General features: G+C 46.0%; 4 protein-coding genes and 1 long non-coding RNA gene across 11 annotated transcripts in view; 1 reads left to right on the top strand and 4 right to left on the bottom strand.

Annotated features, from left to right (window-relative positions):
* The window catches only part of ARHGEF12 (Rho guanine nucleotide exchange factor 12), a 143,871-nt gene extending 113,914 nt beyond the window's left edge, over positions 1-29,957 (bottom strand). For both annotated transcript variants that reach the window (XM_022560400.2, XM_022560401.2), the window contains exon 1: positions 29,856-29,957. In XM_022560400.2, coding sequence (XP_022416108.1) covers positions 29,856-29,887 — 32 coding nt within the window. In that variant the 5' untranslated portion in view covers positions 29,888-29,957. The remainder of the gene's footprint in view (positions 1-29,855) is intronic.
* Positions 29,958-30,937: 980 nt separating this feature from the next.
* On the bottom strand, positions 30,938-40,808 carry TLCD5 (TLC domain containing 5). The gene is made up of 2 exons (XM_022560396.2): positions 38,566-40,808; positions 30,938-36,795 (listed from the first exon to the last, which is right to left on the bottom strand). Exons 1-2 carry the CDS (start codon positions 38,828-38,830, stop codon positions 36,257-36,259), a joined length of 804 nt encoding a protein of 267 aa, XP_022416104.1. The 5' UTR covers positions 38,831-40,808; the 3' UTR covers positions 30,938-36,256.
* A 7,204-nt stretch (positions 40,809-48,012) lies between these two features.
* Positions 48,013-127,442, bottom strand: POU2F3 (POU class 2 homeobox 3). 6 transcript variants are annotated; one of them, XM_030764537.2, is made up of 13 exons: positions 127,311-127,442; positions 120,604-120,672; positions 97,506-97,540; positions 66,731-66,835; positions 65,388-65,490; positions 63,055-63,137; positions 60,564-60,746; positions 60,018-60,159; positions 57,935-58,071; positions 56,213-56,374; positions 50,676-50,742; positions 49,421-49,606; positions 48,013-48,481 (listed from the first exon to the last, which is right to left on the bottom strand). In XM_030764537.2, the coding sequence occupies exons 1-12, from the start codon at positions 127,336-127,338 to the stop codon at positions 49,467-49,469; spliced, it is 1,254 nt and encodes a 417-aa protein (XP_030620397.1). In that variant the 5' UTR covers positions 127,339-127,442; the 3' UTR covers positions 48,013-48,481; positions 49,421-49,466. The 6 variants fall into 6 exon arrangements, with proteins under 6 accessions (XP_030620397.1, XP_022416000.1, XP_089771833.1 ...); XM_022560292.3 differs by having other exon boundaries at positions 49,471-49,606; positions 127,311-127,441; XM_089915707.1 differs by lacking the exons at positions 120,604-120,672; positions 127,311-127,442 and adding an exon at positions 82,926-83,016 and having other exon boundaries at positions 49,471-49,606; positions 97,506-97,523.
* LOC149748824 (uncharacterized) lies at positions 125,558-128,955 on the top strand. The gene is made up of 2 exons (XR_016393945.1): positions 125,558-127,561; positions 128,433-128,955. It is a non-coding gene; the product is annotated as an uncharacterized LOC149748824 (long non-coding RNA).
* A 9,390-nt stretch (positions 128,956-138,345) lies between these two features.
* OAF (out at first homolog) overlaps positions 138,346-144,179 on the bottom strand; it is a 17,540-nt gene continuing 11,706 nt past the window's right edge. The window contains exons 2-4 of the mRNA XM_022560302.3: positions 141,137-141,271; positions 140,070-140,250; positions 138,346-139,371 (exon numbers count right to left, since the gene is read on the bottom strand). Coding sequence (XP_022416010.1) covers positions 139,106-139,371; positions 140,070-140,250; positions 141,137-141,271 — 582 coding nt within the window. The 3' untranslated portion in view covers positions 138,346-139,105. The remainder of the gene's footprint in view (positions 139,372-140,069; positions 140,251-141,136; positions 141,272-144,179) is intronic.

Raw genomic sequence — 144,179 nt, 5'->3', positions numbered from 1 at the left:
CTGTACTAGTGTTTTGACGTCAATCTCAAGACTCCCATGGATTATAGCAACATTTCACTCTTTGGTGTTTGCTGTATAAATTTCAAAGTAAAACCACTTGTTAATGAATGTCAACAGTTTCCATGATAAGAAAACTAATTTTGCTTAAACTCTGAGAATTATAGTGGCGAACTATGGGAGGAGGAAGGGCAAAAATGGAGAGGGTCATTCGAAGCATGCTTAAATTAAGTTTAAATTAAGTCTTCTCTCTTAGCTTTTTAAGTCATTTAACTCTCATTCTTAATCTTCACTGGGAAACCAGAGTGAAATACCAATCTCTTTCATTTCTTTTACAGGTCTGAAAAAGATTTGATTGGGTAAAAGCAAATTGTTAGTGTGCCCTTCAAAATTGAGGGTGGATTCCAACATTTCTGAAACTTCAAAATCCAAAGTATCTGTATTGTGTATCATAGATTTAACTTACTAGAGCTATGTTGGTGATTTAAGTCACTGATCTACACGATTCAGCGTAATCAGTCATTCATCAAAACATATTCTTTGCTAAAACCATCCCATAAATTCTTCACTATTCAAAGAGAAATTTGTTTTTAAAAGTATTTTTTTCTAAGTGTGCAACTTATGAGGACTGAGAGTGTTATATCAAAATTCACAAGGTTAATTTTATATACTGAAAGGCAATTTCTGCAATGTTGTATATGCTGTATTACTGAATTCTGAATTAAGTAAGAAACTTAATTCAAAAACAGGGTAACCAAAAATCAAAAACACACAACAGATTCACAAAAACCAAAAAGAAGACAACACAAGCATAATACAAAAGAAAACCATCAAACCACAAGACAAAAAACAAAAAGAGCAAAGAAGAAATACAAAATCAACTGGAAAACAAGGTTTAAAATGCCGATAAACACATATCTATCAATAATTACCTTAAATGTCAATGAACTAAATGTTCCAATCAAAAGGCACAGACTAAAAAAAAAAAAAAAAAAAAAAAAAAGGCACAGACTGGCAGACTGGATTTTAAAAAAAACCAAGAACCTAAAACATGCTGCCTACAAGAGACCAACTTTAGGGCAAAGGACACACATAGACTGAAAGTGAGGGGATGGAGAAAGATATTTCATGAAAATGGAAATGACAAGGAAACAGGGATAGCAATACTCATATCAGACAAAACAGACTTTAAAACAAAGGCCATAAAGAAAGATAAAGGACACTATATAATAATAAAAGGATCAATACAAGAAGAGGATATTACGCTTGCTAACATATACGCACCCAGTACAGGAGCACCTAAATACATAAAACAAATACTAACAGACATAAAGGGAGAAACTGATGGGAATACAATAATAGTAGGAGACTTTAACACCTCATTCACATCAATGGATAGATCTTACAGACAGAAAATCAATAGGCAACAGAGATCCTAAATGATACAATAGAATAGTTAGACTTAGTTGATATTTTCAGAACATTATATCAAAAAAAAAAAACCAATACACATCTCTTTCAAGTACACATGGAACATTCTCTATGATTAACCACATACTAGGACACAAAATAAGCCTCAACAAATTTGAGAGGATAGAAATTATTTCAAACATCTTTTCTGACCACAAGGGCATAAAACTAGAAACGACCCACAGAAAGGGAAACAAGAAAAAAACAATTACATGGAAACTAAACAATATACTACTAAAAATTCAATGGGTCAACAACAAAAATCAAAGAGGAAATGAAAAAATACCTTGAGACAAATGACAATGAAAACACAACCATACAAATCTATGGGATGCAGCAAAAGTAGTTCTAGGAGGGTAGTTCATAGCAATACAGGCCTTCCTCATAAAACAAGAAAAATATCAAATAAACAACCTAACCTACCACCTAAAAGAATTAGAAAAGAACAAACAAAACTTAAACTCAGCAGAGGAAGGAAATACTAAAGATCAGAGAGGAAATAAAATAGAGATTTAAATAAATAAAACAAAGATTTAGGGGGCTTCCCTGGTGGCGCAGTGATTGAGGGTCCACCTGCCAATGCAGGGGACACGGGTTCGTGCCCCGGTCCGGGAAGGTCCCACATGCCACGGAGCAGCTGGGCCCGTGAGCCATGGCCGCTGAGCCTGCGCATCCGGAGCCTGTGCTCTGCAACAGGAGAGGCCACAACAAGTGAGAGGCCCGCGTAGCGCAAAAAAAAAAAAAAAGTGGTTTGCGAAGTCTTGTGCTGGAGATTTCTTGCTGGACGGTGCTCCATGGTCGGGTAGACCAGTTTGAAGTTGATAGCGATCAAATCGAGACATTAATTGAGAAAAATCAACGTTATACCACGCTAGAGACAGCTGACATACTATAATCTAAATCTAGTGTGGAAAATCATTTGCACCAGCTTGGTTATGTGAATCGCTTTGATGTTTGGGTTCCACATAAGTGAAAAAAAACTTCTTGACCGTGTTTCCACAAGCAATTCTCTACTTAAACATAACAAAAACGTTCCATTTTGAAACCAAATTGTGATGGGCAATTAAAAGTGGATACTGTACAATAATGTGGAATGGAAGAGATCACAGGGTAAGAAAAATGAACCACCACTAACCACACCAAGGGGTGGTCTTCATCCAAAGAAGGTGATGTTGTGTATATGGTGGGATTGGAAGGGAGTCCTCTATTATGAGTTCCTTCCAGAAAACCAAATGATTAATTCCAACAAGTACTGCTCCCAATTAGACCAACTAAAAGCGGCACTCGACAAAAAGCGTCCAGAATTAGTCAAATGAAAACGCATAATCTTCCATCAGGATAAGGCAAGACTGCATGTTTCTTTGATGACCAGGCAAAAACTGCTACAGCTTGGCTGGGAAGTTCTGATTCATCTGCCGTATTCACGAGACATTGCACCTTTGGATTTCCATTTACTTAGGTCTTTACAAAATTCTCTTAATAGAAAAAATTTCAATTCCCTGGAAGACTGTGAAAGGCACCTGGAACAGTTCTTTGCTCAAAAAGATAAAAAGTTTTGGGAAGATGGAATTATGAAGCTGCCTGAAAAATGGCAGAAGGTAGTGGAACAAAAGGGTGAATACGCTGCTCAATAAAGTTCTTGGTGAAAATGAAAAATATGTCTTTTATTTTTACTTAAAAACCAAAGGCACTTTTTGGCCAACCCAATATATTCAATATCCTGTAATAAACCATAATGGAAGAGAATCTGAAAAAGAATATATATATATAAAACTGAATCACTCTGCTGTACACCAGAAACTGACACAGCATTGTAAATCAACTATACTTGAATTTAAAAAAGAGAAAGAAACTTACTTCAAGAAATTCTTAGCTTTGTAAACTTCTGGATGGAAATGAGCAGAAAAATCAGCTAGAGATGTTCAGTAGCTCAGTGAAGCTGTTTTTATCAAGTATCATAATGTTCACACACATACTTAGCTATAACAATAATACAACTTAATCTCCAGAAGTACCTCCCTACTCTTTAAAGGCAATTAAATCAAAAGGAGTGAATATTTCTCCTCCTCCCAAGAATAAAATATCCAAGCAATGCTTAACCTGCTGAACTGCTATAGAGACATTTAAAAAATGTGGGAAATCCCACAAAAAAAGAGCACCTGTCTTACCTCTAAAAAACAAACTTCAGTTTTCCATAAATAAATCTTTCAAATGCAAGGAGTTAACCAAGAAAGGATTCTTACATTCTGTTGCTCACTTGCCTAGAGAAGATCAAGATATGTTTACGAGCGGATCCAACCCTGCAAAGCAAACTGATTACTAACACACTGGGAGAAAGGTTTGCTAAAAGAACTCTGTACTAGCCTAGTACATGACACAGTGTGTAGTGAAGCACAAACAACTATAATTCAGAGACATTAAATAATATCAAGTCAATGTTAAAGATGGTATATCTATTAGAACATATAAGAACTTTGCTTCCTGAACACAAAAGAAAATGTTATTAGAGCAATAAATAGTTCTCCTGAAACCCAGACTGCAGTGCTAATGGGGACTACTTAAATAATGACATAGCTGTGGATTCTTTTGAAATTTATAAGCTATTTTTACTGTGGTAGTGGTTATCTTGTCGTTACTATTACTTACCTAGCATTCTCTTGAAAATTTTAGTGGCTTTAAGGTGTCACCATAAATTCCAATATTCAAAAGTATGAAGGTAACACAAAAACGTTTATACAGAGTACCACTTCTCTAGATTACAATCCAAGTTAGTGCCTTATAAATTAGATTACAAAATATCTAACTGACAGTAGCTTAGTCCACTCAAAGAATCAGCTTCAGTGAGTTATGCTTTATATTACCTCCTCAGTTTTTTATTAAAGGTGATTGGAAAAGACATTTTTAAAATTGCTTTTAACTTGTCATGAAACTGTTGTAGGAGAAACAGTATTGTCATGAAACCCGTGTGACTAATACTTTTTATGAATTTAATGGCAAATAATAAAAATTTTGCTTCGTTACAAAGGAGGAAATAAACCCACTAATAGCCAAATTATATTTATCTCTTTCCCACAGCATCCCAAAAGCAGAGAGGATTAATCACAATGGTTGTATTAATCATAATTGTAATATGTGCATTTACCTCACTGTAATAACTTGACCTCCTATTTTTCTTTTAATGTATTTAGTTGGGATGTGTGTATATGTGTGTGTGTTCTTTATTATAAACCACTTCACATCCTTTTGGGCAAGTGGAGTATAAACATTATAAATAATTTTTAAGTCAAAATAAGTGTATGTATTCATGCATTTTTCTTTAATATTATTGATTTTAATAAATATCTCCCTCTGCCCCAAAGTAACAACTTTTTGCATTGAGTTTTTAATTAGAAAAAAAAATCAAATCTCATTTGATCCTGTGATGTAGATGGTATGAAAGTATTATTCTCCTATATAGATTAGGAGAATTAGGCTCAAAAAACAGAACAAAAAAGTTGACTTAGTTATCATGTCATCCTTGAGGTACAAAGCTAGGATTCATTTTAGCAATTCTGATGTCCATATGCTTTCCTCTATGCTACACTACTTTAAACAGAACTTTTGGCGAAGACCACACAAAATTAAAATATTAGATGATACAGAAGGGAGGGAAGGACAGAGGTAAGGAGATGGGAATGGTAGAGGAAAGAAGAAAAAAATGAAGGAAGAAAGAAGGAAGAAAGGGAGGGAGGAAACAGAAGGAGAGGGGAGGGAAGGGAAGCCAACCATTCATAACAGCAGTGAAAGTTATGAAGTATCTAGAATAAACTTAACAGAAAATGTGTTAAGACTTCTACAGATAAAATTACCAATTATTATTGAAGAAAATAAGAGAAGATCTGAAACTTCTAAAGAAATACCATGTTCAGGTATAAGAAGACAACATCATAAAGATGTTCATTTTCCCCAAATTAAACTCAACCTTCAATGCAAGTACAATTAAAAACCCAACAGGGCTTTTTATGGAATCTAATAAGCTGATCCCAAAATTCATACAGAAAAGAAAAAGCCAAGAATAGCAATGAAAATTTTGAAAAAGAAAAACTGAGTAAGGAGACTTACTCTGCTTACAGAGCTTAAGTAATTTGGACAGCTTGGCGGTATAGAAAAACTTAAACTGACAAAACAGAATAGAAAGATCAGAGACAAACCCACAAAACATGGAAACATGATATATGACAAAGATGGCACTGCAAATCAATGGTGAAAAGATAAACTGTACAACAAATGGCAAGACAACTGGTAATCTCTAAGGAAAATAAAACTTACTCTCTACCTCATACTATATTCATATTTTATTAATTAAAAAACACCAGTTGCAAAATATATACAACATGAATTCAAATTTTTATACAGTTAAAAAATCTGCCCCCCTAAAAAACCTCTAAAATGTTTGAGGATGTATAACTATGTAGCACAAGTATAAAAACATGCATGAGAACAATAAACACCAAATTTACCAGAGTATAAGTGAAGAGGAAGAGCAGAGACCACAATTAGGGAAAAGTATGCAGGAGAGCCCCAACTTTATCTGTGATTGTTATTTCTCCTCCTTCCCACCAAAATGATGATGCTACACAGTAGGTACCTGGATGTTCATTATATTCTTTTTTTTTTTTTGTCTTATGCTTGCAATATTCTACAATGAAGTAAAATGAGGGGAAAAGAAAATTTTTTAATTAGATGTTGCAGCTAACTGAGACTTCTACTTAATAACAGAGAAAGCACAGGTTTCTTCAGTTTTTAAATTTAGAATTCATTTAAAGGAAACATTCTTTTATATCTCAGAATAATACTTTTGTTAAAACTGAGTAATTCCAATTAATTTCTATAAAATGATAAATATAATGCTTAAGTGGCTTTTACCACCAGTTCACTGACTTAAAACTCTCTAAAATTAAATAAATAAATAAATAAATAAATATGCTAGTCAAATATAAGACTACCTTAAATTCCATACAAGTTTTTTCCTCTATTCCACAATGAAATCTTTGGGTCTTATTTTATCATTAAAAAAGTATTCCAACTTTTCTAAATTGAAAACTTTTTTAATTTAAAAATTCCAACTTTTAAAATTTCCAAGATTAAAAAAAGTTATTAAAAGCATCTAAACAACAGAAATTATTGAATTTTTGTGCTGTTCTATAATCCTTGGGAAAATTCCCATTAACGTGCTTTCCCCAGAAGTATAGGAAAAGTTCCAAAATTATTCACATATCACAACAGTTCTGAGATGTGAATAGCAGAACTGCAGATCAATCATCTACTCTTTCCTTCCCATAGTGTGTGATCCCTATTTGTATAATCACCAGAAGAATCAGATCCAGTAAGACTGTTGGACAGCAATTAAGCTTCTTAAAACTACCTGACTCTACTTTGCCATAGTGTAATCTAGTTAAAATTTTTTTCTTTCCTATTTATTTCTATCCACCAATGGAATGTATGTTATCACGTGCCCCTGAAGAAGGAAAGATGGGTAAGTTCAGAATTAGGAAACTGGAGTCAGGAGGTTGGGGTCAGAATGTGGTCATATTATTTACCTGCTGCTCACAACCAGAAAGAGATTAGCCAATACTTTCGTGGAAAAATAAGGAAGTTCATATTTGCGATGCAAGAACAAAACACTCGCTATATTATTTTATTGCCCACAGCATCATGAAAAGCTTTAAAAAATTTTTAATATAACACCCCCAAGTAGATACATTTAAATTTAAATTTAACTTCAGGTCATCAAGAAAGATACCTTTGGTATCATTTTCTGTTTTTAATTGACCCTTTCTCCAGAGTCTTGCAATGGAGGAATAGTTGGCAGGATTTCTTTTTTTTTTTCTTTTTTGGCTTTTGCTGTTGAAAGTGCTACCAGGGGTACATGTAATTACTACAATTTAACATAAAAATTATCCTTCCCTACTTGTGAGGTGCTGTTTTTCACTAAGATTATAACTTTACGACTGGTGCACATAAATTGGTGAGCAAGTCAGCTAATACTTATCAAGATAAGCAGGTTCACTAAACCGGCAATCCACAGGGTGACAGACGTCAGAAACACATTATCTTCATAGTCATATCACCTATTTGTTCTTCTTAACCGTAACAAATTAGAAGTAAGATCTTCAACAACATATAAAATTTAAAGAATTGAAGTAAATGGGAAAAGGAACCTGAAGTTGTTAATAACCTCATTGAATTTAAATATTCCCCAAATAAGAATACCTTTTTTTAAGAGCCAAACTTTCATCTCAATACCTTTACATTAAACATCCAGAAATTTGGGAGTCATCCTAGATCCCTCATTTTTCTTTGTCCCTCTAGCTCATTCATTGGTCACTACAGTCCTCTCCAATCCATCACCCCTGCCCTAGTGCAGGAACTTCTCATATCTCCCATTATAGCCTCCCATTTGCATTCCTAGTCTCAAGAATTACTTCCTTCTGATCTTCTATCAAATTACTAACATAGTTTTTCATTAAAATAAAAGTCAATCAATTAACTAAAACTAAATAGAGTTTTTACTTCAAAACAAAACATCTCTAATTACAAAAGCAATATATATTCATGGTTGAAAACCTGGAAAATACAGATAAATATAAACAGTAAAACAATCATTCATAATCTCACAACCCAGAAACATTTAAAAAATTAGCACATGACCTAGAAGTCTTTTTTTAAGCATTATATTATTATGTATGTTTTTAAAAACCTAACTGGCATTGTATTTGGAGTTTTATCTCCTACTTTTCACACACCATGGACACCTTCCTATTAAGGTTTACTTGAAAATGTCTTTAGTGCTTATATAAATCTCTATCAAATGTCATAAGGTAATTTATTAACACCAGTCTCCAGGAGCTCCTTGCCATCACCCCTTCAGAGGCACCTGACTTAGACTGGTTCTTCTTTGCCCCTACTAGAAAGAATGGTGTCGCTGACATCTTTGTATAAAACTTGATAACTAAATCTTTACTTCCTTTATGTCTTGAGAAATATACCAAAATTGGCATTACTGGATCAAAACGTTTACATATGTCTTAGGCTTCTGAGCTATATTGTAAAATTATTTTCTATAAAGTTTAAACCAATTTCTATGCTCAACTGAAGAGTACAAAAAACACTGCCTTATCACAATCCTCCCTAGCATTCAGTATTCTTTTAAATTACAATTTAGAAAAGGAAAAAAAAAAAGATGAAGTTCCCAACACAGTAAGGCACTGTCTCAGAAATTTTCTGCTCAGTACCCAAGATTATGCCTTATGCTACGGCACTATACCTCTTATTTGGATTTATTTGTTCATTTATTCATCAATTCAAATATTTACTTCACGGTCTTCCAGGTACTGGGAACACAAAAGTGAATAAGACAGACTAGCTCAGTAAAGCTGAAAAAAGTAGTTCCATGATTCCTTCATCTAAAGGATTGTCCTCAGAGCTATCAAATTCCCTCTCTACTAACTACTTTATGGGTCCGGTCTGGGCTCAGTCCTTGAGAAGAGGCAGTCCCTATGTTGATCAACATGACATTTGTGATAACAGAAAGCAGTGAGACATAAAGCTGGAGAAGTCAGACAAAAGCCAAGTAGTGAACGGTCTTAAATGTACGTTAAGGAACCTGCCTTTAACCTCGAGGCTGTGAGTCCCCAAATACTTAAACTCTGCCTTAATCACCTGCCACCATCACATAATGCTAATGTTCTGTTTTCGTTTCAAAAGGAAACTTTATTTCACTATTATAAATTTAAAAACCAATATTATTTGACATAGAAAGCAATAAGAGACAAAATACACAAACTATTATTAAATTTTTAAAAATTTAAGATGAAATGCAAGTAAAGCATTCCTGGAAATAGGAACACTAACAATTAGCGCACCTGTAACATGGTCATTATAGCAGCCTTGAAAAAGAAGCATCTCGTGTTTCCTTCTCTTCCAATCTCCTAAAGTTATGACATGCCTCTAGCCATACAGTAAAAACTGTCCTATTCAATTAATTGGTACCAGTGATTGGTCATTTAATGGAAAAGAGCAGTTAGAGTAAGGAATCGTTTCAAAAAAAAACACTCATACACAACTTAAACTTCATTCCAATTTAAAATATATATGTGTACATTTATTCGCCAATTTTTAAATGCAGGATCAAGGCCTTTTCTTTCAGTAACATTGTGTTGGAGTGCCCTATGATCCTTCTTTTATACACCATGCTAAAATACACATGCTATGTTTATTTCCTGTTTCAGTTTCCTTACAGTGGACAAAGAAGCTAAAGATAATCCCTGGACTCTTTTTTTTCCCAAATAGCTAATAGTTGTTTTTCATCCATCTCTAATTTGACAGCAATTTCTTTAGTTACAAGTCCCTACTCGTGCTTCCAAAGCACATACAACTCAGTTTTCATAGAAATAACTTTCTTTTTTATGCTCATATTTCATCGGTTTTCACAATATTTAACTGAACTATCTAATTCCAATACAAGTACAAAAGGCTGGGATTATACAGTTCAACTGCAAGGAGTAGAAATATTCAAACATACTACAGGAGGAGTCTGTAGATGTAAGCATTTAACCCACTGTGGGTAAAAGTCATGCTCTACAGGGGAAATGGAGTGAGTCCACTAAATTGAGGTTAAATAAGAGATTTCAACTACTACTTTTCCCCTTTCTTCTTAAATATATTGGTCACATCTTTCAAGACTGGATAATGTTAGCTTCTCTTGATTACAGGATTTTGTGAATTCCTAAATGACCACTCATCTTTACCACGTTTCCTGCGACAGTTCCTTAAATATAATCAGCCACCCTGAGACACTCCAAAACTTTTATCTTAACATCAAGAGTGCTACTCTTTCTTGGCACTTTTGCAGCATCTCTAACACTATTGTTTGCAGGCTTTTTGTCAGCCATTACAGCTCAAAAACATTCATTAAAAATCTTATAAAAGTATTCCCTATCTTAACTTCAAAACTAGAACTACATTACAGAGTTTGGCAGAAATAATGGAAAAGTCTTCACACATCCATTTGAGTTGCAGGAAGAATTTCAAATATTTCTGGAAGAAATCTTCAATTTGTGAGATAATATGCATGAATGAGACAACTTCTGCAAATAAGCACATCTTGAAAAATATATCTGCTCATGCGAACAACTTACATTTATCCTGACAAATTTAAGTATTCCACATACAAAACAAAGTGAACAAGATAGGTGCAAAACTAGAACTATGAAATACATAAGTGAGTTGGATTCTTGTTCCCCTCTGAAAAGACTACTTAAGGATTCCTCTGAAAAACCACTGAAAGTATTCTAAATATTATAAAAGATGCATGGAAGATCTGATAATTTTTCACAGGAATTTTCCCAAACTGGATGGCAGCAAAGAGGAGATGAAGAACCCCTTTTCTACTTCACGAACACGAACTATTAACTCGACACATTCAGAAGAACAGATTCTAAAGATTATGTTAGATGGTTTCTTTGAATAAAAGGCCTAACTTTTATTAGTATTTAAATGTAGAACAAAGTTCACCATTAACTATTTTCTGATCTTTCCAACCACAAACACTTGAGAGTTAGGATTCTTGGTGCTTGTTAACATCAAAATTTAAAAATGAAACTGTCCCAATGACCTTAAATCTCATGTGAGTTATATACCAAGCAATGTCCAAAGAAGTCTCCCTTTCTTATTGACTAAAAGCAGTCTTTCACTGAGGAAATGATTTTTCAGGCAGACATTTCTGTAAACAAAGGACGCATTACTGTATTTTTTTTTTTTTTTTTTTGCGGTACGCGGGCCTCTCACCGTTGTGGCCTCTCCCGTTGCGGAGCACAGGCTCCGGACGCGCAGGCTCAGCGGCCATGGCTCACGGGCCCAGCCCCTCCGCGGCATGTGGGATCTTCCCGGACCGGGGCACGAACCCGTGTCCCCTGCATCGGCAGGCGGACTCCCAACCACTGCGCCACCAGGGAAGCCCCTGTATATTTTTTTATTTTTTTAAATTTAATAATAGTTTGTAATTTTTTCTACTGTTACCTTCTGTATGTAGCAAAAATACTGATTTTCTATTTATAATAATGAAAGTTTCCTTTGGAAATGGATTTTCAATTTAAAAAGTAATGTTACAGAAGATTAAGTAACTGATAGATGAGGGATTAAATTATTTGGATACTATCTAAGTCATTAAGTTAATATCCAAATAATTTAAGTATGGGAAACAACAGCCTTCAAGATAAAGGCAAGTTCCTTTACATGCATTCAAGACCATTCTAATTATCCTTCCAGTGTCTTTTCTCACCACTTTCCCTCATCACAAACTTCATGTTCTAGCAATATCCCACACATAACAAACCATCCTTTCTGCCTAAAATGTCTATTCTATTATCCATATTATGACCACCACCACCTCCACAGACCATGACACACACACACACACACACACACACACACAGACACACTATACCTAACACCCAACTCAACTCCTTACATTAAAGAGGCTCTACACTAAGGTATTATCTTCCTCCGAGAAATTCTCCGTAACCATATCTCCTCAGGCTGTATTATATGTTATTAGAGACTTTGTTTTACTCATCAATATTTCTTTCTCTGGTTCCCAGCATATTCGATAAATAATTTTTGAAAGAATGACTCTTACTTGACTAGTTTGTATCATTTAGCAATGCTAATTACACTCTTTCAACTTTTATCCCTTCATGAAGGCTCCTTTATAAAGTACTCCCCTGGTACTCCTACTCCTCTGTAAGCATTCCTTTGATTCCCTGTAACTTTGATTCTCAATAGCCTTTGAAAGCACTTCTCTCTTCACCAAAACATGTGACCCATGATACTATACGGGCCATCCTTCCGGTGCAGTCTCTTTCTTGTTGAACTCACCTATTCAAAGTACTTCAACTACCATCACAAACACAATAGCAGTAGCCAAGGCCTCACTCCTTTACATCTAGTCGCCTACTGGACATTTGCACCTGGATGCTTCATAGGTACCTGTGGTGGGCAGCCTCTAAAATAACCCCCAGTTAATTCTGCCTCCTGGAATTCATGCCCTGTATAGTTCCCTCCCACACTGAACAGAGCTGATCTCTCAGCTGAGCTGAGAGAACTTTACAAAAAAGAATGTGACTTCTGAGGTTAGCTCATAAAAGTCATTATGGCTTCCACCTTGCTGTCTATGATCACTTGATCTGGATAAAGCCAGCTGCCTCAAACACCACCATGAGAGGTCTTCCTGGTGAAAAACCGAGGTCTCCTACCAACAAACAGCACCAACTTAGCCAGCGTGTAAGTGAATCACCTTGGAAGTAGATCCACCAGGTCCAACCAAGCACTCAGATGACTCAAGCCCTTGCTTCAGTAGCAGACATCCCAACTGCAACCTCATTAAAGACCCTGAACCACAAACCACCCAGGTAGGTTGCTCCCAGGTTCTTTATTACAGTAAACTGTATGAGATAATAAAGGTTTAGCACTGTCCAGCAGAACTTTTTGCAATGATTAAAATGTTCGATGTCCAATGTCCAAAACAGTGGCCATTGGCTACAAATGGCTACTGTACACTTGAAAGTGGTTAGTGTGACTGAAGAACTAAATTTTAAACTTTTTCTAATTTTAACTAATTTACATTTAAATAGCCATGTGTCTTGTGGCTACCATGCTGTATAGTGCAAGTTTATTTGTTTTGGGATAATCTATTATGCAGCGTTAGATAACTGATACAGTACCTTAAACTAAATCTGTCCCTTACTACCTCTGTTTTCTTCTCCATCTTTCATCTTATCAGTCAACCAAACAAAAATAAAACAAAACTGTGCCTCCTCCCTTTTATATCCCACACCCTAGTGAATGGTACCAATACCCATCCAAACACCCAAGCCAGAAAGGCCCTCACTTTCACCAGCTACCCTTCTTATACTACTGGTATTCTTAACATTTTCTTAATAGCTCTATTTGTCTCTTCTCTTTTAAATGTAATGTTACAACTTTAATACTTTGTTCTTTTTCATTATTGAAAAATGTCTCCTTATTGGTATCTCTGCCCCTAAAACTTCTCAAGACTAATCAAGTCTTCACACTGCCGCCCAAATGATCTTTCTATAACATAACAATGATCGTATTACCCCTCTGATTAAAGACCTTCAGTGGTTTCCCACAATCCAGAGGATAAAACCCGAACTCCTCAGAAGAGCATAAAAATAATACGATGCCTCCTATCACTGCAACTTTACCAACTGTTGTGACGGAAGTCAACCTCCATGCTCTTCTCACACTGAACTACATGCGTTCTTAGAAAAGGTGAGCTATTTCACCTCTGTGCCTTTGTTCATACTGCTGCTTTACCTGAAACGATCTTCCATTCCTCACCTGTCTGATAACTACAACCCATCTTTAAGGATTCAATGGAAGTATTCATCTCTTGTTTCTGATCTGTCCAGAAAGTATTGCTTCTTCTCGAGTCCCACTGCACCCTGTGCAGCTAGCTGCCTACATGTCTGTCTCCTTCTGTTAGACTAGAAGCTCCTAAAAGGCAGAAAGAGTACCCAATTCAATGCTGATTCTATCTGGCAGTATAGCATAGTGTTAAGAGTGCAGGTTTGGAAGTCAGACAAACTTAAGGTTAAAATCCCAGTTTTGCCACTCACTAGGTATGCTACTTAAACTTTCTGAGCTTCTGTTTCTTCACCTGCAAAATGAAGATTATATAATAAAACCCATTACCTCACAGTGTCATTGTAAGGAATAAGTAAACTATTATGTATAAAATGGTACAGTGCCTACTATATGATTTTTAATGAATAAATGTATTTTTGATGAAGAGATTAATGAGTTACTACCTCCTAGGTGGGCAAAGAAAGGGTGAGATAGGTCAAAATAAAAAGTATCATCTCTGAAATCACTTTTGCTAGGCTACTCTAAAGAAAATTGGTAAGTAATACAGGAAGCCTCTTACGTATCTACCATGTGGTCAGAAAATGACAGAGAACGGCAAAAGGACTCAACTGGAAATAAATAAAAGTTTGAGGAAACTAAAAGGTTGAGGAAGAGGAGAGATTCTAGATGGGGTCAGATGGGAGAGGTCAGAACCCAGTGATGACAATGAAGGCAAAGAATGCATAGAGAAGGGAATGGGGGGGAGAAGGAGAAGTAGAAGGTAAGAAGTAGAAAAACACAAAAACTTGAAAGTAGAATCTTTCCAAGCAACAACAAGATCTAAGATGTAGTCATACAGATCCTAGGATAAATCACATGAAACTGCAAATATTGAACTATTTTCGACTAAAAAACCAGACTGGTCCATTTTTAAAATAATAAATTGGACCTTTTTTAAATAATAAAATTTGGGGGATTACATATTAATTCCATGAATTCCATTTTACATTCTACCTTTTGCCTTGAGTGCCTGAGACAATGTAGGGCTCCTAAGAAAATTATGGAAAACAAAAAAATTACTTTCCTATTAAAATGTCCTGGATGTTCTCTGGAACACAATTTAGAAATTGCTGCTGTAATTTACATTAAAAGATAAGAGACTAAATAAATAAACTTCTTTGGCTGAACCCTCTCATTTGAATTTTATACTTTCTAGTTGTGTTTGGATTCTAACTTCATAGAAATCATAGTTACCCAAAATTATGTGCAGTAACAAATACAATGAACCAAGAGTCATAAGACCTGGGTTTTAAACCTGGTCCCAAATATGTATTAGCTGGGAAATACTGGGCTAGTCAATGAATGTCTCTGAATCTAAGTTTTCTCTCATCTGTAAAACAGGAATAACATCTGTCTTGTGTTGTTGTATTAAATATAATGCCTATAAAGCACCTAGAATTACACTTAACAAATGGAAGCTTATTGTTACTAAATGAGGAAACAACTGTAAAAGTGTAGTAAATGGGAATGTAAATTACCCTAGTATCATACAGACAAAATATATGAAAGTGACAATGATTTGACTTGTTACATGTGACAAGATTGAAGTGAATCATACTGTTTGTATGACAATAACCTGCTCATTTTTAAATATGGAAAACAAGCATGGGCAAATATTTCTATAATAAATAGATTATTTACGGGCTGTGAATTTGTCATCTACCTCCTCATGATATTTTCCAATGTGACTTTTAACTTCATCAACCCGAAAAGATAACAACATTCTCCAGGCGAGTCATATCGATAACAAACTTTGCAAGCTGGATAAGCAAAGATTTCCTTATTGCTAACAGTGTGAGGAAGCAATGCTAGCTAAAATGAGATATGGTAAATATTTATGCAAAATTAACAGAACTTTACCCCACAGGGAGGCTGCAAGCATGGGAAAAAGCAGCTTCCCAGAACTCAGCATAGCGGATGTCTGTAGATCTCCCTAAGGGCTATAAAGTCTCCACATCCATAAGAATGCTTCAAAGGGCACTGCCTTTTTGCATGCAGCCTCTTTGTAAGTCTGAAACCTAGTAAAATTCTCAAATCAGAATTCTCTAGCCTTTCTCTACCTAGAAACAGTACTTATTAAATAATGATTTGGTTTGTGAGCTTCTTTTTTAAACCAATTATCTGCCTGTCTCTGTTCTAGACTCTCTAGGGTACCAAGAAAATGCAAGAAAACAATTCATAGCTAGAAAGAGTTAATAGGTTAAAAAACAACACACTGAAATATCTCTTAAGCAAGTTTTCCAATGTTATGGCATAAAGAGTGGCTAGACTAAAACGATTCATGCCACGGAATTGTCAGTAACAACAATAAAAAAAACTCACAAAGAAGAAATGAAGATTAAAAGTAACAATGTATTATGGCACAGAAGATGCATCTAGAGCTAGAATAAAAGGGATATTTCTTTAAGTGGCAGAAAATATAAACTAAATGACAAAGAAGAGAAGATCACTACTATAACAAGAAATCTTTAAAAAGAAAATATAGTCTCCATTACCACTTAACCAAACATAGATACTTGCTAAGAAAAAACTTAAACCCAATTTGCTTATATCATTTGTTCCACAAAGGCCCAATCACTTACTATTAAAATCATTCATTTGCTGCCTTTTCTCACTCTTATGTACTCAGTATAACAATTTTTTGAGTCACTTCTGTTTTGTGTGCCTATAATAAAAAATAAATAAATAAAACTTGTATTAGATGGGCCTTTAACTTCTTTTATTTATTTATTTATTTGTTTGTTTGTTTGTGTTGGGTCTTCGTTGCTGCGCGTGGGCTCTCTCTAGTTGTGGCGAGCGAGGGCTACTCTTCATTGCGGTACGCGGGCTTCTCATTGCAGTGGCTTCTCTTGTTGCGGAGCCCGGTCTCTAGGCACGTGAGCTTCAGTAGTTGTGGAACACGGACTCAGTAGTTGTGGCTCGTGGGCTCTAGAGCACAGGCTCAGTAGTTGTGGCGCATGGGCTTAGTTGCTCCGCGGCATGTGGGATCTTCCCGGACCAGGGCTCAAACCCGTGTACCCTTCATTGGCAGGTGGATTCTTAACCATTGCGCCACCAGGAAAGTCCCTTCAACTTCTTAAAAGAGCTTTGGAATAGTTATAATGGAAAATGATTTACAAGCAACACATATTTGGCTTCAAAAAGTCCAATGTTTACAGATGTATGTATATATTTTCAAAAAATGAGTAAGAAACGGAAATACAATGTAGCCATTTTTTAGAGGAAATGAGACAAAATCCCTCTGGAAAAGGGAGTAAGTAAATAGGTGATTAAGAGTAAAAAGAATAAAACATAGTTATGAAATTATAATGTAAAGACAACACTTTAATGGTTTTGTTGAAGACAAAATCCACTTTCTGGGTTTCATCCAACTGATTTAAAAGATCCACTGACTGGTCCAGATGAGCCAATCATAGTATAAGCAAACCTGAGACCAGTAGGCCAGAAGAAAGTGGGCATTGGAATCATAATCCCAATTCTTCTGTTTAGAAACAATGTGACCGCAATTCTTCCGTTTTGAAACTATACGACCTTGAGCAAGTAGTGAAGGTCTCAGAACATCATTTTTCTCTGTTTTAAAATAGGAACAACAATATTTAACTTACATAGCTGAGAAAAATTTAAAAAGACGATGCACAGAGAGCACCTAGGACAGTGTTCAGCATTTAGTATGTACTCAATAAATATAAAATCCTTTACCACATCCCAAATTTCCTTATAAAACTAAATTTCATCTCAAGTTTTGTTTGTTTGTTTCTTTGCGGTACGTGGGCCTCTCACCGTTGTGGCCTCTCCCGTTGCGGAGCACAGGCCCGGACGCGCAGGCTCAGCGGCCATGGCTCACGCGCCCAGCCGCTCCGCTGCACGTGGGATCTTCCCAGACCGGGGCACGAACCTGTGTCCCCTGCATCGGCAGGCAGACTCTCAACCACTGCGCCACCAGGGAAGCCCTCATCTCATTTTAAATGTTCATTTTTCACCTAGTTTCACCTTGCCACCTTTCTAATGTGTAAACTATTAGAGCAACAAGTCATCATGACTTAAGCAGTCTTCCTAATAATCAAACTACTGTAGTTTCCAGGATCTTCCACTGATCAACTCATCACCATATTGATCACTGGATGACAAAGTATAGGCTTAATGGGTTGCTACTACCTTCATAGAGGTAGCTAATGAGTAGAGAGGTTCTCCTTCAAGTAGTGACTAAAGCAATGCCTAATCAATAAAATGTGATTTCTTCTATGCAAAAGCAATGGACATCTAAAAGCTTCTTAAATTTCAACCTATTCCATGCCCTTTTCATCTTAGTTTAGATAACTCACCAAAAAACAATTAAATTGAAAAATAGAAACGAAACATTAAAAGATAATATATGATAAAAAGTAACATTAATTTTTTTCTTTAAAAAATAAGATAAATTTAACAATTATGATTTCATACCACTACTTCACCAAAATACACATGACTTCCCACCTTAACCTTCAACACTAATCAATGAATATCACTCTTCCAGGTAAATTTCTTAATTCTTAAATGTAAATCAGCAGGTAACAAGAACACAAAATAACTCTGCTAACACAGTGACCTACACAGAGTAGCCATTCAATATTTAACTGAACAAATGAATAAACAAATGAACTGATGTTGTCCAGACAGCACTGGACAAATTCTGAGTGATCTAAAGCAGATTTAAAAGTTGATTGTCCTAATAAGAACCTGCTGTATAAAAAAATAAATTAAATAAAATTCAAAAACAAACAAACAAAAAGGGGTTGATTGTCAATCCTAAAGTCTTACTGATTCTGTAACTAGAGATGTTATTGTTTCACAGTCTGAGTTGAAATAACTGTCTCTTTAGTCTATTCCTCACTTGCAAATGCACCTTAATTCTAAGAACAGCCTATAATTTGAAATATAAGAGAAAGGGAATATTATCACAGCAAGGAAAAAACACTGTCACAGCAGTAGCAGCAGCAAATACATATGAATTAAAAATCATTTTAAATGCATAGATCAAAGTTGTAGGAACACCTAATTCCTGAGGTTTAAACAATAAGAGCTATTATAACTTACTGACCTCTTTAATGTACTTAAATACATTCTCGTTTAATCTTCATGACGACGCTAAAGGTAAGTGATATTATTCCAATTTTTACAGATGAGAAAACTAAACTGTTGTTCAGAGACGTAAATTTGCCTAAGGTCTTCCAGCTTGTAAGCAGAACAAGTCTGACGCACCAAAACCCAGGCTCTTTTCTCTACATCATCCTCATTCATTTCCCTTTTACTACTCCTCTCTTACAAAGGCTAAAAAATTAAAATTAATATATATATATATAATTAAGTGCTAAAATATCTTTTCCTTTAAAAGCTACTTTTCATCTCTAACGAAGAGAAAATCTCAAAAAGAATTCTGCCAGGGAAGTCAAAATTAATATAATTACTAATATTTATTAATAGATATATTTTACTTAATTCTTTTTTTGGAAACAAATTATACCTTGTATCCTGTTATGCAATAATTGCATGGTAAGAACCTTCTCTCTCTCTTTTTTTTTAACTATTCACATCCATTTACTAACACACCCAATTTACTTTTAATCACTGTCTCAAGAATTCTGATCATGTAGGGCTTCTGGATAAATACACAAGAAGCACAAGTTAACACAAATACATAAGTTACAAGAAACCACAAACCGTTCCCCAAATTACGCAATAAACAAATGCAACTAAAATGCAACCAAAATGCAAGTATATTATTCTGACAAAGGTACTAACAAACTATTATCTCTGAAAATGAATGTTTTTCAATCATGATGCAACAGAAAAATAATATGAACAAAAGGCAAATCAAAGAGTTATCCTCCATGGGAAAAAACTGCTTATTATTATTTTTATTAAAAATAGACTGTATTGCCCCAAAGCCAGAATCAATCCAATGCCAAGAAAAAATCAAATTTAAATAAAATTTTATGTGCAAATCAATGATAGCCCATTTTCTACTTCAGTCACTACATGGATTCTGAAATGAGATTAACAATATAACTTAATTAAAGAAAACGAAAACTACTTGGATACCTAGAAAGACCACTTTAATCTAAGTATTTCTAGGCACAGTGAAAGAAGCCAGTTAAGAAAACATAATTAGATAACACTATACTAAAATAAACTATTTTCTTCATGTTATATACAATAATTTATTCACTATCCTGCATAAATCCTCTCTGATCACCTCATTGTCACCTGCCAATCTACAAACTGAAGAAGGGATTATATCTGTTTAATTTGATTCCCACTGTTACATAACACCCCCTCCCCAAAGAATGTCCTGTGAAACTTATGATTCTAGATCCATAATATAATGTCTATTACTCCCATAACCATAGAAATGATAAGTAAACTTACTGTATTACACTATATGCTAGTAAAATCTATGAAGTCTTGAGTCAAAATGGAGGCTTTAAAAAGGCCCTCAGATGAACTAACCTGAGCAGTTGAAAGTGACTTTAATTATTTCTAAACTAAAATGAGACAGACTCACTTCCATACTTTTATATCATCTTAGGGATCTCCTTAAAGATTTGATAGAACCTTTCTCTGCACAGCAAACAGCAGAGGTGAATACAGAATTTTTATAAATGATTCTGATGTTCGTCTCCAGAGTAAATAACATCACTGACTGGGAACTCCCAGAAGACTTAGAGCCATTAAGGGCTGGGATTCCTTTCAATTGGCATCATTCCAACAGAGGCTCAGTGAGAAATGGAAGCTCCTGCAAATCAAATCTGTTGCAATGTTATTTTTTCCAGAGGTTAATTACCTGCTTATACCACACACACACACACACACACACACACACACACACACGCACTAAAGTAGAGAAGAGGAGGAATTGGAAAAATAGATGACATTCTGCTGTAAGCCTCCTCCAGAAATACTCAAAATGAAATCAAAACAACTTTCTGGCTGTCAAATCCTAGACATACTTCATGAACATCCTTTCCTACTTGACACCTGTCAGTCCACAGTACCATTACCTCCAACTAAATAGTAAGAATTTACTAAAAGAAGTTACACTTTCATATTTTATCTTTCAGAGATACTCAGTGAAATATTTATGGGTGAAATTATGATATCCAGCAACTGCTTCAAAATAATCCAGTGGAGAAGCAGGGAAAGGAAACAGATGAACCAAGATTGTCCATACACCGAATGTTATTGATGCTAATGATGAGAACATGGAGGTTTATCATACTGTTCTCTGTACTTCTGTATATGTTTGAAATATTCCATAAAAAAAAAACTTTCACATTTAACAAGCATTTATTGATCACCTCCAGTGGTAGACTATATTATTGCTCCTAATTATTCACCCTCCCGTTTCCTTCCTTAAGAGGATTATACAGCCTCACCCATTATCATTTGACTTGCAATGCCACCTGTGGGAGGAGTATACATCCGTGGCCCACTGACAATGAGCGTGACCATATGACTGCTTTGGCCAAGGACATGTAAGTGATGTAATGTACACCTTGATTGAGTAGAAGTTTTAAAAGCCATTGTATGTTTGCATGAGCAGTTTTCCTGCTCTTTCCCTCTGCCACAGTAATGGCATATTGGGTTCCAAAAATGCTTCAACCAATCCACAGCTGACAAGATGCAATGTAAGCAAGAAGTAAACCAGTAAGCCACGGATATTTGAAGGTGTTGCTATGGTAGCACAACCTAGCAAAAGCTGATAGATACACCTACTACAGGCTAGGTACCAAGAATATTAAAATATTATAAGAATGTTTAGGAAAGTAGACACACACAAAAATGAACTATAGGTATCTTTGAGGGGAGAGTCTGAGAACCAGAGGGTGTATACGAATAGGGCTAAGATCAGAGGGAGACTTTATATAGTATTGTATCATATTATCTATCACTTGAATTTTCATGCGTGTGTACGTGTGTGTGTGTGCGTGTGTGTGACCTGAATAACGTCATCTGGATAGCTGGATAATTTGGGCGATTTTTTTTTCTTCCTTATGCTTTTTAGCATTAAAAGGGAATAAAAATATAATAAAGCAGATAATAATTGATTAAAAATGAACAAGAACTATCCTCCTACCCTTAAGGAACTCGAAAATTAGTTGCAATTTAGCTTTAAAGAAAACTTCTTTCCATAAAACATTCATTGTTAATTCTTTAAAGTGGCAAAGGCTAACTGGGAAAACAACGTTTTTAAAAATTAGGAGTATAACACATGCAATTCTACCAGTTTGCTCATCCTAAGGTTTCAGCAAAGCCAATACAGGGTTTTGTATATGGGTGGTGCAGCTACCGACCTCAAAGGAAATTCTCTCAATTACATTATTTTAGTATGCCAATTAAGCTGGTGAAGAAGCTCGCTCTAGGTGTTAAGTTTTGTGAATAAGCCTTAACCACAGACAAGCCTTAACTACAGACAAGGTATCTACTCCACTAAGTTAATCCATGTAGGGTAAAATTATTTTAAAAAGCATTAGAAGAAAAAAGAAAAGGAAAAAATTCTAACCATGACTCTTGTGGTGATTAAACAACACTTGAATGGCTACAGAAGTCTCAAGGCCAATAAACTAATGCTTTACTACATGACTATGTTTTTACTTAAATTTGAGCAATAACCTGCAAATATGATTAGGGACATGTCCACACTTTTCATCTTAGGATCTCAAAGCACTTTACAAACATTAATTTAACCCTCATATCGCCTGAGAGTTAAGTATTATACAGCATTATAACCATCTATCCTGCCACTACAAAATATTTAAATACCCCTTCAGCAGTACTTGCCCTGAGGAGGTCTTGCCCAAACAGCCAATAAGACAGGAAGTAAGCTGACAGTGCATGGCATGTGCCACCAACAATCTCTGAAAAGATCAGACCCTTACCCACAAGAACCATTTCCCCTGAGTAAACCACAGAGACTGTACAGGACAACCACGACAGATCAGCTTGTGTCTGGAACACAGGCAGAGTTTTCCGTCTAAAATCTATGGAAGGATATGTCTAAGCACCTTCACAAGGTATCTTATATGTATTTAAGTATATATGTATATTTGGGGGACTTGTTACTCTTCTGGACAAGACATAGCCACCTTCTGCCTTGTATGATCAATTTCACATATAATTTATTCAGATGCTGAGAAGTCTCCAGTTTTTCAACAACAGAATAATCTACATTTTCTGAATCCACAGAAGACCTGCAAAATCCTCCTTAAGCTCAAGTGTGTGAACCTAAGATCAGCATTTAAATGTAATATTTAACCAAAACTGTAGTCTCAGAGCAATACCTTTAAATGCCTACAATAGGCAACAAAAGACAAAGCAGTGTGACAAGTGGCTAAGAGTAAACATTAACTAAACCAGGTTTTCTTACATATTTCCAATTTCTTCATGAATTGTTACTCACAGTCCCACGACAAGAAATCTACTTTTTCACTGCCATTATTAGATTTGCTTCTCTCTCAACACTGGGAAGCCACCCAGGCCTATCATGTGACTGTGATCTCAAAAACCAGGATTCAGCACTTGAATTAGTAAGAGATCCTGTTTTGGTATGAATCTAAACTGTCAGCTGCATTGGTGCATGTTAATTTAGTACGGAAAATTTAGTATATTTCTCCTTTTACTGAAAGTCACTAATGCATTCTTATGCAATTTAGGCAGGGCCTCTGACCTTTGGCACCATCATGAATTACCTCTACAAAATCAAAAAGCTGAAAATTATTCTTGGTACTAGCTTCATAGGTTTGTCTTGGAGTTAGAAACTCTCTTATAAACTTCTTTCTTATAAGGCTATCTTGGTACTCTAGATATCCTAAGTAGAGAAAGTAAAATGCCCTAGATCTGGCCTGTTTCCAAAATTCTAAAGTTTGAGGAAACAAAATCACTAGCAAAACACAAAAGAACAAAGACATCTATTTAAATAATTTTAAACTAAGTATCAACGATAAAGGTCTACTAATACAACATTCAAAAGCTTTATAATCTTACATATATATATATCTTATAATAATTTAAGTACCCACTTTTCCCTTCTGTTACTTATCATTAATAACAATTCTTGTAAATACAGTAAGAAACTAAAACCTTATTTCAACATTAATAACAGTATATCTTACTCGAAAAATAGTGCTAAGCATTGAAAGTCTATTTCTTTTCACCAATATGTAGAAATAACAAGAAAAAATAAAGTAAAACCACACACGCACAAACAATGGAAAAAATGACACACAATTTAAGATAAGACTGAAAAACCACCACAAAAAAAAAAAAGGAAGGAATAACAACTTACAGATGTATCTCACCGTATGGTAACAGAGATTTTACTTTAAAGCTACAATCACATCTCTTCACTTACTTCTAAGTTCAGAGATGTTTCATCTTCATTTCTGATTAATTTTCAACCAAGGATGGCTTATCATTTGCTACACTTTTGACACATAACTGATAACACTGGTTACATTAGGGGCACTCATATTGGAAAGAATCACTTCGTAAACAAGGCTTTTATAACATGAGTAATTGCTTAATTAGTCGATTTGCTAATTATGTTGTTTATATAAACCTGTTTGGTTTTTTTTTTTTGATGGTGACATCTCCCGCATCCATTCTAAAAACTATCTAAAGTAAAACTGAGTTAAAATGATCTTGAGAATCTCTTTACTCATAATTTTGGGCTATGCCGGGAGAAAACTGAAGACCCCTGTATTACAGTAAAACTAAACTGGAACTTGCTATTCTAGCATATGGGTAAACATAAAATATAGAATATCGTACTTTGCAGTAGGACAGCGCCAAAAGAAAAAAATCACTTTGCACTAGAAGAGCAGTTGGAGAAAAGTTAACAGAATACTAAGAGGAACAGGTTAATTTTAGACACGAATCAACAGAACATACAACTTGGCTAAGCAAAGAATAAGGGTGGGGGAAGGAAAGGGTGGTGGATAACCGTCTGAACCATTCACAGTCACATAAACATAAAATGGGAGGAGATCATTATTTAGCCTGGTAGAGCAAGTATATACAAGTAACAGGACAACTTAAAAGAAAAGTCTGTGCTAAAGATCAGGAAAAACTTCCTGACTACAAGATCTATCAGATTGTTGTTCAGTCTCCTGAGGAAGTGACGAGAGCTTTATCCTCTAGAGATACTTAAAATTAGAATGGATAAGGTACTAGAAAGCATCCTGTAACCGAAAAATCCAACTCTGATTTAGTCAGCTTGGAAAGTTACAAGAGAAGTAGAACAGAAAAAATATACATATAAAGACAATAATTTAAAGTGAAAAGTGGGGGACTTGAGAGCCAGAAAATCTAGGTCATATCTTGGGTCAATCCTTTCCAGTATTATAATCTTGACCTAAGTGCTACGAGTTGCCTAAAGTGATGATCTGCCTCACGCTGAGCTGAAGAACTACAGTACTATTGGATATCATTACATACATCAGGGTATTTCACACAAAAGGAAACAAAATATTTATAATTTTGCTGATTTTAAAACTTCAGTTCAAATACCACTATTCTGAAGACCCTTAATTATTAAAAGGAAAAGGAGCATGTCTTCAAATGAAGCTTTAAAACATCATCCAAACCAAGTTTTAATGGTTGAGACTTAATGAAGTTAAGCTCCCTGTTTGTGAAAATGTGGCATGGTCAATTTCTAGGAGATAAGCAATTATATGATAAGAAACATTTTTAGTAACTTTGTTAGACAACCATGATGTAAAAGCGCTTCTCCAATTACCTCTGGAAAACCATTAATATATTCTGCTGCTTCTATAACCCGTATCAGTATGGTAGGCAATTCATACCCATTTCTAGACAGCTTTCAGAAGAGGCAATCACATTTTGTTTACTCAAAGATTTTCCAACTGTTTTCCCTAGAATCACAATGCTCCATAGAAAAATATGTAAAATCCATCATTTATGGGTTTCATCAATGTATGCCTCAAATATCATTTCCTAAATTGAAATTTTAAAGAAGTCGTACATGTTAACTCAATGTCATATGCTACATTTTAACAACTGGAAGCCACTAATGTGTTAAGTGGTATTACCAGGTTAACATATTTTTGTAATGATTCAAATAAAGCTTCTCTTGTCATCTCACTGAATACATATGAACATCTTTTAAATGTGCCATTTATCTGTAAGACTATAGCTCTGTACTTTTAAAAAAATTTACTTCGGACTGTACATGTTGACTCATGTAAAAGCGTACAAGTGAATGTACTACTGCATACCTGTATGAATCAGGATTTTAAACTGAACAACTAGAAGAAAAGACAACATAAAATTGAATACGAAGCTAGCACTGTGATCCTGGTCCCCACTTTCAATTTGGTATTTATCAAATGACTGATTTTGTAAGTGAATGTGACAAATAATCTCACCTTGCAGATGACTCAAGCAGCCTTGAAGATAGCACACATACAGAATTTTGTTTTGTTTTGTTTTTTAACCAAAAGCATTCTTATATGGCAGTGTTGGCAGAAAAAGTATCATGAATGAAAACGCTAATTACTGGGTAAATGCATATAAAGCCACAGGTTTCCAGACTCTAAAAACTTGCTTCAAAAAAAAAACAAAAAACACAAAGAACAAAAAATCTGCTTCAGTTAAACAAGCTTAAAGCTGACCTTACAGTGCTAAAAAAAAAAAAAAAAGCCAATATATTTAAAACCTTTGTTTATCTATAAATCAAAAACAACAAAATCCACCAGTCCTAGACAAAAGTTCATTTACTTCAACAAAGACCTTTATAACAAAATCCCACCTGTATTGTCCCTGAAAACTCATTGTTCTAGAAGATAGCCTGAAATAATTTACTCAGTCCATTGAAAAAGCATTCTCTCCTCGTATCCCTCAGAAGAAATTCCAATTGCCACACAACCCCTAAACTCTCAGGGAGACACAAGCATCTCGGAGGATCAGAAACAATTAGGATATATTTTAGGACTGAATGCAGCAATCAATGTAAACCGAACAGCAGCAATCAGATATTTCTACCACTTTTAAAGTGCTGGTTCTAAAAATTGAAAAACATAGTCTCCAGGTCTCAAAGAAGTTACAGAGCAAGACACTGGATGGTATTCAAAAGCTGGTTAGATTTTTTTTTTTTAAACAGTTCAGATACACTACATAAAAACAGTAGCTACCGTGAACACACAGTTTGAGTTTTAAATTGATAACTACGCCTTTAAAGGGGGGGCTGGAGAGCCTGAGGAGTAGAGGATGAAGAGGAAAAAAATGGTAGTAAACAAATGTGTTAATTTAACTGCAAAATAATAACAGGATATAACAGAGTTCTGAGTATCCAAAGTAACCAATCAGAGCCTAAACATAGCTGAATTCCATCCCAGCCCCAGCACGTCCCTAACACAAGAATAAAACCCTTCTTATCTTGTTCAGCCATGTGTCGCCTGCCACAAACTGCAAAACAGAACAACGCCCAGAACCAGCTAGTCTGATTTCAACTGAGGACAGACAGACTCTGTAGTCAGAAGCACCACAATGAAAGAACTCTAACTCACACAGCTGGCCTGGTGGGTCAGCACACTCTACAAAACAAAGCCACACCACATACAGTACTTCAAACTTGAAAGGACCTTTAAAAAGGCACTGTTAATTTGCCAATAGCTCTAGAATCAGCAAAATATACCTACAGGTCACTGGAGTCAGACAATGAGAAAAGAGGATGAGGTAGGTAAGGCTGAGAAGAAGCTAGGAACTATTCTATACTCATAACTTTATTAAGGCATCCTGGCACAGAAATAACACTAAACCAGTACTTCCAGATTTCACCCCTACCTATGTTCAAATCAGGGACAGCTACTCTCCTAAGAGCCAATGGATGCTTGATATTTACAGAATAAGATACGTTTAAAGAAAAAGCAATGGTCACATAAGAATAAATCTTGTGTGTGGTGGGGGGAACTAGCAGTAAATTCCAAAGAAACACAAATCTATACTGTCTCAGCAATGCACATTAAATTAGGTGGCTTTTAAAGTCTTTCTTCTTTTAAAGAATATGTGAAATCAGGCAGCACCTGAACTCATCCAAGAATATCAATACCCAAACCAATTTGCAGATTCATCTTAGAATATTCATGTCGTAATCCTTTGTGCCTAGCACAGTGCCTGGCAAAAAACAGGCATTAATTAATTTCATGCTTATTGTACATTTTTATCTCATCTAAGTTACAGAAAATACAAATCCCAAGATTTTATTTCCAAGATAATGGAAAGAGGAAGAAAATCTCTGAGAAGCAAAGAAGAAGAAACGTCATTACTTGGGGGCTTTTAGGTGATTTTCATGCGGAATGAGCTAGTGACCCTAGGTTCTGTTTCTACAAAATTAAACACCCCTACTATTGCAATGAAAACTACCAACACCACATTAGTTCCTAATAAGACTTGTCTGCAGGGTCAACAGAGAAGGCAAGAATTGAATGAACAAGGAAAACAATTACCCACACACCCATGAAAGTGATTTCTCAGAGGCAAAAAACACCCTGAAAGGAAAAGGAATGGGAATAACTAGAAGAAATCAAGATAAGCATTGTTGCTACTCGTATGAAATGTACTCTGAGAAGCTGAAAATTAAACACAGTAAAAAAAATACACAAACAAAGAATAAATAGTTTAAATATTTAATGGAATCTCTTAGGTGAACATTCACGTGATACTGAAAAGCATCAACAGGAACAGGAAATTCTGTTTCTGGAGTAGCTGTTATGGTATGACAATGGAATTTGGCCCTTTTAAAATCAACAAATGAGTCTTACAATTGGGTGAAACTCTCTTATTAGGAAATTCAACTACTTTCTGCTGGAGTACTATTGTTGTACTTCTCATCAAAGTGCTTTCTTTGGGCCCTTACTTCAGTTATTTGATCTTTTTTTTTTTTTAATGATGTAATAGTTTGAAGGTTGACCAAAAAAAAAAAAAAAAAAAAAAGCTGACTGAAACTTGGGACCTGGATACAATGTCATAATTAAACTGATAAATAAAATATAGTAAAGGAATATGCTTTTATCACGTAACCTAATATTCCAAAGAATAACTCTTAAGAGTAAGGGAACTCCACTGAAACCACAAATGGTTTAAGCTCAATTCACCAACCACCACCAAGCAACACAGTTAAGTACTATAAAGGACTCACCCAACTCAACAAATCCACCTGCCAGCTTCTACTACATAATTCACTTAGGCTTTACACCTCTTAAATGCAAATGTTTCTGGAATATGAAATCCTAAAAATGCAATAATTAAGATCAAGCCCCATGATGTTCCCGAGCCCTTTTTCAGTTCCTTGATACTGTTCCCACCAGGAACCTGTGATTTACTAGTACTTCCAACATTCTGGAAAACTATTAGATAATAAACACTGTGCAAGTCAATGCTTCAAGGACATCAAATTCATAAATCATGCGGCATTCTCAGAGTGAAGTTCACAAACAGAAAATCCTAAAATGCAATAGGCTCTAGAGAACTACAGGACAGGAGTAAAACTGACGATGCACCAATACCCCAGCCGACATCGGGCACTGACCTTCACCCAAAATGACCTTCCCCTCTCTGGTTCCAAGATCAGTACAGAATCCTAATGCACACTAAGGGCAGAAAAACACAATCGTGGCTTTACCTACCCCTCCTCCGAGAATCTGGAGAAAAGTTTCTCTCCAGAAAAAACAAAACAAAACTACGTTTCCAAATTCAATCAACCGGGTAACTTGGCAGCAACCCCAGACTAATTGCAGAGCTCGGAAATAACCCTCTGTCCGCTGCCTGTCAACTTCACTCGGCAAAGGCAATCAGCAATCGCTGACCCTCCTGCTAGGTCGGGCCCCATCCTGGGAGGCTAAGCGCAGAGGGAGCTTCATACCAACCTGTCGGTGATAGTAGACTGTGTGCCACTCATTGGGGCCCTTTGGCGAGAGGTCCTCCTTTTATCCAACTTGCATTTTACAGTAACACCTCCACCCCACCCCCAGCACTCTGGGATCAGGCCCGACTCCGTAGGGGACACAAGAGTCCAACTCAAAACTCCATTCAGTCATCTAGAACGTCCGACTGGAAGTGGTCAAGGAAAGGGGATGTGGGTGGGAGCGAGGCAAGTTATCTCCCAAATCAAGCCGAGCAAGTCCGCCAGCAGGCGAGTTCTAGAGCTAAGGAGCGATCCTCCTCGGGAAGGCACCGGAGAAAACTTCGTCACGGAGGGAAGTCGGCGAGCCTCGGGGAAGGCGGCCCGGGAGTCCCTCCGGGGCCGGGGTGGGATCGGCTCGGGGCTGGATGTCGGCTCCTCCTCGCGGCCTTGGGGGCCTGAAAGTCTCCGCGCCGGGCCGGGCCCGCTGGGCTCCGCTGTCTATCTGGGGCTGCCGGCCGCTCTTGGACGCAGTCTCGGCCGCGTCTCGGGCCGCCCCGCGCCAGGCGCGCGCGGCTCCATGGCCCCGGACCGGGGGACACCGCTCGTTCTCCTCGCCGCCCCCACCAGGCTCCGGGCGCCGGGACAAGCGCGGGTGCCGGGCAAGGGGGGGTCCCGCAGCCGGAGGTGACAGGAACCTGGTCTCTCAGCGCCGCGGGCTGCTACCCATCCCTCGGAGGCCCGGGCTCTTCCGCGGTCTGCACAGGCGGCGGCAGCGGCTCCTCCCCGACGCGCCGGTAGGCGGCGGTTCCCGCGAGGGGCGGGAGGTTCCCGTCCGACCCGGCCTGGAAGCACCAGCGCCGGAGGCCGGCGGCGACTCGGAGCGCAGGGCCGGCTTGCCGGGTTCTGGGGCCCTCGCGGGAGCGCGCGCGGCAAGCAGAAGAGGCCGCCAGCGGTGGGGGCCGCGCGACAATCGCAGGCGCGCGCACGGGTTCCGGTTCCGGTTCTGACTTCCCGGCCCCGGCCGCATCCAGCGCGAGCTCTCTCTTCCCCTCCCCCGTCCACTTTTTTGGCCTCCTCCCCTCTGACTTCGGGAAGCCGTCTCACCCGGGATCCCTCCGCGGCGCGCCGAGCCGCCCCCGCCGCCCGCGCGACCCGCGCTCGCTGTCCCGCGTACCGCCCTCCGCTCGCCGACCGCGGGTGTGCGCCGCCCCCGCGCGGACGCCTCCGCCGCAGTCTTGTTGGAGGGAGCGAAAAAGTAGTTCTGCGGGGCGGAGGGAGGTGGGTTCCGTCTGGCTCTGGGAGTTCCACCCGCCAACCCACCGTTGTCCCCAGGTCCCCGGGAATGTCGGAGATCTGTACTTTGGGGCGTAGTTTGCACCAACTCGGCTTTCGCCTGAGACCGCCAAAGAGCACGCCCCCAATCCCAAGGAGTTGTGGATAAGAGGCTTTTTGGAAATTACCCACCCCCTTGTCCTCGAAACTTGTATTCTTTAAGGGAGCATACTTGTTTTCCTTTTCCGATAACACGCACAGACTGCTTTTGGCGGATGGAAGCGAACTCAGATCCGGGTTGCCGGACTCTACTCCTCTCTTGTGAAACAAACCCCAGCAAAGAGAGGTTTTGGCCTTGGCCGCTCACCTGGGGCACCTGCTGGCCACATCCCAGGGCAGGGGCCGCCGCGCACCAGTCTTGGCTGCACGCAGAGTGTTAGAGGATGGAGGTGTATAGGGCTGGGGAATTGGAGCCAGGATTTCTTCGTATAATGTTGCTTTTAGGCTGCTTCTGCCTTGGCAAAATGATATGTATTATTTGCCAAATTGAGCAAGCATGGTGCTTTCCACAGCGACTTAACAAGCTTGTTGTGGAAAGAAATGGGAGCAGAAAATAAAATATATTTATCCAGTAAATAGCATTACAGTTCTCTTTGAAGAGTTCCCCAATAATATTTTTTTTCCTGCTGGGTAGATAGATTTAGATAACTGTCCAGTTTCGATTGCATAATTCAGGATTACAGCGATTCAAGTACCATGTATAATGTATTTCTTCAATTCCGCCTGCAAACATCTGAAGTGGCTGTCTCTTTATCCAACTATTTTCAGACTTTTGAGTTCAAACCTGTATTGATGGGTAAGGGTCTTTAGCCTCTTTGTGGAAATCAAGTGGCAAAGCAAATCTAACAAACAGTGGACGTGGAGAGGGGAAACAATTACTTCTTAACAATGCTGTTTCTAAAAGTCAATCCGCAACAGTGCATAAAAGGATCATTATCCCTGAATAGATGCATGAGCTAAGGCTGACGTTAGAACGGGTAAAAAAAAGAAAAAGATAAACAGAGGCCAAAGATGACTCTTTATTGCTTGATTTTTTTTTTTTTTTTTTTTTTTTTTTTTAAGTTCAGCGCACAGCCAGCTAATTTTGTAATGTTTATTTTGGGAAAGAATGGAAGCCGATTAGGGTTCCAAGCCACTTTCCTAATGATCCAACCAGGACACATTGCCACCTGCTGGTGTACCCTAGCATGATAATTCTATCTTGAAAACTCATAATTGCACATTTTCTATATGTAACTGGAAAGAGCTCCATCAATCTATAAAAAATGACCAAAATGCAAACCTTATCCCCAAACGTTTGTCTTTCTTAGACATACTAAATATCTTTTTGGCCCTATTCTAATAATTTTATAGTGTGGGTATCAAATTAATTGGACCCAATGACTCATCAAATCATGCATTTTAAAAATGAGTTCCCCTCTTCTCTTCAAGAATGCCTCACTACACGAACTTCAGGAATAAAACAAACTGGGAAAGTTTCCTAATTCACCTTCTCTTCCTTGCATACAAAACCTCTTGGCAGGCTGCTTTCAAGATCTTTCCAAACTTAAACAGACCCAAAGTTCTAGCTGTGAGCAAAGAGGGCATTTGCTGTGGGAAAGCTTCAGAAGATGGTAAGCAAAGGATTTAATTAAGTCAGTGGTTATTCACTCCAGAGCTATTTTTTTTTAATGATGAAAATCTCTATATTCAGGCACAAAGCTCTAATGGTAAAAAATGTCCCTGAAAGCTTCTTTACAGCCGTTGATAGCTCTAGACTGTTTTAAGTCTGTGTATAGAATACCTTCAGAAGAGTCACACCAATTTAAGCAGAACACACGCCCCAGGGACATTAGTCCTTTACCTAGAAAAATGCCATTGGTGACACCATCCACTGTGCATGCTCTTTGAGAACGTTTTCCAATGGGGGGTAATTCTAAACTACATCCTCATGCCTTCATCCATTCTTTCAACCTGCTTATTGAGCACCTACTATGTGTCTAACACTGTTCCAGGCATGGGAAGCAGAGTCCGAGGACAGCCGAAGGGCCTGTCTTTGTGGACCCAACTGGACATCATCATTCTGAAGGCAACTGCTCAAACAGGTGGCAAAAAAAGAAATTAAGTTCTTCCTCCTTCTTTTGGCAAACTGTTTTCTATATGTAGATTGTTGCCTCAAAAAGTAAGCAGTATTAGGAATGGTGGATGATAAGAACAGCTACGAAGTATTTTACCGATAAGTATAAATATGGGTCAACGTTTCTGCAAGCCAAAAGCCTTTTTTTTTTTAAGCTTCTGGCAGAACCAGAACAAAGACATAAAGCCAGACTCTGGGTTGATAAAAAGTTGTTTATTTTTATAAAATTTAGTACAAATCTCACTGAAATATAAATCCTTCTCGAGCAGTGTTAATGACTATTACATAGTAATCTAAATGCAAATGCGTACTTCATGTGTCCAACCACACCACATGTTAATTAGCCCTTCATGTGCCTCCTCATGTACAGACTCAGCATCTTAACTGCTGAGCCACCTTCATTTCACATTTTTCTCTCAGCGAGTTTCCTTCAGAGTTTTCAGCTACAACAGCAAGAAAAGCTGAAATGAGGGATTCTCCTTCCCTTATCACTAGATAGGTTTCTCGAAATTCAAGAAACCTAAGTACATTCCCCTAAAAGAGCAAGGTCTGCAATCCCTTCACTTCTGAGGTGGAAGGAGAAAAGAATGGTACCAGATTAAGTCTATTCATTTGTCTGGTATGGGACAGCTTGCACTGTGCCAAAGCTCAAGAGACGGCTTTTTCCTTTTCTTTTTTTTTTTTTCTTTTGTGCCAAGCCACTCTTTTTTTTTTTTTCTAACTAGGCTTTTGCTAAAATCAGCATTCCCCAGCATCCTACTTGGACCACAATTTTGTTGGAAAGAAGCTAACCAGCATTTCAGGGATACTGATCATAGAAAAAAAGAGATGGAGATGCTACTGTCAGATTATTCTCATGTCCAGCATATCTCCTTAACCAGAAGACAGTCATTTTAAAAGACCCACGGTTAACATGCCTTTAAAGCCGCTTTTCCCAGAGCAATGATGACCTCATGCAGTTCCAACCACTTGGTCATACCTAGACAATGACGTCCATCTTCAAGACCACTCATTAGGCTAGGATTACCATCGAATGGGCTGATACTTCCTACTCACGTCCAGCCTTGACTTCAACATCCCCATACCCTCGCTCATCAGCTGAGCTACTCGCTCACCATTGGTCTCAGCAACACAATCAAATGAATAAATAAACAACAAACAAACAAATAAATAAAACTTCCCTTTTTTCCCATAAAAGCCCTACGTTAAAGACCTGCATTAATAAAACACCACCTAATGTCTCTGTGAAATTCACAATGGGGTATTTCCTTAATTGACAATGGGGTTTAAACTGAAGCAGAGTAAACAAGTGACCTGCCCAAATGATCTGGCAGGTGAGTAGCCAATCTAGTTCAAAGAAACGAAGAATTCTCGACTCCTAAGCCCTTCTTCTACCCTTACGTTCTTGCTTTTCCTAGCTGAGAGACTACTGATTAGGAAATATTTTTTCCTTCCAACACGGACCTTGTCATAATATATTATCCAGAGAGAGTGGCACCTTTTCCAGAGAAAAAGTAGTAACAGGATGAACAGGTAATGTATCTGAAATGGAGAAAAGAAAATAGCCTCATCGCCCTGAGGCCAGGACGTTTGGTCTTTGGTTCCGGTTTGCAGTATGTATAGCAGAGCCGAAACCTGAACTGGCATCTCAAGCCCAGTGGAATCCACATGGTAAATCCCTGTGGAATTCAGTCACAGCCTCTCATGCCTAGGAGATTAATGCGCAAAAGCCCTGAGAACTGGCAGAGTTTTCCTGGTAGGGCAGAACCCGTACAACAGGGCCCGGTAAATCTGCCCACACCTCATTCATCTCTCATCCAAAGCTCTAGCTCTATGGTTTTTGTGCAGAAAAGAGTTAATATAGTAGGCCTGGAAAGGGCTGTTTGCAAGGTTGGCCCTTGGCTGACATCTGAAGACTTCGATTTCATTGGGAAGGTTCCCACATGAACGGATGAGACTGGCTCACTGGCTCTCAACTGTTTCTGCAAACAATGTGGTTCACAGTGAAAACCTCCTTTCCTTCTGGGAATCAGGAAAAGGCTGCCTACATGACCAGCCCCCCATTAAAACCTCGGGTACTTAGTCTCTAACAAGCTTCCTTCTAGACATTTCACACATATTGTGAATAAATCGTTGCCAGGGGAATTAAGCACATCCTGCATGATCCCACTGGGAGAGGGCTCTGGAAGCTTGGGCCTGGTTTCCCCTGTACTCTGCTCCAGGTGCCTTTTCCCTTGGCTGATCTTCTGTTGTATCCTGTTGCTGTAATAAATCAAAGCTCTAAGTACAACTGCGTGCTGAGTCCTGTGAGTCCTCTTAGTGGAGCACCAAGCCTGAGGGTGATCTTGGGACCCCCAAGTACAGGGAGTCCTTTATGGTATATACCAAGTATATGGTATAGGGAGGCTCAGTAAGTAGCCCCCCCCATCACGGTTTCACCCACATCCTTCTCTCATCCTTCTGTCCCCCCATTCAATTTCCTGATCCAGTGCTCAGAATGCCAAAGGCATGTATCTTCCTGAAAGTTCCTCACTTTATAGTAAATGAGGTGCATTTCTTTAAGCTGCTACACAGAAAGTAGGAATAAGTATTTGTTGAAGGAGTCACTTCTCACAGGAATAAGGAAGAAACAGCACTAATGCTTTCTGAGTTCCTTTCTAGGCTGCCTGATCATCAAGCCTCCCAGAGACAAAGGAGCCAGGGTCACCACAACTTAAAAGGAATGCAGCATGCGCACCTCACAGTTCTGACTTACAGCTGCTGCTGGTAGTCTCGCTTTCTACAACCGCACAGCGGCAGAAGTTAGTGTTTTAATACTGGGGTGTGTTCCGCTCCAAGACTGACCAAACGGATGGATAAATTTAGCCCTTTTTAGAAACCTAAGCTCGTCCTAAGCAGGATTCTGTAACAGCCATATCTCCAACCTGGTTCCCGCGGCTGACTTAACCCAATCCATTGTCTGGAGCAAGCCTTGGCTAGTGCGTCTTGAGATGTCCATTGTGTTTTACCTGCCGCTCCTCACTCCGCCTGCTTCTCCAGGTGTGGTACTTCTTGCTGCTTTTCCTCCATGCAAAACGCCAGATACTAACCATGAAACACCAAGACACAGCATACATTGCAACTCCCCCGACCTTCACAAACCACTTGGGCTTGGGTGAGACCATTTCACAGAAGAGGAGGTGAGCTCCTACGCCAATCCTCACTCCAGTGAACACAGCTGCAAAGAGGAAATCCACCACGTCTCCAGTGAAACTATGGTAATGGCCTGTTTCACGAAGAAACCAGCGCATCTGTAGCAAAGGATTGGTAATCTCGCTTCCAAAGAGGACTGCATTGACCTCTGTGCCTGACTCTCCAAGCACCAGGGCCATGATGATGCCCAAGATACTCAGTGTGTGGTGAGCCAGCATCAGGGCCCCCTCAGACTGGAAGTAGATGCACCAGCCCAAGTCGAAGATGAAGTAGCCCAAGGTGAAACACAGAACGTGCACTTGGAGAGGTGTATTGGGTGAGCCTGAAATAAACCAAGACAGAAGCAAATTGAGTGGCTGGGAATCGTGCTACCTTACGCAGAGATCCTGGGTTGCTCTTTCTCAAACTTTTCTGAATCACTGAAAACAATTGCAGGCACGTGCTTTTTAAAGGCAACCAAAAAAAAAAAAAAACCAAAACACTAAAATCTAAAACTTTGGTCTTTATCAAACCAATGTTACAGGGCCCAGGAAATGCTGTTCTGATGCACCAGATCTCAATGAGTGATTTAAGCACGAGCAATCATCTCAGCGTCCTCTCTGTGTAGCAGCATAAAATCCAGTTATTTTGTTCTTTCAATTAAAATCCTACACAGTCTCTTTCTTGTCTTTTTTTTTAACCAGCTAAAGCTCTGTTTCTAGACTCTTTTAGTTATTCTCTCCCACTAGCAGCAGATGTTAACTATTATATATGGGATGGACAAACAACAAGGTCCTACTGTACAGCACAGGGAACTATATTCAATATCCTGTGATAAACCACATGGAAAAGTTATTCTGTCCCAAATGTCAGATTAATTTCTTAGCTTAATGGGTTAGATTATTGGACATCGGTGGCCCTAACTCGTCTTGAAAGTGGACTCTGGAGAGAACCCCAAAAGTTAGTATGTTCCCATGTCCAAGAACATAGGGTGCAAGGACCTGACATGTTTTGAATCCATTAAGAGCCTTCATATAAAATATAAAGCTTAAGAGTTGCTTCCTATCAGTTTGACAGTTTGGGGGAAATTTCAGAAGCTCAATATGGGAATCTAAAGAAATTATAAAAAGAAAGAATCTAAGGAATTAAAAAAAATCATATTCTAGGGAACTTATGGACTGAATTATGTCGCTCCAAAATTCGTATGTTGAAGCCCTAAACTCCAGTACCTCAAAATGTGACTATATTTGGAAATAGGGCCTTTGAAGAGGTAATTAAGTTAAAATAGGGATGTTAGGGTAGTGTTCTTATAAAACAAGGACATTAGGACTAGGATGTAGATAGGCACAAAGGAAAGACCATGTGAAGACACAGCAAGAAGGCAGCTCTGCACGCAAAGGAGCAAAGCCTCGGAAGAAATCAAACCCGCCAACACCTTGATCTTGGACTTCTAGCCTCCAAAATTGTGAGAAAATCAATCTCTGTTGTTTAAGCTACCCAGTCTGTAGTATTTTGTTATAACAGCCCCAGCAAACTAATTCAAGGGGATATAGGTTTTGTATTCTAAGGGAGTAACACTTGTATCAGTACATCTAGCAGCTTAAAAATTAATATAGCTGCCCCCAAATAATGAGGCATTGGTTAAATAAAAGATAGCAAATGCATACAACACAATATTATATAACAACTGAAAAGGATAAGGAAGATCTATATATATAGACATGGAAAGATGATGTCCTTTGAATATACAATCAAGTAAAGATTGCAGGTTACCAAAAAGTATGTTTAATGCAGTGCATTAGTGTCTGTTTGGGGCTGGTGGTAGATGTTGATATTAGCTTTATGATTTATACATTTTGGTCGATTAAATTGTAAAAAGCAATCAAGATTTTTTTTAAAAATAGAGAGTTATGAAAAGCAGAAACAATAGGTGACACATACAAATCAGCATTAACAATGAAGATGAATGGAGACTCCCAAAGCACATTATAATAGTAATTATTCTTCAATATTCTTCAGTATTATACAAATTCTGTGGAAAAGTCCCATCCTTCTAAGACTACCCCCAAATCATAAATTCCTAAGGGAAAACTCTCTAATGTCTCCCACCTACCTGGGTGGGTAAAAGGCCAAGGGCCATCAATGAAGCCAATATAAGCTGAGAGACCTATCGAGAGGACTCCGTGGGTGAACGTAACCAGCCGGCAGCTCCACTCATAGCTTCGGTGATTATTCAGGCGACAGAAAGAAATGTAGAGCGAGAGCCAGCCCCCCAGGCTGCACAGCGCCTGCAGACACAGAGCTAGGGCCATCCTACGATGAAAAGACCAAAACCAGAAAAACAAAGGATGCACCCTAAGAAAACAGCATTGGGTCATTTTGTGTATACGTCTTCATTTCTACTCTAAGACAGTACAAAAATATTGCCTTCCCGGAAACACTTTTTCCTTATCTACAGAGCCAAGAATCTTCTACTGAAGCGTGGCTGTATTTCTGATTGCGTGTTCCTTAGAGATAACTGGTCAAAACTGTAAACCGAAAAGCAGGAACTGCATTCTGAGTTAGCAGATGGTCTAATATGGTATATGTTGTTATGATGAGTAAATGTCAATGACCTCCCAGTGATGACTGACCTTGGACTACAATACACAAGTAATTTAATATGTGTATTAGATAATGTGCTCATATTTCAAAAATCTCAATAAGAAGCCCTCACGGAAAAACACCTCCACCACTTGTGGCCTCTGCTAGAAGTCATATGACACATGGCAGTTTAATGTGGTTTTAAGCTGATACTAAACTCAACTGAAGTCTGGGTTTGGATCATGGGTTTATCAGTCAAAATCAAAACTTGAGGTAAACCTAAAGACAGAACTAAACAAAGACCTAAATAGTTTGGAAGGGAAAAAAAATAAACTCCTAGTTCTATTCAGTTCTGAAATCCAACTCAAAGATTGACCAAGGGGGAAGCAGGATTTTGAGGTACAAGTGGGGAGTTTTTGTTAAGATATAAAAATATCTTTAAGACAATTATTTAGTTAAAAATGAAACAACGTCAGAAAGCCACTGACTGAAATTTTTACCGGTGATAAATGTTTCAGGACAAGAATGAGTGTAATGGAGTCAATATAGTCAGATAGGACTGAAATCTGAAAATAGCCAAGATGTCCTTATTAATATTCATTAGCTCCTCTATTGAAAGTACAAATAAAGAAATAAAAAACATTTCAGATATCTGTCTCATCTCAGCAGGAATTTTCTGCATGGCTACACTTATTGCTTAACCCTATTCTGACAAGTGAAATAGTATCTGTGGACCAACACACTTCAATACACAAGCCACTCCCAAGAATGCTATCCAGAGAGGGCTTTATGAAGGTCAAGTGCTGTACAGCTTTCATCTGAAATCAGATTAGAAAACAGCAGTTGTCAGTCATTGACCTGAGTTCCAGTTCTGTCTCTGCCCCTAAATAGCCATAAGAGTGTGAGCAATCACTTTCACCTCCTGAGCCTCAGTTTAAAAAAAAAAAAAAGAGAGAGAGAGAGAGAGAAGAAAGGAAAGAAAAAAGGATTGAAAATAACTCTATGATCCGGCCCAGTTCTGACAAGGAGTTCTGAGATAATTTCGTAAAACATCCAGGCCAATTTTCAGAGCAAGGGCCAGAGGTACAAAGGACCCAGAATGAAAAGAACTGTCCTCTCTCACTTCCTTTTAAAGGCCAGGGTCACCGGCCAGTAATGCGGATCAGCTCACTTGGATATAACGATTAGTATTTTTAGAGTCCTCTTCCCTGAATCCTAATTCCCTGGCAGAACAGAGGACACGGTAGCCCATTTACAAACAAATAAAAGAATAGACATTTATAAATGGCAGATACAACTCTGTGACCTTGGGAAAGTCACTCCATCTCCGCGTTTCGGCTTTTCACTATTGGGTGAAAGAATGACAGGGTATTTAGATGGCCGATGGCCGTTCCAGCTCAGAATTCCAAGGCTCCTGTCCCTGCTCCTCCCGGTCCAGGGCCAGATTCGGGAGGAGGAGCGCTGGGCGGGCCCACCTGGCTCTGGGCCTCGGAGCAGGCGTGGCCGGAACGAGCAGCAACCTCGGCGCCTGGCAGGCACCGCGAGCGCATCTCCCCCGGACGCGCCTAACTACCCTGTGGTCACGCCCACCTACCCTGTGGTCACGCCCGGCTTGGGCACACCTGAGCCGGACCGCTATGCCAGCATCCCACCCGGCGCCCGCGCCGGCGCCCAAAGGCAGAAGGAACCCCCCTCCCCTCAGAGGCCAGGCCAGGCCATCTGCCCGCTTCCTTCCCCCGCAGCGGACCGCGCAGGCCGGGCCATCCACGTCCGGAGCCCATCCCGGCCGCGGGAGCCGGGCGGTCCCCGCCGCGCAGTTACCTGGCCGAGCGCCCCGGGAAGCCTCGGGAACCCCGGCCCCGGGGCTCAGGGCCCGGATCCCGGGAGCAGGAAGCAGCGGAAAGATGGAGAGAGGACGAGGCTCTGACGGCTGTAGAGGAGGAGCCGGTGGTCTGGGGGCACCTGCTGGCTGGGAGGACGGAGCGCACAGCCAGAGCTGGACGAGAGACTGTTCAGAAAGCGGGCGGGAGGGTCCTCCTTCTTCGCGCAGGCCTGAGGGGGCGGGGCGGTAGTGGTGAGGGGTGATGATGACCTAGTGGTGACGTGAGACCTGCAGGCTGTTGCCCTTGCTTATGTGTTTGTTTGTTGTCTGTTTGTTAGAATAAATATCCATCCCCTCCCCCCACGATGGGACAGCCCATCCCATAACCAGTTGTAGAGCACCTACTAAGTGCTTGCACCCCTGCTAGGCACTGTGTGAGATGAAAGACATAGTCCCTGCCCTCACGCTTGAGTCTAAGTTGTGAAACAAGCACACAAATAACTAATTTCCAGGGAAGCGCTCAGGCCTGAAAATTAGAGTTACATATTCCTTCTCATGTCAACCCTGTCACCAACTTGGCAGTAGAGTATAAGGCTTGAGGGTAAACCTGGCTCTGTTACTGACTGTGTATCTTTGGACAAGTTACTTTTCTGTGCCTCGGTTTTCTCATTCATAGAATGGGGATGATAATAATAGCTGTCTCATAAAGTTATTGCAAGAATTCTACACATTGTACATGTGGAAAGTGCTTACAGCAATGGCTGGTGCGTGGAAGTCGTTATATGAATGTTAACTATTGTTGTTGTTACCTCACTTTGGGTTAATCCTCTCTCCTCTCTGGATCTGTTTTAATACCAGGGAAAGTAAGTTTGAAGAGATAACCAAACATAAGTGTGGAGATGCAAATGGGGTAAAGAGAGCATCTGAGTTGGTTGATCAGGACAGGCAAAGGTAGGATGCTGAGGGGCCCAGACATTCTTAAGAAGAGAAGACCTTGAGCAGAATTGTGAGCATTTAGGCCATGTCTGGGAAATAATAAATAGCCTTGTTGGGGTCATTTGTCTTACCAACCCTTTAAGAGTAAGGATCACACTCTTTTCATTTTTGTTTCCCTAGTACCTGGTACAGAGGCAGGTGCAATAAATGTTTGCTGGTTGAATGAATGGGCAATGAGCCTGGAAATGTATGTTGGAAGCATATTGAAGCTCCTAAACCTTAACGACCATCTAGACCACTTGGGAAGTGTTTTCAAAATACCCTTTGTTCAGGCCGCACCTTGAAGGTTGTGCTTTAGTAAGCTTGGCGTGACGCCCAGGAATCTGTATCTTTTAAAATCTGCCCATAGATCTTCAGATGAATAGTCACATTTGGGGACCACTGATGTTAAAGGACCTTAAGTGACTGATGCCAGCCTAAGATGCCAGGCTGAGGCATCTTATTATGCGGATAATGGGAAACCTATGATGATATTGGGCAAAGGGAATAATTTTACCATGCTCTCCAAGTCCTTGCTACCGAAAGTCTGGTCGAGGGACCAGCAAAATCTACATCACCTGAGAATTTGTTAAAAACACAAAATCTCAGACCCTAACCCCAGATCTACTGAATCAGAATCTGCATTTTAACAAAGTCCCCAGTGATCTGTATGAACATTCAGGCAGTGGTTCTCAACCTTGACAGAACAATAGAATCACTTGAGGAGCTGTTTAAAATCCCAATTCCCTGGGCCACATCCCAGACAAAGTAAATTAGAATCTGTGTGAGCGTCAATTTTTTTTTTCAGGTTTCCCAGGTAATTCCATTGGGTAACGAAAGTTGAGAATCACTGCCATATAGAGACTCAACGAAAATCAGTATAAGACTAGTTGGAGAAGACAGCCTGTCACAAGTGGGTTGGAAAAGACCAGATAAGAGATAGTAATAGCCTGCAGGAAGAAAACAAGGAAAGATCCATTTCACTAAATGAACATATAGTATGCACATCTCAACTTTTTCCCCATTTGTTTTTGTTGCAGTGTTGTTTTTTTCTTCTAGTATCTGAATCTGGAATTATCTTCTTGCTGCCACCATTTCCCAGGAAAGAACAGAGTACATATTAAAGGCTTCAGGAGTCTAAAGACTGAGAGGATAAGGGAAGGTGCTAGTTCTTCCAGTGGAGCCTTTATTGGGCCTTTATCCTGGGGTGACTGGGATTCCAGGTTCAAGCTCCATTACTTGGGATTAAATTTTATTAATTCACATATCTTTGGCCACAATCCTTGTTCCACCAAACCATATGCTTGTCAACTGTGGTGTCCCCCAGGAAAGTTCTGGGCTTTTAGAGAGAGCAGGGGACAGGAAACTCTCCACCAATTTATTTGAATAACAATAATATCATAATAATCAGGATAATAACAGATAACACTTATTAATGTATCAGGCATTGTTCCAAGCACTTTACACATATATATATAATATATATAATATATATTCATTCATTTAATTCTCACAACAACTCTACGAGATGGATACTGTTGTTATCCCCATTTTACAGGTGAGAAACTGAGGCACAGAGCACTTGAGGAAATTGCTCAAGGTGACATGATTAATAGGGGGCAGATTTGGGTATGAACCCAGGCAATATGGCACTGGAGGTCATGCTCTTAACCATGAAGATAGTCTGCCTCCACTACAGATGGTACTATATTTTTCTGTATTCATAGCTCCTAACATCAGTGAAAGGCACTAGAAGTTGTTTAGAGGTTAAAAGAAAGCATTCAACTTTTAAAAACCTGAATTGCGTATCATGTACTAGTCGCAATGCTAGTCATGGGAATACAGAGAAAAAGACAGACTCAGCTACAAGGAGCTCCCCACAGTCTAGCACTAGAAGCAGGTGAGTCAGCAAAACCAGTCCATGAATGTAGCATGGGGATGCAGAGGGCACAGGGAGAAGAGGCACTGAACCGGCAACCTGGGGCCTCAGGACAGGATTCCTAATTTGAGTCTACGACTAAACTCATTCTCTGAGTTGGACCAAAAGCCCTTAGTATTGGGCGCCCACAGCTGGGCCCACCAGTCTTGAGTCAACTAAAGATCGAAGTTTTGCGCGTTCAAAAAGCAGCGGCAACAATTCTTTTTCCCTTTCCTTCCTCCTAAACAATGACTGGTTGTTGCCCTTTGATTCTCTTGTGCCTAATTAGATGCTGAAGAAGCTGACCAGGCTTCTGTTAAACTTGACTGGAATGATGAGTTTTACAGAATCTTGCAGACATGAAATGTGAATTGGTACCCACCTTCAGGTTTGACTCTGTTCAGCAACTGTCCAAGGCAATGGACAATGGAAGCTACGGGAGGCTGAGCAGTTAGACTGTAATTCTGTTTATTTCTTTCATGAAAACCATGGTCAAATAGACCCCCGTGAATACAGTCAACTGATCTTTGACAAAGGAGCAAAGGCAACACAATGGGACAAAGGTAGTGTCTTCAACAGATGGAGCTGGAACAACTGGACATCCACACGTGAAAAAAATGAACCTTGACTCAGACCTTACACCATCACAAAAGTTAACTCAAAACGGATCACAGACCTAAATGTAAAACACAAAACTATAAAACTCCTAAAGATAACAAAGGAGGAAACCTACATGATGCTGGGTGCGGTGATGCCTTTTTAGATACAGCACCAAAGACAACCCATGAAAGAAATAATTAGCAAGCTGGACTTCACTAAAATTAAAGACTTCTGTGAAAGACAATATCAAGAGAATGAGAAGTCACAGACTGGGAGAAAATATTTGCAAAAGACACATCTGATAACGGACTGTTACCCAAAATATACAAAGAACTGTTAAAACTCAACAGTAAAAAAAAACCAAACAACTTGATTAAAAAATGGGCCAAAAATCTTAATAGACACCTCACAAAGAAGATACACAGATGGTAAATAAGCATGTGAAAAGTTGCCCCACATCATGTCATCAGGGAAATGCAAATTAAAACAAACAATGAGATACCATTATACACCTATTAGAATGACCAAAATCCTGAACGCTGACAACAAAGGCTGGTGAGGATGTAGAGCAACAAGAACGCTGGTAATGTTACTGGTGGGAATGCAAAGTGGTACAGCCACTTTGGAAGACAGTTTGGTGGTTTCTTACAAAACTAAGTATACTCTTACCACACGATCCGACAATCACGCTCCTTGGTATTTACCCAAAGGAACTGAAAATTTATGTCCACACAAAAACGTGCAAGCAGATATTTGTAGCAGCTTTATTCATAATTGCCAAAATTTGGAAGTAACCCAGATGTCCTTCAGTAGGTAAATGAATAAATAAACTGTGGTACATCCAGACAAGAGAATATTATTCAGCATTAAAAAGAAGTGAGCTAGCAAGCTCATGAAAAGACATGAAAGAAACTTGAAGGCATATTACTAAATAAGCCAACCTGGGAAGCCTGTATACTATGATTCCAACCATGTGACATCCTGGTAAAGGCAAAACTGTGGAGACAGTAAAAAAGATCAGGGCTTCCCTGGTGGCGCAGTGGTTGAGAGTCCGCCTGCCGGTACGGCGGACACAGGTTCGTGCCCCGGTCCGGGAAGATCCCACATGCCGCGGAGCGGCTGGGCCCGTGAGCCATGGCTGCTGGGCCTGCGCATCTGGAGCCTGTGCTCCGCAACGGGAGAGGCCACAGAAGTGAGAGGCCCGCGTACCGCAAAAAAAAAAAGATCAGTGGTTGTAAGGGCGTAGAAGGGAGAGCGATGGATAGGTAGAGCACAGAAGATTGTTATGGCAGTGAAAATACTCTGTATGACACTATAATGATAGATCTCCGTCATTATACTATTGCCCAAACCCGTAGAATGTACAACACCAAGAGTGAACTCTAAGGTAAACTATGGACTTTGGGTGATTGTGATGTGTCAGTGTAGGTTCATTCTTGGTAAAAAAAAGTTTACTTTCTCGTGAGTGATGTTGATAATGGGGAAGGCTACGAACGTGTTTGGGCAGGAGGCCTATGGGAAATCTCTACAGCTTCCTCTTAATTTTGTTGTAAACCAAAAAAACTGCTCTTAAAAAATGAAGTATTTTTTAAAGGGTCAAATGAGTGAAAACCAGCCTCATGAACAGTGCAGGACATCAGCTTTCAGCACTCATCTGAGCAAGATGTCAAGGTGGCCAAGACTGCTGCAGGAAAGCATCAGCTCCGGCACCCATGAGTATGCGAGGGACAGTGCATACATATGTGTGTGTGTGTGTGTGTGTGTGTGTGTGTGCGCACAGATATGCACAGCTGGGCTCATGGGTGGCAAAGTAATTTCTTTACATACTTTAATTATTGCTGCAGGCTCCTCTTATCTCTTTGACACATACCGAGCCCCTTTCAACTGGATCTTTTCTTGACAAAGTAACCACTACCAACAGGCTTTCTTCCACTTCATAACATGAAGTATGAGTCTTAGTATAAGCCCCATACAAACATGAAAAGCACTTAACTTACGGTTATTTAGGTATGGATTTCTCCCTTGGATATTAGTATTTGCAACAAATGTTTAATGCCAATTTTAGTTTCTTCCCTTCAGTCATTACATTTTTGAAGGGCCTCCCTTTCCCACCACAGGTCAATGTTTGCCTCAAAAATGGTAACTCTTTAACTTTTTATTAACCCAAGAAAAACCACAGGGATAGCTTCCTTGCCCCTCAACCCTCTCATCAAAAGTCACAGTGCATCCCAAAGCCAAATAGATTTGACTTTTGAATTATCCCTTGTCTCAAATATCTATCACTTTCCATTGCGAATAATGAATAATTGACCTTCAGGACATCCTGAGATATGAACTATTAGCCTCAGCCTTCACCTCTTAAAGTCTCCAAATGACTTGACCTTAAACATTTTCCATTCTCCCACTTACAAAATGAAGAAGCCAATCTCTTACCTACTCTGTCCTCAAGGCTGTTCTGTCAAAAAGAGTAGAAACTCTGAACTCTTCGGAGTCCTGTGTTAATGTATATCACCTTTAGCATCAGTTCGGGGAGTCACAGACTTAATCCGCCAATGTGAAACCCTGTCTCCACCCCGTTTCATTACACGCACTCACATGTCCTGCACAAAAAAAGACCCAGGATAATCTAAACCTCTTCTTGCCAATAGTGGAATACTGTATATCATCACCATACAAATTTATTTAGGAACAGAGAGATTCCTTTGAATCTCATCATATTCTTGGACATGCCGTCTCTAAAAAAAAAAGTTACCATCTCTGGAATGGCTTCATGTTACATGTTTACACACTGGCCCACAAAGAAGGAGACTCGAGAAAGAATGTTCCCGCAGAAATCAACAAGGATTCCCAGCCCACGTGGGAACTCTTGTGGAAGCTAGCAAGGTATTTCACACTTTGGTATTGTTTTTCCTTTCTTTTTCTTTCTTTTTTGTTAAAGAAGATAAAATATTACAGAGATCTTCAAAATTCACACCTGAGTTAAATATTTTGCTGGAAAATTCCACACTAAGGAGAGAAGAACATAATGCAAAAAAAGGAAAGGGCTATATACAGGTATTTGCCAGCATAATTGTTGCGTGTGTGCTTTTGTGTTCTTCCTTCTGCACCAGGAGAAGGGATAGAGGACGAGATAAGGAGAAATACAGGAAAGGAGAGAAAGAACAAGCGTTTCTGAACTCTGGGGCAGACAGAGCAGACAGAAGAACACCTGTGGGCAGAGCAATGTGCCCAGGGGGCTGAGTGTGGCTCAGTGTTCTGTAAAGAGGAGGGAATTCGGAGAACACAATCATGAACGGATGTGGTTCTGGAAAAGGGGCGGGGCTAAAGAGAAAATAGGGTGACGTGAAGACTCAGTCAGAAGGCTTTGCTGAACAGAGTAGACATCAGAGCTTTGGTGGAGACATCAGATTCAAATCTTTTCATAGATTCTAGAATCAGTTCGGAGATTGTGGCTAAGTTCAGAGTCAAAACCTTCTCACCCCTCTGGTGGTTTGGCACCAGGCAAATGGCTGTGCCCAGAATGAGCTGGAGATGAGCTGGAGAATAACGGCAAGAGGTCCTTTTTTTCTGCGGTACGCGGGACTCTCACTGTTGTGGCCTCTCCGGTCGCGAAGCACAGGCTCCGGACGCGCAGGCTCAGCGGCCATGGCTCACGGGCCCAGCCGCTCTGCGGCATGTGGGATCTTCCCGGACCGGGACATGAACCCGTGGCCCCTGCATCAGCAGGCAGACTCTCAACCAGTGCGCCACCAGGGAAGCCCAAGAGGTCCTTTCTGAAAGACCACCGTCGCAGTGAAGCCATCTGACATATTTGGAATGAGAGGAGAAGGGCACAGGCAAGGAAGGTAAAAATGGTCAACTCCTAGGCGGGCTGTGCGTTTCAAGAGCACTAGGGAGCCAGCACACGGTTCGGTCGCAGTTTGGATCTCCAGAGGCCCTTGCTCCTGAACAAGGCAAGAGTTTGGGTTCATTGATAGTGGAGATTCTCTTCTACTGTCCTGAAAGTAATCTGTCCATACAGAGAAGGCGTGACTCCCTTCCTTCCAGTGGGGAATACAGGGCCAGGTGGCATAGGAGAAACTTTTTTGGTCTCAGTGGAGGTAGGTGGGATGATTCCATCGGTACCAAGATCTAGAAGGAAGGAAGAAACAAGTCAGTTGGACAGCTTCTAATGAGGAGGGAAGATGGGAATGAGCAGTGAGTGTTAGCGGGTAGGTATGGGGTGGGGGGTAATGAAAATGTTCTGGAATCAGATCGTGGTGACAATTGCACAAACTTGTGAATAAACTAAAAAGCAGTGACTTGTACACTTTAAAATGGTAAATTTTATGGAAAGTGAATTATATCTCAAGACAATTCTTTAAAATGTACATTATATGTTTTTCTCTCTCTCTCTTTTTTTTTTTTTTTTTGGTGGAGACAGCTGAGGAGCTCCAACCTTTAGGGCTGTGCAACAATTGGCCCATAAGAGGTGGCTGCCTTGCTGAACAGTCTGGGTGTGGACAAGCGGGTTCACTTCTTCCGACAAGCTCAGGTCTTCAACCAATCGCCTAACTTGCAAATCTCTGTTTTGTTCTGAATCGGGGAAGGATCTCTCGAGGCATCCGCTGAGAACGCTTCTTAGAGTAGATTCTTTCCTTCATTAATCAAAGCTTGAGAGGCTGCTTTTCCCGCTGCATCCCGGGTGGGAGCATGAGGTTACGGGGTAGCACCCTCCTGCTCTCACAGTGTCAGCCACGCTGGAAGCTCAGGCTCGGGGCAGAACACCCCAGAGCGGAGGCGCTGGCCTGGAGGGTAACTCTCCTCAGCCCAGTGAAGGACCTGGCCCTTTCTGATAGGAGGGTTTGGAAATTTCCACCCTCCCAGTGAGGAGGGAAATGTTGGCTTTGTTGACATCAGCTCCTTGCCAGGACTGCTCTCTGGCTAAGGCTTCTCTTTTAAATCCCACTCCCTAGGGAGAGAGCCCAGTCTGGCGCTCCACCCTGCCCCCTCCCTGCCCCCCCATTCCCCTTGTCCAGCCCCGTGACAAGCTTTCCTTCCCAAGGTGTTGACCCAGACGCAGCTTCTCACATGTCCCTCGGCCCCGCTGAGGTATCTCTGGGCTCGCCCCTCTGCCTCACCCTGAAGAGTTAAAACTGGTGGAGGAGTTCACAGCCGCTTTGGAGTTATTTTGAGATGCAGTAGGGCTGCTGGCGTGGAGTCCTGGGCCAGGAGACGAAGGCCTGCTGTTGTTCCCAGAGGGGCAGGATGACGTTACTGAGAACAAGGAGAGGCAAAAACAAGGGGGAAACAATGAGGCTGGGTCTGGGGACCTCGTGACATTCAGACACGTATCCTCCAAGGGGGCTCACCCTGTCCCTACCCGCCACCCATCTGCCCAACTCCTACCATGTTAGCATCGACACCCGGCCCCAAAGAGGCCCTCCTCATACACGCTCTCCTCGGCCCGGGCCCTGGAGAGCGGCGTGGCTGGTTCTGCGAGTCCCAGACTAGCCGAACGCAGGAGATACAGATGCCAAAATCATCCTACTCCAGGACACGCCCTGGGCTGGGCATACGCAGCCCCGGACCACGGGGCAGGATGAGCAAAAGAACCAGAAGCCTTGGAAAGGAAGAGAGGAGGAAAGAAAGCAAAGTGCTCGGGGAGGAAAAGAGAAGCTGAGAGCACAGGTAAAGACGGCCAGCCTCTCTGATGTTGCCATCTCCAGAGGGTTCGTGGTCTTCCAGAAAGAACACAACCAGGAGTGAGGAGTCCTGGTCCATTCACTAAGCAGCTCTGTGGCCTGTGGCAACCTGTTTCACGTCCCTGCATCCCCTGCGTCCCCTTTTCGACCTCTGTAATATGGCAGATTTGGATTAAGCTGTATTTGAGTTTCCCAAACAGCATTCCGTGGAGAAGGTGACATATATTTCACCCTCCAAGCTAAGATGCTTTGAAGGGTCGAAGGCACTGCTATTGATAATTATGTCAGGACAAGGGACTGTCATATGGTCATCCTCTCTAGCTCTTTGAAATGCTTTGGAATACTCTTTGAAAAATAGAGTTCTGTAGAAAATTGGTTTGGAAAACCCTGCCTTCCATACAGCTCATTTGTATGGAGAAACTGCGACAATTAAAACAAAAACAAACACTTGTTCAAACTTTGCCTACCCAGCATTTCCCAAACTTACTTGATCACAGAAGCCTTTTCTTCCTAGCACAGATTTTAACATCTTTTGAAATACGTTTTGGGAATGCTGACTTAGGTAGGTACCTCTCAGTTCTAGTATCCCATTATTTAAAAGAATTCTGGTACTATTCAGAAACCTCATTTTTAGAGCTCACCTGTTCCAGGCATGGTGCTGTGGACAGGAGGGACAGAGAGGGGCCCCAGAGACCCAGAGGGAGACACCTGAAAGGCAACAGAAGCTTATAAATGTCCACTTCTGCTTCCTTCTCCCACCTCTGGCACTTCTCCCAGGATGCTGGGCCCCAGACTCTGCAGAGACAGGGCTCAGCTCCCTGGATGATTTCCTAGTCCCAAACCTGCACTCTGTGCCTTGTTTCACAGGAAGGTCTCTGGACCGCGCACAGCACCCAGCTCTGGCTCTGCCCTGCTCCCACGTCTCCCTGCTGCTGACACCAGGCCCTGCCCTCCCTGCTGCGTGTCCCCTGGCAAGGTCTCTTGGGCACTGCCAGGCTGAAGCTGCCCTGCTCAAGTGCTCCGGTGATGAGAGGAACATGCCTCCCGGACCCTGCTGTGGCTGACACTGCTGGATGGCTGCCTATTTTCCAGTCCCTTCTTCTTCCTTTTTAAAAAAGTATTTATTTATTTTATTTATTATTTATCTATTTCGGCTGCACTGGGTCTTAGTTGCGGACTTCTTAGTTGCAGCGTGTGTGTGGGATCTAGTTCCCCGACCAGGGATCGAACCCTGGGGCCCCTGCATCGGGAGTGTGGAGTCTTATCCTCTGGAGGACCAGGGAAGTCCCTCTTCTTCTTTCTTAAAAGACCCTTGCACTTGCTCAGGGCAGCAGAGCACCCAGCCCTAACCACCCTGTTTCAGGCTTCCCATCTTGATGCATGAGTAGACCATCCACTCTCCCGAGGTAACTGGACGAGATGAACTGCGGTCTCTGAAGCCTTTCATCTTGCCCTGGATACTTCACAGCATCATCAACTCTGAGTTTGGAAGGGACCTAAGATGATTTGGCTTAACCTCCCACACAGTTCAGGAATCCCCTCCCTCAGTATTACTATCCTAGCACAACCTGGAACAAGATATAATAAAAAGAATAGACATTGTGGCCCAACAGATCTGGGGGTGAGCCCTGGCTCCACCACTGTCTGTGTGATGTGGGCAAGTTACTTAACCCCACTGAGATTTGGTTTGCTCATCCGTAAAAGAGCAGTAATACCTCCCTCATATTTTCTTTTAATTAAGATTTAATGAGATAATGTCCGTAAAGCTTCCAACTCAATGCCTGGCAAACAGCGCACGGCTGTTAGCTCCCTTCCTTCCAGCAGGAAGCTGTCAACTGTTGTGTGTTTCCAGCTAGAAACTGTTATTTCTTCATTTGAGCTGAACCCTGCATACTTTTCCTCCCCCTTATTCTTCTCATGCTGACCTGGGACGCTCAGATCAACCTTTACAAAGGACCTTGCAAGGAAGTTCTGCTCAGGGAGCTGGGATTGGCGATCCTCCCCTCCCCAGTTTGGAACATCCCATCCCGACAGGATGCAGCATGTACTCATTTCCTAATTAATCAGCAAGGGTTCTGCTGCTTTCGTTTACCTGCCCTTTTACAAGGAGCGTCCTCAGTCGGCTGGGGCCCACCAAGGGTGGAGACAGGTGTGGAGCAGCGTGGTAAGAGGTAAGAGATGTTATTGATAATCTCCCTCTCTCTTCTCCTCCGCCCCTCCCTGCTGCCACAGCCCCAGACATTTGTTGTTGTTTTTAAATAAATAATTATTTAGTCACTGCGACCAGCTTCTTCTGCTTCCTTCCGGAGACAGACTATACATATGCAAGCAGACATAGATATGGTTCCTTTAATATTTTGTATATAAATGGAAGCGTGCTGCGCACACTGGTCTGAATAATTTTGCCTTTTTCTTTTCCTTCCTTCTCTGTCTGTCTCATTCTTTTTTTCCCCCTTAACTGTGTATCTTAGAGATCATTTCACATCAGAAGCAGAAGGAACTATGTCTTAGTCCCACGGACAGTGTCCCAATGAGACCTGAGGAGAAGACAGGATTAGAACGCTTTCTCTAGTCTTCCTTCAGGATGCCACAAGTATTAATGTGATTATTTATTTAACATCTTTCTCCCCCACTAGGCTGGGGAATTCATGAGGGCAGGATGATGCCTGCGTGGTCCCCTGCTGTGTCCTCAGTGTCTACTGCAGTGCCTGGAACTTTGCAGGTGTTAAGTAAATATGTGTTGAATGCACGATGAGAACCCATGACACTCCTTTACGGCACCTCCATGCCTCCCACCACTTTCCTCCACATTGGTGTCCCAGGCTGGGATTGAACCAAAGTGATAACTGCCTCCCATCTATTCTAAACAAAGCCCCGTCTTTAAAGATTCTGATTCTCTTATGACATGGTTCAGGTTCCTTAACATGGTCTACAACGTCCTACATGATTTAGCCCCCGCCTACCACTCCAGCTTCCTCTTCCACACACTCTCTCTCACTCCTCGGGTTCCATTCCAACCTTCTTTGCTTCCTCTCCCCACCCACCCCAGCCTCAGAACCTTTGTACACAGTTTCCTCTGCATAGAATGTTCTTCCCGACACTACCTCCACCCTTCCGTCCTGTCTCCCACCGCAACTCAGACCTTTTCCCCATTCAAGTCTACTCTTTCTTCTGCTGTCAATTTGAGCATCATTCCTCGAGAAGCCCCTGACATCTGAACTAGGTTAGGTCCCTCAGATACCCACACATCTTATCTGGAGGCTTCATCACAAATTGCATTTGTTTAATGTCTGTTTTCCTTGCTAGACTCTCAGCAGAGATCACCAATAAGTATCCTGTGTACCACCATATCCCAGTGCCAAACAGATGGTGGGTGCTCAGTAAGTATTTAAGACAGGAATGGTGAATGAATATCACATTGTCCCCAACCTAAAACTGTCAGCGGTTCTTCATATCTTTGAGAGTAATTTAGCATCCACAACCCACCATGATCTAGCTCTCATCAACCTCTCTATCTTAGTCCTAAACCCTTAGCTCCAGCCAGACCAAAAGGCTTGTGATTCCCCAAATGCATCATGTTGTTTTATAATTCCATGCCTCTCACACACTGTTCTTTCTGCCAGCTATGCTGTTCTTTTTGCTAACTCCTAATCTGTTTCTGTTCTCCAAACAAATCAGGGGGTTAGCCCTCCCACACCCCATTCTGATTTGGGGGTCTTTTATCTGTGTTCCCAAAGCACTCTTGCAGGGCTCTTCGCATCTGCATCACCCCTCCATATACTTCATTGCATTTTTTTTGCATTTTCTGGTTCCTCCTTCTCGGTTTCTTTCCTTGGTGCTCTCCCTTTGCCCATCCCTCAAAAGCTAGTGTTCCCCAGGGTTGAAACCTCAACTTTCCTCTTTGCTTCCTCTGTACAAACTCCACAGGTGAGCTCCTCCTTACCCAGGATTCCAACTACCACCTGTGTGCTTATGACTCCCAGCCCATTTCTCTACCTTAGCCTTTCCTCCTGAGCCCCAGACCCATTATTCCAAGTGCCCGGGACATTCCCACTTGGGTGTCCCACAGGCCTCTCTGTATATCATAATGATGTAAAGAATTGAAATCATCATTTTTTCCTGCTCCTAAGCCAGCTCCTCCCCCTGTGTTTAATTGTTCCGTCTACAGCACCAGCTTCTACCCAATCAGCCCAGCCTGAATGCTGAGAGTCATCCCAGAGTATTCTCTTTCCTTTATGGCTCTCCCTGCCCCACCCAGTTTTCAATTTATTAACCAAGACCTAATAATTCTACCTTCTAATTATCTCCTGAATCTCTCCCATCCCCTTCATTCTTACCAAATGGGTTTGCTTCAGCCCTTATAATGTCACTGCTGGATAACTGCAGTCACATCTAACTGGTCTCTCTGAAACCAAATATGATGCCTCTCAAACCACCCTTTATAACTACAGTCAAAGTGATCGTTCTAAAAAGCAATCAGATCACACTAATGCCCTACTTCACGTCCTTCAGCAACTCCCCAGGGCTTCAAGTTCCTTAGCCTCGCTCATAGCCCCTTGTGTCTGGCCCTTGCTGATCTATCCAGCCTCATCTTTCAGCATTCCTCCGCGTGGAAGCACCGGCCATCCCGTGCATGTGCTCTCTTCTCCCTCCTCCACACCACTGGTCTCACACTACCCCCGGGGGAATTCCGCCCCTCACTTATTTGCCTCTTCACTCCTCCTTGTCTTTTTAGAGTCAGCTCAGGTATTAATTATCTCCTTGGGGAAGCCTTCCCTAACCACCAGCTCCCAAGACTTTGTTAGCTGCTACTCCTAAGTTCTCCAAGAGAAATCATCGTGTCGTTTATCATTTGTTTATTTGTCTGTCTCCTCTGCTAGGCAGTGAGGTCCTCTGGGACAGGGAACAAATATTACTTCTTTGTGCATCCCCAGCACTCAGCACAAGGACCAAAACATAGTAGATGGTCTATAAATGTTTGGTGAAAGAATAAACAATAGTATAGTTTTATGAAGTCGCTATGTCCCACCCAGAACGAGGCTGAATTTCACCCATCCTTGAGTACTAAAAGACATAGGACAACACCATTATCCCTAATTCCCTTAACCTTCAACCATCACCATCCCTAGGGTTGAAGAAGAACCTTCCCCCTCCCCCCGACACCCTCCAGGCACCATCTCTCTCCTAGATGGAGAAGACATTGCGTATCCTCCAAACTTCCCATTCTGCCTGAACTTCAACTTATTGCCAGCCCTGACTTCTCCCCTTGAACCCCAGAATCACAGATATAACTGTCTGCATGACCCTTCCTCTTGGATGCCTAGGAGGTAAGTCTAACTTAATAGGACCAGCTCTGAATACTTAGTCTTTTTTCCCCCTCAAACCTGTTCCTCCTGCAGTCTTCATCATCTCCGAAAATGGCAGCACCTTCCAACCAGCTGCTCATCCTGGCCTCATTTCTCACACTCCATATCTGAGCTAACAGCTCATCTTGTTAGCTCATGGTTGAAATACATTCAGAATCCGGCCACGTCTCCTCACCACCATGATCTCCGCCCTAACCCAAGCCTCCACCACTCTCAGCCTGATGGTTGTAATTCTCAGGCTGGTATCCTGCCTCTACACAAATCAATCTCCACATAGCAGCCCATGTCAGCTCTCCAGTGTCTTCTTTTTTCACTCAAGCTAGGAGCTAAGGTCCTTTCGATGGCCTCCGAGACCGCGGTGAATGGCTTCCTGTTACTTCCCCGTTACTTCTCGGACTTCACCTCCCATTTCTCACCTCCTTCCTCACCCTGCCCTGGCGACATTGGCTTCCTTGCTGTTCCTCAAACATGTCAGGTCTTCTCATTTTCTGGTTTCTCTACCTTGGAACACTCTATCCCTCAGATATTTCGTTCCCTTTCAATACTTAGATCCCTGCTCAAATGTCACCCTATCAGAGAGGTCTTTTCTTACCCCTCTACTATAAAAGCATCTCCCCGTAATCACTTTCCATCTCCTTATCCTTCTTTATTCTTCTTTATATTATATATATTTTTGAATACAGCCTCTCTTTGTTTATATATTTATTCCTTGCTCCCCAACCCCCATCTTCTTTAGGACGGGGAGGACTCTTTGCCCTCCAGGCTTCATCTCCCCCAGTGCTTGGCAGGCAGCTTGGCTCCTGGCCACTCACCAGCCGGGAACTGTACATGGGTGATTTGATGGGTGTGGCCACAGGGCAGTTGATTCGCTTCTCCTTTTGGCGGCGGTTGCAGAACCAGACCCTCACCACCTCCTTCTCCATGGACAACTGCTCTGCAATCATGGAGATCTCCTCTGAGCTGGGTTTGGGGTTCTACAGAAACCAAAGGGATAGAGTAGTCAGGAGGAGAAGGGAATAGGATCAAGAATTGTGCGTGGGGAACAGATGTTCCGAAGAAGCAGGATAGAACAATAGATGGAGCAAAAGCTTTAGAATTGGACCTACGATGGAATAGTGGCTTGAGCACTTACTCTGTGGCCTTAGGAAACTTTCTGAACCTCTCTGAGCGTCTTATCATCTATGAAATGAGAGAAATAATGCCTCCCGTATAGGATGATTATGAAGATTAAATGAGAAAATGTGTATAAACTGCCAAGCACAGGGCCTGACACAGGGTGGAGGCTCTTCTCTCGCTCCTTCTTCAGAAGTTCTGAAAAGAGGAGCCCACTGATGAGTTAGGTAGGGCAGGCAGAATCCCCAGAACACACGCTCCCTTCTGTTCTTTCCTCAGAATCTGATACCCTTCTCTTGCGTCATTTCTTGCTGCCTACCTCAAAATAGGAAATGATAAAGTTAAAACATGAGGACCCATCAAGACTATAAAGGAGACATGTGTGTATATAAATAAATAAATACACACACACACACACACACACACACACACACACACACATTCCAATACACATCCATCACTCCTTTGTTCTGACCCCTCCCACCCCCACCCAGTCTTTGATCTTAGCTCCCTTCTCTCCCTTCTGCACCCTCCCTTACTCTTGCTGCTCTCAGAAACTTAATCAGAAGGAAAAGCCAGGTCTTGTCATCCTGCCAGCAGGATGCAGCCATCAAGTCCTGAGTCATATGTGCTGGAGCGTCTGCTGGAGAGACAGGAGTCCTGGAGGTCTGGGGCCTGCAAGGTGGAACTAGGCCACAGGCGAGCCCTTTAGGGACCGTGTGGTGTGGATGGAAGCTCTGGAGGCTGGTACCTAAGGCATCCTGATTAGAGGCTGTTTAGACCACACCTGTTTATCCCTCTTCTCTTCCCCAGCCCCCCCCGGGGCACATAACTGGTATTATTAGTGTCCACATATTGGCTCAAGAATATACTTTTGCTGCAAGTTCAAAAAGGTGTCTACGTAATATGACTACAAATCTTTAAATATACATAGAAGAGAGAAATAGAAGGACGTGCATTTAGATGGCATTTGGTGGTGGATTTTTTTCCTGCCTCCCTGCACTTTCCAAATTGTTTACAATGAGCATTTATTATATATATAATTTGAAAAATACAGAACAATGCAAAGAAAATAAAGAATTTATATACAATGCCCTTGTTTTGCTCCCTTTATCTCAACTGGATACAGAGATACACTCTCCTCTGGGATTCTATACCCCTGTCTTTAAATCTCCCGGCTCGAGGGACAATGGGCACCAAACAGAGGTCAGGGCGAGAAGGGTCAGTGGGGGAGGAAGTTTCTGGAACCCAGCCTCTCATTCAAACACCGGGGCACCCGGAAAGGGAGCGTGTCTCTGCGTCCCGACCCTTTCCCAAGGCAGGTGTATGGGGGCTCAGGTGTGGCGCCGGGGAGCTTGTGTGCGTCTGCTCAACCCCTGTGCAAGTCGGCCCACCCGTCGCCACCCAAAGGGCCCGCTCACATCTTGAAATCTCTTCTCCAGAGTCAGGCGGATGCTGGTCTCGATGCTGGTCCGCTTCTTCCTCTTCCTCCCGAACACTTCACTGAGGGTGGGGTAAGAGCTGGGGGTGCTCACGGAGGGGTCTGATGGAGAGGATTCTGTGGGGAGGGGAGAGCAGAGGAGGCTCAGGGAAGGGAAAGCAGCTGGTTCAGGCTCTGGCTCGATGGACTTGGGGTCCAATGACCCTTACCGGCAGGTTCTGCAGCCCCCTCCCCGACACAGGGGAACCAGACAGACCAAGAATCCTGCTTCCCCTCATTGCTCTGGGCAAAAGGTCCTCTATGCCTCTCACTGCCGTGCCTCCAGCGTTTGCGGTCATGGTTCGGGGACATCCAGACATCAGCGGCGCGTGTGGGTGTGAGTGGGGGCAGGCAGAGCGCCTACGAGTGGCGCCCATGAGCCTGTCTTTTACAAGTAGGCCTGGATGCGACTCCCGAGGAAAATGAGGACTGGTGTTTTGAGCTAAAGGCAGTGGCACTTGGTGGTGGAATGTTGGTGTGGAAGCCACTTCCTTTTCAGTGTGAGTGTTGGGGTTGAGGCTGTATGAGGGGTCGGCGGGGATGTCCCTTAGGAAGGATTCAGGCGCAGCCAGGGAATCGCACAAGAAATGATCCGCAAGATCCCTTCCCGAAGATAAGACCTTCTGATCACCTCTTTCACTTTGGCGCTCCAGCAAAAACCGCTGAAGGATCAGCCTTCCACGGGTGGGGGTGGGGCGGGGTGGGCTGGGGAGCTTCCTCACCCCCTCCCTTGTTTCCACGTGGAGCAACTTCCGAGAGGGTCACACCCTTGGCTGCCCATTCCCCGCTTTCCTCTCTCTCCATAGTAACCACCGACCCCCATTAACTACAGACGAGAGCCCAGCCCTGACACTGGCTCTGCTCCTAGACCAGTGGTTCTCGACCTGGGTTGAGATTCTGTACCACCCTCACTCCCCCAGGGGACATTCGGCAGTACCTGGAGACATTTTTACACCTGTCAACGGGGGCGGGTGCTCCTGGCGTCTAGTGGGTAGAGACCAGGGATGCTGCAGAATAGCCTACGATTCATAGGACCGCCTCCGCCACAGGTCAATATCTGGCCCAGGCTGCTGCTAGTGCCTTGGTTGAGAAACCCTGTCCCATGCTATGCCATGACACCAAACTCTTCCATTCATTATTGCAAACGTTTTGCCCTTGGCTTACAACCCGGACCTCCTGGCCCCCCACGCCTGACTGAATCCTCCTGCAAGCCCTACTCTTGCTGTAAGCCTTTCCCAACCAGTCTAGCTTGGAGTAACTCCCTGCCCTCTGAAAACCTACTCAAGAATTCGCCAGGTGAAGAGCTTGCGTTGTGCCTACTGCCTCCTCCTCCCAGCCATGAGACCCTAGAGAACCTACTTCCCTAACCCCCTGACCTAGACCTAGTCCAGACAGCATTCTGGGTAAGTGTGTTTGCTCTGCAGACCCGAGCTTTGTCTCTGGCGAGCTGTCCTACCGTCTAGGCTGGGTGTGTCTCGGGTAGGGAATAAAATGGGGCAAGTCTTCGTGGCCACAGACCTAAAGCTATGTCTTCCATGCGCTTTATCAGTAGTGAAGCTGACATTTTCGTCTCTACTTGGCTGTCTCCTGTGTCTTATTTCTCAATTGGTTCCAGACTCAGGAGGAGAGGAAAGGGTGCTATGTATTGACTGCCAAAAGCCCCAACACAGAGGACTTCCCCGGTGGTCCAGTGGGTAAGACTCCACGCTCCCAGTGCACGGGGCCCGGGTTCCATCCCTGGTCGGGGAACTAGATCCCGCATGCATGCCACGACTAATAGTCTGCGTGCTGCAAGGAAGAAGCTCGCATGCCGCAAATAAGCGTCCATGTTGCAACTAAAAAAATATATCCTGCACGCTGCAACTAAGACCCAGCGCAGCCAAAAATAAATAAATAATAATTTTAAAATGTTGTTAAAAAAAAAAAAAGAAAGGAAGAAAGAAAGCCCCAACACGGACCAGTCACCATCCCCTTCCCTGCAGACCTTCTAAGGCTCCATCCATCCTCGTGTCCCTGAGGCCTACCTGCATCATTCAGCCACTTCTCCAGCAGCGGCTTGAGCTTGCACATGTTCTTGAAGCTCAGATTTAGAGCTTCAAATCTGGAGATGGTAGTCTGGCTGAAGTCGTTGCCATACAGCTTTCCCATCGCCAGACCCACGTCTCCCTGCGCGTGGGGATGGAGAGGGAAGAACTTTGAGAGGTAGGCCCCTTCTCTCCTTTGTCCACATCCCTCACCATCCTAGCGCCTATCCACACCCAGCGAACCTTTGCTCACCCTGGCTCCCTTCCAGTTTCTACCCTCTAAGATGGAGACTTGGTTATTTCTCTCCCTAGACTCTGAGTGCGCTGTGCCCTCGTGCCTAGCTCCTCGCCTGGCTCTCATTCCTCTCCCCTCCACCAGTGGAGTTCCCATTTTCCCTACCAACGGCCACTGTGCCCCATTCTCAGGGGACACAGGAACACGGTGGGTTTGCCCCAAACGCAATGAGCTCTTAAAACCTCCACTGGGGAACCCCAGTCTCTGCTCACTCGACCCAAGTTCTTCCACCTCCTTGCCCCAAACCGAACCTGTGTGAAGCCCAGCTTAATGCGCCTCTGCTTGAAGGTCTTGGCAAACTTCTCCAGCTCCTCCAGGTCACTGGGCTCGTCAGCTCCTCCAGAGCTGGGGAGATGCTTGGGGACTGGGAGATGCTGGGATGCTTCCAGCTGCGGTTCTAAAGAGGATCCTGGCACCCCAGGGCACCCAACTGCCTAAGAGCAGACACACACCAAGCCAACGCACAAACAGTCAACAGATCAAACGCATTTCCTGATATTTTGTACGAATAGGCCCACTTAGAGGATGACAGATTGGATTCCTATGATTTCGGTGGTGTGCAAGTGGAAATTGGAGTCTCCATGAAGGGACTGGCAAATAGCTGCAGTAGCTGGGGTAGAAACAGTAGGAGTGCGGGACAGGGAGGTGGCCTTTCCGGGTTTTAGTCTATGACTCACTATTTGAGTCTGAGCAGGTAACTTCCTCCTTTCAGTTTTCTACCATAAAAGGAGCTAGCAGACTCGTTTACAAAGATCCCTGAAACAGATCTCAGAACGGGACAAGGAAAAGGTTGTTTGCCTTGCCTGTTCTTTTCCACAAAGCAAAGTAACTGAGGTGTTCAACAGGCATTAACTGAAGATAACAGAGGGCATCTGAAATTCACTGCATTAATGGAATTTCCACAAAATTCCAAACTCTTGTGACCGCCATTTTATTTTCTAAACAATCTTCTTCTTTCCGGACAGTATTTTGTTTTTTGTTTTTTTTAATCAAAGGTATTCCAGCGCTGTCTAAGTGCACCTTGATCTCATTTGTGATTGTCAGGAGATATCCTTTCTTTAGTTTATTTTCATAGGAGAACAGACCCTTATACCTAGAATCCATGTTGTGCCCATTTGGGGTCAGGAATAAATCCAACCCGTCCACAGAGAAGAAGCAGAAACCCATCAGGCTTGGGGTCCTAACGGGCTTGTGTCCAGGGCAGGGGCTGCTACCGATGTGGATGGCGTGGCCTAAGTCCACCCTCTTCTCACTCCTTTCCAGTTTACTCTTTTCCGAGACTGGGGTTAACTTTACTCCTTTCTTCCAAGATATTCAGGCTTCCCATTCAGACGGGCAGCCTTGTGATGACCAGAGAGAAGCTAAGGACTCTTTTCCCCCGAGGGAGGGTCTTTTAGAGCAGAATGATTTGAAATCATTAAGCTTTGATCCTGTTCCGTGGGAGAGAAGGTGGCGTGGACCAGACCCTCAGGACAAGGCCTCGGTCCTCTCTCAGCCTTCCTTTTCATGAACTCATTTGTTCTTTCATCCCACAAACATGTCTTGAGCTCTCTGCTAGACCTTCCCCCTACTCCCTTCACATCCGATCAGCGGCCGAATTGCACTGAGTCAACTCCCCAACATCCCCTGTCAGCCCCTCCTCTCTACCCTTATTGCCACCACCCAAAGCCAGTCCCTTTGCTGCTGCTCCAGGATGATCTTAATAACCTTCCAAACAGTCTCTCTGCTTCTGGTCTCGCCCGGCTCTCGTGTTATAAGACACGAGAGGTGATCTTGAACCCTCTCTCAGATCTCTTCCAGATCTAAGTCTGTGATGATGCGATTCGGAGACCAGTCAGAAGGTCCAAGAGCTCAGGACTCTTGGGGTTCCCATTTCTATTAGCCACTAGGGGGCACCCACCCCCTTCCAGGGGCCTCCACTGGACTCTAGCCCTGTAAAGCCAGGGCCCTGAGTGATCCACGGGGATCTTAGCCCCGAGAAGGGACATTAGGGTCTCTGCAGTCATTCCCAACTATTCCACACGTCCATCTCTGCAGAGGCGCCTCATGCAGCAGTGCAGGCATTAACTGCACCGGGTCACCCAGATAAGGGGAGGAGTGGCAGCTCCAGTGTAGCTCCTGTTGCCCTCGCCAAGCCACACTCCCTGGCGTGAGGCCGCGTCTGGCCAGAGGAAGAGGTGCCTTTTTTCTCCCTGGAAAACAGGTGCTGTGTGGCACCACGGCAGCTCTGCAAAGGGCCCTCTCGCAGGCCTCCGTCCTCCTGACCCATGCTTTGTCCTCTCCAGGAAGCAGTCTAGAAGAGCAGTTCTTAAGAGAGGCCCAGAGATGAGAGGCCCTGGCTTGGTGTTCTCAGGACATCAGGTCTCTGGGCTTCTGGTCTCCCCCTTGGCGCTTGAGAGCACCTGGGCAGGGCTGGCAGTCACCTTGGCGTCGCTGGAAAGTTGGCTGATCCCAGGTTCTCAGAGGAGAGATGCCAGGGCCTGACTGGGGCGGGAGTGGAATGCCTGCACACAGAGCAGGCTAGCCCGGGAGCTGAAATCTCTGGCTTCTAATTCTGGCTCCACCAGCGATACCGGGTCCCTCATTTCCTCTGGCTGTGGCTTGAATTTGCCCCCGTGCCGACTGGGATAGTCCCTCGCGATTCCCTCTTCCCAGAGGGGTAAGTGTACCGTAAAGTGGGTGGGGGAAGCCTAGGAGCTTAACTCTGTCAGGAGCTGGGACAGGAAGAACGTGGGTGTTTACCTGGGACGCCAGGCCAAGCCCCGTCTGTGGGAGGAGGAGAGAGCTTTGCTGCTGTGGAAAGGAGAGAAGATTTGACTGCAGACCTAGGTGAAAGGGGAGGAACAAAGGAGCAAACGAATCAAATCCAGGCCAGCTGAAAAGACATGCTCTACAGCTTTGGAACCATGATAACTGTCCCCGCCCCACTACCTAATCATGTCCATCCACCCCGCCTCCAGCCTTGTGGAGAGGCCCCCATGGGCACTGTCAGGATTGCCACACACAGGTGGAGGCGAATCAGACACAGGGATACACAGATGTAAACAGCAGTCCCCAAACCAGTCCTTCTGCCTGCCCGCCTGCCTGGAGTGGTGGAAAGGCTGAGGAGGGTCAAGGCAACCTGCTCTGGGATTTGAGAACCAGGCCTGGAGAAACCCAAGGGGGAAGGAGAAGTGGGGATGACTACTAAGAATTCAAGCTGGAGCTGAGGGTTTCCGTTTTGCCTGCAGAAGCACCTGGGATGGCTACAAAGGCCTAGCCTGATCTGCAAAGATGCCGGATCAAGGGAATGGTGCCATACAGCTCCAAAGGGCAGCAGCCAATTGGCAGAGGCTCTTGGCAGGACCCAGACATTGAACACTTGGGAGGAAAGGCTGAGAGAGGAGGGAAGAGCAGGGGGCAACTCTACCTGGTGGTATGGACTCTACCTGCTCATTGCACGGCCTGAGGATCGCTTTCTCCGGGAAAACTGTCCATGAAGGGCTCTGCCTGGATGGTGGTCGTGACAGTGGCCTCCCTCTAAGAAGAGCCACAGCCAGGGACTCTCACTCTCACCGTGGGAATGGGGCCATCAAATTACCGAAGCACACGATGAGGCAGGCCACCCCAAGCACTCAGCGCACAGCAGAACTCTGGGCTCTCTGTCGTCCCTAAGCTGTTCTGGGTCACTGATGTGTAGATCTACTGATGCTGACCGTTTTGCTCCTCAGTCGAAAACAACCAGGGCTTAATTTTTCGTTATTAAAATACATAGGCAAAAAAGCTCTTGTAAGGAGCCCTGTACTGGGAGTCGGGAGCTTGAGTGCTCATAGTAATCTGACACTGACGTTGCCTTTTGAAATGTACAAAGCCTTCTCGCATGCATTATGTCAAGTAACTCTCAATAACCTTGTGAGGCAGAGTTTTACTATGATTCCAGTTTTAGGGAGGAGAAAATTGAACCTCAGAGAGGTTAGGTAAGTTTCTCAAGGAGACACAGCTAGCAGGGGACTTTTTTTTAACCAGTGAGTTTTTCTGATTCCAAATACTAAACCGTTTCTTTCCCCCTGTGTCATACACTGACCTCATTGGTTATATGCCTGAGCCAGTTTCACAACACCGCCTTTCAAAAAGAAACAGAGTGAACTGTTACCTTCCCTTTCCTATTCCAGGAGTATGACATGTACTGTTTAGCTAAGATAAATGCTCACAGGCTCACGTATGTTCTCATTCATCATCATAAGAACGCTCTGAGATGACTTGGTAACTAAGGATAACTATAACCTGGGCAGGTGCTAAGGACAGAAGGCAGAGTTACGTTTTCTTTGGGCTCTGGGTTTCCAAAGCCTCTCCTCGGGATTTGTGCAATGGAGGGAAGCTTATACTTCATCACTTTCAGCCCTACTTGGTGGAGATGGGAGAGGGAGAGGCAGTACAGTGCAATGCCAAGAACACGGGTTTCCGACAGACTTTTATGGAACTTTCTAGTAGGTCACCGGTGACATAATATGACTACCTACCACACGAGGTTATTTTGAAAGATGTCAGGAAAATCACTCCGCAGAGCTCCTGGCATATCATGCTCAAGAAATGTTAGCTATTATTGTGCATATTCTAATCTGTTTGTTCTTGGCCAAGGAGAAGTTGTCTGTGAGTAACTTCCCTGCCAAAGAAAACCTGAAAACGCTCTCCACAGCCTGTGGGCGGCACTGCCGCTCTACCCAAATGGAATTCCAGCTTCCCAAGGGTGGAAGTCTGAGTCCACGTCCACAACCTGGGGAGATTTCCAAGGATCCGGGACTTATCTGGACTGTGATTCCCAAGGAGCTCCTCCTTCCTTGTTCTGCCCCAGCTCCTGCCACCCTTGCGCCTTCGGTCTCAACTGGCCATGAAATTGAGGATGATGGGAAGGGGAAGCAGAAAAGGAGACTCAACCTGGAGGGCCACACCAGGTCGCTTCCTCGGGCCCTGAGGTGGACAAGCCGCTCTTAATACTAGAGGGTGAGCCAGTCAGCCACGCCCCACACTTGGGTCCCAGCAGGCAGAAGCAGATCCTTAGCACACTCATCTATGTAGAAGCCCCCAGGGTTTCTCACCTTGCTGCCCAGGCTGGGTCTGAGATAGCAGGAACTGGGAGACAGACTGTAGGTGTCCGGGAACCAGCACAAGCTGCTGGAGCGGGTGGAGGGAAGCCATGTCCTGTGCAGGGAGATACAGGCATCACAGAATTTACAAGCTGCAAGTGTGGGCTCCATCTGCCCGCCGCCCATCTGTCCTGTGGGTCTCCATAGGGACCTTGCCCTATGCCTCTGTATCCCTGTGTCTGACACATAGCAGCTACCCCATTAATGATGGTGTTGTTACACCTCCTGCACTCAGCCAAGCTGTGCCTCGCTTAAACCTTGCCTTGTTATTTAACCTTTTTGTGTATCAGAAAGGTCTCCCAGCTACAGGTAATGCCCCGAGGGCACAGACTGTGGGTATTATCCATCTCTCAGAGGTTTATCCTAGAAATGACATGCAATCCCAATTTTCTAATTTAAAAAAAAAAATCTCACGCCACTTGATATGCTAAAAGCCGCTTTTGTCTTGGCCATTTCCTGGTCCTGAACCTTTCCTGGAGGAAGAGGCACATTATTCGTCCTTAATAAAACCACTTTGATTAAACAGAAAGTCCATTTCCCCTGGGTTCCTCCCAAAAGCCCCCAAAAGGGAAATACTACTTCCCAATACCTGGGGGATCTGGGAGTCCTCTGCGACCTAGACCCCCAGGGTTCTGTGACCCCACAGGACTGAGCTTAGGTCTGTGCACAAAGGAAAGACTTGGTAAACCCCTGCTGAATAAAGAAGTGAAGGAATAAATGCACGCTCTAGTCTTAAATATTTCCAGGGAAGGGTCGGCTCTTTCCTCCCCTGGGAATCCAGATCGAGAAAGGGGCTTGCCGCGTGGACACCCGCCTTCTCAGACATTTGTCGTTACTATTTCAGGTGCCTCTTTATTCCTTCTAGTATGACAAAACCTTGGGGGAGGAGAATGGGCTTACTGGCGACGGAGATGCTCTGTAACCACAGCAGCAGCTGTCATCATGGGGCTCCCCTGAATATGGCTGGCAGACCCCAGCCCCATTGTTAGGGGCTAGCTAACCCCATTGTAGGGGTTAGCTCCATTGTTTTGGCAAGATTGACTCCTTTTTCTTCCCGAGAGGTGGAGACCTCCTTCTTCCCATAACTAGCCAGGCTTCATCTTTCAGAGGATTTTTCTGTAACCCAGCCCCCCTCCCAATGCAGGCCTCCAAGCTTCCCTGCAGGGGATTTTTTTTAGCCCAATCTGCATTCACTGAGAGCCAGATCTAGAGGTGAAGCATTTTGCAGGAGGCTTGACTTAAACTCACTGGCCCTCTGAGAATATCAGGGCTTCCCGACTCGGGCTGCCATTTACCCCAGACATTTGGTTTCCAGGTATCATGGCAGGTCCTTGACTCAGGTGGCATGGCCGATGGGAGAGGGTCTGCTGCAGAGAGTCACTGAGGTCCTCGGTTTTAATCTGTAAGTGGAGGCAGGGGGGAGAGCATCAGTTCTGGGCCTCCCCAGGCAGACAGAAGTAGAAACTTAGAGAAGACCGAGGCAGGAGATAAGTGACAAGCCTGGAGAGTCAAAGAACTAGCTCAGCGTCTACTGGGCTGCAGCTTGACTTTCCTGCCTGTGTGAGCCCTTCGGGCCGGGGCAGCTGGTAAGGGACAGAGGTGAGAGTCTCTCTGGAGTAACCATCCTCGAGATGGGGAATCCACCTGGATTGATCGTTCCCGAACACCACTCCGGGGCATGTGCTGGTACATAGTGCAATATATGCTCTTCCTCACTGAAACGCCAAAAGACGAGGAATTTTTGTAGTGACTTTAGACATTTCTTTTAGATTCCAAGGTGATGTTCTTTTTTCTTGGGGGGTGGTATGTTAGAATTTCTTTTAGGAAATGATGGTGATCCTAAATCGTATTTTAAAAACTCCGCACTTTCACAAATTAAAAAAAAAAATTGGCAACCCTTTACCAATCTCCTTTATATTATGTTTTTTTATTTTCCTGGTCCACGAAATCCCAAAGTCTGGGAGCCAGTTTCCCCTCCGTCCCCCCTTGTTTTCCACACTTGTCTGCCCTCTGCGTGCTGAGCTACCTTTGCAGCTGGCCTCTTCACCCATGTGGCTTAGGTGACAGTCCTTGCCTGTCTCCCTACAGGTGGGGACATGTCTCCTTCACAATCACTGCTGTAGTTGCAGCCTGAGGGGACTGTGGTGGTGTGCAAACCCTCTCCAGCCTCCGCCACCCTTCGGTGGCAGCACCAACCACCCACCTGTGGGCTTTCCAGGTGTCCAAGGGCAGGGCAGGAAGCACTACTTGTGGCCACCCCTCCTCCCACCCCGAGAAAAACTACAGTAAGTCCCCTACATACGAACCTTCAAGTTGCAGACTTTCAGAGATGCGAACATGCATCTGGTTCCAGCAAGGAACCAGAACTGGTGCCATCGACATCAGGCGTGAGTGAAATTGCAGCTTGCCCTCTGTCTCTTATTGCTGACGATCCCTCAGCTCTACCATCTCTCACCTCCTCTCCCTCCTCCATTCAGTAACTCTTCTTGCCTGTTCACTTGATGCCAGCCCCTGTATGCCAGCGGTTGTACTTTACTACTGTCCTTTTCAAGGTACTGTGCTGTAAGATTTAAAATGTTTGCTTTATTTTTTGTTTGTTTGTTATGTATTACTTGTGTGAAAAGTATTATAAACATATTACAGTACAGTACTGTATAGCCGATTGTGTTAGCTGGGCACCTAGGCTCTCTTTGTTGGACTTGTGAACAAATTGGACTTAAGAATACGCTCTCAGAATGGAACTCGTTTGTATGTAGGGGACTTACTGTACCGTCTTGCAGCGTTTCAGGAAGTCCATTGTGGGGATGGGGGCGTTGGGTAGGGAGTATGCAAGTGACTTTGGATTCATATAATATGGCAGGGAGCTTGGGATCTAGACCATACCTTATAAAAGACATTGGGCGACCCTCTGATGGAACCTCCTGGCCATAGCGACCCTGGCTTAAAGCATTTTCATGGTCTATATAGGGAATATCACTGACATCCTGGAATCTTTTCTGTATTAGTTTAACCCAAGGTAAAGGTTCAGACTAACAGTTCTACTTGTGTTTAATCGCTGTGGAAGAATGGTGCTTTGGATTACTCAACCAAGAGTTCCCTTTGGTTGGAGAGTTAGGAAGATCTTGTTGAGTGACAGAGACTGAGGAGGGAGCTCACGTCCTAAATATGGTGCCTTGTACATAGTGGGAACTGAATGCATGCTAACTGAATAAAAGACATAATCAGAATCCACCTCTCCATCCTTCAGCGGGATACAGCGAGGAAGACATCAAACAGGGAGCTAGAACTTGTTTCCAGTCCTAACTCTGACTCTAACTGACCATGTAACCTTGAGCAATCATTTCATATCTATAAGACTTGGTTTCCCCATCTGTTGTATGATTCTACATCATTTTTCTTTCAGTCCTAGAATGGAATTATAAAATTCCAATTCCGTGGTGTATTTGGCAGAATCTGGCTAGTCCACGTTGCTGTAGTGTTCTTAGATAAAGCAGATCTAAACAGCACTAGGAAGTCCTAGTTGCGCCCAAATTGGTAAGAGGATGCTTCTTTTAGGGACAGTCTTTACAAATCACTCCTCTCTTCTCTCACCTAAGGAGGCTATTCTGGAGTCTTGGAAGCAAAGAAGAGGAAGGGAGAGCGTCAGGAAGTAGCACAATGGGGGCAGAGAGCTAGACATCAGGAGAACTCCAAAGGCATTGCCCCCCAGGAGTGATCTCCAGGACAGCCGCCATCCCTACCCCCAGTGCCCTTCAGCTCTCCCCACCCACACTTGGTATCTCCATCTAAGAAGCTTGCTGTCCTAGTTCTTCCCCCAGAAATTAGAGTTTTCACATCCTAGATTCCGGGGAAACATTTGTTAGCAGGTTTTAAAAAGCTCAAAATAGATGGTAAACTACTTATTTCAAACCACCACCAATCTTAAGCTTTGCTCAGAGGGGAGATTTTACTTAAGGGAAGCCTCCCTTCCCCACATCTCCCTTCTGCAACCCCCTCCTTCTCCTGGACGGCCCTCATCCCGAGTGGGGATAGGTGAGGCAGAATGGAGGGGGACGGAGGGAGAACATGGAAAATTGGAGCTCAAAGCACGCTGGTGGAACCACCGCAGGCAGCTTGGCGCGGCTCCAGCTCAGAGGCAAGTGGCAGGGTTCCTTTATAGACTCATTATGCGCAACGGGGAGATAAGGGGGTGCAGCTATGACACAGCTTGAAAACATGTGCTTTGCCTCCAACCTGGGTGCTATCTGTTAGAATCAGTGCCAGGTCTTCCTGCAACACTTAATTTCAGAAACCAGCACCATCATGAAAGAAAACTCACTCTTTCATCTGCTTCCTGGATCAATTGCCCTCCAAACTCTTTTAGGGGCACTGCCGACCTCCCACTTCTGAAAATGAAGTGTCTGATAGCAAAAATAAATCCCTCTGGGTGTTAGCCTGGGGCGTTTTGACAACTCTGTGTGTTCCTCTTCTCAGTTCTTGCTTTATTAACCTCTTACTCCTTCATTTTTCATAATTCATTACCCCTTGTGTGTGAGCTGCTGACGGTAAACCCCAAAGGAGACAATCCTAAACAAACCAATCTGAAAGACAGTAAAGCAGACTACTTCTCCTGTGACAAATTCTAAAATCTCCAGTTTGGTCGGTGAGTCTCAGAAAGAGCAGAGCTGAACTTGGAGGAGGAGAAGATACAGCAGCAACTCTGCCTGCCCTCCCGACCCCGACACACTTCTCTGACGATTCTCTGAGAGTTCAGGGGCTAGCGAAGACAATAAGAAATCAAGAAATCAAGTCCCTTCCAAATCCAAAAAGCCCTTTCACAGCTGTCGAATGGAAAAGATTGGAGCCTTTCCAGGCAACTGGGTGTTGGCTGTGGATTGGGAAAATGAGACAGACTTCTGTTGGATCTCATTGACTTCTAATGTGAGAACCGGAGGCAAATTGGATGAAGACCCAATTTCCCCCGTACTTGTGAAAACCCAACCAAACCCACAGCCTGTCTGGAACCGTGAAGATCATCTCCAGGGTCCCTTTGGAGCTTCTTCTCACGCAAGTGAAATATTTCTCCAGGCCCTGTTTGGGATGGACTAATCCCTGGGGATGTGGGCCACCACAGAGGCCTCTGCCTGGTCACAGCCATCGGTCATCCCGTCCATATGTTAGACATGGCTTGTTAGTTCAGGATCTTCTCCACCCACCGAGCTGTGCAAAGGTGTTACACTGAGTCTTGGGCAGTGACCAGGGAGGTAGAAAGGTATCATGGGTGATTATCTTTTCTAATCCCAGCGAACTCCCTGACATCACCTGCTTTAGAAAGAAATAGCCTCATTCTGGGAAGAGAGAGCCCCTTCTGAGGAACTGGAAACCCTTCATACATTCCTTACTTGGCTTCACCGCCCAGCCAGGAAGTGTGGGGATGAGTGTTTATCTTCCCATCTCACAGAGACCAGGAGTGCTTCAGAGATGCGTGTAAAGTTACACGACAAGACACTGGCTAAACGCTACAAGAGAATGGTCCTCTGACCCTCCCCAGGCACTCTATCTACAAAACAATACTACAAACATCTCAGGGATGGGAGAGAGAACAGACCATAGGTGATGTTCTGGCCCAGACCTACACTTGGACCTCCTTATTAACCATCTGTTTGGGGTCATGCAATGGGGCTGGAGTACCTAGCCTTAGCCCCCTCCCCGGGACATTTCACATGGCACTCTCTTGGGGGGAAAACAACTCAACATTAATGAATATATCACTGGCGATGAAAATGATCAAAGCTGTAGTGCCAGTTGCATAACTCGTTTGTGGAAAGTGTTTCATAAACATTTCACAAGAAGGAGAATTTCAAAGCGTGAACATCTCCCAACCTGCCTTCAATTACAGGCAAGATTTTTTTTCTTTCTTCCCCCCTTCTATACGTCTCCCTAGCAGTGAGGAAGAGTTTCTGTTTCGTAACTGATCTATAAAAGGGTTGACAAACGTTTTGCTCATGAAAAGATCCTAAAAATATATTCCAAGCGGTAGAGTAGGGCAGGCTGGTTACTTATCTCAGATGAACAAGGCTGAGAGCCCCCTAAGAGACGCTGGCTGTATTTTTGCTTGGGGGACTCTCCTTTCTCCATGGCTCCTGGCCGCTCCCTATGAGTCCAAGGCTCCTGCCTCTTTGGATGCTACCCTGAATTACCTGGGGAGATGGCCTCATCCAGTCCCTGGTCTCTAGTCAGACCTACGACAGACCAGCCTAGGCACACCTTTGCCCATGCACATTGTGATCGTCTCCTGGAAAGCATCGAACTTCTAGACAAAAGAGTGATGGAAGTGAGGAGACATGGGGCCCTTTAATAAACATATGGTTTCTTAGGAGGCTGGAGCCACTTAGAGTTGTTCCCTCCCGAAAAGAAGCTTTCCAAAGAGGCATCCTTGTTTTTCCTGCTTGTACCTCCTCTGGAAAGGCAAAAAGCTTAGCCATCATGTTATTTAATGCTTTGGCTTCAGTTCTTAGGGCACAGCACTGCTAGTGCTGACACATATCTGAAAAAACCCCATCATTTTAAGCCCATAAAAATTTTCTTCTCCCTCTGGCATATAGGTCCGTGCATTCAAGTTTTAAAACTCTAGGAAGGAGCTGTGCTCTCTTTGAGGACGCATCCTCCCAGATATTTTTGGTGCCCAGGACTCGAACAACTTTAACCATGGTACCACTTCCCAGCCCTCGGGAGATGCCAGCAGCGTCTGCTTCCAGTGAGGACCTGGATTGATGCAAGTTCTCTTTTTTGACCCAGATCTTTTTTTTTTTTGGCCACGCCACGCAGCTTGCAGGATCTTACTTCCCTGACCAGGGATTGAACCCCGGGCCCCAGCTGTGAAAGCACCGAGTCCTAACCACTGGACAGCCAGGGAATTCCCAACCCTGATCTGTCTTGAGTCAGAGTCTTCTGGTTTTCCTGGTTTCCTACCTGTTGGACAAGGGCACAGAGCTACCTTCTCTGGTTCTTTGGCTGGGAAGGAGCGCCACACAGAACTGTTGATTCGCCCACATAGATAGCTGTTCTGCCCCGCAAGAAGTGGAATGGCAGGAGGTGGGGTGGGGTAAGAAATGCTGAGCACGGTCTCAGAATCAAACTCTGAGAACTGTTTGCCAGTGGCTCTTCTTGGGAATCATCTTGTGTGTGAATGCTGGCTGTCATCACACTGGGTTCTTTTGCATACATTGGGTTGCCTATCATGGGAAGACTCTGTAATCCTTTTTAGAGCAGGGAATGGAGAAAAAAAAAAAAAAAAGACATCCAGGAAACAAGTACAAGGCTCAGAATCAACCAGGAGACCTGACTTCGGGCTCTGTCCCTGCCTCTAAAAACCTGCATGATCTAATATTTATTTACTTCATTCATCCATCTAGGCCTAGATTATGCCTCCACAAAAGGAGGAAAATAGATGAGATGGAGTCTACTTAAGAAATTTGGAATGTATAGAAGAGAGAGTGGGCGTTGGCTTGTGAGCCTACAAGTATGTTTATTGTGTCACTAGACCCATTTTGCAGATGAAAAGACTGAGGCTTGGAAAAGTCAAGAAACTGGCTGAAAGTTACACTGCTGGTAACTAATAGATCTGGAATGTCAATCCACGTCTATTTGATTCCATAGTTCTTCTACATAAACCTGACTACCATGTGTGATAGAATCATAGACTCTTCAAGGTAGCTTAGCACGGATTGTGTCGGGTGCATGCAAGACATTCAACAAGTGTTGATTCCCTTCCTTCTCCATAGAACTGGAAGGAAATGTAGATATCACCTGGTTCAAATGGCTCATTTTACAGCTGTGGCTCCTGATGTCCAGAGAGGAGAAATCACCTGCTCAGGGCAACACAGCTAGAGCTGCAGCCAAGCCAGGCCTGGAGACTAAGGCAGGGCCCCTAAGGGCTGGTCTCCTCACCCTGCACCCAGTATCTGGTCCATTCACTGCACCGCAGCACGGCTCTATCTTCTACTTCTATCACTCTGATGTTGTTGCCTATTCCGGCTCCTCAAGTAACTCAGTAGTAACCCTAATCCCATTGCTCTAATAAGATTTAATCTCAGTCCTGATTCAGAGTTCTCCATTACTACACAGGGTAAGGTTTAGACACAGATAAAGCACACATCTACTTGATGTGTAACCTAATACACTTGGTTTGAGAACGAGCATTCTGTATTCCCTTGACTCTCACATGGATGAATTAACTCCAGGGGGTTGATATTTGCTCTTTTCCTCCCTCATCATGAGGAAGAGAGGTAGAGAGGGGAAAGACAAGCCTCAGCCATGCCATGAAATCCTCACGCCAGTGTACATTTTACTCTGGGGCCCAAAGGACACTAATGAAAGGAAGGACAGATGCCTTGCTCGTCCCGGACACACAGGCACACATGCACACACATGCATGCATACACACCAACCTGTGACTATGAAGCGCTATACAGATTAGCTCCAAGAGCATCAGTTCGAGAAAGGGAAAAAGGAATATTTTTAAAGCATTTTAGAAACTAAAAAGCACTTTCAAAAGTATCATCATTTATTCTTCATGATGATTCAACGAGGGAAAAAATCTTATCCAACCATTTATACAGATGTAGGAACCAAGAGTAGGAGGAATTAATATGTCCATCACACAGCCAGGAAAAGCAGAGCCTGACTTTCTATTTGGGTCTTTGGCCTCCAGGCCCTCTTTTGCCTATACCACTCTGTAAGGCGGCCCCACTGGGTTGCCACCCAGAAGTTCCCACGTAAAAATGAGCTTGTTGACCTCTGCCTCCCCATGTGCCATGCTGTTTTCACGTGTGGTGCACAGTTGGTGTAAACATTTCCATCCACAACTGTAGCCTAGGACTTTTACATGGATGTGAGGCTGACATAGTTATCGAAAGCAAACTTTCAACAAGTCTGAATGAGATTCTCTTTGGCATCCCCTGGGGAACTGCCTGTGACCTGGAAGCCTGTCTCTGAAAGCCTGAGTGTTGGCTATAAATGCACGTAAAAGGCTTTTCCCTGGTAAGATTCATATTTGAGAACAGTCTTCTAAGTAAGGCTGAGGCCCTTATCTCTTGTATTCTTCTGGTACCCCAAATAAAACGAGGCACCTCTGTGGCCCTCTGACACCAGGTATGCTCCAACAGCAGTTGGAGTAGACAGTCCTCCATGTGGCATGCTTTAAACAGAGGTTTTCCTGCCCCATAAAGGTCCCCTTCCCAGTTTAGCTCAATAAATATTTGGTATACACCCATTGTATACCAAGAGGAACTGGGACACAAAGGTGAATAGGACCTTCCAGATTAATTAGGAGACAGCAAGTAAAAAAGCAATTACCTAGAGTGCAGTACTTACAGCAATGGGAAGGCGGTACAGTGGTCACGTGGAGAGGTTGTGATTTGCTTTGTCAGGGCAGAGGATAGATAGAGAAAGGGGAATGAGGTAGGAAGTCTCCACGGAAGAGAAGTGAAGCCTCTGAGGAGCCCTGAAGGACAAAGACAGTTTCACCAGGAGAAGATAAAGCAGGGCATGCCAGGAAATGGGAGCAGCTTGTACACAGTCACAGATGGTGAAACAGGGCTTCATGTTCAGGAGCGACAAGCTATTCAGCGTCGCAGCAGCGTGGGGTGGGAGAGGCCTGGGCAAACAGCCAGGGCCTGACGACAGAGGTCCTGTGGGTCACACAAAGGAGTCGAGGCTGGACTCGGGGGCAAAGTGTGACTCAAGTAAAGGGCAGGGACACGCGAGAGTTTTGTTTAGTTCGATTATGTTAACAGCTGTGTGGAATATGGATTTGAAGAGAGGACAACTGTAAGTGGGACAGCTAGCTACAAAAGCTGTTTATTGCAATAGTCTAGGTAAAGAACTCATGAGGACATGCCTAAGGCCAAAACAGTAAGAACGGAGAAGAGGAGACAGAATGGCAAGTGTTTAGGATAGAAAATGTATTTCCACCCCTAAAGGTTTATCCTTTATAACAAAGGACTATTTCAGGAATTCTCTGTTGAATGCCTGCAGGACTGAAAGAACTAACACAGAAAAAATTCTGAAAGAACATAATCCAGCTGCTAATAAGAGATGGAGTGGAGGGTATTTGGGGTTTCAGAAGGTATTCACTTTCTAAGTCAAATATTTCCGCAGTGTTCAAATTTTTAAAGGTAATTATTCATTTTAAATTAAAAAAAATTAAGATTAATCTTAATTTAAAATTAATATTAAAAATAGTAAGCACTCAAAATTTCATTAGTCTGTGTGGAAGTTCTTAGTTTATGAGGTATTCAAGTTAGTTACAGTTCCCTCCTTTACCTGGTGAAAGGGAAGTCTTGAGAGGTTTAGGGGCACATTTTCTAAATAAACACACATATATGCAGATATGTGTATCCTGTGTGTGCGTGTGTTGTGTGTGTGTGTGTATTTTTTTTAGCAATAACTGGGAATCCATCTCCTTCTTCTGCCGCATCTTGAGTCATTGTCTACCAGCAGGCAACACCTGTAGGTCTGTGGCCTGCAGACCTCACTTATACCTTTCCATGATGTTCTACAGCTTACAAAGTACTTTCAAACATATCAGTTTGGTCTATTTTCAGAATATTCCCATGAGATTGAAAAGGCAAGTGATGCTATTCCTGTTTTACTGTTGAGGTAAACAAGGTTCATGAAAGGTAAATGATGTATCCAAGGTACATGGCTGGCTAGGAGGAAAGCTCTGATTTGAACTCAAGTTATCTGATTTAAAATTCAACACTTCTTTCAAATTTCTAGGATTTTCTGAGGAAGTTTCCCAAATAAGTGGATTTTCAGTCACTGAAATATATTTCTTACATCTCCAAACCCTTTATTTCAGTTTTGGATAGATACTTATTGGTTTCATTTTTGAATAGAGATCTTGTATTTTATACATCTCTACTTGCCCTTAAAGAGTACTTGACAAAGATATCACAAATAAAGAAAATTACAGGCCAGCATTACTGATGAACATAGATGCAAAAATCCTCAACAAAATATTAGCAAACTGAATCCAACAATACATTAAAAATATCATGTACCGTGATCAAGTAGGATTTATTCCAGGGCTGCAAGGATGGTTCAGTATTCACCAATCAATCTGCGTGATATACCACATTAACAAATTAAAGAATAAAAAATTACATGATCATCTCAATAGATGCAGAAAAGGCTTTTGACAAAAGTCAACAACATCCTTCTACAAAGATTCTCCACAAAGTGAATATAGAGGGAACATACCTCAACATAATAAACGCCATATATAACAAGTCTACAGCTAACATCATACTCAATGGTGAAAAACTGAAGGCATTTCCTCTAAGATTAGGAACAAGACAAGGATGCCCACTTTTATGCAACATAGTATGGGAAGTCCTAGCCACAGCTACCAGACAAGAAAGAAATAAGAGCTATCCAAATCAGAAAAGAAGAAGGAAAACTGTCGTCACTGTTTGCAGATGACATTATACCATACATAGAACATCCTAAACACACTACCAAGAAACTACTAGAGCTCATCCATGAATTCAGTAAAGTTGCAGGATACAAAATTAATATACAGAAATCTGTTGCACTTCTATACACTAACAATGAACTATCAGAAGGAGAAATTAAAACAATCCCATTTAAAATCACATCAAAAAGAATAAAATACCTCGGAATAAATCTAACTAAGGAGGTAAAAGACATGTACTCAGAACTGATGAAGGAAACTGAAGATGACACAGACAGGTAGAAAGACACACCATGTTCATGGGTTAGAAGAATTAATATTGTTAAAATGACCAAGGCAATCTCTAGACTCAATGCAATCACTATCAAAATACCAATGGCGTTATTCACAGGACTAGAAGAAATAAAATTATTTGTTGTATGGAAATTTGTACGGAAACACAAAAGACCCGAATAGCCAAAACAATCTTGAGAGAAAGAACAGAGCTGAAGGTATCATGCTCCCTGACTTCAGACTATATTACAAAGATACAGTAATCAAAACAGTATGGTAATGGTACAAAAACAGACACATAGATCAATGGAACTGAATATAGAACCCAGAAATAAATGCACACACTACGGTCAACTAATTTACAAAAAAGAGGTACGAATATACAATGGGGAAAAGGCAGTCTCTTCAATAAGTGGTACTGGAAAAGCTGGACAGCTACATGTAAAAGAATGAAATTAGAACATTTTTTTCACACCATATACGAAAATAAATTCAAAATGGATTAAAGACCTAAACGTAAGCCCAGAAACCATAAAACTCCTAGAAGAAAACATAGGAAGAACACTCTTTAACATAAATTGTAGCAATATTTTTTGGATGGATCTGTCTCATAAGGCAAAATAAAATTAAAAAAAATTAAATTAAATAAAATAAACAAGACCTAATTAACTTAAAAAGCTTTTGTGCAGCAAACAAAACCATCGACAAAACAAAAAGACAGCCTACTGAGAATATCTTCTCCTATGGGAGAAGATATTTGCAAATGATATGACCAATAAGGGGTCAATATCCAAAATATATAAACAGCTCATACAACTCAATATAAAAAAAAATCAAGCAACTCAATTAAAACCTGGGAAGAAGTACTGAATAGACATTTTTCCAAAGAAGACATAAAGATGGCCAACAGGCACATGAAAAGGATGCTTGACATTGCTAATCATTAGAGAAATGCAAATCAAAACCACGATGAGATATCACCTCATGCCTGTCAGAATGGCTATCATCAAAGACCATAAATAACAAATTTTGGTGAGGATGTAGAGAAAAGGGAACCCTTGTATGCTGTTGGTGGGAATGTAAATTGGTGCAGCCACTGTGGAAAACAGTATGGAGATTCCTCCAAAAACTAAAAATAGAACTACCATATGATCCAGCAATTCCACCACTAGGTATATATCCAAAGAAAATGAAAACACTAATTCAAAAATTCTCCAGTGTTCATTCAAATTCCCCAATGTTCATAGCAGCATTATTTACAATTGTCATGATATGGAAGCAACCTAAATGTCCATCAACAGATGAACGGATAAAGAAGAAGTGGTATATGTATACAATGGAATATTAGCCATAAAAAAGAATGAAATTTTGCCATTTGCAACAACATGGATGGGCCTGGAGGGTATTATGCTTAGTGAAATAAGTCAGACAGAGGAAGATGAATACTGCATGTTATCTTTTATATTTAGAATCTAAAAAATAAAACAAATGAATGAATATAACAAAACAGAAACAGACTCACAGACAAAGAGAACAAACTAGTGGTTACCAGTGGGGAGAGGGAAGGTGGGAGGGACAAGATAGGGGTAGAGGATTAAGAGGTACAAACTACTATGTATAAAATAATCAAGCTACAAGGATCTATTGTACAGCACAGGGAAATAGCCGATATTTTATAATAACAAATGAAGTATAATGTATAAAATTTTTGAATCACTGTGTCGTATGCTGAAACTAATATAATATTATAACTCAACTGTGCCTCAATAAAAAATCATTCAACACATCTTTCAAATTCCTAGGATTTCCTGAGGAAGCCTCCCCAAATAAACGGATTTTCAATCGCTGAAATCGATCTCTTGTAGCTCCAAGTCTTTATTTCAGTTTTGGATAGATATTTATTGGTTTTGTTTTTGATATTTATTAATGTATTATATACATCTCTTCTTTCCCTTGAATAGCACCTGAAAGATAATTTAGTCAATGACTCAATTGTGAACTCTTTTTAGAAGCAATCATGCCCTCGGGGACACTGAAGTGCTTGGCCTCTCGGTTGGCAGTAGCACTAAATGGCCCTGAATTGCCTCTTTTTGTTTTTGCAGCTCTGCTTTTTCCAGGTTTTCTGCCTCCTTTCTCACGACCAGGTTTTTATCCTACTGTTGGTATCCTTGCTTCTAGCAGCCCCTATTTCAGCTCAACTTCGCAACTTCTATTTGCTAAGGGCTAGAAAAACCAGATAGTTAAGTTTGTTATAACTGTTTCTAAAATAAAAGTTAGAGGCTCTGAGAAAGGGTTTGGCTCCAGGTCTCATTTGCTTCCTTCTTATTCTCAGCTGGATTCTAAATTGGTGAGGCTGCTGGCTCTCTGGATAAGTGAGGCACTGCAGTGGCTCTGTGTAGCTGTTTGACATGGGGCTCGCCCTTTGGCTCAATTTTTACTGACTACGTATCAATCCTGTTACCCTTATTAGCCTGCGACAGGGCTCCAGGCACAATGGTTGGCTGAACCCACACAATTGACAGTGTAAGCTAAATTCTCTAAGGCTGAGGAGCAGTTACCAAATTTACTGGCAAAAGGCGGAGTAAACTTGAGCCAAGGGACTCTCTGACAGTATATGTTTCCCTACTTATAAAAGGAAAATCATCTCTGAGTCTTACCCAGGTCTCAAGAGTTAGGGCTAAATGTCTATAAAACCTATTCTAGGAAGAACTTTCCTTGCTTTTGTCACCAAAACGATATGAAGTTAATGATTCTGCACATTTATTACCTGGGACACCTATCTAGCTTGTCTGTCACTTAGTAAGTGCTTAATTAAATAGATGCAGAATTGATGTATAAATACTTTCAATAATCCTTGAATTTAGGAAACTGGGTCTCAGAGAAGTCAAAGGATTTTCCAAAAGCCATACAGCTAGAAAGTGGCAGAGCTGGAATTTGAACCTACGTCTGACCAGATCCAGAATCAACCCTCTTTCTACTGTATCACACTGACTTAAAAAGGCATGCCAAACTAGGCTCATTTCCTTTTATACAGGGTTCTTAGAAATGAGGATCAGGTGAATGCTGCAATTATTGTATGTATACATATACACATGTCCCTGGAGGTCAAGGTGGGGTCATAAGGGCTGAGACAGTGTTAGTTAATGAATCAATGCCATCCAGGAGGGATGTCTCCAATGGCATGTCATGGGACTCTCTTCATCGTCCAGTCTTGTTAAGAATGTTATCAGTACCTTAGAGTATGATGATGTATGTGCCCTGCATTCATCTCTGTATGACGAGCAGGGCTAGCTAGTACCTTGCACAAAGACATCAAGGTTAAAAAAAAATCTTGAAATTGTGCAAGGAAGGGAAGAAAGTAATAAGATAAAACATAAGAGGAACTGTAAAAATCTTTTACTAAGAATATGAAAATTAACTGTACAAGTTGAGGCAACAGTGCAGATTTTTTAAAAAAGACTTGAGAGGTGTTAACTGACCCTAAGAGCATGTAAGTTGAAAGTGTGATACAATTATCTTTTAAAAAATCTGTAGGGTAGGCTGTACCATCCTAGTACAGTACAGTATGGAGGGAGGTTCCCCTACTTAACCATGCAAGTTCAGGCGGAACAAGGCCTGCCACTGTCTTACCTGGGCTTGGAAAGAAATCAGGGCATGATAAAGATATGGTACCCGCTCCACCAAGTTTCGTTGAATGAATAAATGGATGAATGAATGAACCGAGGGTCCCACTGTGCTCTGGCCTAGCCAGATGTCATCTGGGTATTGAAAGTTGTACGCTTGTGGATACTACACTTAAAGAGGGTGATTGGAAGACCGAAACCTATACATATAAAGGCATCAAGGCGCAAACAAATTCAAAGAGTTTGTATAGCATTGTACAAAAATATTTGAAGCAACCTAATGCCCGTTGATAGGGCAATGGAGCAGTAAAATTACATGGAAACAGTAGAGCAGTACGTGGTCATTAACAACAATCATTATCAATCCTATACGTACTGCCATGAAACAATCTATAAATCTTATGTTTAAATTTCAAAAGAAAGTCTCAAAAGAATACACACTGTATAATTTATACCTACCTACATATGTACCTATATATGCATTTTTAAAACTCCACGTATATTTATACATTTCCGTTTGTATTCATATCCATGTACGTGCAGAAAGAAGATTCTTCTAAACACATACACACCACACCGATAAGAGGCGTTTCCTCGGGGAAGAGGGCTGAGGCTGAACAGGGAACAAAATTCTTCTTGTTTATCTCTATTATTAAATATTTTCACAAGCAAGTATACACAGCATTCATGTACTATGTGTGTAATTGCTTTAAACAAGGCAATCAGAAACCTGATACGTGAAACTATTGAAGGAATTCTGGATGTTTACACGGAAAGGGGAAGACTTAGGCGTGAGAACTCTTCTCAAATACTGAACGGCTGTCAAGTGAAGGGGATGGACTCGGGCCTTGGAGCTGAGGCAGGCAGAGTGATGACCACGGGGGGACCATCACAGGGAGGTTGATGGGGTCTCTCAGGAGGAAGCATTGCAACCCGCTCAACCCTGGAGGGGGCTGTCTTCTGGGTGGTGAGTCCCAAATTCCTGGGAGAGCTTTGGCAGAGGTGTGGAGCCAGCGTCCATCTGTCAGGGGTGTCAGCAGTAGAACGTGTGCCCCAGGAGGTAGGTTAGGCTGGAATCACACTGGTTCCTAAGCTTTTGAGGCTCCTGACAAGTAAATCTTTTTTTTTTTTTCAGAGTTCAGAGAGTACTCTTTTATTTTGCCAAATAATATTAAAGTAATGAGTATCACCTACTCAGGTCATCACTTCATTACATACCATTAATATTTTAATACCAAAAAAATGCAAAATCTCAGACTGTTAAAATTGAATACATTGAGCTTTATAAAAATTTGCTGTTTTCTTCTTTTAAGATGTCACTGTGGATGGTGAAAATTTAGCCGAAAGATGTAATATTATGAATAAATAAGTGTATCGACAGACAGGATAGGAGAAAGGAAGAAGAAAGCCTTGGTGCCAGACTGCAGAGATCTGTGGAACCCTTCTGGGAACAGGGGGACAGGTGCTAAGGGACCCTTTAGCCTTAAGGGTTTATGCGTCTCTAACTCACTCTAGAGTTAGAAGCTCAACCCACATTTGTCTCCACAGTTGACGAAAACTAAAGTCACAGTGATATCAGATGTCACTGGATATCCCCAACCATACTTTCCATTGAAGTGGCCAGGAGAAGGCAGTCCCAGGAGAACCTCAGTCCTGTCTTCCCTAAGGGGCATTTGTAAAGGGCCTATTCTGGCTTGAGATATATAGCTTGGTACTGAACTCTCAACCTCAAAGACTTTAAAAAAACTAGGTTAGCCAGAGTCCTATGTGCAGACCCTTGATCCCTAGAGGGTAGGCCTTGACACCCAGCACCCACTGAGCAAACAAGCTAAGACGCCTCATCCAACAACTCCTGGGGCCCAGCCAGCAAGTGGCGAAGTTGGGAAATATTTACCAGAGCTGACTGGATGGAGCCCACCACACACGCTACATGCAGACACAGCAAGCTCACCTCCCTGGGAAAAGGGGTGCGTTTCTGCGGATCGCTGGCTGAAAGACGACAGGGGGCAGAGCAGCATGAGGAGCAGAAGGCCCTGAAAAGCAGAGAGATGGGAGTTCCTGGCACTCAGGATGGAGGGATGGGCGGATAGGTTCATTCCAGCTATCCATCAATCCATCTACTCAGGAAACACTTACTGAATGTCTGCTCTGCACCAGGCACTGCTCTACCGTAATCAATACAATATAGACTGTTTCCTCAAATATTTCCCATCTTCTGGAGGGCTACCTGGAGAAGAAGACATTTGAGCTGAGTTTGGAAAGATGAACGAGGGGCTGGCAGGGCGATGGGGAGTGAGGGGGCAGGGCGGGGGTGGGGGTGTGTGCGGGTAGAGAGGCCAGTCCTAGGGCTCATTCAAAACAGAGTTGAGCTGGAGCTCGGTGCTTTGTGACAGCCTGGAGGGGTGGGATAGGGAGGGTGGGAGGGAGGGAGACGCAAGAGGGAAGAGATATGGGAACATATGTATATGTATAACTGATTCACTTTATTATAAAGCAGAAACTAACACGCCATTGTAAAGGTGCTGCCTCTTCCTTTATTCCTCTCTACTTTCAGGACACTTCCATCATTTCAAAGAGGCTCATTTCCCGGCGGTACTTGGAAGTCCTTAGGACGGGGGAAGAAGGGGGCCTGGGGTTCCCTTGTGAGGTTAGATTCCCCCGATCCTTCTCCCGCCCACGCAGGATGAGGCAGCCCACACTAAGAGTGCTGGGCCCTTGCTGAGTGGCCAGATTCTGGGCAAAGTCCCAAACCCCAGGTCCTGCCATTCCCCACCCTGCTTTATTGCAGAAGAGTGTCTGTCTCTTCCAGGCCGCGGGCCAGGCCAGGCTGGGGAGTGCCCTGATAGCCAGGAGGTTGTTCTCTGCCCCGCCAGGCCCAGTGTAAGGGGAAGCACCAAACCCTCAGAAAGGAAGTTGGCTCTGGTTCACTGCAGAGAGGAAGGGACTCCTTGCCTTTGGGTGGCTGCACTGCTTTCTCCTCCAGAGTGGTGTTAACCCTTTCTGTCCTGGGGGCTCTTACCCTAGCAGCCTTACCTCTGAGAGTCCCAGCCCGGGACACGGGGCACAGAAACACTCCACCACTGGTCCCGGCATGAGTCAACATCTATCCCCAGGGACTGGGTGTCCAAATCTTTCCGGGCGTCAGTTTACCAGCTACCCAACTGGCCTGCAAACCCACTTCCAAGTCCTCAAGTGAGCCAGTCCACAGTGATGGGGTAAAGTTTAAAATTTTCCTTGTTAGGATCACACACTTTCTTTGAGAAGATGTCATCGAGGGAAAGCCGAATTGATATGTAACTCACTTTAAGCAAACCCTATAAATGATGCTTGGCTCCAACTGACTGTAAAAGGGCATGTTTTATTCTCTGAAAAGATCCAGTGTAACATTTCTTTAAATAGCAGGCTCTTGGTGGAAAAAAAAATAGAATTTAGTTGATAAAACTTTGACTTAGGTACAATATTTCGGGAACCACCCTTTTAGGTATGGTGAGGCATGCCTGTATTCACCCAGCACCAACTGAGTCTGGCATATTTTTCTTATTATTCCTCTAGTAACAGGCTGAGTCAGGTACAAGGGCACAAGTAAGAGCACTCAGAGGGATGCCAGCAGTTGAGGGGAAAATGAGCAGAACTGCCATCTGGAAAACGGTGAACCTCCGGCCTTCAGAGGATCCCAAGGGCAGAGCTAAGAGGAAGCGCAAGCTGGAGCCAGGCTGATGTGAAACGGGGCATCTAGAACCAATAATGTTGCAAGAGCAACAATAGCCCAGTTTATTGAGCACTTACTATGTCCCGGACAGTTTACACTCAAGATTGCTTGTAATCCTCCTCCTAACAATACTATTAGGTTGACGCTATGATTTCCCCCTTTTTCACAAAGGCAGAAACTGAGGCTTGGGGAGGGTGAGTGACCGGGTTCCACAGCTTCTGTTGGTAGAGCTGAGATTCAAATCCAGGTCTGTGCGACGCCAGAGCTGGACCTCTGACCACTACTACACTGCCATCCGCAAGCCTAAAACCAGACACCCTGCAGCAGTCCATGCCAGTGAAGTCTGTGGAGAAAATGTTAGAAGATGCCGGCTCAGGGGAGGGGCTGCCAAGACAGAAAAACAAAACAGGGTGTGAACCAAGGATCCTTGGGGGTTGGGAGCCAAGGGTATTTTAGTGGCCTCGCAGGGGAGAGGGAAGGGAGTCCTGACACTGGATCTGAACAAAAGCAGCAGAGGCCCAGGCGGCGATGGGGGCGATGGGGTCAGCCGATTCGTAGAATAAGCTGGATTTGGAGACAGCAGACCAGCACTGGACACAGCGCCTATTATCAAGTAGACACTGAATAAAGGTCCATTGAATAAGTCCTGGCTCTGCCACTTAATTGAAGTCACTTTATCATTCTGAGTCTCAGTTCCCTTGTCAAGTGATTAATGGGTCCTCTGTAAGTTGTCAAGCAGAGGGGGCCGTGAGATGGGATGTGGCCTGGTAGGGAACTGAGCAGCTACAAGGAAACAGCTCCTGAGCCCTAAGCGCGGCCTCCAAAGCCATTCTCAGGCTAGACTAGGAGAGGGAAGCTTGAGGTGGAAAAGTTTATTTTCTGCAGCAGCTGTGATTCTGGGAGAAGGAGAATCTCCCAGGTACTAGAGCTGCCTCGACAGCCCTCTGACAGGGGGGCAACGAGAAGGGCAGGTCCCACCCCCTGCCCTGCAGGCACACACACAAGAAAACGCCCCTCTCCTCCCTGCACCCTTCTCACGCACAGGCCCAGGGAGGCACTCCTTCACTTGGGGTAGGGGAACCCTCTGGGTAGGAACCCTTCTTCGCCCCACCCTTCCCCTGGCAGCCTTCCCTGGGCCTGCAGATAGCATCTCTGCCATGCGAGCTGGCAAGCCCCGGCCGCGAGAGGTCTGCGGTGTGAGCATGAGGGCTTGGGACCTGTGGAAAAGTACTGTGCAGACATCAGATGAGGGGCTCTGGGCAACATTAGGGCTTGTCGATTTGCAGGATCTCTCTGTCTCTCGCAAAAGCAGCCTGACACAGTGTAGAGTCAGACAGGCCTGTTGTATATCTGAGCTCCACCTTGGGTAAAAATTACTTAACCTCTCTGAGCTATAGTTACCCCAGCTATATAATGGGAATAATCATGCTTACCTCACCGGGCTGTCGTAAGGATGAAGTAATATCAAGTAAGATATAACTTTAGGCAAAGTGCCTCGCACATCCCATCATCCTTGGTTTGAATCCTGGTTCCAAGCAAGTCTCTTGACCTTTCTGAGACTCAGTTTCCTCATCTGTAAAATGGGAGTTCTAAAAGCTACTGCTCTAGGTTGCTGTAAGATTTCAAGGAGATACTGCTTATGAAGGGCACGGCCCAGTGCCTTTCAACTCAGGGTGGTATTAACTTCTTCCGCCACTGGGGCCAACTCCAGTTTCCTTTTCAAGACCCCTGCTCCAAAAAGACTCCTATGTGAGAGGGGGATGAACTGGCCCTGCTTTACCAGAATCTATACGCACCAAAGGCAACTCATTAAAATCTCCAAAGAAACCCCCCTTTTGGATCCCTGCAGAATCAGGGAGAGGGTTCCGACACTTCCCTCCTCCTCTTGTGCCTCACCGCTCTCCACCCCACACCTGAGCCGAGGGGAACATTCGGTCTCCACTCCCCATCGAGATGCATTGTGGGCTTGTGCCCGTGCTGCAGCCTGAATGAGCTGGCCTGACACCCAGTACCCCAGAGAGGCTTTGTGCTGGTGTTGTGGGTAGCTGGGTCAACCAGGGTGTTCTAGGGGCAGGGCTCCCGAAAACCCCAGCCACTCCCATTCCTACCTGCTCCACACCGTGCTGCTCTCAACAAGGCTCAGTCCACAAACAGGACACAGTTGACAGCTGAGCCTCAGGCCAAAGAGCAGAGCATGATTGGCGAAGGAGGACAAATTTCCACCTCTCCAAACGCGAAGACAGTCATCATTTGCTCCCCACCCGAACCTGGGGTAGGTGGGGGAAGCTTAGACGGAGAGATCGTGGGTCTCAGAAAAAAATTTCCTTTCTGATAACATCTAAACACCAGTTTAGATGCAGCCCATCTAAACTGGTGCAAGCCCAGTGCAGCAGCCATCCAGGGAGAGAAGGGGAGGAGAAAATGATGGGTTCCCATTCATCAGAAGTAACAGCAGGTAATGTTGTTGGTGGATGACTGTATGTCAGAGCCTATTCTAATCTGTGTATCTTATCTCTAATTAACCCTTACAACATGACTGGAAAGTAGGCTCTATGACTGTCCTCACTTTTGGATGAGACTGTGAGACGCGGAGAGGTTGGCCAACACAGACAGTCGGCTCAACTGCTACGTGGAACCGCCTCCTCCAAGAGGAGCAGGGCCATGGAGCGGGAGAGCCATGGAGTCTGGCCAGCCTGGCTTTAAATTCCCCACTTATGGATGGAGTGATTGTGGGAAAATTCCTTAACCTCTCAGAGTCTCAGTTTTCTCATCTATAGAATCGGAATAATCCCAATGACCTCACAGTGTCGCTCTAAGTAGTAAATGGAACAATAAACATGAAGCGTTTGGTGCTCAGCGCCTGCACACAGGCAGGATCCAATAACTATTTCTATTGTTATATTATCTTGACTACAATGGGAAAATCACTTTGGAGAAAGGAATCATTTCTTCTCACCAATGATCTCCTGCCTGAAAATTCTGTTCTCCATCAACCTTGTTACTCAGTAAGCCCAGCTTATTCCCTGTTGAAGCTGCACTGGTTTACATATCCCTTGTTCTGACATTTTAAGGAACTTTTCAGACCTGTCTCCTTCATTGGATAGCAAGTAAGTTCTCTGAGGGCAGGTCTGTGTGTATTATTTGGGGGTGCCTCTTCCCAGTGCTGGGGAGCCTCCATTTCCACTGCCTTGTCTTTCTGTGTGGAAGGATCACAGCTAGAGGAACATCTTGCCCTCTGCCTCCTGGTAGAAGTGACCTATGTCCCTGGTGAGTCTAGGTCAGCTGTCCTCACTGGGGATGACAGCAAACCTGAAGGTCATTCCCTGAAATCTATGTGGTGGTTTTTCTGTCTTAATAATTAGGAGGCTCTATTTGCATTTACCAGGCAGAGGACAGGCATTCGAGACATCCTGCAATGCAGAAGACAGTACCAGACAAGAAACTCTTGTTCGTGTCCTGTACAACTCGCATGCGACTTTCAAACGCCCCACTGGACACTCGTGTCAGTAAAAAGCCTGCCTGTATCACATGAGCCTAGAGCCCAGTTCCAGTTTTTATGCAGGCACAACATATCTTTGGCACACTTCTGATATGCATTGACTTTTTCCGGGATGCCATTTTCTGTATAAATTGAGGAAAGATTATATTTTATTTTGTTTGGAAGTTTACCAAGAGTTGTTTAACATTTTGGAAAATCATGGCTTTTCAGCTGCCAGCAGAGCATACCAATATCAGTCTGTACTTGTGTCTGTCACCTTCATATAGGCGCAAGCATCCTACTAGCTCATCAAACCTTCCAGAGGAATGTGCCCAAGCATTTACTTGCTGAAATACATATTATATCATTTTAATTTTTTTCATTCTCCTTTGAATCCTTATTCAAATTAGAGTATCTTACCGATTTTTATGTATGTTTTCTATAAATTTCATTCTAGGATATTAAAGGGGCTTTAGAGCATCCTTGTTACAATGAACATTCGGTCTGATAAGGCTAAGAACACAGGTTTAGAAGGAAGTGGGTGTGTGCGACTTGACACCTTCTGAGACCTGCCTGTTTGCTAGGAGGGTACTTTATGGTCTGTTCTCCACCAGCTCTATCTGTGCCAGGTGGATGTATTTAATTCTGGAGCAAGGCCTTTGAAAGTCCGTTGTGGCTACACATCAAAGCCATGTCCCCCAGCAAGTTAAGTGAATATAAGTTCTGGCCTGTTGTTCCAGTGCAGCCTTTTAGAATAAATTGTACATTTTTTAAAGGGTATCTCCTAAAAACAATATTTTATTGCTCTCCTCTTCTCTTGTTTGACAAAGATATAAGAGCTATGTTTTGATGTCCACTCTACATTTTTTGTCCATCTAGGCTTTCTGGTAGAATTATCCACTATCTTTGTCATTACTTTGTCTTTATAATTTTATTGTTAAATGATTTTTATAGCAATGTTTCCTAGGGTAGCCGTGTCACTTTCTTTTTGGCGATAAAAACACTCTAAAAACAAACAAACAAAAAACCAACCCAGTCCCCCCTGCAGCTCTATCTGTCAGGCTCCTGTATCTATTTTTTTCAACTGCTTTGGTACCTTGGAGGGGGAAAGAAGAAGGATGTTATACATCAACACTCTAAAACCCAACCCTACTGCTTAGGGTTGAGCAACATGTGGCTTGCTGGCTCTGCATCCTCTTCTCTTAGTCTGCCCATCCACCCTCAATAATCCTGCCTCAACCCAGAAGTACAGGACCAGAAGAAGGATCTTGCAGCAGAGGGAAACAAGTCTCAGAGGATCAAGAGTTTCGCCATCCTTAATTCTCATCCTCCAAGGTCTTTCACAGGGAGGTCTCAGAGTCTCCCTCCAGCTTATTGGGCCAACTACCCCTGGCTCTACACACCTGCCTGGCTTTCCTAGACTCACTGAACCAGCCCCATCAGGATTATTACAGTGCGGGGGCCCTCCCTCCCCTCCGCAGCCTCTGCTGCATTTTCTTCCCACCAGCTGGGAGCTCCCGTGGGCAGGGGCCACGTTCTAGTCCCCTCTGACCCCTCACAGCTAGACAGGTTTGTGCAACTAAACGGTCAAATGTGGTCAATTAATTCCCTCCCTTGTCCTCTGGTGCTCAGCTACTGTGGTGCCGGCCCTCCTGGGGCTGCTCCCTGGGTGCCTGGGGGAGGGGCTCACTATGTCTTCACTGCAGACCTTCACTTGAGAGTCTGGTCCTGCCTCCCCTGTGTCTCCATCATGGGCCTCCCCGGAGAAGCCTCTCCATCATTCAGAATCCTCAGAGACCTTTCCTTAGTCTGAATTTTGTTGATTTTAGAGAAGATGTCCCATTGAGCTGATTAAACACTACAATCAACGCATGCCAGGAGCAGCCAGAATCCGTGGGACTGACATATATACACTAATATGTATAAAATAGATAACTAATAAGAACTTGCTGTATAAAAAATAAATAAAATAAAATTCAAAAAAAAAAAAGAATCCGTGGTAGCTCACAGTCGTGAAAACGGCGAAGGAAAATCCCACTTGATTCAAAACCAAACGCTCTATGGGAGCGCAGTGGGACCACTGCTCTGGACTAGCTGGACGGGTTCCCGAGAGAGGCACTGGAGGGCTGAATGTTGCAGCCGCAGGAGAGCTGAGAATGCTGCCAGGCCTGGGGCTGAGATAGAATCCCGGGCCACTGGGTCTCAGCTTTGGGGGTAGGAAGCTCAGGGACAGAGACACCTGCCAGCTTGCTTCAGACTCTCTTCTGGCCTCAGAGAACTTTTGTGAAGTCTTCTAGCAAGACTTAGCTTTCAACAGCATAGGTGGAGACATCGCTCTGATGGGTCTGGTGGACACCCACAGCCCTGGATGACGAGGAGCCCAGAAGTCACCGGCACAGAGCAGGGCAAGGCTCCCCAGGTGTGCATCTGTCACTGTGGACTCTCCAAGCCCCTTTAAGCCAATGATACTTTCTAGTGTTCTTCTGAAGTTAGCTGTTGGTTGAAAGAGCAGGAAATGGGGACTTCCCTGGTGGCGCAGTGGTTCAGAGTCTGCCTGCCAACTCAGGGGACATGGGTTCGATCCCTGATCTGGGAAGATCCCACATGCCATGGAGCAACTAAGCCTGTGCACCACAACTACTGAGCCTGCGCTCTGGAGCCTGCGAGCCACAACTACTGAGCCCGCAGGCCACAACTACTGAAGCCCACACGCCTAGAGCCCATGCTCTGCAACAAGAGAAGCCACCACAATGAGAAGCCAGCGCACCACAACAAAGAGAGTAGCCCCCGCTCACCACAGCTAGAGAAAGCCTGAGCTCAGCAACGAAGACCCAACGCAGCCAAAAAAAAAAAGAGCAGGAAATGGAAGTGGAGAAACTCTGTGAACAGGAGGCTGTCCCTCAGGCTCCTGACTTCACCCACAGGGCACTCAGCCTTTCCTCCCTCCCTCCCTCCCAGAAGAGCCCTTCTCTTCTTCTAAGCTAAACCCTGCACCCATGTTCTCTCTTTTCTGTCTCCTCTACGGCATCTCCTATCTCTCCCCAGGCCCACAGCCCACCAAAGTCTCCCTCATCCCCAAAACCTTCCCTTCACACTGTCTCCATTTTCAGCCAACATCTGCATCCCTTTATCATCCCACTCCTTGAAACGGAATTCTGCAGTCCTCGTCTCCATCATTTCCTAACTTCTCCTTACCCCTCGACGACAGCAATCTGGCTTCTGCTCTCACCACAGACGCTAGAGACGCTACGAAGAGGCCACCAGCGTTCACCTCACTGCCAAACCGCGGCCACTTCCAGGCTGGGGCTCTGCAGTACCTCTGCGCGCTGTGATGCTGTCTGCCATCCCCACCTTCATATGAATCTCTCTCCTTTGTGGGTGTGGCTCTCCTCCCATCCCTTTAACCACTCCTTCTTGGTCTCATCTATGGGTGCCCATTCCTCAGCCTGTCCCCTACATGTTCCTTCTCTCCAGGTCTGCCCTGGGTTCTCATCCTAGTCTGCGCACCTTCCCTGTAGGTGACCTCACTCCCTCCCATCGCTTTGGTTAACACGATTCGATGGTGACTCCTCAGTATGCATCCTGACCTGTCTGCTGGGCTCCAGGTCCAAATTTCTCATCACGTATTGAGCGCCTATTGTCCATTATCTGTTCTTCGTCCTCTTCCCATCACCTGGACAAACTGGCTGGACCTCCCGTTCTCTTGATCTCTGGTTACAGTCCCACTAATGCTCAGTATCCCAAGCTAGAAACCTAAGAATCCTGCTGGACCCTTCCCCTTCCTTAGCTGTCCATATCCAAACTGTTGACAAAATCCTCCTGATTTTATACCAAAAATCTCTCTCAAATCTGAGTCTCTCCATGCTTTCCTGACACAGGAATAATAATAGCAAATACCTATACAGTTTACACGTTCTAGACATTGTCTAAGAGGTATACACACGCACGCACACACGCACACGCACACACGCACGCACGCATACACACACATGCTAACAACAGCCCTGTGGGATAGGTACCATTATTCTCCCTACCTGCAAGATGAGGAGACCGAGGAACACAGAAGTTGAAGAACTTGCCCAAGGTCACACTGCCAGGTAGTGCCAAGCCCAGGAGTCAAACCCAGGTCGTCTGGCTCTAAGTCTGTGTGCTTAATCCCTCTCCTTGGCATTGCCAACTCCTCCTACCACAACGGCATCCCATCAGGCCTCTCTTGCATCAGTGCGTCATTCATCCTTCCTTCCCTCCGCACCCACACCCCCTTCTAAGGCTCTTCCATTAAATCAAACTAGTTATGCTTGAAAATGCCCACAGGATAAAATCTAAACTTCTTGGGAATTCCCTGGCGGTCCAGTGGTTAGGGCTCCGCACTTTCCCTGCCGAGGGCCCGGGTTCAATCCCTGATCGGGGAACTAAGATGCCACAAGCCATGCAGCGCAGCCAAATTAACAAATAAATAAATAAACTTCTTTGCTGGGTATTCAAAGGTCTGCACAATCTGGCCCAGCCTCATCTTCCGCCATCACATCCCATGCTGACCTTCTCACGGTTCCCTTTTACATAGTGAGGCTTCACCCTTACTGTCTCCTATGCCTGGAATATTCTTGCCTCCCCTCTCTGCCAGTCAGTCAAACCCCCTTCTCTTCCCTTGTCGCCCTCTTCAACACCATCTCTTTGGTGGCATCCTTAGGCACTATCTCAGAGGTCAGTACTCTTATGTCTCTTACAGAACGCACTGCAGAGTTCATTGCCATTTATCTTCTTACCAATGACACACTCTCTCCGGCTCTTAGGAATGACTAAATATTCAAAGGGTGAATGTTTGGCCCTAGATCCAACCTGCTGGGTCCTCCTGTCTCTGCCCCTTGAATTTCAAAAGATTCTTTTCGCTGGATCACACAAGATCATGAAGGCTGGAAAGATTCCATGTGACATATTTCTCCTCACTCTCTACAGCTCAGGGTGAAGAAATGGACACTCTCTTCCGCATTTCTCTTCAAAGAAAAACATGAAAGGAAAGTGGAAGCAAAACCAAACAGAATATGTCATGAGAATATGGATGGGACCATAATGTACAGACTGCAGGCACCTTAGCAATCATCTCAAGCAAATGTCTTCCTTTTATTCATGAGGACACTAAGGCCCAGAAAGGGGAAGAGGATTGGGTAGGGTGCAAACAGCACTGGCACCCAGGACCTCTGATTCCCTGTCCAGGGATCTGGCCTTGTTCGGTTGCCTCCCAACTCTGTCTTAAGCTTTCCTGGGGACTGAGGGGTGGCCCTGTTTCTGGGTCTCTGGGTCAGCTCACAATTATCTCCCAAACAGGCTCAGGCTGCTTTCCTGGGACCAGGAAGTTAAGAGGCTCAGCATGAAACTTCATGATGAGGCAGCGTCCTTCGCTCATGCAACCTTAGGACAGCAGTGCGCCCAGAGCCTGGCTGCAGTTCCCAACTGCGCCGACTGGCTTGGGGCCTTCCAGTGTGAGCCTCACCAAGGGCAGCGACTCATCCTTTGCTCTCCTGCGTCTGCCACCCCGCCTCTGTACCAGACACAGAGGCCGCTCTTACACAACACTCCTTCTTCCCCTCCCCACTCCCTGCACCTCCCACTGCCTCCCAGTCAGTCATGGTGAGGTCACACTCAGCCGCCGGCCCCCAGGCCTCTCTCTAAGGACGACGTGTATGTTCAGGAAGAGGGCAGTTGAGAGACTGCAGAGGCTGCTGCAAGGCATCAGGGGAAAAGTGAGCTCTGGAGTCAAAGAGATGTGGGTTCAAGTCCTGGCTCTGCCAGCTGACCGATCGGAGTGACCTTCAGCAGATTACTTAACCTCTCAAGTCCTTTGCCTAATCAGGTGGGGCTGCCTGGGAGGCGATTTCCTTACCTGTATAAGGGGGATAGTAACACTCGGTATACAGTGAGAATCAGATGAGATAAAGTGCCAAAAGCACTTTGCCCAGTGGCTCGGGGTCGCCAACTTTGGTTTACTTCCCTTGTTATGAAGCACGAGGGTATCACCGTCAGTGCAAGGGCCTGAGAAATCCTGGCGCCCACCTGCAGGCCCGCAAGTGAACTGGTGAGAATGTGAGGGTGCGGGCCTTGGTATCTGAGGCATCCGAGAGACAGTGGGAGGGAGCGAGGAGGGCCTTAGGGAGGGCGTGGACATGTGTGCTTGTGCACAGAGAAGAGCTCCAGTCTAAGTGTGTAAATGAGCGTGACCAGCTGAGCCTCTCTTCCTCCAAAATTCCAACGTCTTTAAAGAAAAGATCTTTATGTGTCTGTTCTTGTCAGTAATGGGAAATCCAAAAACCCTTCCCAGGGGAGGGTGGAACTGCCCCCTTCCCACGAGGCTCACCGAAGGGAAGTGAAAGCTAGTGAGGCCCTCCCCTGACAGAAGCCAGGAAACTTTCTCCCAACTGGTGGGGAAATCATACCCCAAAGGATGTTCAAAGGGCCAGGGCCTCTCTGTAGGCTGCTGGGGCCAGAGGGGCTGTCCCTAGCCTTGTCCTAAGCACGAGGGTTTCCCAAGCTCTAGAAAGATCACACAGGCAGCCAAACCCACCGGGCCTGTGGAGCGGGCCACCTCCGGGCTGGGCTGGTGCCACCACGTCTTGGTGTGGGATGGGTTCCTCCACGTGCATCTCGTCCAAGGGACCATGAGAGGCGGACCCTGGGCTGGGACCCTCGGAAAGCACAGGCAACAGGCCACAACCCAACCTGCCGAGGGCTCCTTCAGGATCACTCAATCCTCGGGAATGCCCTCCATCCTCCCGCCCTGGAAACAAACCTGGCCAAACTATCCCTTAGATGAGAATCTGTCTCATCTTTAAAGACCCTGAGAGAGAAGCTGATTCCACAGTCTCCCTCCCTTGGTAGCTTTTCCATTGTTTGATAAGCCACATTGGTTGCAAGTCCTTCCTCGTAGCTCACCTAGATGTGTCTTTAACTGAAGCCTACCTCTGTCTTAGGTCTTGAGGGAAGAGGGAGAGTAGTTGGCCTCCATGTGTTAGCAAACTTCCCCAATGAACACAATTGCAGAAGTTGCCTAAGAGGTTTTGGGTTAGGACTCCAGATTGTTCCTCTCCAACTGTGAAGGATGTACCCAGAGTTAAAAGCCTTTCAGGAAATGTTAGTAGGGACTTCAAATCACTCTACAGATAAAGGAGGAGAAGAACATATGTCTGAGTTTGACCTCCACCCCTGACCTGCTTCTAAACTTGGACTCTGGATATGAGTGGGAAGGACCCCTAGTGAGTACCAAATGTATCCCCAGATTGGGGTTGTCTTTCCTTCCCCCTGGCTGTCTCCTTCTCTAGCCCACTCTTCTCTGCTTGACAAACTCTACTGACTCTTCAGAGCTAGAATCAAATATCACCTCCTCCGTGAAGCCTGCCCTGAGCTACCGGGAAGAATGAAGTATTCTCATTTCTGTTTGACACCATGCTTTTTACACGCCTTCAATAAAGCATGAATGAGATTGTATTATAATTACCCACTCAAGAGTTTCTCTCTCCCCTCCCCTCTCCCTCTCCCTCTATCTCTATCTCCTCCACTCCTCAATCTAGACTGTGAGCTCCTCCAGGGAAGAGATCATGTCTTAATTTTCTTTGTATTCCCACATCTGGCACAGTACATGTTCCCTCCCCCACCCCAAATTTATGAAATAAATTAATTTTTCAGCTGAGAAAACTCATACTAAAAATATTAAGTGACTTGACCAAACTTACACAGCTAGCTGGTGGCCCAAACAGGACCCAAACCCAGGCTTTCTGACTTTGTTTCTAATTCTCACGTCTCTGCCTCACTCTAGGGCCCAGTGTTGCTTCCTGCTTGTCTCCAATTTAGACTTTGTCCCCCCAGTGAACCCTCCCACCATCTGCCTCTGACATCACACCTTGTCTTCGCCCTCAGCCCCCAATCTTCCCATCAGCCTCTAACTTCAATGGGAAGGTCCTCTCTTCATTCACCCTCCTCTTTACACATCCAGATCTATCCATCCTTCAATCCATCCAACACCACCTTCCCCTGCCTGAAACCCTCCCCGACTAACTTGAACTCCACCCAGCTTGTTCCTTTAAAGGCGCCCACCTTGTATCTCCATTGTCTCACTGAGCTGGGTTACATCCTCCTTCCAGAGCTCTTTTTGTCCTGGCTCCCCTGTTCTGTCCTCTATCTTCTTTTAAATCAGGAGTTCCTTTGGCTATTTACAATAGCCAGGACTTGGAAGAAACCTAAGTGTCCATCGACAGATGAATGGATAAAGAAGATGTGGCACATATATACAATGGAGTATTACTCAGCCATAAAAAGAAACGAAATTGAGTTATTTGTAGTGAGGTGGATGGACCTAGAGTCTGTCATACAGAGTGAAGTAAATCAGAAAGAGAGGGTTTCCCTGGTGGCGCAGTGGTTAAGAATCAGCCTGCCAATGCAGGGGACACGGGTTCGAGCCCTGGTCCGGGAAGATCCCACATGCCGCGGGGCAACTGGGTCCGTGAGCCACAGCTACTGAGCCTGCGCGTCTGGAGCCTGCGCTCCGCAACGAGAGGCCGCGACAGTGAGAGGCCGCGTTGAAGAGTGGGCCCTGCTCGCCGCAACTAGAGAAAGCCCTCGCATAGAAACGAAGACCCAACACAGCCAAAAATAAATAAATAAATAAAAATTTATTAAAAATCAGAAAGAGAAAAACAAATATCGTTTGCTAACACATATATATGGAATCTAAAAAAGAAAAAAATGGTCATGAAGAACCTAGGGGCAAGGTGGGAATAAAGACGTAGACTTACAGAAAATGGACTTGAGGACATGGGGAGTGGGAAGGGTAAGCTGGGACAAAGTGAGAGAGTGGCATGGACATATATACACTACCAAACGTAAAATAGATAGCTAGTGGGAAGCAGTCGCATAGCACAGGGAGATCAGCTCGGTGCTTTATGACCAGCTAGAAGGGTGGGATAGGGAGGGTGGGAGAGAGGGAGACGCAAGAGGGAAGAGATATGGGGACATATGTATATATATAACTGATTCTCTTTGTTGTAAAGCAGAAACTGACACACCATTGTAAAGCAATTATACTTCAATAAAAATGTCAGAAATAAATGAATAAATAAATAAATCAGGAGTTCCCTGAGGAACCCAACCCTCCATCTTTTGTACCTCCACAAATTCCTCTACACAGTCAGGTCATGCAAACAGGCTTGCCCAAGAGGCAACTCAAGCTGAGCTTTGATGGGAAAAGAGTTGTGGTCTTAGATTCCAGACCACATCCAGCCTACAGATAATGCTAAATAGGGCTGCGCTGTCAGTACTCTTTTGAGGACATAATGAAGAGGTGACCCCAACGTTGGATTGTGGATTGGGGGAGGGGTTGGATGCAAAAGCCCTTGAAAGACCCCTTTCAATTCTGAGAGCTATGAGTCTATGAATAAACACCCTCAAACTTCCCTTAATCTTCTTTGTGTCCCCACACCTAACATAGTATGAATGACCCCCAAAATTTATAGAATAAAGGTTTTCTTCTGAATGTCCTTACCTGCCTGTTGAAATCTAAGCCGTTTCGATCATTTCCTGGAAGAGATTAAAAAAAAAAAAGAAAACATTAATAGCTAGCAGGATTGGAAGAGACTGAAAGTTAGTGGAAAATAGGATGTTGGGATGGGCTTATCTTTATTTTGAAAAACAACAAAATGCCTGCCCTGTGGCCAGAATCTTCTTGCTTATCCTGTTTCCTGGAAAAGTCTTTGGAAAATCTCCTTCAGGAAGGTAGGTAACCAGGGAAAGGGGAGACTGACTTGTGCAAGGTCACATAGAGTCTAACTGAGATTAGAACTTGCCACACCAGATTGCTTCTGCCAAATGCCCTCAGACAGAAGCTGTGATACATGCTGTAATGGAAAAGCAAGGAATGGCCGGCCACAAATCCTAAAGGAATTGCCTGAAGGCAGGAAGGCCTCCCGCTATCCCAGCCCTCCAGCACTGATGACACCTAAATCATGTCAGGTAGATGAGTGTCACCCCTGTTTCCACCCACTCCGAACTTTCATTCTTGGTTTTATTCATCTTTTTCCCTTTATAATAAATGTTGGGTTGAAAAAGTAAATGTGTGCTTAATAGAGAAAACTTTTTGGTACAGAAAAAGTAAAAAGTAGCAGAAAAATCCATATGCAGAGAGGCAGCTGCAGTTAATATTTTTGTATATTTTATGGTCTTTTTTATGCTTGTTTTTCCTCATTGATATATATCGCTCTGTATAGAGTTTTTTGGTTTTTTTTTTACTCAACTTTTCTTTTTTTTTTTTTGCGGTACGTGGGCCTCTCACTGTTGTGGCCTCTCCCGTTGCAGAGCACAGGCTCCAGACGCGCAGGCTCAGCGGCCATGGCTCACGGGCCCAGCCGCTCCGCGGCATGTGGGATCTTCCCGGACCGGGGCACGAGCTCGTGTCCCCTGCATCGGCAGGCGGACTCTCAACCACTGCGTCACCAGCGAAGCCCTGTATAGATTTTTTACCCTGCATTTTCCAGTGAGCGTCATAATCTTTCTCCTACACTATTAAGGAACGTCATAAATCTTTCTCCTATGTTTGCAAAGATCATTTTTAATGGCTCCATAATATTCCATTTATGGAGATACCAAATCTGCTTAAACATATACCTGTTATTAGGGAAATTGCTTCCATTCTTTGCTATAATTAAATTTCCTATTCATACAGCTCTTCAGGGCAGGAGCTGCCAAACAACCTTCCTTTGTGCCCCATGGATTATTGGCTCTATAATGGCAAGAAAATGATATTAAATACCACCCAGAGCCTAGCACTCGGCTTAATATATAATAGGAGCTCAAGTTATATTGGTTGAATGAATGAATAAATGAACATGTGAATGAATTCAGAACTTTCAATCAGAAAATTCTTCTGCTTTCCATCGGTTCTTCAATAGCTTTGGAATGAAGTCCAAATTTCTTAGTATAACATATAATTCCCTGTATGACCTGGTTTCTGCCTACCTTCCCTGCTTTGTCTGCTGCCTCTCATGATCTCACCTCCCTCCCTCCCATGTACCCTGTGCTCCAGACTCATGGAAAGCTCGCTCATGTCCAAACGCGCCACACCTCTCCCGTTTCCACACCTCCATGCACTGTTCCCTTCCACAGAGTTGGTCCCCCTTCTCTCTGGTCCTTCAGGCTTCTCTACCAGCCGCATGGCACATGTCATGTAACTCTTTATTTGTCTGCATGCTTCTCTCTCCCTCTAGTCTATGAATTCCTTGAAAACTAGGAGGATGACATTCATTTTTCTCCTCGATGGCCACCACAGTTCCTAACATGGGTCAGAGGCTCAAGAAACACCTGATAGATGAGTGAATGGGGTCCAGGAGAATCCTCTGGAGCTTGAACCTAAGCCCCCTTCCCTCTACTCTGTTCTAAACAATGGGTAAGTGAAGCCCTTGCCTGTATGATTGGTTGTGAAGCATCTCCGAGAGCAGCTGGGCCAGCAAGATGACAGCAGAAGCTGAGGGCTACAGGATTCCGAGAAAGAGGAAATTAGTGAGACGGGAAGTCATCTTTGAATAGCAGCCTGATTTTGAGACTAACGAAGACTAAATAGATAATCTGTGAGGGGAGTTAAGATGGGAAGGGCCCACAGACTGAAAATGTGTGTGTGTGTGTGTGTGTGTGTGTGTGTGTGTGTGTGTAGACTTAAAGATAAAATTGCTTTTATATTAAAAATTATTTCATGACATTGTAAAGGTGGCCTAGTAAGGAGTGATTTCAAAATTTGACCAAAAAGCAAATTCATTCATTCCACAAGTATTTGCTAAATACACTCTCTATACCAGGCACTGTTCTAGGCACTGGAAATATAATACTAGAAAAGATAGACAGAAGTCCTTGACCACACGGAGCTTCTTTTCTAGTTGAGGAGACATGAAAGGAATAAGAAAACAAATACATAATTTCATTTAGAGAGAGTTACTATGGAGAGCAATAATACATGGTCAGGGGAAGAGTGTGTCAGAGGCTGTCCATAAGCAGGGTGGTCTGGGGAAGATCACTCCAGACAGAGGGATCGGGACCTGAGGGAGGCAAGAACAGGCTTGCCTGCTGAGGAACAGTGACGAGGCCAGCAAGGCTGGAGACATGTGGATGGGTGTGACCAGGGGAAAGATGCCGTGGGTCTGGCAGGCGGACTGTGCGGAAGACTTCAGCTTTCATGCCAAGGACGTTGGGAAGTGATCAGAGGGTTTTGAGCAGAGGAGTGACATGATTTGACTTAAGTGTTTACACCTGCGGTGCTCAGCCGTCGGGATGAGCAAGGAGGAAGGGAGAACAACCAGGAGGCTATCGCAGTGGGTCAGGTGAGAGGGGGCAGTGTGCAGGATAGAAGGGCACCCGTGCAGGTAGTGAGAAGGACCTGGATTTTGAATTGATAGCTGACAGGGCCAGCTGATGGCTGCAAGGAGTGGTGCAAGGGAAGGAGAGGCAGGATGATTCCTAGGGTTGGGCTTTCTCCATGGAGTGAGCGGTGGAGTCATTCCCCGAGATGGGGGTGACTCGGGGAGGAGCTGGCTGGTGGTGTAAAATCAAAAGCTATGTGCTGGGACGTGTTAACTTTGAGATGCCAGTTAAAGATCCCAGGAGAGACAGGGAAAGGAGTTTGGACTCAGGATATGTGTCAGGTCAGAAGTACAGGGTGGGTAGTTTTCAGCTTATCGGTGGTATTTAAAGCCATAGGACTTGATGAGTTTACAAAGGAACTGAGTCCAGAGGAAGGAGAATAAAAGGGTCAAGGTTGGGAATGATGGGGAAGGGCCAGCAAAGGAGATTAAGAAAGAGTGGGCACTCAGGTAGGAGGAAGACCAGGCAGGTATGGCGTCTGGAAGGCAAGAGAAGGTGTAATATCATTACCTCCAGAAGAGGTAATAACATACATGTGAATGAGACCTAGAAAGGGAGAGAAACCTTGAGGGCCAAAACAGTCTATCTTGGAGAGGTCATCGGGATTGTGAATAATTAAGAAAAGTCTTTACTTTCGATATCTGCGGATGCCGTCAGAATGTTGTTTGTGAGATCCACAAAACGCAAAAGATAAGCAAACAGCACGCAGAGATTAATTTTAAAACCCACCAGCCAACAAGAGAACAATTTCTCTTGTCCAGGAGTTTCTCCAGGGTCTTTCTCCAGAGGCCTCTCCCCTTGAGGACGCACCTGCTGCGCTTGGAGCCTGACAATGGAGTCTCCCCTTCTCATCAAACTCATCCTGGCCTGCATCGGTATCATTATCTAGTCCTCCTGGAGTCCCAGGCTGACTGAATGGCTGGACTGGAGGGGCCCAGGCCAGCCAGGGCCTCCCAGGAGACAGACCCCTTTACTCTGGGACAGCAGAGAATGGTACTAGCTCAGCACTGGGAACTGAATAAAGGTTCAGTCCCCCAAAGTGACTTCACCTCCGATGCTGATTCCACTGCTAAGCAGGTCAGAGTATTCTCAGGAGACATGGCTTCCCCCGGCTGGGGAGAAGGAGCTCAGAGCATCTGGGGGCCTAGGTGGAGACACCATGACATAGTCTAATACAGGCGTTAGTTCATTTCTGATGACACTGTTGATTCTCTCTCCAGATCTGGCTGAGGGGAAACGGCCTCAGCCCTCATTTTACTGCTGCTTCTTCCTGCTTCTCTCCCATGTTCATGGACCTTGTTCCACCTGGAACCTCTCCCCACCCAGCCTACAGGAAAGGCCTGGGAGGTGGTGCCTGGGAACTCTGGGAAAAGATCAAGCTCACTGGGGTTCTGCTGCTGCCCTAATGCTCTAGGTTGAGAGGTGACCGACAAGGATTACCCAGGACCCAAGTTATTCATTTTTGAAACAGCGAGGAGGGCACCCCTCTTTCCTAGAGAAAGAAAGGGATGCAATCACCATATTGTGGGAAATACTGGTCCACATCACCAGAAACTTGTTTTCTACCCCTTTAAGCTGCGGTGTGCAGGAGTAGCAGGGCATACTTGAAACAGTCCTGGACTTGAAGTCTGAGAATTAGGGTTCAAGTCCTGGCTCCATCGCTCCCAAGCTGTGTGACCTTGGTCAAGACAGGAAGCTCCAGAGCCTCAGGCATCTTGATGGCAAAATAAGGTCATAGTTTCAATCCCACCCACTTCCCAGGAACACAGTAAAGCTCAGCTATATGCTGGGAAGCACTCTCCAGTTGCGGGCTGGGCTCCACACGTCCCGGGCCACTCCTCCATCAGGCTGAGCCTGCTCCTTTGTCAGGGACTTTGCACATGCTGTTCCTTCTGACTAGAATGCGCTCTCTCCCTAGAAAATACACATTCATCCTCCAAGACCCAACTCAGATGTCACATCCTCCATGAAACTATCCAAAGCAAAATGAGGGATTTCCTCCTCTATGTTTCCGCCTCTCTTACTTATATCTCTTCCAGCACCTACCACATTTTTTAAACGTCAGTGTTTTGTGTGTCTGTTTCCCTCATGAAACTGGGAGCTCCTAGAGCCCAGGGTTATTACATCTTATTCATTTTTGTACCCCAAGAGCCTAAAACAGTGTTTAACACATAGTAGGAACTGAATGACTATGTGTTTAATTGATCCAAGTCACTAAGAAACTGCTACAGAAACGAATCTTCTATTCAGATCTAAGACATCATAGGTGCCACCAGCTGCAGAAACCTGATCATATTCTATTATTCAAGTTCTGGCTTTGAAAGATGGCAGCCACTTGCAGAAAAAAAACAAAGCAGGACAGACACACAGAGGGGCCGGAACATTATTTTCAGCATTGGAAAGATACGGAAGTCCAACCTCAGAGGGGAGCACCTTGCGGTGGTCACACAGCCTCAGAGACCTTGATTTCGGACTAAAGCTTGGATTTTGCAACTCCCATACTCATACAATTTTCGCAATAAACCCACTGCACCCCAAGTCCAACACAGAGAAAACCAAGTACTAGACTGTAATCAACAGTTTAGGCAAATAAGCAGTATTGATGCCGATCAAATCTGGAAGTGATTTAAGGCAGAGAGCGAGATTAATTCAGACAACTGGATGATGAAGTCAGGATTAGAAAATATCTTGGTCGATTCTAATAAGAGGCCAAAACCAACAACATAAAATGTAACAGGAATAAATCTAAGCCCTACATTTAGGTTAAAAAAGGTCAATTCTATACATAAAAGATAGAGGAGGCTGAAATTAGAAATGATTGAGGTGGTAAATTTTATGTTTAAATTTTACATTTTATGTTTGAATTTAATATTGTATGTTTTTTACCACCCAAAAAAGGAGAAAAAAGTAAAGAGTTTTTTAAACTTAGAGAATTATGTTTTGACAACTACTCTAACCCAGAAAGCTAATTTTCTACCTCATACTGGGTAGGCAACTAAAGTAGTCAAATTGCTCAGAAGTATGCCCTACCTTTAAGCCTATCTGCTACATATGATCTGGCAATCCTACTCTGGGTATATATCCACAGGAAATGAAAACAAGGTATCAAAGAGATAGCTTCACTCCTCTGTTCACTGCAGCATTATTCACTATAGCCAACCTAAGTGTTCATCAATGGATACATGGATAAAGAAAATGTCATATATATATAACTTGTTACATGGTTGCATTCAGTCATGAGAAAGAAGGAAATCCTGCCTTTTGCGACAACATGGATCGACCTTGGGGGCATTACGCTAAGTGAAATAAACCAGACTGAGAAAGACAAATACTGCAAGGTATCACATATGTGGAATCCAAAAAATAAAAATAAAAAAGAGTCAAACTCATAGAAACAGAGAGTGGAAAAGTGGCTGCCAGATGCTGGAAGGGTTCCGAAATAGGGAGAAGTTGGTAAAAGGGTACAAACTTTCAGCTATAAGATGAATCAGGTCTGAAGATCTAATGTATAACATGGTGACTATAGTTGACAACACTGTACCGTATAATTAAAATTTGCTAAAAGAGTGGAACTTAAATGTTCTCTCTCACACATATAAAGATAAATATACAGGTGATGGATGTGTTAATTAACTAGATGGTGGGAATCCTCTCACAATGTATACACGTATCAAATCACATCATGTACGTTGTAAAAATCTTACAATTTTATTTACCAGTTACACCTCAATAAAGCTTAAACAAAAGACTCTGGGCTACAATGTGAAACCTGATAAAGAGTTTTTTCAACAATACCAATAACCAACCTCAAACTAGAGCAATGGACTAACATAGCAGATACATATGGTGATCAAAAATTCAAGTGTGCATAATTTAAGATACTTGACCATCAAAATATCTATACTCTGTATTTTACATTTTCAAAGAGGTTAAATCTCCTAAAGAAATATAATATATCTCTCCCTCCCAAACAAAAACAGAAAAGTGATTCCCATTTCTGTTTATTGGCAGACAGTATCTGGAAATAAACAAACTGCAGTTCCTTGTGGGGAGGGGAAGAGAGAGGAGGCTGGCGCTAGTGAAAAAGCGCATGTGAAAAAGAAACCCAAAAAGGGTTTCAGTTGACTGAAGCCAGTATTGGCCTGAGTGTACTGCACAGGTGTGGTGTAGCTGCTTAAAAAGCTAATGCTATCCTGTGCATTAGCAGGCATGCAGACCGTTGCAGATCTCTGCTGAGAGCATCACGTCCAGTTCAGGGCAACATTTTTTAAAGGGACCCTGATGAACTGGGCTGCGCAACATGAGGACCAAGACGGTAAGGGGCTTAGATGTCACACCAAATGAGGAAAGGATATTTAGCCTAGAGAGGAGAACACTTACGCTTAGATGTCTTTTACGTTTTAGACACACACACTGCCATATTTAGGATTGAAATGTTATAGCGTCTATAATTTACAAAAAAATATTCCAGTGACAGGAATGGCAGAAATGTGATGGTTGTTGAGAGTAGGCAATGAGCATATGGGGCTCATCGTTTTAGTGTCTACCTTTGCGTGCGTTTGAAATAAAAAGTTAAAAATAAAATATTTCCCCCCAAAAAGGATGAAACCAACATGGCAAGATGTTAACAACTATTAAATCCAGGTGATAGGGTATATGGCTGTTCGTTAAGCTGTCTCTTCTCTTTTCTATGTATCTGAAGTTTTTCAAAATAAAAAATTTTTAAGTAATTCAATGAGGGAGCATTTGAAAGATCTACTTGGCATAGTGCCTGGCGCATAGTAAGTGCTTCAGTCAATGTCAGTGTACTCTTCCTTCCTCCCCAAATATTGGCATGGATGTGAAACCGGCTTAGTCCGCAGTTGCAAAGACCCAGCTCCACAAAGGTCATTGGTGGAGGCTCCTGGGAAGCAGGCTTCACCTCAGTATAAGGAAGAATTTTGTGAAACGTGGAATTGTCCAGCAGTGAAACCCACAGTATCATATCAACAGGGCTCCCCATTGCTAGGAATACTCAGGCAGAGGCTGCTTATTTCAGGGATGTTATAGAAGTGGCATGTGAATTGAGGGGCAATTTGATAATATCAAGAGGGGGATCTCGGGTGATCTCAGGGGGCTGAAAATTCCTTCCATCTCTAAAGTCCTAGGATTCAATGCAGCGGATTGAAATGTACCAGGGCTTTTTCTTCCCTTCCCAGAAGGTGGTCACTGTGTAGCATTTGCAGAGGGAGGCAAGGAAGGACCAAAGAACTCTCCCCACCGTTTCCCTCTGTCCTGTTTGTTCTGCCCACAACTAAAAGATATGAACACAGAGGGCAGAGATGGGGCAGAAAGGGCTCACAAAGGAAGCTTCAGAATCCTCTCTTTGGATGTCTTGGGGCAAATGGGTAAGAACTGTGCCAAGCTGGAAGGGACACCAGCTAAGGTCTCTCCAAGCCTCTTTTGGTTCTCATGGTCTCCTGGGAATCTCTGGACCATGAAGCTTCTAGCAAGCAAGCCAGAGCGGAAACACCTTGGAACTATGGCTCACGGGGCTGGGAGGGACCTGAAGAGATGATCAGGGCGAGCGCTCTGCCTTTGGGAAAATGAAGCATTATTATTCACCCCCATTTTACAGTAAGAAAACTGAGTCTCAACAAGGTTAAGTGATAATACGTACGAAGTAACAGAGCTTTTAAAGTATGGGCATGTGTTGGGAATGATTCTCAGGGGAAGACAAAAACCCATGTCTCCAACCCCAATGTGGTACATCCTTCCCACGCTAGCGTTAACGCCACTGCTAGCATCTCTAAAACTCAGACAATGTCTGAGGACTCCATCCAAGCTCCAGCTAAATGGCCCAACTCCTGAATCTCCCTGGTCCCACACGGTACCCAGAACTGTTCATCTATACCAAAGAGCTCCAGACAAAGGAAGAGGCCGAGAATACAGTTCGAGGGATTTGGGTTAATTATGAAGACAACATCCCAGTTCATAGAAAATGGGATTTAGTGACCAAAAGAGGGTAAAAGGCACCTTGAATTGGTGGGGAGACCCGGGATTCTGGATAGAATTTCCTTAGGCCAGGATGGCCGTAATACCCAATGGAGTCCCCATGAGAAAGGCCAAGGATCAGTCTGTAGGAGGTGCGCAGGGGTCAGAGGCAGCTTCCACCCCTGCCTCTCCTTCCCTGGCATCTGGTGGGCACCAGGTCAGCAGTCCGAGCCACCTGGCAAGGACCCCTGTCTGACAGTAGACAGGAGGAGCCGGCGCCAGCCCTCTGCTTTCCCACCTCTGAGCCACAGCCTCACAGGCCCGCTGATTTGCATGCGTTGGCAGCGCTGGGATGTGAGTTTGCCTGGGGAGCAATTCTCTGGGTGAGGGAGGTGGAAGCACAGGAATCCTGTTCCAGCAGGATTTTCACTCCTGCCTGGTAAACATGCAGAGAGCATTCTGCAATGCGGCTGAACCTCTCCCATTTCCAGGTTGCTTCTCTTCTCACCAGCTCCGCTCCCAGGTTAACCCAGCAAGACTTCCACTGTCATTTTACGGCCACTTGGCAAATGTGGGATAGCACTTTTTCCTGGGATAGCAATGATTAAAGCAACCAGGACCTTGGACGCACTGCTGGGCAGGCAGCCGCCAGAGCAAACCACGAGACTTCCCAGTGAGGTCATTCAAACCAGTCAAAACACTTTCCCCCAAGACCCCACAGACACTATGCCTACCTTTTTTGTTACTTGAGATCCCTCCAAGGAACTGGGCGCTGTTGCCTAATGGTCAGAGTTCTGTACAGAGAACACACTGTAAACTGAGCTTGAGGGTTACCTCAAAGGCTGTTTTATGCTGGACCTTGGGCAAGTTGCTTGATCTCCATAGCCTTCAATTTTCCTTACATGTTAAAACAAAAAATTCTGCCTATATTCCTGCCACCTTCTTCGTAGGAGCAAAGAAATGCCCAGGAGGAAACTGAGGCTGGCCCCTGAAGCCACCTGCAGAACAGGACGCAGGATGTCCTTGATGGGCTGTGGGAAGAACACCGGCATAGGGGATGGGGGATCTGAGCTTCAGGTCTCCACCAGCTGAGTGTCCCCGGCTGTGGATAGCAGATGCAAAGATGCAGCGTGTGAGCCATGCCCAGGGCAGACATCACTAATGGACCACCTCACTTGCTTCCTTTTCCTAAACTCAGTGCATAGTGACCACCACTGATGATCAGAAACAGCTCTCCTGAAGAAACCCACTTGCTCCCCCAGGACAGGATGATCTTACAGGGTCCCTCCGCCTCTGACCGTCTGTGGCTTTGGGGATTTTCATGAGTTAAAGCTTCTTCCTCTCTAGAATGGCAGAGTAAACGCGACTGACCTCGGGGCTTCCTTGCAACCCGGCCTTTGTGAGCGTTCCAGTGAGTTTCTCCACCTGCACAGTCATGAGGCTGAACCCCGAAGCCTTGGTCTGCAGGCCCTTAACACAGATGTCAGGAGCGTGGGGCTGAGGAAGGCACTCACTGCCCACCTTTGCTAAAAGGGAAGCCCAGCCTCCTCCGACTTCCCTTTATTATCTGTCATCATTCTTTGATAAATGAAAGGCTCCTCACCGAGGTCTTCGAATTTTTTAGGAAATAAAATTCCTGTTTCTTCTCAGTCTGAGCTATAGATGGGACTCTCTGCGGCCCCTGCATTGCCCCTGTACCTCCTGCTGGCCTCACACTGAGGCCCAAAGTGGGCAGCATGGTCAGAGGCTATGCTGAAGAGGCCAGGGACTCAGGCCCCCACCTGGAATGGGGCCAAAGGGCCAGGTTCCCCAGCAAAGTCTCCACTCATAATCCGCTGACCCTAGAAAACAATAAAAATCCAACTTCAAAGGAAAAACTCTGTTAAGGAAACCCAGGGTTCCCATCACTCCTAAATAAGCACAGGTCAGAGAAGCACCTTGGCCGCTATTTTTCTATCGGAACTTCCTTGTGCTCGAGGGGACCACACAGACACTCCCAGCACAGCACCTACCGCTTACAGGTAGGGGATCCTCCCAGAGAGGATGAGTGATGAGCTAAAGGTCACACAGGTAATACATGGCAAAGCAGGAACAAAGCCCGAGCTCCGATGCCCAGACTTGACTCTCCACCATCGCCCAGGGGTTCCCTAAAGGTCACCTCCAGACCAGCCCCTTCTCTACTCCTTGCCCAGCCCTGAGAGGGGAAGAGGTTCAAAGAGGTTTAAGGTTGGTAAGAGACACTTTGCCACCCCCTTCCCGGGACTGAGTGAAGTGGGGGTGAGAAGGGTGGGTGGGAAGAGCAGGAATAGCTACCGAGAGGGGCGTGCAGCCGGGCACTCGTCCTCACGTGGGCACACAGACGTCCTTTGTGCCGCTCAGAGGGGCACGTGTGTGGTAAGGAAGCTTAGATGGCAGATGCTATCTCACAGTTGTAGAACAACTCTCACTTCTGAGAGCTGCCGCAGATACTCTTGTTTCATTCATGCCTCACAACTTGTTTTACAGATAAGGAAACTGAGGCTGGGCCATGGCACCTGAGTTGGAGGAAAGGAAGCTGGATCTCAGGGCTCTGGCTGCAGGGCTGGTGCACTGGCCAACACGCATGGGTCTTGGGGCGTGCACTGGGTTTGTTCCTTTCTGTGCAGTGCACTTTCATATCCAGTCCTTACTAGAGTCTCGCCTGCCTGTGAGTTCTACAGGGCCGGGATTCCAGGACTCCTGTTTCACCACTGAGTACACTGAGGCTCAGAGAGGGCGGGGCTGGTTAATGTCACACAGCCGTCTTCCACAGCCAGACACCATGCCATGCCCTTTCCCTCACGCGGGGTAACGTAGCTTCCTCTCCTTCTGGGGCCTGTGTTCCTAGGGCTGGAGGGGCCACTTCTGAGGGAAGGGTGATGGGGAGGGGGGAGACTTTGTCCAACAAAACAAGGAAACAAAAGCAAAAGACAGAGGGCTGCCTCTAGGGTAGGGAAAGGGCTTTTAAAGAAACAGGGATCTCAGTCCGTTGCTGTGACCTTGAGAAAGTCATTCCTCTTTTCTGACCCCACTCTCTTTCCCCATAAAATAGGAGAATGGGACTAGATCAGAGAATTTTCAAACATTTTGGCAGGAGAACACTATTTTCAAATAATAGGGATTAATTAATAGTTGACATTTATTGAGCATTTACTATGCACCAAGCTTTGTATTAAACATTTTATACACAGGAGAGCATTTAATCCTCACAACCACCCTATGAGTAGGTGCTCTTATTATCCCCATTTTACAGATGAGGAAACTTGAGGCTCGGAGAGGTCAATCAACTTGCCCAAGGTTACTGATTAGTAAATTGCCGAGTAGAAACTCAAGCCCACGTCTGTCCACCAGCCAAGGCTGACCACACCACAGTATATATTGACATACTATCTCCAAATGAAAACACATATGGAGTGGCCACAGAAACTTGAGGGGGGAAAAAAAGACCTTCAGATTTTTCCAGAACTATAAACATCATCTAGTCTCCTTGAATCTGTACCATCCCTAAACATTGGGTCCTGGGAGGAGGGGTCTTTCCACCAACTCCCTCTCCTTCTTCCGGCCATTTCCTAATTGCCTGGAGTCAGTTTGTTTGAGGGTCCTTCACCAAAGCACGCTTCCCACTCCCAAGCGCAGGTGGATAGGACAGTGTGTTGGCCATGAGTGAACGAATTCACAGGTAGGTCTACTCAGGAGACAGCCCATATTCCTAATAGAGGGTCCCTAGATTGGCCATTGGGTCACGTGTGGACACTCTGTCCTTCTGATACTAATACTGGCAAATGGCATTACTGTATGGCAGGCTCTGCTCTAAGCACCTTACACACGTTGGCTTATTCAGTCCTCACAGCAGGGGCTTCCCTGGTGGCACAGCGGTTAAGAATCTGCCTGCCAATGCAGGGGACATGGGTTCGAGCCCTGGTCCAGGAAGATCCCACATGCCGCGGAGCAACGACGCCCGTGTGCCATACTACTGAGCCTGCGCTCTAGAGCCCGTGAGCCACAACTACTGAGCTCGCGTGCCACAACTACTGAAGCCCGTGTGCCTAGAGCCCGTGCTCTGCAAGAAGAGAAACCACCGCAATGAGAAGCCCGTGCACCGCAATGAAGAGTAGCCCCCGCTTGCCGCAACTAAAGAAAACCCGCGTGCAGCAACGAAGACCCAACGCAGCCCTAAATAAATAAATAAATTTATTAAAGAAAAAAAGCCAAAAAAATAATTAAAAAAAAAGTTCCTTACTCTCCATAATATTAAAAAAGAAAACAACAAAAAAAAATCCTCACGGCAACTCTAGGAGCCTATCCCTGTTATTACCTCCATTTTACAGTCTAGGAAACCGAGCAGAGACATTAAGTAACCAGCCCAAGGTCATATAACTAGTAAGTAGAAAAGCTGGGATTCAAATACAGACTCTGGCTCCAAAGTCTATGCCCTTAATGCCTCCGCCTTGGTAAGCTGGGGGCAGCAGTGCCCTTCCTAACACGTTACAGGAACTGAGAGGTACAGCAACCCCCATCTTTCAAATAATAACCAGTGAGCACAAAGGGTCAGCATGTGCTCACAGATCTCTGCATCTTAGAGCCGGAAGTGATCTTAGAGACTCTCAAGTTCAGACCCTCCGTCCAATGCACGAACTCAGGCCTGAGGAAGGGAGGTGACTTGCTGACACAGGTTCATGGTAGAGATGAGTCCAGATTCCATCTCTCCTCACATCTCCTCAGCCAAACGAGAAGGTGCAGACTGTTTCTCCAGTTTCACTGGTAGAAAAACTGAGATGACTAGTCTGTTGTCAGCAGAGGGAGACAGGCCTGAGCCCAGGACCAGCACTCACTCAATGGTCCTTAAGAGCCCAAGCATCCTTATGACACTGGGGTAAACTGAGTTGGGGCTAGGTGGGGATGGGGACCCAGATGGTTCTCCCGAGAGGCAGAGGTCACTAATACCCCACTCAGCCAACCACCCTCAGGCCTCCAGGGGCCTGAGAGGAGGGGACAGGGACAGGGTGGGAGCAGCCAGCCCAGTGCTACCTCCCTTTGATACCTTAGAGTCCAGAGCAGACATTTCCCAGCAGGCTTAACCCTTTTTGTGCGTGCTTCCCTTCTCAAGAGAACCTTAATCATCCTCATTTGAATTTCAAATGACCTCTCCCCTCTCCCCACTCCCTGCCCCAACAGGCTCCCTGCCCCAACAGTATGGAAATCATTGCCCTATGCAAATTGGGTGCCAGGACCCCATCGTCATAGCAACCACTGGGTTTCCTCTCCTTTTGGCCCCTCTCTGGGCTCTCTGGCTTAGATTTTTTGTTCCTCTTCCCAGCAGGCAGGTGGGGCACCCCTCACCGAGGTGCCCAACGGGGCCCAGACCCGCCAGGCTTCCTGCCTGCTTCTCTAGTGCAAATCTGGACCCAGATTTGGTCTCACCCAAGCGAGACCAACCGCTGTTTTTTTCTCAGGCTAGCCTAATCCGAGGATGGGCTAGATGGTGGTGAGGAAGTTCTGGAGTCTGGAGGACACAGCGATGCTCCTAGAGGGGGTGACAGGAGAGGAGAGAACTAGAGGGCTTCGGTGGTGCCAGTGATAGGAGATGGAAAGCAGGGCACGGAACCTGTATGTAAAATGCCATGCAAATTAACACCTATTATTTTTTGAGTCAACAGCACTAGTACTTTCTGGGGAGATGCCCGCAGCTCTGTTTCCCGTGCTCCGAGCTTGGCACAAAGGCCTGCCCTCCCTGAGTCTCCCAGGGCCCTGCTGTTACCCAAGAGCTCCCCCACAGTCAGCTCTAAGCCCATGGAGGATCCAGGAGGGGACTTTGAACTGTCCGTGGCTGAAGTCCCTAGAAATGAAATTCAGCCTCCTTTGAGGACTCTGGTCATCCGCTCAGCTTCCCCAGTCCTGTCCTACCAGACCCTCAGGCTCCAATGAGAGGAAAGCAGCCCCAGTTGGGATGACCTCACACGGCTTCCCTTTTAAGGGCATGTCTGCCCCTCTTCCCCTTGGCTGTGGGGAGTGGGGAGTGAGAGGAGGCAAGGGGAGCTGCACCTGCTTCTCCCCTCAGCAGCTCTTCCTAAGGATGGGTCATCCTGGCAGAGCCCTTCCCTTCCCAAGGGGGACCCACTAGCAAATGCGGGCAGAGACTCCAACTTCCGTCTCCCCTGCCCCTCCTGTAGTTTCACAAACACCCCCGACCACCCCAGCCTGCCTTTGATAGAGCCTTGACCAGAAAGGAAGACTGTCAGTGGGTGTACCCCACCGCCAGACTGCCCACCCTGCCCTGAGGGCTTCGAGGTGGGGATCGTGTGAGTCCTGTGTGTTTGCACGTGAGTGTGAGTTGGGCGTGTGTGTGTCTGTGTGTTTGGGAGTGGGGCGGACGGAGTGTAACTGCATTTCAGTTGTCCGGATTGGGGCTGCTCTTCAAGCCCTAAGACGTAACCCTAATTTGGCTGCTCATTTCTTTTCAAATTCTTTTTCCACTTGTTCAGCATTTTTCCACACCAGGTGTTCATTGCTGTAACTGTTTCTTAAGGAGGAGGGTGGACCCAAGAGACCAAGAGCATTTACTCACAGCTTATGAGGGAGGGGGGCTGCAACTTGGGCGCCTTAGTGAAGGGCTAAGGCCCAGAAGCTACAGCGTTGAGTCTCTGGACGCTGCTCAGAGTCTCTGTGTGTGTGTGTTGGTAGCGGGTGGGGGGTGGTTGTCATTTCACCCCTGGAAGCAAAGGATAGCCTGGGACCGACCTCTCCCGCTGGATCTCCCCATCATTGCCCCCACGGCACCGACAGTGGGAGTAGGAGGGATGCTAAGAAGGTCATAAGATGTATCCATTGCCCGTGGGATGCCAAAGGAAAGGGGCATTCTTATGCACACTCTTATCCTCTAATGCAGGGCACCTCCAAGCGTGGTCCTACAGCCAGGCTGGTCTGAACTGTTCATTAACGTCGGAGACCAGATGCGTCCAAACACAGAGGGTAAGAATTTAGAAATGTTCACAGCACCCCAAGTACGTCATTAGTGAGCGCTCCCTGTGGACGCAGTGGAGACAAGTCTGGGCCCTGTTGAATGTGTGTGGTGGGTACGAGCTGCATACCAGTCCTGCACGGTGGGACTGTGGACTGCTCTGTGACAGACCGGAAGTAAAACGACCGGTCCTGCAGCCCACGTTGTTTGAAGCGATGCCCTAAGGAATGACGGCTGATGAAACCAAGCGGAACTCCAGATGGTAAAAGACAGCACACAGACGCCCCCCCCACCCGGCCCCCTCGCTTTGTTCCCTCTTAGGCTAGAGAGAAAAGGAGGTCCATGTTCTTCTGGGGGCTGCAGAGATGGCAGCTGGGGTGGGGAAGGTGGCCTTCCTTAAAGAGACCTCCAAAAGGAAGAGGGACGGCTGTCAGGCAGGACTTGGCTCATTCACCTGCACCGGTGCTAAGGTTTAACATAATTTTATATTTACAAACATACCTGCTACCCAGAGGCAAGTATTAATTTAGTCCATATGGACTATTACCCCTCTTGAGATTGTGACATACACACTCGTAACACATTCATATATAGTGTGCTTAGAATTTAAATTATCTTGACCCACTTCTGGACATGAATGTGTTATAAACCTCCTGATTTCAAGCAACATATAAAAAAACACTGCTATTAAAAACACTTCACAACACTTTCACCTGAGCAGCATGGTCCTGCCCTGTGGGCTTGGGTCTGGGACTAGATGGGTGAGAGAGTGTGGCACAGGTGGGAGCTGCTGTAGTAATTCTTTTATTTGCAGAGGTTCTCTGTGTGCTAGAGGCAGGTACCTCCTGACGCCACAGGCTGCTCTCCCGAGACCTCTGGCACACACAGCCACAGTATGAAGCCTGGATGGTGAATTAGTACCTCCTCATCTCCCTGCACAGAAACTGGAAACATGGTGAGATGGAAGCCACTCTGGTTTGAGAAGGCCAGAACCAGGGGCAAGGGGCTTACGCTGCAGCATGAGGGCTGTAGACAAGACATAGGAAAGGACTTCCGACACTGAGAATTGTATCCTACAAGAATAGGTGGCCAAGAGAAATTGTGGGGTTAGCTTTTCTTAAGGATGGAAGATAAATGAGGGGAAAATAGCTCTAAGAACAGGATCCTTTATTTTCCAGGGATGGTTTTGAAATGGCTTCAAAGGAAGAGAGAGGTATGGACAAGATATCCTCTCAGAATCCAGGGATTCCTGTCAGTTCCCCCTGGACATCTGGAGGGGCTGTGGCTTCCTTTTTGTCCTCCAGAGAGGTGAGGTAAGGGAGAGAGTGGGCACAGACCAAGGCACAGGACCAGAGTCACCAGGCTTGAATCCTAGAGCCCACCCAGCTCATTCTCTTCACTTTACTCCCTCAAGCCCTCTCTCCCGCCATATTATGACAAGGAAACTCGAGTCTAAGGCACAAGCAGACTTGTCCCACACTGCTCAGTGACAGAGCTTTGTCTTGTCTCCTGAATATTTCTGATAATTACCAACCTAATGATGGACTGTATTTGTATGGTGACATACACCTTGCAAAGTGCTTTCACACCCACTCTGTTATTTAATCATAAAAGGGTGTGTGTGTGTGTGTGTGTGTGCGTGCACGCGCACGCGTGCGCCCGTGTGTCTCATTTAGAAAGAGCTGTCAATAGGAGACTGTTCTGCACCTTCCCCCAAGTCTCACCTCACCCCAGGTACTTCCTAGACTTCTCTCGTCCTCTCTGTCATTGAAAGAATAGTTTTATTCCATAAACATTTGGGTTAAAACCCACACACGTCTCTAGAGCCTTCCACCTGTTTCTGCCTGGAACTGCACCTCTTCGTCGCAGTGAGACGCAGTTTCTTTATCCTTAGCTCTTTTCTTGGGGACTCAGTAGGGTGGAGATGGCGAGGTCCCAGGAATGAACTGACCAAGACGGGGTTTCTCTTCTTGGGTCAGTTACTCATTATTTCTTTGGGCCTTAAGGAGAATCACTAACCTCTCTGGACTCCCATATATAATCGTGTCCATTCCATCTTAAAACCATGCAGAAAGTTGCCAGATTTAAGTGAGGAGACTTTCTGCAAAGGGTCCCCACACAGCTAACTCCCCTGGGTGGTCCTTCCAGATGGTGGGACACGGTGAGCCATTTCACCTCTCAGATAGGCAACTGAAGCAAAGAAGAAGGGCAGCAGGAAGGGATGACTGAACAGAGTCCGGTCCCCACCCCCTTCCTTCTTGCTCCCCTTTTCCTCCCCTGGGCTCCCCTCATGGAGCCCTTCCTTCCCAGATCTCTGAGCAGGACAAGGGTCCTAAGGCGTCTGCTCCACTGTCATCTGGGCCTGCAAACCCCCACTCCACCAATGACAACTGAGCCTGCAGAATGCGGGGAGCTGGGGCTGGTGTGTTGGTGAGGCTGGCTCAGGATGAGAGAAGAGATGGAGACAGTTCTCTCCAAGGCCAGATTCTCACTCTCCACAGTTCACCAAAGGGAGTAAGTGGACCCCAGCTCTTTCCCTCTCTTCCCCAGCAAGCACATTTTGGCACCAGACAAGGCTTCTGCCTCTTGGATGAGACCAACCCCCCAGCAGGGGCTTGGCTCTCCTCTGGCCAAGGAGGAGAGCCAAGCCCCTTGGCTGGAGCCACTGCCATAATTTCGGCATCTCCCTGATGCTGCCACTCTCTTGTGTCCTCTGTCCCTGGTTTCCTGTGCTGGTCCCCAGTCTTCCCACCACCATCTCTGGGTAAATAGTCACTAGAAAGACCCAAGTTTAATTCTGTCATTTGCTAGATACAGAACCTTGGGGAAATCAGCTAACCAGCCTCAACTTCCCCGTCTGCAAAGTGGGATGGTGCCATCTACCCTCACAGAATTGTTGTAAAGTCCAAATGCACTGTTTGAATGTGCTCTTCCAAACACAGGTTGGCCCTGTGATCCACTCCACCATGAAGCCCTGGAGGAAAGCTCCTGGAAGACAGGGATTGTTCCGTCATCTTTCTGAGCCCAGGGTCTGAAACAAGCGAGGACTGCCAGCGAGGTCAGAGAAGAGGACGGAGCCTGAACAGAGCAAGGAAGCTGGAGGTGTCAGAGGAGAGCGGGCTGAGAGGGGTGGTGGAATGAGGGGATATAGGGGCTGAGGGAGGTGACGGGGTAGACGGGCAGAGCTCAGGGCTGAGGAAGTCCCCACACAAATGCACGGTGTGGGAACTGATGGCAGAGAATATGGAAAAGCAGAACTGCATACACATCTTTAAAAATTCAGCCCTTAGAGGCTATCCAGCCCCAAACCCTCCTTAATGGGGAGGAAAATAAATGTCTGGGTGGGAAGACATTTGCCCAATAACCTGCAGGGAGTTAACAGCCTGCAGTCAGGACTGAGCTTGATTACTGGTTAGAAGCTGTGTGACCCTGGGCTAGTTAGTTTCTCATTCTGAGCCACAATTTCCTCATTGATAAAAATGGCAATTGTAAGAATTAAAGGAGGTAATGCATGTACAGTTGGCTCCATGGGCCTGGGTATGGGAAGGAGGCTCCGTGGATGTGACTGGCCTTTCCCTTCTTCTTCTCAAGCCCACCGTATTTGTCCTCCCCTGTGTAGGAGGCTACACTGTGACCAGAGTGGTCAAAAGTCACAGGGTTATCTGCTTGGGTGCTTGGGGATGGTCAGTTATGGAGCTGGGAGCTTCTGAAATGTGGGTAAGGCTATGCTCTTATCAACCACTCAGTTGAGAACCGGAAAAAAAAAAAAATCGGTGTCAGCCTCAAGAAGGAAGGAAAAGTAAAAACGGGAAGTAAGAGGAAGGATAGAAAAGCTGATAGTTCAGAAATCTAGAAACAGCTTGGCTTCAGTCTTCTGCAGGGTGTGGAAACAACACGGGCCAGGGGATCGGGAGCCTTCTCTGGTCCCGAGCGCTGTCACAAAGACACTGAATTTCTCCTCTGTCCACCCATGCCTCGGCTTCCTCATAGACCGAAGGAAAGGAAAGGATGAGCTAGCTGCCCTGCCAGGTCTCTACCAACCGGGAGGTATGTGTCTGGACTAGAGAACGCTCTCCTCTGCAGTCCTGGCCAGTGTGGAGGGGAAATTCACTTCCCTTTCCCAGCTCCCACCTCGTGCACCTTGGGGATTTCACACAACACAGAGGGTGCTCTCAGGGAGCTGGGGCTTTCTAGGTCACCTTTGTTTGTAGTTTCTTTAAAACCCAGAGACAAACCACCCCTTAATTCAGGCACTGTTGGGAAGGGGAATCTGCCTTTTAAAAATCCAAAGGAAGCCATTAAACCAAGTTGGTAATCGCTGTGACTCACGATAAGTTTTCCTCTGTAAAAAATGAGTCAGAATGACTTTCCAGGAAGCTTGGTTACTTTAATTAGCTGCCTCTTTTTTTCTTGCCCTTAAAAACATGCAGTAATTTGACAGTCACCTAAGTAAGGATGCTACCAGCCACCAAGCTGAGCCGCTAGAAGTGAAGGATCTGGGAATGGAGGCGTTCTGACAGATGAACTAAAGGGTCTCTTTGGAGTTGAGGAGGACCCACACAGAATCTTTCCCTGAATGGTGGAAGGAACAAAATCAACCTGTAGGGTTGATCCACTTGGCCTGAGTGAAGGGGAGAAGGGCACCCCAGCCACCTGCAGCCCCAGAACACTTAGCATCAAGTCTCGTTGTGTATATTACAGAATCTTAATGATGCCATTAGAGGAAATGATGACCGCAGCTGTCATGTGCCAAGCACTGTGCTAAGGGCTTTAAATATCTCAGCTAACTCTCAACCCACTCTCTAAGATGGACATTAATTGTCCTCTTTAGAAGAGATGAGGCTGAATTAACTCATCAGATCACATAAACCAGTCAGCAGCAGAGCTGTGATTCTTACCCCAGGTCTGTTTGATTCTAAATCCATACTCTTCAAAGGTCATCTGTTCCTGCCTCCTAGGGAAGCAACGCGGCTGGTCCAAGGTCACATTCTGAACTGGCAGACACTGAGATGACACTCGTATTCTGAAAGTCCCAGTTTATGTTCAGACTCTTTCTCCTTCAACCTTTCTCCTTCAAGCTCCCACAGTCCCAGACAGGAGGCCAGAGCTTGCTGAGACTGCCTGTAACGCCTTAACCTTCCTAATCCCCACCCAGGTCCTGAACTCCCTCTGTCTCCCGGATCGCTTTTCAGGGTTTCATGTAGGTCCTTCTCACTCCTGACACAGTTGTCTTGACTTGGTCCCATAACTAATAACAGAGCACCAGAGCTATCCTGTTAAGTGTGGACTTCCACCCTCATGGACACTCTCTTAGCTGTGTCACCACATACCTGGGGCAATATACCTGGCCCAGGTGAACAGGGGCGGCTCTAGCCAGCCTGCTACTGGGAAAGGGTGACTCAACTTCTGAATCAAGGCTTCTGGACTCTGGTTTTTCTCTAGGGAAGAGCTCAGAGCAGAGATGTGCCTATTCCTACTCATCAGGTGAACTGATATGAAAGCCTTGCTGGAGTTCTGGACATGAAAGGGCATTTTCTTCACAACTGGGGAGAACAGGTACCCCACTCCACAGACCTTTAGTAAAACATACTCAGCTAATAAATCAATTGACAAATGGTTGCAACTGGCCCACTCTCTCCAAGCTTAACTGTTCCCAGACACAAAGCAAAGTATGAAACGTGTGCCACTACCCGTGTAAACAGACAGTTTCAATACTAAATGGAGGGCGGAGGGGCAGAAAAGTTTATGGTAAATGTACGCTGCAGATGCCTCCACGAGACCCCCAATTATCGTGTCCCTGATCCTGAGTCTTTTAGCTTCAAGAATGGAACTAGACCGCACCTGAAGGCTTGGGAAAAGATTTTAGCTCTGGGGGACATCGATTCTCTTCTACTTCTAATTTCTATGCCTCTAATGATCCAGATGAAAGACTGATTGAGGTCTTGTTGGGATACTATTAAAGTTATTTGGTGGTGTTACAGTTTATGCTCATCTTTCTTCAAGTTCTTTTTAATTATACGGAGCTTTCAAAGCAAGGTTTGGACTATGGAGTTAAAAGAGAGAGCTAGGGGCTTCCCTGGTGGCGCCGTGGTTGAGAGTCCGCCTGCCGATGCAGGGGACACGGGTTCGCGCCCCGGTCTGGGAAGATCCCACATGCCGTGGAGCGGCTGCGCCCGTGAGCCATGGCCGCTGAGCCTGCGCGTCCATAACCTGTGCTCCGCAACGGGAGAGGCCACAACAGTGAGAGGCCCGCGTACCGCAGAAAAAAAAAAAAAAAAAAAAAAGAGAGAGAGAGCTATGAAACTTTCTTCTCAACTCTTCCCTCTCCTTTTCCTTTTATTCACAAAGCAAAGTCATCTACAGGCACCAAGCCCTCCTTTCTGGGTCTGTTTGCCACCCACATGCATGTAATTTGGAAGAGGAACACTTGTACATGGGCCTCTTTGATTAGTTCCTTGAGTAGGATTATTGAGAAATCTGGGGTTAAAAGGCCTTAGTTCCCATCTACCAGAGACACATTCTGCCTTCTGTCAGTCAGTAGCAGCTGGGAACACAGCCTGCTGCTTCTAGGGGTCTTGAAAAAAAAATGGTACTGATGAACCTAGCTGCAGGGCAGGAATAAAGATGTGGACATAGAGCATGGACTTGAGGACACGGGGTGGGAGGGGGAAGCTAGGGCGAAGTGAGAGTAGCATCGACATATATACACTACCGAATGTAAAATAGTTGGCTGGTGGGAAGTAGCCGCATAGCACAGGGAGATCAGCTCGGTGCTTTGTGACCACCTAGAGGGGTGGGATAGGGAGGGTGGGAGGGAGGCTCAAGAGGGAGGGGATATGGGGACATGTGTATGCGTACGGCTGATTCGCTTTGTTGTGCAACAGAAACTAACAGGGTATTGTGAAGCAATTATACTGCAATAAAGATCTATTTAAAAAAATAGTAAAAAAAACTAAAAGCAAAAAAACAAATATTACTTAAAAATGAAAAAAAAAAAAAGTGAATCTCCTCCCTAACTTCTTGTTTGTTTCTAAGGATCTGGCCCTTTCCTAGCCTAGTTTCAGAGGCTTTGTTCCGTTGTATACCAATGTCTACTGTTCAAAGGCTCCAGGGTCATACCCCCTGTCTCTAGGGAATCTCTTCATTTCCTAAGACCCAGCCTTTGGGTCTGATTGGCTGAAAGACCAAGCCAGAAGAGGTACCACGTTATTCCATTATTCGATGAATTCCAGTAACTATGTCCTGCCCTTGCTTTTCTGTTTCATTTCCCAGAAGAGAAGACCCTTACCTGTCTCCACCTGGCTGAGAGCACTTCGAGCAACTGTAGAATCTGCTACATCCCCACTCATCTTGATATCTGCAGGGAAAACACAACTGATTTTAGTAACAGGTCACAATTTTTCTCGCTATGACATATGTGGCTTTAACTAAACAGCGAAGATGAATGTGTAATTACAACAAGCATCAGACTTTCAAATTCCTGATTCCTAAACATACAACTATTAGAATATATATAAGCTTGGGGCACATATCCCCTCGTCCCAGACTTGCCTCCTTTCCCCCTTCCTCCAGTGCTACTGCAGGGTCTCTCCCCTTTGCATCATTCATGGCCACTTCCTTCTATCACCAGGCTCAGTTGGTAAAAATTTAACAAGGGGAAGGGTACAGCGGAGGGAGGGGAATGGGGGAGAATGCTCCCCATTCTCCATCCTCATTTCCTTTGGGATTTGGGGAATGTCTGTTATTTTTTAAAGTAGCATAAGAAATATCCATCTCCCGTCCTCCCCCTCATAATAACTCTACCTTGAGAGGTAAGAGCACCCTTGAACCAAGTCTTGCCCTTCTCATCTTTTTTAGCCAATCCTGCCTCTATTCTCTGCCTGATTCTCAGAGGTCAACCCACTGTCTGGTGATCAAACCCTAGTTCCTGTGTGGCCCTCCTTGGGAGCCCTTACCTTCTCTCCTACTCCTTCAATGTTCTCAGTTAAGAAAGGGACGGCAGGCGGGTCAGTGTCCCGCGGAGAGAGAAGACCTACACAAGGCCCCCTGTCTCAGCCCCCAAGTGCTGCGGGTCTGGCCTCTCTGCCCTGTTTCATTTCAATAAATTAAACATTTACCCACAACAGACAGCTGCCACTGCCTAAGAGGCCCCTAAGTCTCCTCAAGGGTCAGCAAAGAGAAGGAAAGAGACAACTTTGAGCTATAACTCGGTCTCAGCTCCTCTCCTTATGAAACCACCCAAATACTGAAGCCGTTAAAGACAGAAGAATATTTTATTCAAATCATGTTGACCCCCCCTCCCCCCCCTTCTCTGGGGCAGCACTTTAACTCTTTCAAACCAGATAAAGTCTTGGTGAGCCAATTTGCATACCCGGCCCCGCAGCCAATCCCGGGTAAGCAGCCCGTCTTAATTTGGGCCACGTAGTTGGGCAGTTGACAGCCTGGATGCCTGAGGTCTGGAGATGACCAGGATGAGGGAGAAGGGTGGACCTCCACCCCAGGAAAAGCAGGAAGAAACCGACTTTTATTTCTTCTTCTTCTTCTACTTTTTTTTTTTTATTTTTTTTAGGGCAATGATATGTGTGGCTCTTGCAGAGATTTAAAGTGTGGTCCCAGGGGATGTAGTGACTGCAGTGCACGAGGGGTGACTGCCATGCCAAGCAAGACAGAGATGGGGAGTCCTGAGGTTCTCCAGCCCTTGGAACACCCCAGGAGCAGGGGAGGGAGTAAGCAACCTTGGGAGCCACTGTAGTTTGAGGAATAGTTTTGAGATCGGTCAAAGTGATGACTCCCAGGTAAATACTTGGAGCTCCGTACAGCCCTCCCCAGACATCCACGCTGTCCTGCATGGTTACAGACCTCTAGGGGAAACCCTGCAGCCACACTTGCCACCCCTCTCAGTGCACTACATTTAAGAAGGCATTTCTCCAGCCTAACCAAAGTCCTTCCTGCTGCAGTTTGAAACTTTTTGTACAGCCTGTCATGCATGAATATGCAGAGTAACTAGTGTGGGCCACCTGGACAGGTCTGCAAAGGGCTTCTGCTACTCCACGCTTTCTGCTCCAGTGGGGAAATGGGCTTAGCTTCGTCCCACCCATGAAGTGCCACGCTGGAGCTGGGCATTGCCTATTATAGATCGGCTCAGTTACACTTCCCCATAGGGATCCTTCAACAGTGCTGAGAAAACGTCAGAGACTGCTGGGAAGGGGCGGGAGGGGGTGAGTGCTCACCACCTCTCCTGTTGCTGAGCACAGGCTCCAGACGCGCAGGCTCAGCGGCCATGGCTCACGGGCCCAGCCGCTCCGCGGCATGTGGGATCCTCCCAGACCGGGGCACGAGCCTGTGTCCCCTGCATTGGCAGGCGGACTCTCAACCACTGCGCCACAAGGGAAGCCCTCTCAGTGGGCCTTTAAACCTGCTTCAGTGGCGCTGGGAATTCAGAGCATGGGTTTTGACAGCAGACAGACCTGGATTTAATCCCAGTGTCGTCCTAACTAGCACAGGGGGACCCTGGCCACATATTTGAACCTCAGTTTTCTCAGCTAAAAAAAAAAATGAGAAAAATGATACTCCCCAGAGTTATAGTGAGGAGCAAATAAGATACTGAATGAAAACCGCCTGGCACAGTTCCTGGTACAAAGGAAGCACGTGATAAATGAATTAACTAAACAGATACTTAGGCTTCGATCGGAGTCCCCTTCTCCCATTACAGTAAACAGCTTTGGTTTTTCTGTCTAAGCAGTATCGTAATTTGTCCTTTACCTGGGAAGCCATCTGCATTCTCCCAATTCTGACTTCATGGGAAAAACGCTCATGGGGACAAGAAGAATTTAAGAGGTAGTGAGGGTGGGATGACGACCAGGTATTCTGAATCAACTTATTTCAAACATCTGACGTTTAAGAAGGGTGACATTTTAGCTAAACCATAATTCTATGCCTGTAACCCAAACTCTCCTCCAACACCCATTCCCTGCACCACCTTTAACTCTACCCAAAAGCCATCTCTCTGATCTTTTAAATTAGCATAAAAGGTAGTCCTAATCATGTCTAAAATTAACTTTTGAAGGAGTCAAAGGCTCCACACTCTTCCAGGACATCTACTCATTGGATGTACCCATTATGGGAGCAACATTGTGACACTTTGGGATTGGACAGGGATTTGAGTCTGAATGGAGGGTCAGGCTGAGATGATCTGTAAAACCTCTTAATTCCCATAGGATGTTAAGACACTGAGAACCTGTTCCTGTTGGGTAGGAGGCCGAGGCTGATGGGTGGGACGAGCTCTTGGGTCTCAGCCTAAAAATGGGCCAGCACCGAAACTCGCCGAGACGCCATAACCCTTCGCCTGTCGGACAGCACTTGCCAGAGGTGAGTGAGAGAGGTGTGGGGTGCGGTCAGGCTTCTCTGCTGTTCTAATCTCAGCTGGCAACTGAGGAGGCTCCTTGCCATCACTCCCTTCCCTGGGGAGGCTCAGCTGGTCCGTGTAAGAACCCAGATACCAGATGCAGCCCCTCATCTGCTTCACCGGCGCTGTCACCCTCTGAAGCTGGAGCGAAATGTTGGCCGCTGGCCTTGACCTCCCTGTGCCTTGGCATGACCCAGCAGCAACCCCTCCTTGCACATCTGTGAACCAGGATGTGTGTGTGAACGTGCAGGAGCAAAGTGCAAGGGGCAGCACTTCCCCGGGCTGCAGGCTGAGTGTCCACGGTGTCCTGGACCTCCTGGGTCCAGGCTACGCCAGGAAAACAAAAGGCCCACTACTCTCTCTCCTACTGTCCATCTTCATCTCTTCGGAAGGGACTGGAGCTCCCTCCTGACTTCTCCCTCCCACACCCACTGCTGCAGGCACTTCTACCACAGGGAATTCAAGGGGCCCACCGGTCCTACTTCTGAGCTAGCCAGGGCTCCAACTCTCCCCTGGAGGAGATGCTTCTCGCCTCTTCTTCAAGAGAAATGCACTTCCTCTCAAGAGACATTCCAACCCAATGGTCCTGAGCTGGAACTGGTATCAGTCTGTGAGACTCAATCCTCCTTTCCCAACGCTGATAGAGAACAGCTCACAGTGAGGAAAAGGGCAAAAAAGAGATGCTCTGGGACTAACCAGGTGTCCCCCTCCGGCTCGTTTCCCACTGTTTCCCACTGTTTCCTCCATCTCTTCTCTCCCTCCTGAGCTTTCTGTCTGACTCTTATCTACCTGCATTGGGCCTGGGAGGGAGGAGCCCCTCCTTAGCCTGGGTGCCCCTGTGTCTGGTGACCTCATGCCTGCTCAGGTGTTTGTGCTCCCACGTGAGAGGTGTTCTACAAAATACAAAGTGCTGAGGTCCCAGGCCAACCTGAATCACGGCTGGTACCCAGGTTATCAAAGCAAAAAGATGGGCTGACTCAGGGGCCGCAGTGCTTGTGGAGCTGCTGAGTGGGGGACCTTACGCATTACTTTGTGTGCCCCTGCTCCCCCTCCAACCCCCCCCAAACTGTTGCAGTAGATCCATGGAGGGGGAATCCCCAAGGGCCTAGGACTGGGGATTTACAGGGCAAGTGCTATTTATAAAGCATCCACAGGACACAGGATCACTGGGAGGGGAAAAGTAGGGCTCAGAAGAGACCAGATTTCCAGAGAGGATCCTGGACTGAGAGACCCTAGACAGGGGCCCCCAGGGAGACACTCCATAGACGGATCCTCCCTCAGAGACCCCACAGCAGGGCCCTCGATGAAAGACCTTACAAAGATGACCCCGGACTAAAAAGCCCACTGAGAAGACCCAGCAAAGGGAGCCCTCAAATGGAGACCTAGTTAGAGAGGCCCCACAGAAAGTCCCAAATTGAGCGATCCCTTTGAGGTCTCCAAAGGGGAACCAGACACCACAGAGAGGCCAGGAAACCTCACAGGGAGGCCAGACAGCCCTGAGGGGAGATAGACTACAGAAGCGGGCTGGAGAGCAGTGGCAAGCAAATGTAGAGAGATGACTCAGGTCACCCACCCGAGGTAAACAGGTGGACAGAGAGCCCACCTGAGGAGTTAGCGCACCCTGGGTTTAGCTCAATCACCCCCTTTGTGTCTGCCTGCAGGGGACAGGGCTGGGGGAGGTGCCCGGGCTTCTGAAAAGCGTCAGCCTGGAGCTTCCTCCCAGGCCAGGCATGGAGGGCTTGGCCTCCTCACCTCAACCTCACCCTCTCTTTCCTGCTCTCAGCTAGATCCTCTTAGCCCCCAGGTGGCCTCCCTGCTGGGTCCCAGCTGCCCCCCCTCCTCCCACTTCCCCCAGAGCAGGAGCCTCCAGTAGACAATGAGGTGGAAAACCCCCAGGAAGTCTCTGATCTTGGTCCTAAAGAACTTCCCACTGGGGGGCATGCCTTCAGGTTTTGCTCCCATGCACACCTAGGCCTTCTTGGTGGAAAGTGGAGGAAGGAGAACCCGGGACCTGCCCCCAGCTATGTCCAGCTCCATGCTGGTGCTACGAGGTCTGAAAATGGACTTCCCCCAACCATTGGATGATACCCAGTTGGATGATTCTTTCCGCCACACCGAGCCCTCCCTGGCATGTCCTGGCACCTGGGGATCCGCTCAGAGCTAACACCTCACCATCTGCTGGTTTTCACTCAGCCCCACCAGGACTGCGTCTGGGAAACTGGGTCTCCCCCGTGCACCCACTGCTGCTTGATTTCAAGGATTGGCGGCTCCAGCAAGGGCCAAAGCCTCCAGCCTACCCTGCTCCTTGGGGTAGGTCATGAGAATTGACTCCCTCACTCTTCCTCCAGAAAGGAGAGCAGGTAACAAAATTCCTGTCAACAGCTCTGAAGTCCTTAATGAAGGTCATTCATTGGGTGTTGCCCCCTTTAAGAGGCAAGTTGCTGGTTTGAAATGGCCAAATCAGGCTCAGCTTTCTCCACATCAGTCCGTCTCTGCTCAGGCCCTCAGACCTCCAGAAGGCCCACCCCAACACCAAGTCCAACCTCCAGGATTAGTAGCTCTGGTCTTTGCCTGGCTGTGGAAGGAGGGATCAGCAGGGTGAATGGAGGGGTCTTGGTTCACTCCATGCCCATAGACCTTTCACGCAGGGGAAACTGACTCCCGGAAAAGCATTTCCATGGCCTAGGTTCCCACCCCTGAGGAGAGGAGGGCTTGGTATCTGAATCCATGGGACATGGAACACAGAGGATGTATCTCTCACTGCCCCCCCCCACCCCCCAGACGCAGAGATGGAAGCGCTTTCCCACAGGGCCCTGTGCAGGCTTCTCCTCCTGTGCGTCCCACAGAGCTCCGGCTCAGCCCCTGCACGCGGACTCCCTAGCCCCGCCGCGCACCAGCCTACGGCACTGCCTAGACTCACGGAGCAGGGGAGCAGGTACACCTTCACGGGTGGGGTCTGCTCCACCTCCTCTCCCAACACACATGGGGACAGGTAGACTCACCTCTGACACACACGGACACATGCTTCCCTAGGCCCTGATCAATACATGTGCACCATGGCACCTGCCCCAGGTGTGCCTCTGTAAATGCCCAGCTCCACTCACTTTTCCTAGGCAGCCCCTAGACCTTACCAATATCCACTCTCCCTATACTTCACGTAAATGCCTGGGACACCAAACACGCAACATGTGGATACACGTATTTCCCTCACTTCTGCACTCCAAGGTCCACACCCCTGGCTGAGCCAGTGAGCCACCCTTCTGCAACCAGTGAACAGGGCAACTTCCCCGAGACTACCACAGCTCAGCAGGCCCAGGTCCCACAGGGCTGCGGCTCTCCAGATGCCAGCGCTCTCCAGATGCGAGGCTTCAGAAGCCCTCCCACCCTCCACCGTAGCCCCTACCTTCATTCTTCCCCAAAGCCCCAGACGGACCCTGCGCCCGCCAGCTCGGGGCGACCCGCTATCCACACTGCCCTCTCCTGGCCGCTGGGGAACAAGACCCCCCCCCCCCCCGAGAGCGGCGCCCCTGTCATTCGCCCCTGCCCGAGCACAGTGACACCTGTCAGAGCTCGCGCCCTCCGCCCCTCACCTGGGTGCATGGGTTCCAGATTCACCATCCTGCCCCAGGCGGGGCCAAAGCCAGCTTCCCCCCAGGCCCCTCGCGGCTGCCCCAGCCGGGCCTCCGGGGAAGCCAGGGTCTCCTTCCTCCCGCCCCCGGCCGCCGCCGCCGCCGCCGCGGGAGCCGCCGCCGGAGCCGTCGCCGCAGCCGTAGCGCGCTCCGCTGCTCCCTCCCGCCCACCCGGGCAGCACTCGGCGCGGCGGGATTGCCACACTCCCCAGGTGAGCACGCGGCGCGGCGGGGCGGGGGCCTCGGGCCACGCCCCCTGGCAGGGCCCCCGCGCCTGGCCCCCGGCCCAGGCAAAGCAGCGATTTGCATTCGGGGAGCCGGGGGCCGGGGGAGGGGGCAGGCGGTGCTGCCGGGGCGGGTCCTGACCCTGCGGAACACCTGTCCGCCTCGGACCCGCCAATGGCCTCTCCCCACCGCGCCCGGCCCAACAGCTTGCCCTACTGAGGAACCCCTGGCAGATTAACCAGCGGGGGGGCGGGGGGGCGGGCTGAGCTTCCGTCTGGACAGACACCCCAGCTCTGCGAGGAACTCTGGAAGTGTTTGGAGAAGCCGCGGGAGTGCGCCGGGAAGAATGTGGTGTTGGAATCCTACCTCTCTGCCGCTTACCGGCGGTGTGACATGAGACAAGGCTCATCACCTCCCCGAACTCAGCTTACTCATCCGTAAAACGGGGCAGGTGTTAATCTTAACTGGCATCTATCTATCCGAAGTTAGCAGGTGGTCAAGCTCACCTAGGGCCCCCGTGCATCCTCACCACATCCTGGGACCTAGATGGGGCCCAGCTAATTATCACATTTTCTGGGTGAAGATAGTGTCTCTTGCCTGCCCTACCAGGTCCCAGGTTGCTGCGAGGCTCTATGAGGGTATGATGTGAAAGCTATTTACTAGTGTCAGGGGCTGTGGGAACAGCCACCTCCTCATTTACAGAACTGGGAAGTGACTTGTCCAAAGGCACACAATTCCCTAGTGATGGAAGGAAACTGGCTGGGATCAGGTCTCTGGACTCCCACTCCAGGGCTCTCTGCAGCACCCATCATAGGCTCGTCACCTGAGCTTCCCCCACCCTTCTCCTCCACTCTTCAGGTCCCAGGAAGAGGTGCCAAGGCGGAGAGACCACCTGTGTATAAACCTTGAAAGCCGTGTGCCCACAGCAGGACAGACCTCGCCTTTCTTTTCAGACAGGTCTCCCTCTCAACCTGCTTACAGAACAAGTCCTGGGCTTTTCTGCCTCTATGCCTTGTTTGCACTGTTCTTTCCAGTTGGTATGTCCACCCACCATCCACCCCAATAATCCCCATTAGAATATCCAGCATTTATTGAGCTTTCAGTGCATCAGGCACTGTGCTAACCAACACTTGAGAGGCACCTGATCTTGTTTAGTCCTCATAACAACTCGAAAACTGGACTGTTATTATTTCCATTTTACAGATGGGAAAAATGAGGCTTAGAGAATTTAGTGTGCCCAAAGTTACCCTTCCAGTAAATATCAGGGCTCCTATTCTAAAACTCTGCACTCTTCTCCCTTCGTGCACAATTCAAATGTCACCTCCTTCTGAAGCTGGAAGTGATCTGATCTGTTATTAAATTACCATAACGTTTCAATGTTCTTAATAGCCCTGTGGCTCGCTCTGCAGGACTTTTCTTATCCCATCCCCTGGCTGTTAACTGATTGGCTGCCCCCACAGCACCAAACACAGTGCAGGGTACACAACAGGTGTCAGAAAGGGCCCAGTGGGTGCCACAGTGGCCCTGGAGGGAAAGTGTTTAACAAGTGCTTCTTCGGGTCCACACAAACCACTCTCCCCCAATCGCACCAACCTTTCTTCCGCCCACTCTTAGCAAGAAGGGAGGAGACTTTCTTCCTGTTTCTTCTGGCTGAGGAAAGAGATCAGTAGCTTTTCAGAGGCCTAGTGAACCCAGAGACACACCCCCCACACCTTGGCACACTGCCAGACTGTCCCTTCCTTCCCTCCTCTTTCCTCTACTTTCCCTCCCTTCCTCCACTTCAGGTTTGGCCCCAAGCCTGAGGCCATTTCTTATCTACAACTGCACTTCACCTACCATCATCCTAGAAAAATGCCTGCACGTAGTTTATATACCCTTGTGCGCTTGTGATTTCCATATCTCTATGTGCATAGCATTTGTTTAGCCGTGTTCCCCAAGGGTCTGATTCTCTGACCGCCAGTATCTGGAACCTGTTTCTCTTTTCCATGTGCAAAGTTACATTTCTTTTCTGGGCTTTAGTTTTCCAGAAGCCAGAGGAGCATGTACCTAATGATTTCTAAGGGTCTTCCAGCTCTAGTAGCCTAGGATACTGGGGTCCTGGGGATGCGGGTGGGGGTGGAACCCTTGGAGATGGGGCCCATTGGGGAAGAGATGGGGCGTTATAGCTTCAGAGTTGGAAGGACAGTTTTGGGTTCCGGACCAGGAGAGGGGGTGATTGGGGGAAGGATGGGAAGGTGAGAGGGGTGGGGGAGAGGTAGCAGACAGGACCTCACCTTCATTCATTTACTCATTCATTCAATCCATATTGATTGAATGCTTCCTATAGGCCAAGAAAGTGCTACGTGCTGGGCATGTACCTTTTCATTCAGTCATCACACCTTTAGGAGGAACATACAATTTTTAGGTTCCTTTTATAGATGAGGAAACTGAGGTTCAGGGAGGTTAATGCAGCTAGTAGATGGCAGAGTTGAAATTTAGACCAGGCCTGCCTGACTCCAAAGCTGGTACTTTTAATCCTGGCCTACAGTGTCTGAGCCCATCTCCTCTTCTCTGCTCTTCCCTTCTATGAGCATACAACTCCAGGTGGAAGGAACCTAGATAATCATATGAGGGGCAGAGGTCCACAGGGGGTGGGACTTGCCCAAGGTCACACGACACGGCAAGCAAAGGCAGAGCAGAGACCCTCTGTTCTCTCTGCTCCTCCTTCTTCTGTTCTTTCTGGGCCTTTGAAGGGTGGGTGGGGCAAGGGGCAGGGTTCGATGATTTTTATTCCTTCCCTCTGTGACTTGCTTGATGACCATTTCAACTAGATGAACTGGAACAGGAATGCACAAGACCCCTTTGTCCCTCCCTCCTTCGTGGAGACTATGAGTGCTTCTATGGAACACTCATAGTCTCCATGAAATCAGCTCTTTGAGTTCTGGGCAGATGGGAGGTGGGGAAGGTGCCACCTCCGTGGCCTAATACTCCATTTCTCTGTTTAGCCAGGAAGAGAAAAAGCTGTGGGGAAGAGGAGAGAGATAGGGAGTTGCCTGGAGGTTAGAAAGGAACAGAGGAAAGAAAGGGAAAAAGAAGCAAAGACAGGAAATTTCAGTGCCTTTGGACATCAAAAGAGCACCATGCAAATCACATACAAATGATATGCAAATGACCCATCACTTCCTCCTTTACCCCCTACCCCCTCAACAGCTGGAGGGCTTTTTCAGAGAGCAGCCAAAGCCTAACTCCTGTTGTCCCCAAACTGTGATCAACGTGGATCCCTCCTGGGGGTCCTTCTGGTCCTCCTGGGATTACGTCTGATCCCCTTGGCTGCACCTCTAGGAAGTTACGAGCCCCCCCCAGGCCCCATTTCTATGTGAGCATGCTAGCAGCTTCTTTTGCTTCAAGGACAGAAGGCTCTAGGAGTTAAGCCTCCCCGTCCAGACACATTGCTGGAAACAGGCTGTAGCCCTGGAGGAGGTGCTCGGGGAGCGAGGTGGGCCCGCACCCTGTTCCCTACCTCAGCAAAGTGGATTTCTTGGCCGCAGGCCTTTCTGCTCACCCTCATTTCCTGTCATGTCAGCTGGTGTGAGTTGTCAGGATTGGGAGAAGGGTGGAGAGCCAGGTGTCCTGGAAGGCCACCAAGTAGCAAGTCCTTTCTAGCTCTTTCTGTCTGCCAGATGGGCTGTAGGGCCCCCAGAGCGGGGGGATGTGGGGCGGGGGTCAGCTCCCTGCCTTGGGGTGACCTCAGGGACTGAATCCGTGCTCAGGCTTCCTAAAAGAGCAGATGGAAGGAAGATAGAGGCCAGGGAGAAATTCCAGGCCTCTTTTAAAATCACACCTCAGAGTCAATCTGATGGCACCGTTGCCAGGAGGAGTATTGCAGAATGGGGGTGGAGGGGGTTCGTGTCAGGGTGACAGAGTGAGAGGTGCACTGGGAACCAGAATAAAGCAACTTTCCAGGGAAGTGGATGGGAGAGGACACAGCTGTTTCCTGCCCCTGATATCCCTAATGCTGAGTCTCAACCATAGACATCCCACCCCACCCGTCTAGAGGGAGTACAAACAAACTCATTGCCCATTTTGCTCTTGAAGGTTTTGAATAATAGATAATAATATATGTATTTAATTTTAAAAAAGCATAACAATCCTGTCCTCCGATGAACTCTTTTGACCTCGGGGCCAGCATTGGGCCTGGGTCCGGCCACTCTAATCACACCTTGGGGCAGAGCCCTGCCTCAAGACCAGCCTCTCCCCGCCTGGTCCCCCTGCACGCTCAGGGCAAGTCTAAGCCCAGGGCGCCCTCTTGTGGTGATAGGCGTGTATGATCCTGACTTGAGTCCCCACGCCCACCCCCACCTCCACCCCGCCCCCCAACCTCTCCTTCCAAGCGGTCTCGCCGCCACTGCCTCCTGTGGTGAGTGGCGGTCCATGTCTGGGGGAACCACAGTCAAGGGCCCCAGTTCCAGGCCAGCTGGAGATATTGAGTGTTAGTTTCAGGCTGCTGTTGGGTCTTCTGGTCCGTGCTCCCCATCCAAGGCCAGACTTTACCATGGAAGCCCAGTTTTGGAGTCACCCAGTCACCGCCTTGACGGGCTGTCAGTCCTGTTGCCGGACAGCTCTGCTGGTTAAAACGTCCTACCTCCCACACTGCCCTCCGGAGCTTCTGAGCTCCACGCCAATCCTACACCCGCACACATAGGAGGACAGTGTCATCGGTCCACTCATCCATCTGGAGCTGGGAATTGAGTATCCATCTGGAGCTGGGAATTGAGTACCCATCGGAGCTGTGCATTGCACTAGGGGCAGGGAATGGAACAGAGACCAGGCAGTATCCCTGCCCTCAGGAAGCTCACAGGCTGGCGATGCTTGCGGACCAGCAAACAGTAAGTCCGTCATCCTGGGGCCTGTGCTGTACCAGGGAAATAGGGGGGACTATGGGGGCCCACAGTAGGGCACGTCTTACCTGAGTCTGGGGGTGGGCATCAGGAAAGGCTTCTTAGGGGCAGGGACATCTAAGCAGAAATCCCCAGGAAAGAGGTAGTAGGAGGAAGGGAGCCTAAGCTGTACAAGCAAAGGGAACAGCATATGCCAGGAGGGTGCGTGGCACACTGGGGGGAGCCCACACAGTACAAGGAGGCTAGATCACAGAGTACAAGAGGTGGAAAACCACGAGTGCGTGAAGGTGATGGTATGTGCACAGGGAGGACCTTGAATCTGGCCTAACTTAGGTGGAAATAATTCACCAGTTTCAGGAGCAGGTGACTTTTCCTTATTGCATCACAGCATAGGCTTGAGTGCCACGGCATGGGGGGGGAGGGGGGGAGAGGAGGGGGAGTCTGGCAAGAAGTTTGACTGTGAGGACACAAGGAGAAATAGGGCAGAGGTGGAGTGGGACTTGGGTTTGAGGTGCTTTTGATTGCGCTTTTTAAATGGGAAAGATTTAAACACTCTCAGCACAGATGGGCAGGAGGCAGGAAAGAGCGAGACCCCGGGGGAAGAGCGGAGAGCGCTTCTCCAGAGAGGAAGGGGGAGGGCTGGGATTCAAAGCCCTGGAGTCGGGGAGAAGGGACACTTCCCCACCATCAGGATGGGCGGGAATCCTGAAAGGCAGGTATGGATGCAGGGGCTAGAGAGGTTTCTGCTCCTGGGATGCAGGAAAGGAGGGCGCTGAGGGTACAGTGTCCCTTCATCCCGCCCCCCGCTCCCCTAGGAGTCAGGACATTCTCCCAGCGGGAGACCCACAGCGGGAGCCAGGACCACTAATTTGCCACCCCTGAAAGGCTCTGCAGGCCTGGGTCCTGAGGTAGCTTGTGACCCGCCTTCTCTCTCCCTTGTCTGACCGGAAGCCCCCTGAGGTCTGGACCTTCTCCCAGGCAGAAGCACGTGGGCCTCCGTCCACCTCACTTTGGCCCTCTTCCTATCCACCGTCCATCCTTCTGGGTCCCCATCTGGGATGGCTGTCGTCATCAGGATCTCTACAGGAAAACAATCAGCTGAACTCAGAGGGCCTTTAATGAAGTATTGCTTATTTACAGAGGTGCCGGCAGGGTTACGGGACATTGAGAAGCTAGGGCTGAAGAGGAATGAGTAGTTGTCCAGGAGTGCAAGGAGGTCTGGAGCCTTGGAGGAAGGAAGCCAGGGCCAGACCCGTGGTGCTGAGGAAGTAAGGGGCGGGGAATCCAAGCCCCAGAGTCCCTCTCATCCTGCCCTCTGACGTCTGGTGCTTTTCCTGGCTGAGCCAGAGGTGAGAGAGCCCAGGGGAGACCAATCCAGAGGTTGGAGTCCTGGGGCACAGAGCAGGGCAGAGGGAGGTGGAGAACGCAGGGGGCGAGGGGCAAACGGGGAAACAGCATGGCCAGTCACCTCTCTATGGTCACTTGTTCATATCGGAGGATAAACCCTAGAACGCGTTGATGCTTCTCACAGTCAAAATGACCAACGCTTGGTGATGGTATAAAGTGATGGCAGGTGTGGTAGTTAATTTTCTCTGTCAGCTTGGCTAGGCTATGATGCTAGTTTTTGGTCTAACACTAGACTAGGTGTTGCTGTGAAGGTATTTTGTAGAAATGATTAACATCTACAGTCAGTTGCCTTTAAGTAAAGGAGATGACCCTTGCTAATGTGAGTGGGGCTCATCCAGTCAGCTGAAGGCCTTAAGAGCAAAAACAGCTTTCCTGGAGAAGGAATTCTGCCTCAAGACTTCACATAGAAATTGAATCTCAGTTCCCAGCTGCTGACCTGCGCTGCAGATTTCAGACTTAAGGCTGCCACATCAACTTCTGCCTAACCTGCCAGCTGCCAGCCCTTAGCTGCCCAGATCCCCAGTCACGTGAGCTAAAATCAGTGTGTGTGTGTGCGCGCGCGCACGTGTGTGCGCGCGCGCGTGTGCGTGTGCGTGTGCGTGTGCGTGTGTGTGTGTGGTTGACCCTTGAACAACACGGGTTTGAACTACCTGGGTTCACTTATCGGGGGATTTTTTTCAATAGTAAATTCTATCGTACTACACGATCCACAGTTGAATCTGTGGATGCAGAAGTGTGGATGCTAAGGAACCACAGATATGGAGGACCAGCTATAAATCACACTCAGATGTTTGATTCTTGCTCCCCTAATCCTTGCCTTGTTCAAGGGTCAACTGTATATATATGTATACAGTTGTGTATATATAGGTATGTATGTGTATATATATATATATATGTGTGTGTGTGTGTGTGTGTGTGTGTGTGTGTATTCTGTTCTGTTTCTCTGGAGAACCCTGACTGATACAGCAGGAAAGTGTGGAAACAGGGCCTCTCACACACTGCTAGTGAGAATGTAAATTTGGACAGCACCATTTGGAGGTGATTCGACAGTATCAACCAAATACCGGCCGTAGGAGCCAGTCCATTGCCCATCAGTAGCCAAATGGCTAATAACCTGCAGTAGGATACCAGGGAGCAGTTACACGGTGAATGCCAGTGTCGGGGAAGACAGTCTAGACAAGCCCTCTCTCTTAGGGGATGATGGAATTGGGGGCTTGGAAGGGGAGGTGACCCACCCAAGGTCACCCAGAGGTGGGACTAGGCCGGTACCCACATTCCTCACGTGAATTTTTAGCCTCAAGTTTTGCTCCTGGGGAGCGGCCCCTGCCCCACTTTTTGCCAGATTCCTTGACAGCTCCACGCACCCTATCCAGGTCCCACGAAGGCCCTGGGCAGAGATGCTCCAGCTGTAGGGCTCCACAGTTTCCCCACCTAAGACATCCGGTGGTTAACAAGACCGCAGGGAGAGGAGCCTGAAGAAAACCCACAGGAAGTACAGGCCCGGCCGCGCTCGGGCGATCCTGCCGGGGAGGCCTGGTACCACTTTTAGCTCCTCTGGCTTGAACAGACACTGCTGAGATCTGGTCTCCTGGGCTCCCACCCGAAGGCCTTGCTGACCTTGGCCAAGGGAACCAATCAGAAGCCTGTTCCTGCCAACATCAGTCCCAGGGGAGCTTTGGGATTTTTTTTCCCCCCCACCCACCCACCCAGTCCTCAGTGATGGCTACTGCAGGGCTGGCCCTGCTCACCCTCCCCCGGTGCGCCGTGCTGAGGTTCCGGCGGGCCCATCCGATAACCCATTTGGGCTGTAGGTGTGCGTGGCGTAAGAAGGCTGGGTTTGGAGTCCTCACTGCTCTCTGACCTTGGGCAAAGTCACATCGTTTCACAGGCGAGACGCATTCATAAAATGTCACAGAATCGCTGAAAGAAGCCAAGTGAGCTCATTTATATGAAGGCACTTTGTCAACCCTGCAGAAATGAGAACTATTGTAGGTATATGACCTCTCGCAGGTGTTTTCTCACATCCACAAAGGACTTTTGAGGAAAGTAAAGCCTTATCTCTCGAATAGCTGACCATCTACATCTAGGTAACAAGCTCTGAGTCTGATGCGCACAAATACGACACTTCCAATTGGAGGCACCGTGGCAGAGCCAGAGCTTGGCTGGGGAGGTTGGGAGGGTTCCTTGGAATGATGGGAGGCGTGGACTTCGTCTGAGCATAGGGTCAGGCCAAAGTCACAGGGAATCTTAATTCTCATCTCCATGCCCTGAGACAGAGAAGGGGCCCCAGGCAGGGTGGTCTGTAATGACAGTGTCCAGCAGGCCCCTCCCTGCAGGACACAGGCAGGCTTGGAGGTGCTCATCCCCCCCTCCCCAAGGAAGATCAGAAAAACACTCCAAGTCTTGAAAACATTACTTTTTTAAAAAGTATTATTCTTGGCTATTTGGAAGTGAGTAGGGAAGGCATATGGTTTGGGGACCACCACCCCCAGCAATGAAGACACACCCACAGAGTTAAGAGGGGTGGGAGATGCCTTCTCCAAGTAATCCCCTCCCTCACCCGGAGCAGGGGCTGGGCAGGAGGTGAAGGAGAAAAACGCTTGGGGAGGAAGGCCTCCCCAAATTGCCCCCCAGCACGGCTGAAGCTGGTTCTTGAAAACAGGTTCAGAGAGAGGCACGCCCACTTGAAAAGGATGTCTCCCCACTCCCCTACCACCAACTTGACCATCAAGCAAGCCCAGCTCCCAACACACCCCTCTGGCCAGCACAGTTCAATGGGCAACAGCAGCCTGTTCTGGGGGTGCTGGGGAGCAGAGTAAGGGGGACAGCCCTGCTAGCCCCTTTTCTTCTCCAAGGCCTATGAGGAAGGCTCTGACTCCCAGCCTCCTCCCTCCTAAGGAGTTGGGACCCCTGGGACTTGCCCAACACCTGAAAGACTCCAGTCTCTGCCCTGTGCTCACACAGTCCCCTCCACCTTGCCAAATCCCGACCAGCCTGCAGCCTCAACCCACGTCCCATCTCGTCCAGGAAACCTTCCCCAATCAACTCAGCCTGCACATCCCTCCTCCTTGGAAGTCCTCAGTGCCCAGCCCGGCACTTCATATTACAGCCTCTTTATACTAGAAGATACTCTTGAAGTGAAGAGGCCTTCAGGATGTCTGGCTCCATTGTGTCGGGTTTATAAATGAGGAAACGTCTGCTCTTTTCACTAACGGTAACAATATTAATAGCACCTAACACAGTGAGCACTGACTATGTGCTGGGCACTTGACACGTATAAATTCACTTCAGTCTCACAATTAAGCCCATTTTATAGCTGAGAGAGCTGAGGCACAGAGAGGTAAAGTAACTCAAGATTGCACAGCAAATAAGAATCATGGCCAGCAACAGGGCCATGAAAAGATGCTCAACCTCGCTAACAGAGAAATGCAGATCAAAACTACAATGAGGTATCACCTTGCTCTGGTCAGAATGGCCATCATTAAAAAGTCTACAGATAACAAATGCAGGAGAGGGTGTGGAGAAAAGGGAACCCTCTTGCACTGTTGGTGGGAATGTAAATTGGTGCAGCCACTATGGAGAACAGTATGGAGGTTCCTCCAAAAACTAGAGTTGCCATATGATCCAGCAACCCCACTCCTGGGCATATATCTGGACAAAACTCCAATTCAAAAAGATATTTACATGCACCCTTATGCTCATAGCAGCACTATTTACAATAGCCAAGGCATGGAAACAACCTAAATGTCCATCGACAGAGGAATGGATAAAGAAGATGTGGGACATATACACAATGGAATATTACTCAGCCATAAAAACGAATGAAACAATGCCATTTGCAGCAACATGGACGGACCTAGAGATTATCATAGTAAGTGAAGTAAGTCAGAAAGAGAAAGACAAATACCATATGATATCACTTACATGTGGAATCTAAAATATGACACAAATGAACTTATCTACAAAACAGAAACAGCCTCACATAGAGAACAGACTTGTGGTTGCCAAGGGGGAGGGGAGGAAGGGGGTGGGGGAAGGATGGACTGGGAGTTTGGGACTAACAAATGCAAACTATTATATATATGTATAACTGAATCACTTTGCTATACATCAGAAACTAACACAACATTGTAAATCAACTATACTTCAATAAAATAAATTTAAAAAAAAATCATGCCCAGGATTTGACCCCTGGAAGTCTGGTTCCAGAGTTTTCACCATATCTCACATCTCAGTCTATGTCATGGGGTCTTTTACTGCCTGGCTTGCCCATGTATGTATGTCTCATCTTCTTAAGCACAGAAATTTTGTCATATCTTTTCCTAATAATACCCACCCCCATCTACATCCTCTCCCCCCAACACAAGGCTGAGCACACAGTAGGTGCTTTAGGAGTTGTTGTCCCAAGATGGGTCACCAAGAGCACAGGGACACTTCTCCTGACGCCAGGTGGCAGCATTCGCCAAAAGTTCTCTCAGAACTCCGAGTCTAGAGCTATCAGCCAAGTAAAAATTTAAACTTTTATTTCTGGTACAAACGATAAATACTTTGCATTAAAAATCTGGGATTCAAGTTTTCCTCATACTTCATGCTCCCTCCCTGTCCCAAAACCTTACAAAAATATTTCTGCTTCGAGGGTGCAAGCCGGCTCCAGCTCCCTCGGCAAAGTCCAGGTCTGCGGAAAGGCACCTGTGGTCTGTCTCAGGGTGGGGGGCCCCCAGATGGCCCCGGGGCAGCCTCAGAGGCCAGTAGTGAGAAGAACATGTTGAGATCCGCTGTCGGCGCTGCCCCCTCTCTGGCGCAAGGATCCCCTCCCTGTTGGGCAGTGGGAAGGTGCACAGGGGCCAGCTCCTTCTGGAGGGTGGGGCAGGGGGCTGGGCGTGGGGAGGTGGGTGTCACAGGCATCGACACCTTCCAGGGTCTAAACCTGCAAAGAGTTAAATAGAGTCACGCTGTCCTATTTTGGTTGCTTGAAAGCGAACATTTCAGGGGAGATGCGGGGGTCAAGCTTGGAGAACCCCCTTCTCCCTCCGTCCCCATGGGAGTGGGGGGCTGCCTTCATGAGTTAACCCCTGCCGTGTCACACCCCTTTTCACAGTGACAAGTCGGGGGCCAGAGGCTCCGGGATTAGGAGGGAAGGAACAGCAATAAGGCCTCGGTTGGGGGTGGCCACGCCCTCTGGCGGCTGGGGGAGGAGCAGTGGGCCCCCAGCAGCTGTCTCCGGGACCAGCCCTCATCCCGAGCCGGCTAGGGGTCCTCATCCCAGAGGCACAGCTGCCTCTGAGGCACGTAGAAGTCGAAGCTGTAGCTCTTCTGGCAGCTGCGGATGCCACACTTGTAGGGCGTCGGGCGGTCACGGCCGTGGCAATACTTGAGCATGCAGGGGTACCAGGCCAGGCTCAGGCCGTAGCGGCAGACGCAGGGCTTCCCGCGGTCCCCCATCTGCCCACAGCGAGGCAGCAACATCTGCTCTGAGGCCTTGGGCAGGGCCTCGAACACGAAGCTGTCCACACCTGGGGGAGAAGGTGGAGGTCAGGGATGGGGGAGGGGAGGGGGCCCCCTGGCATGGCCCCTTCAGGCATCCCGGCACTCCTATGGGCTAAGTGTTATCATCCCTGTTTTACAGGTGGGAAAACCGGCCCAGAGAGGTTTAACCATCTGGCTGAGGTCACACAGTAGGTAGGGGAGTCAGGACTGAATCCCAGGTCTGTCTGACTTCAGGACAGTCCTGGGAAAGGTGACCCAGAGATGGGCCAGCAGTGAGGTCCCATAGGCAGGGACCATGCAAAGATGGGAAGCGTTCTCAAGGATCCTGGGAAGGTGTGAAGGGAAAGAGAGGAGCTGATCTCTGAGAGGTGGCAGAAGAGGTGGCAGCTGGGAATGGGCATCTTTGGGCCCCATCCAGACGCTGGTTCCTGTGCCCACGTCCCACGACAAAAGGTTCCATCTGTGTTCTCACTAAGGGCAGGGCTGAGGGGGGCTGTGCCTGGGCATTCCCTCCCCGGGGCCTAGCAGAGTCACAGTTCTCCACGTCCCTACCTGGAATTGGTTCCTTTCATCTGCTGACTCCTCTCAGTAAAGAGCCACACAGGCATCACTTCCTCCAGGAAGCCTTCCCTGACCAGTCCCAGCTGGGTTTAGACCTCCCATATCTTGTCATTGCTTCCCATCATATCTGAGACGATACGGCAGCGGGCAGCACCCAGCTGACCTTGCTCCAGCCAGAACCGGACGTCCTCCTGGCGGGTGTAGATGGCATCCGCGGCCTCGGCACACACGTTGCGGAGATGGGGGCTCAGCAGGCCCCCCTGGCTGAAGTTCACGGTGACGTCCATGTGCATCTGCTCCAGGCCCCGCACCTCCTCAGCCTGCCGCACTGCCCGTGGATTTTTCTGCATGGAGGAGAAGAGCCATTCCCACCCGGCCTCAGAAGGCCCCCTGCCCACCCTTTCCCTGGTCGCTGAGAGTCAGACAAGCCCACGCCGGCTGTCTTCGGATCCTTGGGGCCACTGGCAGGGTGGCAGTCAAGGGGCACCCAGCCCCCCTCCAACTAGCGGAGAAACTGATACCCAGGGCGCAGTCGAGCCTTTTCAGCCAGTGGCCGCCCGGGCTGACCTCTGGGGCCTGAGGGAGAATTCTGACCCATTGCTGTGGGGTGGCGTTGGAAGTGGGCAGGCGAGGCGAACTGTCCCAGGGTCAGTGACCTCTGGGGCCCTGTATTCTCCAACATCCAGGCAACTGAGTCACTCCGGGAAAAGCAGGTAAAAGGGAGGGGCCTCGGACAGCTCCTGCCGGGTAGTTCAAGGAACCTAAATGAGGCCGGGGAGAGGCCCGGGGTCCAGGAAGGGACCGGGAGAAGGGCAACAGGCTGAGGGTTTCAAAGGCCGCACTGAACACTTAACATGCACTCTCCCACTTAATTCTCACCATAACCCATCTCTCAGTAAGAAAACAGGGGTTTTGAAGGCGAGGTGACTTGTCCAGCGTCACCGGGACGACGAGTGGTGGCCCTCGGCCTGGAGGCAGATCCGACCTGCCTCCATCATAAACGGGGAGGAGCTGAGATTAGGGGACTGGCAGAAGCTGGGAGATGGGAGTTCAGGGCAGATTAGGGATCTGGGGTTATGGGGTCAGGTTTGGCATATTTAAGGGGTTCAGGACTACAGGGTAAGAGTGGGGTGCCAGCGATCAGGTGGGAGACTGAGGCTGGGGTAGGGTCCAGGCCAGGGTCAGCTGCAGGGGTGAGGGCTCTGGGGCAGGTCCGGGGTGGGCATTCACCTGTCGGAGCTTGGCCATGGCCTCGCTGGGAATGATCTCATTGTGGTGCAGCCGGGTGGCGAAGCAGAGGGCCTGGAACTGGCTCTGCCCCTTCTCCAGCTCCCCTAGGATCAGGGCCCGGAAGATCTTCACATCCTGATGGAGAAGAGCAGAAGAATGGGAACCGGCCAGAGGGGGCGGGGCCTCCTCACCAGCCCACCCAGTGCTCAGCTCAGACCCTGCAGAAGACACAGGCCTGGACGCTGCCCTGCAATAGATGCCTCCCTCTTGCCGGCATGGAAAATTTTCTCTTTCCCGTTTAAACCTGTGACTTAAAAGAAAGAACATACCCCAGATGTTCCAAAGCCTCCTGGAAAATTCACACAGGGAACTGCTGGAAAGCTTTCCAAAACAAAATTGTTTACAAGTACAGAACGTCACCTTAAAGGAAACAGCACCCCTTTCGGCTCCTGGTTCATTCATAGCTGATGCTTCCCCTTGGTGATACCCCCATATCACCCTGATCAGGGTGAGTCAGGGCCCCTACAACCACCTGACTACAGCATCATGGGGGAGGGCTGCATTTTTACAAGTACAGATTCTAGAGTTTCTCTCGCTGACTTTCCCATTCAGTAGGTCTGGGGAGAATGCCCCCGGTGCTTCTGGTCAGCCAGGCTCCTAGACACCTGCATCTCAGATGGAGGTAGTGGGGTCAGGGTGGGGTTAAGGGCAAGACACAGCAGCCCTGTTGCGGCCTTCTGGCCTGAGGGAGCTGGGCTGGCTCACCTTTCCCCTTCCCTCTCCACTTCCCCTTTCCCTTAGGGGGTTACTAATGGCATTACCAGCAGGCCAAGGGCTCTTTCCTGTCACTGATTCACTGCATGAATCAGAGAGGCTGGGGGAAGGGGGATGGCAGAAGGAGAAGGGAGAAGGGCGGTGGGATCGGGTCCCCTTCCCAGTCTGGCTGCTGGAACCCTGGGCACCTGAGGTGTCCCTTGCTCTCACCCATCTCTGTGCCTTGGCTAACAGCTCGCGGTGAGAAGTCAGCAGGTCCCAGTCAGAAGTGGTCTGAATACGTCAAGAGCCCCCCTGCCTGGGAGGGACCCAAACCACAACGATGGTTCTCCTCCAGGAACCCCAATGGCCCTGCACCAGCACGGAGGGTATATAGCCCTGTGTAGCTATGCATCCTTCAGTGTTCGTGCCCTGGCCTCGCCCACTGAGAGCCCCCATTCACTGAGCACTTACTGTCCATGTGCCAGAGTGAAATGCTCTGAGAACAGGGTCTGAGGGTCCCCCTTGGATTCCAGTAGAGGCAGTGAGGGGCCCAGGGTTCCACTCCAAGTCTACACTGTATTTGCCGGCATACAAGTCTATCTCCCATCTAAGCCTCGTTTGTGAAATGGGGATGATGCCACTTTTTTTTTTTTTGCGGTACGTGGGCCTCTCACTGTTGTGGCCTCTCCCGTTGCAGAGCACAGGCTCCGGACGCGCAGCCTCAGTGGCCATGGCTCACGGGCCTAGTCGCTCCGCGGCATGTAGGATCTTCCCAGACCGGGGCACGAACCTGTGTCCCCTGCATCGGCAGGCGGACTCTCAACCACTGCGCCACCAGGGAAGCCCAAGGGGATGATGCCACTTTTACCTGGAGGCTTATGGTGACGACTAAATGAGTTAGTGTGGAGGGAAAGCACAGCAGAATGTCCGCCTGGAGTACGTGCTCAGCAGTGCTAACCGGGGCCACTGTCATCACTGCAGGTGACCAGCAAGTGTCCCAGGTGATCTGAAACTAGTCAGTGCTGTCCTCACACAAACCCCCATGCCCTTTGGAAGTCCTCTGACTCTACAAGGACATTTCCCTACTTCCTTTCACTGTAAATGATCTCTGGAACATTGAGGGGTGGGAGTGTCCAGGAGATTTTCCGCCAAGATTGCAGCAAGGGAAACTGAGACCCAGCTGGTGAGAAAGGTTCCATAAGGTTCCTCATGGTCCCAGACTTGCAGGCAAGGTGAATCAGAGCTCGGATAACCTCAGCTTCCTCTCCACAGGAAATCCACTCTCGGGCCACGAGGCTGGGATCTGCTTGTCCCGCCAGCCTGGGCCATCCAATCTTCCACCCCCTCAGGTCGTTTGAGGAGAGACTAGAGGCTGGTACACTTGTGTATTTTCTGTTCTGGGCTCAGTTCCTGCCAGGTGAGACTTGATACCAGACTTTCCCTCCCGGGGCTGAGTCAGGCGGATGTCCCTGGCAGGACCCCCAGGCAGGATCCAAGTTCCACCTCCGGGGTAATTTCAGCAATGACCCTTTAAAAGAACCCATCTGGTATATTCACAGCATCTTCACAGCCTGTGGTCTGAGGGATGCCCCAAGTGGCCTCATTGCTTGGATATCACCCGTCTACCATTAGCAGGAGAAAGAATTTGAACTTTTAGACCAGACCAGGGGGCGAACAAAATCTGTTAGAGTATTTTCCCTGCTTCCGTATTAAACAACGTCAACAACGACAACAAAACGCTACCAAAATGGGAACTTGACTGGGGGTGAAGCGAGGGGATGAGAATCTTTTTGTTGAGATAGATTTCCTCTATATCTCCTATTTATTTGTGTAGGACAAAGCTTTATTGAAGTTTATAACTGGAAGGGACAAGTCATTTTTACCATGAGTCAAAAAGGATGTATCGTCCGGTTTAAAATCTTTATAACAAGAGGAGATAGGAACTACGATTATTACCGAGTTTGGAATGGATAACTTGCTCAAGGTCATGGGACCAAGAGGAAATGTAGTCAGAATTTTAACCCAGGCAGTCTGACTCCAAAACCCAAGCTCTCACCACCACAATGCACAGCTGCGTCCTAGATCAATGAGTTCAATTTCTTTGATGCCCAGTTAAAGAAACTAAAGCTCAGGCCCAGAGAGAAAGCGTGGTCTGCCCTAGGCCACACAGCTGGCGAGTGGCAGAGCCAGGATGAGAAGGCAGTGCCCTCTTGTAGCTGTGCCCGTCGGTGGTGGTCTGTATGTCCTCTGCAGACCTGCCCTGGGAACGTGGCGGCTCCTATTCAAG

This window comes from Delphinapterus leucas, chromosome 7, assembly GCF_059928025.1.
Source record: "Delphinapterus leucas isolate spDelLeu-1000000601 "Yukka" chromosome 7, BTC_Dleu_Yukka2, whole genome shotgun sequence".
NCBI classification, from domain to species: Eukaryota; Metazoa; Chordata; class Mammalia; order Artiodactyla; family Monodontidae; genus Delphinapterus; species Delphinapterus leucas.
The sequence above is the reverse complement of the archived record's forward strand: the minus strand, read 5'-3'. Positions and strand labels throughout refer to the sequence as shown.

Coding starts and splice junctions, on each gene's coding strand:
- TLCD5 (XM_022560396.2), bottom strand. CDS start 38,830: ATGACCCAATGCTGTTTTCTTAGGGTGCATCCTTTGTTTTTCTGGTTT. Junction 36,796..38,565: donor TTGGCCTTTTACCCACCCAG/GTAGGTGGGAGA, acceptor GGTTTATTTCAG/GCTCACCCAATACACCTCTC.
- POU2F3 (XM_022560292.3), bottom strand. CDS start 127,338: ATGGTGAATCTGGAACCCATGCACCCAG. Junction 97,541..120,603: donor TCTCAGCCAGGTGGAGACAG/GTAAGGGTCTTC, acceptor AATCTCTTCCAG/GAAATGATCGAAACGGCTTA. Junction 60,747..63,054: donor GGCTTGGCCTGGCGTCCCAG/GTAAACACCCAC, acceptor GTCTGCTCTTAG/GCAGTTGGGTGCCCTGGGGT.